Source organism: Miniopterus schreibersii, assembly GCF_964146895.1.
Source record: "Miniopterus schreibersii genome assembly, chromosome: 20".
Classification (NCBI taxonomy): domain Eukaryota; kingdom Metazoa; phylum Chordata; class Mammalia; order Chiroptera; family Miniopteridae; genus Miniopterus; species Miniopterus schreibersii.
Genome location: NC_138122.1, coordinates 11,823,493 through 11,941,487, shown reverse-complemented (window position 1 = coordinate 11,941,487; position 117,995 = coordinate 11,823,493). Strand labels below are relative to the sequence as shown.

General features: G+C 44.6%; 6 protein-coding genes across 7 annotated transcripts; 4 read left to right on the top strand and 2 right to left on the bottom strand.

Moving 5' to 3' along the window:
• Positions 1-16,114: 16,114 nt before the first annotated feature.
• OR8B12 (olfactory receptor family 8 subfamily B member 12) lies at positions 16,115-17,199 on the bottom strand (the record flags this gene model as incomplete). Its single annotated transcript, XM_081122765.1, has 2 exons — positions 16,115-17,077; positions 17,194-17,199. 2 exons carry the CDS (start codon positions 17,197-17,199, stop codon positions 16,115-16,117), a joined length of 969 nt encoding a protein of 322 aa, XP_080978891.1.
• An 11,109-nt stretch (positions 17,200-28,308) lies between these two features.
• Positions 28,309-29,238, top strand: OR8A1 (olfactory receptor family 8 subfamily A member 1; the record flags this gene model as incomplete). The annotated part of the gene is made up of 1 exon (XM_081122827.1): positions 28,309-29,238. The coding sequence occupies one exon, from the start codon at positions 28,309-28,311 to the stop codon at positions 29,236-29,238; it is 930 nt and encodes a 309-aa protein (XP_080978953.1).
• A 9,771-nt stretch (positions 29,239-39,009) lies between these two features.
• PANX3 (pannexin 3) lies at positions 39,010-46,907 on the top strand. The gene is made up of 4 exons (XM_081123387.1): positions 39,010-39,293; positions 40,537-40,679; positions 42,919-43,133; positions 44,791-46,907. The coding sequence occupies exons 1-4, from the start codon at positions 39,113-39,115 to the stop codon at positions 45,428-45,430; spliced, it is 1,179 nt and encodes a 392-aa protein (XP_080979513.1). The 5' UTR covers positions 39,010-39,112; the 3' UTR covers positions 45,431-46,907.
• A 710-nt stretch (positions 46,908-47,617) lies between these two features.
• TBRG1 (transforming growth factor beta regulator 1) lies at positions 47,618-55,063 on the top strand. The gene is made up of 9 exons (XM_081123383.1): positions 47,618-47,977; positions 49,443-49,513; positions 50,119-50,351; positions 50,829-50,965; positions 51,256-51,402; positions 51,964-52,061; positions 52,308-52,418; positions 52,735-52,877; positions 53,343-55,063. The coding sequence occupies exons 1-9, from the start codon at positions 47,831-47,833 to the stop codon at positions 53,486-53,488; spliced, it is 1,233 nt and encodes a 410-aa protein (XP_080979509.1). The 5' UTR covers positions 47,618-47,830; the 3' UTR covers positions 53,489-55,063.
• Positions 55,064-55,187: 124 nt separating this feature from the next.
• SIAE (sialic acid acetylesterase) lies at positions 55,188-90,498 on the bottom strand. Its single transcript, XM_081123382.1, has 10 exons — positions 90,271-90,498; positions 86,285-86,446; positions 80,252-80,427; positions 68,915-69,053; positions 67,242-67,419; positions 65,771-65,880; positions 65,100-65,233; positions 59,596-59,753; positions 58,406-58,601; positions 55,188-56,783 (listed from the first exon to the last, which is right to left on the bottom strand). The coding sequence occupies exons 1-10, from the start codon at positions 90,335-90,337 to the stop codon at positions 56,532-56,534; spliced, it is 1,572 nt and encodes a 523-aa protein (XP_080979508.1). The 5' UTR covers positions 90,338-90,498; the 3' UTR covers positions 55,188-56,531.
• On the top strand, positions 90,408-100,417 carry SPA17 (sperm autoantigenic protein 17). Of its 2 annotated transcripts, none has more exons than XM_081123385.1 (5): positions 90,408-90,591; positions 91,653-91,833; positions 96,586-96,656; positions 97,962-98,030; positions 100,117-100,417. In XM_081123385.1, the coding sequence occupies exons 2-5, from the start codon at positions 91,680-91,682 to the stop codon at positions 100,249-100,251; spliced, it is 429 nt and encodes a 142-aa protein (XP_080979511.1). In that variant the 5' UTR covers positions 90,408-90,591; positions 91,653-91,679; the 3' UTR covers positions 100,252-100,417. The 2 variants fall into 2 exon arrangements, with proteins under 2 accessions (XP_080979511.1, XP_080979512.1); XM_081123386.1 differs by having other exon boundaries at positions 90,528-90,591; positions 100,120-100,416.
• The last annotated feature ends 17,578 nt before the right edge of the window (positions 100,418-117,995 follow it).

Genomic DNA, 117,995 nt, shown 5'->3' with positions numbered 1-117,995 from the left:
GATCATGAATCTAGGCTAGAGTCTGTTAGCATGGACAGCAAGAATCCTGTTCCACCTTGAGAAATGAGGAGATTGAGTACCTGAATTGGCTGCCCAAGGATTCTCAGAAAGACATCCCAAGGGCCAGGAGTACAACCTGAAGCCCACTGCCTCAGGATGTACTGAGAGCTCTCATGTCTCCCATTCTCTGCCCCCCTCTCCCAGTCAGATACAGGGTCCTCTCTCCCCCACGCACCTGGAGAGAAAGCCAATAGTGTCCCCTGCTGTCCCTGCACATCCTACCTTCTTCCTCTAAACCCCTTCACTCCATCTCACATCAAAGTCAATGTAGAGAGCAGGGGAGGGATCAGTACCTCCTAGACCTCTTGGTTGTGGGTTTATGAGAAGCTCGTCAGAGAATTTGGGATTCAGACATTCACCTTCCTTTCCCCTGGCTCCCTCAGTGTTGAGCTGTATGCGTCACTTTTTTCATTAGCCCAAAGCAGAAGATGGTGTTAGTGCATAAAGCAGGCAGCCTCAAGTGTTAACTCTTCTGATTCCCCTGGTGCTGAGAATCAGAGCTTCTACAGACCCCAGTCTCCAGGTGCTCTAGGAATAGGCTGAGATTTCTGTTTGTGGATTTTCTTAGCTGGTCTACATCAACTTCAGGAGAAAAAAATAGCAACCCTCATTTTCAGCAGAACCCCAGCTAGCATATCATGAACTTTATGCTATTTGATGGCCTCAGGGACCTCATTAGACACAATTTCCCTGGGAGTTTTTCAGATTGTCCCTGTAGGGAAGAAATTGCACTCTTTGTTTCTGGTTGGGATTATGATGCTTACACAGCACCTTGGGACTCAGATGTTCCACTCGAACTTGACTTTTACTCCAGGGATTTCAGGACTTCCTGTGTGAGGTTGGGGCCTCATTTTTTCCTCTCCTTCATTAACTCCAACACTTGAGCTTGACTTTAAGGAGAGTGGCCCCAAACCTATTTTAGCCACCATTCCCAAGTTTTCGAAGGGAGTTCTGAGAATTATAAAAATAAGTTAGATCAGAGTTGTAGGTGCTACAGAGAGAGCACCTCAGACAACATGTTTCTAGCACCTTGAGCTGCTGAGAACAGTGGAGACACCACACCAGCACCTCCACAAACACCACCTGCTCTCAGCTCTACTAAGAGCCACAGGCAGGCCTTTGCTATATATGAAATGATCAAAATATTACATCAATATGTAAGAAAGCACACACTTATCTGCATGAGTTCACTTTATAGATGTGTACAGGCTCAAGGTGCAACAGGAGTTGTACCTGAAGTTTTTAATCCTGTCATTCTCTAGTGACAAAGCAGTTCTTCCTACAATTGATCTCCCTCTCCCTTTCCCTCTCTTCTCTTTTGTCTGTCTCCCCCACTCTTACTTCTCTTTTGTAATCTCCTAGCCTTCAGGATAGTCATAACTGAACCATTTGACTTTGTCTCAAGATACACCAGAGAGCATCAAGTTTATTGTCATTTATCCAATGCTGAGGTAGAGCAGAAGCCCTTTAGGGCTTCCATGTTAGTGGGTGGACATCAGAAAAAATACTCAAGGGAAATGGCCAAGGGAAATTCTAGTACATGTCTGGATTACTTGATCCAAATTCCCCTCACTACTCTGAAAATCTCCTTCCAGTTCCATATTTTAATGATGTTTTTGAGGTTTATTTTATGAAGAAAATAGGCATTTCTTTTTAGTACATATAATATCTTACTGCATTTCCCCTTAAATATCAGTTTAGCAGATATGTAGCAATGGCCCAGCAATGAAAGAGTGAGGAAGATTTATCTCTGTTCATTAGAGTAGAAGTTAACTTATTTATTTACTCATCACCTAATAAGTATTTATTAAGGCCAGATAGTTCCAGCAGTCTTAAAAACTTTATAATCAGAAAATCTCTCCTGAAAGAACAAAACTTCGAATTCTGGATAAAATATAAGTCATTTATTTGTTCATCTTTGAGCTTGCAGAAATGAAGTGAATTCCTGCGAAAGCAAAAGATAAAAGATAAAAAAGCAAGAACCCAGAGGGGAGTGCAAGCACTGAACTTGGGTTTGCCCTTGGGGAACTAGTGGATTTCCTGTGGTTCTAAGTCAGGATTTAATTGAGTTGACAATGCAGGACATAAGAGATAAAGCCTGGGACTCAAGAAGTTTGGGAGTTTGGAACCATTATTGACTCTCCATAGTGGATCCCCAAAGGGAAACATCTTCCATGGCTAAATCAGAGGAAGAAAAAGCCCACAGAAGAAGAAGGAAAAGATGTGTGTCCAACTTGGCCTTGGCTGTAGAAGAGCAGAAAAAGAAAAAATATTCCCTATGAATTTCTAACCACCTCTGTGTTTCAGGTAAAAAAATCATATTATACACAAAGAATATGAATTCTGGAGAATACAATTTAAATCCAGATATCAAAGAAATTTTTCCAGGTAAATATTAGATCATGAGCTCTTAATGGAAATCACTAAGCAAACATAAATGAAACCACTAGGAATGAGAATCACCATGAAAGATGAACCACAAGCTACAGAACCAGACCTGGCAAAATTGCTAGGCTCTTCAGGGACAGAACACAAAATAAATGTAAGTACATTAATGTGTTCAAAGAAAAAAAAGAACAAATTGAAAGTATGATGAAGAAACCAACAAAATTAATAAGGCAGATTAAACAAGTATCAAATTAACTTTTAGAAGTGAATACATGATAGTTGAAATTTAAAACTTTATGAATATGTTAAACAGCCTATTAGACACAGCTGAAGAGAAAATAAGTAAATTGGAGGGTAGATCTAAAGAAATTACCCAGCAGTCAGCATCAGCTGAAGGGGGGTGGTGGGAAGAGCAAAAAGTCTGCAACTTAGAAATATAATTTAAGAAATATAGAAACAGAGAAGGCCCAACAGATATGGAGAGAATATTTACCACATTCTAGGCCCTGTGCTTTGCTTTGAGAATAAAGCAACGATCGAAACAAACATAGCTCCTGCCCTGTCAAATATATAATCTAGATGGAGAAGCCTATAATAAACAGATACTTACACATAACTCATTAGAAACTTACACATAACTCATTAGAAGTACAATAAGTGTGCTAGTGATAAGTTCTGGGGTGCTATGAAACCATTTAACAGGGCTGTCCTAAGTCTGGAAAGTCAGGGAAGGCCTCCCTGAGGAAGTGAAATTCAGGTTTAAAACTAAAATGTAAGTAGGAATAAAAAGAGTTGCTTGTTTGTGACTGTCCAGCATTGAACCTCCTTCAGTGTTTGGGAAGGAATAAACACCCCTGGGAATCTGCTCTTGTATGAGCCTTGGTTGGAGCCAGAACTTGACCTTCTTCTGTGAAATTTCTCCAGAGAACATAAGACCTGACCTCAACTAGTCATGTTCCCATGCGGGACTCTGAGTGTAGGGAAAGTAACACAAAGAAACAGGAACAATTTGTATTCTATTTTGGCAAAGACAAAGAATCTACCAGTCAATGACACATGTTGGGTGTTAATGGTGCCAGCAAGAGTGGGCAGCACAGCCTGACCAGATGGTTCAGTGGTGTAACTTGGATGCTATTCCACCACCTGGGCTTCTTCTAAATCCTTCTTGGCTCCCAGAGCTGGTTCCTCAGCTTCCTCTAAGAGTCTGTGAACTAAGAGTCCCATTTCTTCCCAATTAACACTCTTTTTCTCCAAAGCTAACAAGAATCAACTCCCACTGTTTGCAGTCAACAACCCTGGATGGTGTAAGAGGGGCTGGAGATTAAGGAGGCTGTGTGCAGAGAGTGGAGAGAGGGAAAGCATTCCAGACTGTGGGGCAACTCTCTCATATCCCTGTGAGGGAGGCAGACCCACCTGCCAAAATCACCTTCTTAAGGGGCTGTAAGAAACTCTCCCTCAAAGTTCTGCTTTATTTTAAAGGACCTTTTCTCTTCCAGGGAAAGGTTTGGATGAGTTTGGAGAATAAAATAAACAAACGTTTTAAATTTCAGAGACAATTTTTCAAACTCCTGCACAAAGCTTTTCAAACATTCAGTTCTTTGGTGACTCTTCCTCTCTTTAAGAAGCTAAATTACACTGGTTAGTAGAATGAATAATAAGTTTCTATGCTGGGTAAACAGAAATGCATTCAATGAATTATCTGGCTAGCTTTTTAAATGCAGTGTGGGCCATACCAACAACAATAATAATTATTATTATTATCATTATGTTTAACATCTAAGGAACTAATGGTACAATAATTATTTTTATTGATGATTAAGGGGCTAGTGTATGATTAGTTGGTCAATGTTATGATAGGGTTCTATTTTTCATGGGCTCTATAATCACTATATTGTCTTTGAGATTCCTAATAAAATCATGGAATAGCTTTTTCTTTGTTTTACCACCACCACCATGGTTTAATACATGGAATTGCTTTTTGCGCACTTTGTAAAACTTAGAAAATAAGTTTACTCTTAAAAATAACTTAGAGAGTATTATAGAAAGTATATATAACAGGTTATTTCATGCAAGCTCTTTATTCAGAAAGTCTCTAATTATTACATTGTTATTATGGAAATGCACAATATGTTTTAGGATATGGTTTTAGAAATGCATTGCTGGTCATCTTGACGGTAAGTAGAGGTTTCCCAGCAGAGAAAAATCAGGAGGACACTCTGAGCAAAAGGGAATCTCAAAGGAAATGTAAAAGGTCATAAGGGGGGAAAGCACTGCAAATTTTGGGGATGGCAGGTGCCACATGGCAGAGAAGGGTAGGAGATAGTTGGGGTGTGATTAATGGTGATAATAAATCGTATCACCCCCTTTTTTTTTCTGAGTCAGAATCAATTGAGAAATTAGACGCAGAAGTCAGATAGGAAAAAATGCCAGCTTTACTGCTGATAAGGTTGACCGGAAGACCTAGCTTGGATGTACGTCTACAATGAGGCCTTGGAATCCCCTGGAGTGCACAACATAGACTAAGGAAGGGGCTGGTTTGGGGGTGTAGGCAAAAGGCTGGTTGAGAGAAAAGCAAAGGGACAGAAAAGCAAAGAGACATCACCCTCTTGGCATGAAGAAACAAAGGCACTGTGGCCAGGACGGACAGGGGCACTCAGGTACTGAGAGTGCGGCCTCCTGGAGGGAAGGAGGGACATGAGCACGAAAGTAGCTCACTCCCACCACCCTCTGACCTCCTCTGCCGATTCTGGAAGCTGCCTTTGGCCAATCCCAAGCAGAAACCTGAGGGCAAGAGAGCCCACCGACAGGCCCCATCAGGGAATGCCTCCCGGACTTGTATAAGGCACAAAGGGGTGGAAAGTAGACCTGGAGAGGAGCACAGGGACCCCACGCAGTCTCCCTCCCAGGCAGCACCCTAAGTCGGTGGCTATTTCCTCCGCTGGCCGCCTTCTGTGCGGTGCTGACCTGAGGACTGACTTGTGACATGAGGTTTTCTGTGCCCCTGAAAGTCTCCAGGTCCTTGGCTGAGCTCCCTGAGCTGCAGACTTCTTCACCCTGACTTTACAAGCACGGCTTGAAACTGAAGAAAGAAATGACTGTGTGGAAGTCATTTCCAAATCCTGTCCTTCATAACCCTGACCTGTTCTAGAAAGTCTTCCTCCCAGCATTGCCAAATCCCTTAAAGTCCAAGTGCCTGAAGCTCCACACGACAGTCTCAGGAGGTGCCATGCTTGACACTCTGTGGGTCCTGGCACACTTCCCCCGCACACTCTGCAAAATTCCTCCAGAACTTGCCTGGTCACTTAGCCAAGACCATCTCAACAAAATCCTATACCTCCTACTTTCTTGCAAAAATGTGATATTTAAAATTAGCCCTTGACTGGTTGCATGGAATTTCTGTAGACAGAACTAGATTTTAACGTCCCGGAGCAGCTCACATTTGAAGTGAAAGCTTCCAGGGTGAAGGGAGAAAGAAAGCGAGTCCCTAATGGAAAGCAGGCAGTGCTAGAAGCCAAGAGCTCGATTCTAGTCCCAGTTCTGCTGGTGAGTAACCGAGTGACCTTAGGGAAGGTGCCTAAGCCTGTATCTATTCTCAGAAATACGAGAAAACTGAATTAAATGATTCTTAAGGTCTACGAAATGTAGCCTATAGTTTTAATAATATTTAAAGATGAAATATTTAAAATATTATTTTAAAACAATATTTAAGAATTAAATATTTAAATATTTAAAAACTGTGCCTGGCCGGCGTGGCTCAGCGGTTGAGCATCAACCCACGAACCAGGAGATCGAGGTTCGATTCCCGGTCAGGGCACAGGCCCGGGTTGCGGGCTTGCCCCCCAGCAGGGGGCGTGCAGAAGGCAGCCGATCAATGACTCTCATCATTGATGTTTCTCTCTCTCTCTCCCTCTCCCTTCTTCTCCCTGAGATCAAAAAGATAAAAATTAAAATTAAAGGATGCTTAAAATGGGAAAGATAAACTCAACGCCCTGGCAGCTGCCTCTGGAGCTGGGCCTGCTCCCGCAGGGAGAGCAGGTGCTGCGGGGAAGCAGCGTCCCAAGGATGAGCTGCGCAGTCGCCCAGATCCTTCCTTTGGTCCATTTATGTGTCCTGCCAACTCTGGTTTCTGCTCAGGTTCACCAAATCTGTGGGCAATCTCTGGGGAAAGTCCTCTCAGAGGGGAGACCGGCCCAGCTGGGCCCAGAGCGCTCACTGCATGGTCCAGCTGGACAGACAGAAAAGGCAAGGCGATCGTCCTGCAGGCCACCCCCGCCTGCGACCCGTGATTTAGGGACAGTTCAGCCCAGGTTCAGTCGCTAACCCTCCTCCAGCCTGAAGCTTCAGTGATGCACCTTTTGGGCCAACTTATCCTCAGCTGTCCAGACAGATAACGAACCGGTCACAGGGCGCACAGACGGAAGAGCTAAGAGCGGATCCCTTTAGCTCTGTCCTGGCTGAAGGATCAGGGCGAATTCTTTCAGGGCTGCAGAGGCTTTGCCTGGGGCTTTTTCTCCAGCTTGCACAAGGGAGCCAGCCTTCGTGCCTGTGTTCAGTGCCAGCTGGTGACAGGACACTGAGCAGTTTTATTCTGGGTTTGGAGATCTGGGGACCTGATTAGAAGTAGGAAGCCAGAGGTTCCCCTGGGATCACAGCCCTAGAAATTAACTTTAAAAAAGAGGAATTTTTTGCTTATACCCTTGATAATATTTGAATGGGGTTTTAAAAACATTATTTGTTCAGTTAGCATCTGCTCGGTAAAATGCAAATTGTGCAAAAATAATACTTTATTATTTATTGCACACTTACCCCAGCGTGCCAGGATCAGTGCCATTTTACATATAATATTCCATTTTAATTCACCCCCCAATTGTTGAACTGGGTTTTATCACTCCCATTTTAGAGATGCAATTTAATTGATGTTAAATTACAGAGGACATATGAAATCTAAGTAAATCTCACTCCATATCTTAACAATATCTTGCATTTAATATCTCTCTGTGAGAAATAACCAAATGTATACAGCCTTGCCTTCAAGGCTCTGACATTCTCTTGGAAAAGATGATAGGACACATATAACCAAATATGCAAAAAGTGTGTAAGACCTAGAAAGAGTAAAAATAAAATGCTACGCAAGTTCAAGGAGGGCACTATACACACCACTTATACTCCAGTTTATCACAGGACTTGCACCATATCTAGTGCAGGAAGAAACAGATCTTCTCTGTCATCTGTTGGAATCTGAACTTGACAGTAAAGAACAATCCCCATTAGTTAAGAACCGTTTTTCCCCCAAACTGCTAAATTGTTGGAATTCTCCTTGCTGGCCCCTGTTCTCTACCCTCTCAGCTCTCCTTTGGGCTCCCTGATGGCCTTTCCGCTTGATGTCTTTCACCCCGCCGGACCCACCACCATTTGTTCCCCTGCTTGGCTTGCTTTGATCTTGTTCTACCTCTCCTTTTCTCATGACAAAACTTGTCCCTCTGTATCCCAGTCTTTCAGAGTCTTGCTAGAGCTCAGTGACAGCAAATATACACTTTGGGGGCCTAGATTTCATGTTTACAAATCTGGCTGTACAATGGAGCTAGGTAAGTATGTATATGCTTATTAAAAGTACATGTTCTGCCCAGCTGGCTGTGGCTCACCAGTTGAGCGGCGACCTAGGATCCAGGAGATCACAGTTCGATTCCCGATCGGGGCACATGCCCGGGTTGCGGGCTCGATCCCCAGTCGGGTGTGCAGGAGGCAGCCGATCAATGACTCTCATCATTGATGTTTCTATCTCTTTCTCTCTCTCTGAAATCAATAAAGATATATTTTTTAAAATATATTTAAACTTCTAAAAAAAGTACATATCCTGCTGCTCCAATCCAGACATAGCAAGTCAGAGTCTCCAGGGCTGGGACTTGATAATCTGTTGCCTCTTCTAAAGCTCCCTTAGTGATCTGGATATTTAGCCGGGTTTGGGGTTCACTGAAATAGCCCCTGTACCCTTTATCTTCCAGACAGGAAAACTGAGACCCAACTGCAGAGCTGCCTGGTGGGAGAGACTAGAATAAAACATGGTCTAACCTCCTCAGTTGAAGGTTTTCCAAACGACTCCGAAGAAGCCCACCTGGCCTTTAGTTGGGCAGAAACGGGGGTACAAGTAAAAGATATAATTGGACATTAGGCCTGGAGCAGCACCCTGGGGTCATGCTGGGGAGCGACCTGGATGTCATGATGGGAGATGTGTGCGCAGTGTGACTCCATGGAGCATTCGCAACAGGGAAATGACATGGTCAGATGAGACAAGGAAGACCAATTGGTCTAATGGGCTACTGGGTGTCAAGGGCTTGAAGCAACAGTCCCTCCAGGCACTATGTTTTATCTTGTAATTCAGACAAATCAATTCAAAGCAGAGCAATGGGACAGAGCACAAGGGATGGGCTTTCAGAACAAGTAACGGATAAATGGAGCAGAAGGCCTTTCCTAGCTGTTTAGCACATTGCAAATCACAAAATGTGGGCCTGGCCTTGCAGCTGTGGTGTCCTCTACCCTCTACTCGACATTTTTATGAGGCCCTGAGTTCAGGTCCCCTTGCCAAGCTCTCTGTGTCGGGCATGTTTCCCGTCTCACTTCGTATTATTCAGTCCATCCTTTGGCTTCTACTATTGCTGCGGCAGCTGGGGGCACACAGTTCGTGCCAAGCAGCACGGTTCCTCAGCCATGCCAGGTGCACCCTGCTTTCCGCCATGGCGACGTCTCTGTCACAATGTGTGGAATGTCTGTGGGATCCACTCAGACCTTCTGGCACGTGTGCAAACCTGGAAGTGTGAAGACATTAACACCCCTGCCTGCCCGTGGGCAAATGCTTCCTTTTCTGCATCTTCCATGGCTTATTCTACATAATATGTCAAAGGGCGTCAAAGAGATGGATCTGGCCTCCCCCTGGTTGATTCCAGGTTAGAAAATCAAATATGAATCACTAAATTGATCAAGTACCTGAAATTCCACGTTCCAGGGAATTGTTGTGTCTTAAATATGTCCTATGAAAATTCCCAAATGGCAGAAGAACTAGAATCTCAAATCATGATCAGCTCACACCCTCCTGGGGTTTAGCGACAAAACCCTACAGTACCCTGCCCTTGGGCTCACTGCATAGTGCTGTTTTTACTACCATCCATATGGCTCCATGGACTGTGATGGGAGGGAACTAGGCTTATTCACTCTTTTATTTTTAGAGCCCAGTGTAGAACCTGGTTTGTACCAGCTCACAGACTGTTTATTAATCTCAACTCTCAAGCTCCTCATCTGCAAAATGGAGCTAATAATAATAATTCACAGGGCTGTTGTGAGGGTTAAATTAAATCATAAAATGGAAGAGCCTGGAAAAGAGGCTGATACATGGAAGAGCCTTGATAATGTTATAGGAAATATACATAGAACACATATAAAATAGGTATAATTTAGGGAGGAAATGAGGGAGAGAAAAAGATTGCTAAGAGCTAGATCATCCTGAAGGGGGCAAGAGAGAGGCTACTATGAGGTGGGAGAAGAGAGCTGATAGAAGTTAGAGGAGATTGAAGTAATATTTTTTTCTTCAAAACTATCTCAGGCCCATCTCTCCAACATACTTAATCCACAGAGAGGCTCAAGGATCTTTATTATTTATTTTTTCCCTCCTTCCAGTCCTACCCCCAGTGCCCTATTTTTCAAATAACCACTCTCCTCCACACCACAAAGGCCAAACTACAGAGTCAGGTGAGGTTTCCTTCGCAGTCTTCAATCTTCTCTTTCTGTACCCATTTCTAATCTCAATTAACATTCCTCCCCCCAAAATACTCGGAGTCCTATTCTCAGAGTCCTAATACTTGCTCTGCCTTTGATTCTCCGTTAAAGCCCGTTCTTAGGGAAAATCTCACAAATTCATCAACCCGGTCTAATAAAGACTTGCTTAGGATCATCCACATTCCAGACCCTCTTCCAACCATTTTAAAAAAATGAGACAAAATCTTTAACCAAAAAACAGGTCTCTAATTATGAAATGTCACACCGCATTCAATTGATGAGAGGTATATTTTGGTCAGGGCGAGGCAGCTGGGGTCATCATGAATTGGGTTTATAATCAGAACCATGTTGGCAGCTGCCTGGCTACACTTGGCAAGACAATTACACCCCCTAGATCAGGTTTGTGTATATGTGCTCTGTGTGTGTGTGTGTGTGTGTGTGTGTGTGTGTGTGTGTGTGTTGGGTGACATTTGCATATACTGAGTGCTTGTCAGTGCTCCACACGGGGATCTGGTTGGGTCACCACTCAATAACAAGGGGCCTAAAGCATAAATCTTACACGTAGAAATTTGCCACTGTCATGGGGATAACAATACATCCCAGTCTCTGCTCTCTTCCGCACCAGTGTCATCAAATCACAATTAAAGAAAATTAATCATTATAACAAACCCGAAATAAACCCCAAAGGAGAAGAGCTCCTTGGGGGCACAGAAAGCAAAGAAGACCCAAACTTCATTCCCAGTTGACTTTTCTCTACGAGCCTTGGAGGATCCTTGTTTGGATGCTAGAACAACCAGGGAAAGTTCCTCTGGATTTATGTCACTTCGGAGCCTGTTGCCATGGGAACTACATTTCAAAACCTTCTCAACTGGGGTTTCACTAAAGTCATGTTCCCTAAAGAGCAGATGAGGCCCAAGCGAGAAGCAGTGTAGGAAGAGCTATTCTTAACTGTGTTCCTTTAGTTACAGAACTGCCCTCTTTCGAAAACTGGAATCTCTATATAGTGCTTCTTTATTTCATTTATTTCTATTTTTTCCATCTTTTTTTAAATTATGGTCTATTTGTGTCATTTCTCTTGTGATACATGTAAATGCAAGACAGCATCTCCCGTGCACAAGCATTCGCCCTCAGACTTCTGGTGGCACAAGGTCGGCCTCGGGTGCACTGACCATCCTTACGCACCAGCTGGCCAAACACAAGCTACAATTTCATGAGAAGAGGCGCAGACATCACCGAAGAGAAAAGATGGCAGCTGAAATGTCTTCATTGGAAATGGCCTCGGTCAGCTCCTGAGAAAGCAAACGTTAGGAGCTACGTGGTTCTGCATTATATTTCAGCTCAGTTTACTTTCATCAAGCATTTTCAATTCCTACATACAAATCTATACATAAATGATATGTCTTAAACATAGAATTAGAAGGAATCTTGGAAGTCTATATTGAGGTTTTGGGGGTAATTAACATGTAGTGAACACCTATGTACCAAGCACTTTGCTGGTAGATTTATATAAATTATAAATATTATGTATTTTACAGAAAATGAATAATCTATAGAAAGTGCAGAATTAGCACGCTTAAACTGATCATTTAATGGATTCAAGTATACTAATACTAGTACTAATATTTCATATTTTCTACATGCTTACTATGTGCCTGGAACTATGCTAAGTGTTTTACACATATTAATTCAGTTACTTTTTACAAAAATCCTATGAGGTCGGTGCTTTTATCATCTTACTTGGCCCCAGAACATTTCCTTGAGTCAAGGGGATCCGGCTTGCTTATCTCAGTTCTGACAGGCCTTGAGCCTCGGGGGTTTGCAGGGACGGAGGAATTAACCGGATTTGCCAGATGGGTGATCGGAGAGGAGGGTTAGTCCCAAACCACAGGGGAGGGCAGCAGGGGGCAGGGGAAGCCCCGGAAAGTCGCCTGTCATCTGTGGGGTCATCTGCGAGGGACGAGGGACGGCAGGAAACACGGCCGGTGGGACATGGGCCTGGACGCAGGCGCGGGCGGGAAATCCTGTGAATAGCTGCGCCCCAGAAACCACGCGTCAAGGCCAAGGAAGCAAGTTTTCAAAGGGGGGGACAGCTGTCAGTAAGTGTGTCAGGCAAGGCGAAGGAGGGGCTCTGCGCAGGTTTGGTGGCCAGGCGACCTGGGCTCTAGTCCCACCGCTCACCGGCCCCGTAAGTATATGACATTTGCGCCCCAGTGACCCTTCTGTCAGCAGAGACATCAACACCTGGCGCCCAGGATTGTGCGAGGTTCAACATCATGGTTAATAAGTAATTTTGAATTAATGAAGTGTCACGAGACCCTTATCCTTCCACGTCTCTTTTTATCCACCTGGTGAGATTCTGCCTTTTGCTTTTCACCCGCTGTTTTGGGGTCGAAGTTCCCCAGCCCCAACTATATCACAAGTGAGTACAAGGCAAGATCATATGTGGCAATGCTGTTCAGTCACATACCTAATATTGAGCGAGATGACAAGTGTGCACACTGCTTATAATATTTACTAAGTTCAATAGAAAGGAATATAAATACGGTTTAATAAAAGCCCACATTGGAAACCTGATAGATTCGGGGATATGCTTATTTTTTCCAGAACTTAAGGGCTTCACCAGAAGTTTCTTATAAACAGGTTTCCTACGTGGCAAACAAACCCGTTTCCAAAAGGTAAATAAATAATGTTGATTACACATAACTGGTTTTACTGCAAGTATTTTGGACATTTGCCGTATGCTGATGCTGGCACTAAACTGACAGTCACGCTTGATGATGTGAGCCTTTTGGTTGTGACCTCCAGGGTCAAGACATTTTGAGGACTGGCAAAGGAAAATTACTAAGTGACAGGAAGAGCCGGGAAGTCTTCCCAAGTCAGGAGCTGCCCAGAGCTCAGTTTCATCGCAGCCCACAGTTTGGGGCTCTTAAAATAGGGATCCATTTTTAAGTGACATTTATCTGAGGAATATATAGGCTATAAAAAGCCAATTGCACCAACACTTGCAATATAAAGTATATGATTTCAAGGCTTGTTAAGGGCATACCATGTTCTGAGATTGTGCTAGAGGGAGAAAATGCAAGGGGTGGCCTTATTTAAAGGCTATTTGATGGAGGGCAGGTTATTCCAGGCAAAAGTGGGGATGTCTTGGTTGATTTAAAAAAAATTAACCCTAAAAATGAAGATTTACTAATCTTGTAAAACACAACAGACTTTCCTTGTTGGACAGAGATGTCTCAGAAATCCTAATTGCAGGATGGTGAAGACTTGCTATTTTTTAACATCTCTACTGGTCAGGAAAGCCACAAAACCTCTGTAGTATTTTTTTTCTACTTTTCAAAGCTTTCTCTAGGGAACTTTCCTAACGACCAGTTTTAGGAAAGTTCCAGAAGTAAGGCGGTGCAGTTGAAGCAAACAGGTTTAGGAGCCTAAAGATCCAGCTGTGTGGCCCTGGGAAAGTGCAGATGCTTCCAGCCTGGGATGTCCTCTGTGAGCACAGCGGGCCCCTCCCTGCCCATCGCCAAGTGTTGAAGTTCCTCACACTTCCAGCCTCAGCTTTCCTATCTCCTCACTCCATGTGGGTTCCCGGAGTAATTCCATTCATTCCCTATGGCTCACCCATCATCGATTGGTTTGTTGATCTTGCATCAGTTGCCTTAGGTAGTCCGCTTGAGCTGTTGAACGGCCCCCTCTCCCCCCAGGCTCCACTGAAACCAGGTCCTATTATAATTTAATTATTATTACCATACAACATTGGCCGAAACAGGCCGGGGACCCAGGGCTGTAAAATATCACTTATCTTTGGCAAACATAGTCCATGGCACGGTCAGAGGTCAGTACAGTTGACAGCTGCCGGGTGTACGTGTAGCTCAGGCCTCCGTCCTGCACCGTCAACAGGCTAAAACTCAGCCAAGTGAAACACATTTATCTTCTCCCTGAAACGCCCTCCTGCCTTTTAATCAAGGCCAAACACAACATTAATAACGAAAATGGACCCCCTCTTCTTATTCCTGTGTGTCCTCTCCATCCAGCCTTAAATTATAGACACAGATGACGGAGCTGAAACCTAGCTTCTCAGCTCCGACTCGGAAAGCCTGTCGCTCACTGGTCTGTTGCTACATGCAAAGCAAAACCAGCTCCTTTGTGGATAATCAGAGAGCTGCATCTTTTTCTTTTGGATCTTTTCACTTCATTCTTTTTTTCTTTTAATGTTTGAAATCTTTTTTTTTTTTTATGAAAAGATTTTTAAATTGATTTTTAGACAGAGGAAGGGAGAGGGAGAGAGAGAGAAACATCAGTGTGAGAGCGTAACACTGACCGGGTGCCTCCTGGCCGCCCCCTCCTGGGCCTGAGCCCTGACCGGGAATGGAACCTGCCACCTTTTGGTGTCTGGGACAACGCTGTGACCAACTGGGCCTCACCTGCCGGGGCTAAAACATTGTTTATTATAAGAAAAGTCAAAAGCCAAATCACAAACTGAGGAAAAATATACAACTTAAACCTCAGACAAAAAGCTATTATACCTGGTTGGGGAGCATGTGGGAGGCAACCAATCCATGTCTCTTTCTCTCTCTCCCTCCCTCTCTCTCTCTCTCCCCCCTCCCTTCCACTCTCTCTCAAAATCAATGGAAAAAATACCTTTGTGTGAGGCCTAACAAAAATAAAATAAAGCCTGGCCAGGAAATACCATCTATTATTTTTTTTAAATAATAATATGCAATACATTGGTGCTGTCCTGATAACCAAATATATCCCCAAAGCCACCTAGTGCTCTGTGACATCCTCCAGACCAGTGTCACCCAATAGAAATACAATGCGAGCCACATAAATAATTCTAAACTTTCTAGTAGATACCTTAAAAAAATAAACAGATAAATTCATTTTAATGATATATTTTATTTAACATGATATATCCCTGATGTTATCATTTCAACATGTAATCAGTAAAAAAAGTATCAGTGAGATATTTTACATTATTTCTCATATTCTTCCAAGATTCAGTGTGTCTCTTACACTTACTTCGCATATCTACAGTATGTCTGTTTGGATGACCACATTTCAAGTGCTCAATACCATTCATGACTAGTGACAATCATATTATATAGTGAAGCTCCCAATTAGCTTCAACCACAACCAAGATAACCCTTGAAATGAGACTCTAAACTCTGGCTCAGTCTTGAAATAATATGACACCTCCACGAAGCATCTTTACAGCCCATAAAATTCCATTTCTCTGCCCTAGAAGTCCTAATTCATTAACCTATGTCCCTAGTGCTCCACCCACCAGGTCAGGGAAGCCTAACATGCTTCCTACATACACACCACAAAATTCATCAGACAGTGATCTTGTCATTTTGCCAAGACCAACTCAACAAAAGTTTTTACCTCCTACACTCTTGCAAAATGTGCTATATTAAAATTATTTTATGAAGTTACTGTTAATACATCTGTAATTTAGATGTGCTAGGCCAACTGACATGTGAAACGAAATCTTCCAAGAAAGAGATGAGGCAAGAAAGCATGAAATAAAGAAAACCAAGCTGGACTGAAATTCAAGCTGGGAGCTCGGGCCCAGCTCTGCCACTGGATAGTTTCATGTTCTCGGACAACATCCGAATATTTCTGACTCTCCAAAGTGCGATGTAGTGTATAAAAGACTAGATTAAAGGATTCTGAAGCCCTGTTCAATATTGGATGCTCCATAATTGCAGAAACTATTTTCATAAAATAAAGAAGGAAGTGTTGGGGGATAAGAGAGAATAAAATCACTTGGGAAAGAGTTAAAATTTCCTTTTTGTATAGACTAGAAAAGCATGAAGCTTGAATTCCTTATTGAAAATAATGATGACAATAATAGAAACACTCTAATTTTTAAGATACTCATCCTTTTTCTCAATTTCTAATATTTTTTATTCCAAAAGGAAGTTATCCTGCCCAAGGTTTTCTTCATGGCAGCCCTGACATCTTTATTCCGCAGGCTGTAGATTAGCGGGTTCACCATGGGCACCACAATGGTGTAGAAGAGAGAAGACACTTTCCCCCGGTCAAGGGGTAAAATAGAAGGCGGTTTGAGATACATAAAAGCTCCTGACCCAAAGAAGAGAGAAACTGCAATAATGTGGGAACTGCAGGTACTGAAGGCTTTGGACCGGCCTTCAATGGAGCTAATGTGGAAAATGCTGGAAAGAATGAAGCCGTAAGAGATAAAAATGGCAGCAATAGGCAGCCCGATGCCAACAGCCACAACAAGAAAGACCACGAGCAGATTGATGTAAGAGCTGTTGCAGGACAGCTCAAGGAGGGGAAGGATGTCGCACATGTAGTGATTGACAAGGTTGTCAGCACAGAAGGTCAGAAACGCCACGTTTCCTGTGTGAGCCATGGCCCCCCAAACCCCCATCCCATAGACGCCCAGCAAAAGAAAGAAACACACCCGAGGCGACATGGTGACCGTGTACAACAGTGGCTTACAGATGGCGACGTAGCGGTCATATGCCATCGCGGACAGGACGAAGGACTCGGCAAAGACAAAGAAACAGAAGAAGAAGAGCTGAGTCATGCATCCTGCGTAGGAGATGGTGTTCTTCTTGGTGACAAAACTCACCAGCATCTTGGGGACGATGGTAGCCGAGAAGCTAAAGTCTATGAAGGACAAGTTGAACAGGAAAAGATACATGGGGATGTGCAGGGGAGGGTTGAGCCCAATCAAGACGACCAAGCCCAGGTTGCCCACCATGGTGACCACGTAGAAACCCAGAAACAGAAAGAAGAGGGGCACCTGGAGCCCCGGCTGGCCCGTTAAGCCTGCAAGGACAAACTCTGTCACCGAGGAGGTGTTATCTGCATGTTCCTCCGGGAGGGTCTGGGACAGAAAAAAAAAGAGAATTACTCAGAGAAAGAGAGGGGGAAACCTCATTCTTGAGAACGGTACTTGAACAGAGAGGTTCTGAGCTTCAAGAAGATGGCATTTGCCTTTACCTGCATCTCTGTTTTTATGGTCCCCAAGCGCCTTGAAGCATCCTGACAACTGTCTGCGGGTGAAATGTGCCTCCCGAGTGAGGGCTGATCCAACTGAGAAGGCCCGCAAAGCTCAGCGGGCTGGCCCTGCACCTTATGTGGCCGTCCCCTTGTACTGTCTTCCCTCCGCTGCCCTTGGTCAAGTTTTGTAAGACCTGGGGCCCTTTTCTCAAGTGTGGTGGAGAGGCCGCAGGCGGCTGGCCCTGCCTAGACCTTCTACCTTCGGTCAGTTCTCATTAGGGCAGGAAGGTGAGGTCACGGTGCCCAGAGTCTTTAGCTGGAGTGGCTGTGGAATTATTATGTGAAAATAATACTGGAGTAATAAGGTAAAGTTGTTCGTGAAACCTCAGAAAAAAAGGAATACTTACTGAGCACCAGCTAGGCTGATGACACTGTTCTAAATGCTTGGGGCATTTTTATTAAACCTGTTTAACACATGAGGACACTGGGCAGAAGTGACTTACACAAGTCCCAGTCCTTCTAAGTGGCAGCAGGTGAACTCGGGCAGTCTGGCTCCTGGGGTTCAAGCTTTTACCCACTCTGCTCCAGGCCAGGCCAGGCAGGCAGGCACTCACCCTCCTTCCGCCCGGAGTCACAGTGCTGCGACCTCCTGGCTCCCACCCAGCTCTCTCATGCAGACTCAGGTGGGCCCTGGTGCAAAGAAGGTGACAACTCAGAGCTCAGACCCCTCTGCTTCTGCTTCTTTCCTATAAAAATCTCTAGGCTGTTTTGGTTCTGCTGAGCTGAAGAACATGGCCCCTGACTGGTTTTGTCCCTGGCCTCCTGTCCAGCTTCCAGGGATGAGACAGCACCTTTATCACACCCAGGGGTAACTGGGGAATGAAGACTTTTATTCTGGATTAGAGACCGTAGTGACCTAGTTACATAGGCTCCCTCGGGATCACTGCTCCCTAAGGAAGAAGGAATGTTTGTTTATGCCCTTGGTGATGCTGATGGGGCTTTCAATGGCCTATCCTTTCATTCAGCCTTCAAAGTCCCCTACTTTAGTATAAGCTTATTTCCTGTGTCACCTTGGAAGAACCTATTTCCTCCAGTAACACAACCAAGATTATTCTACCCTGCAAAGCTACCATTTAGAATCAAAAGACAGATAAAGAGCTTCCCAGACAAGAAAACACTAAAGGAATTCATCACCACCAAGGTGACACAGGAAATGAAATTCAGGGACACACGTGTAGGAGGCTTTTAAGCGAGAGAGGTAAGATTTATTAGAGCAAAAACGAATGAAGGACTTAGGATAGAAGAGGCAAGATCACAGTGTGCCTAGACCGAGCTGCCTATAAAGCCCACTGCTTCCTGGTTGTAAGTCTCATGGGGACCCCTAGAGTTTAGGAGAAAATAAAGCAAAAGTATGGTCCGAGAGAAGGGAGGGCATGCAGGGCACAGATGCCCCCCACAAAGGCTGCCACACTCATTGAGGCACTTCCCCGGCACTCAGCTGGCAGACAGCATTCACTGCCCCCAGGTACACCATGCACAATGCCTCATCCACGAACGGGTGGTTCAGCTGTCTCGCTGCAGAAGGACAGCTTCCTGGGCTGCAGGGCTGCGCCCGCAGCCACCAGGACCAGGAGGGCCAGGCCCACAGGTGCTTTGCCATTCCACGGGCACCCAAGGCTCCAGCAGTCCAGCTCAGCCTCTGCTTCCAGCTGTGCTCTGGCCTGTGCGGCTGCCAAAAAGAGACTGGAGCCTTTGTTAAGCTTCTCTATATTTCCTTGAGCTTGGAAGAGAGTTGGTTTTCTTTCAAACTATCCAATCTCTTTCTTGGGCTTGCGTCTTTACCCTATCCAATTATTTCCCCAGGTTTCTCTCATCCCCTTTATGGTTGCCATTTTGGCTTCTACTGCACATGCGCCCAGTGAAAGGACTTCCCCTAAGCTATCTTCTCCTTCCCCCTCCTTAGTGGGGCAGACTCTCCGGGGTGACCGTAAGCTTAATGAGGCTTAATCAGATATCTGCTTCTGATTAGTTCACTCCCTCCCTTTGGGTTAATATCTAACTAACCGCCTACTATAACATTCATATGTCCTTGCTTTTATCACTTTGAATATTTCATGCTAATCTCTTCTAGCCTGAAATGTTCCTGTGGAGAAATCAGCTGACAGTCTTATGGGAGCTCCCTGCTCCCATAACTAACTGCTTTTCTCTTGCTGCTTTTAAGATTCTCTCTTTGTCTTTGAATAACAGAGTGACATTAATTGATCCATTCAACAATTATTGAGAAATTATGTTTGCCACTGTTCTAGGGACTGCACTACACAAAACAAAATCCCCTGCCTTCAAAGTCCCCTATTTTAGTATAAGCTCAATGTAGGTGGAAGACAGACAATAAATAACTTATGCAATATTTCAGAACATAATAGGAATTATTTTTTTAAAAAGGTGTGGGTTATGTGTTTAAATAGGACGGTAGATTAGGTGTCCTTGTGAAAATGCCATTTGAGGAAAGTCTTGCAAGACTACGGTCAGAGCTGTGCTGTTAACATCAACTACTCTGACAGACCCACGAGTGAACATGTCTCTCCTCCCAGGCAATGCATTATTGTCCTGTGCCTCAATGAACTGCTTTACCATAAGCACTGGCTCTAATGGAAGGAATTTTGCATGTAGTGACAAGAAAAACCAAAAGACCTTTCTGAGCTTTTGATAAAATTACAAGTCACACAACAAAGGTCACTGCCCACATACATTTCTGGCCTTCAAATAGCCAGGATCAGCTGTTCTAAATTCCCTTAATTTTCAAATCAGTTCTCAGGAAGGGATCTGATCAACTCCTTTGCACGGGGACTAATTGAGCTGGTGTATCGCTACCTTTACACCAAATGCATTCATATAGCATTTATGATGTTTTTAGCCAAGGGGGTGGGAGTCAACCTCTCTTTGGAGAAACTCAAGCCTCAGTGAGCAAGTGAGTAAGCTATGTTTTTGCTCAGGGCATCTCATGAGAAGTTTATGAAATCATATCACAAATGCAGAAACGCAGCTTCTTGTCGAGTCCAATTACACTGTTTATGTGTGTGTGCACACATCAATGTCTGCTTGCTTATGCACCTCTGTGGGATATGTTTAGATAATACTCCATAATAATGGTGCTTTATTTGTAGATTTACACTTAGAGCTTTGCTCTGTCCTCCAGTGACTCTATGAATCCCAAAGCCTGATTTTAATCCCACTATGCATAAGTTACTAATGGAGAAAACATTTAACTACCATAAACTCTCTTAGGAATGCAACTGCAAAGAAGACCTCAGGGGGTCATTAAAAGTTCACTTTTCTCTAGGAGCCTTAGAGAATTCTTGTCTGTATGATGCAACACCAGGAAAACTTCCTCTGAGCTGATATCACTTCAGAGATCATTGCTGTGAGATCAGTATTTCAAATGCATTTCACCCATGTCTTCTCCAAGATCAAGTTCACTGATAACACAAGCAGGAAACAGTATAAAAGAAATATTTTTCACCATATCTAATGTATATTTGTATTTGATCACATGTAATGTAAATGTATGACTGATACTTGAACATATAGATAATGTCTTTACATATATGTCTCAGAGTCCATCAAATAGCACTAGTATAGCCTTCAGTGATGTGTTCATTACGCCAAGAAGAAGAGGCATAGAGATAGGCTGGAGAGAAAAGGTGGCACCTGATAGATCTTCATTCAAAGTAGTTTTAACTACTAAGAGAATAAAATTAAGGTGATTAAATAAGAGTCAGATGGAATAGTATTCTTTTAAATGTTCAATTAATCTTTCATTTGTACATGATTTAACATTTTAAAGTTCTAGATTTAGCGATTAAAAGACATGGTTCACGCACTGGAAGAGCTTACAGTCTAATAGAGGCAGTTCTCACATTGCCTCCTGTTTCTTTTCCTCTCCCCTCATATTTCACCTTTCCCAAGGTGCTATACATTTCTTTCTCTTCTCTAAGCACTGTAAGCTGCCGTGTTCAACCACCTCCTTTATAAGGTGGCCCCCATCTCTCTATTAAGCCCCGACACTGGCAAACAATCACTTTACTGGGTATTTCCAAAAGGCTGGGCTGTGGCCAAGCCAAAGTAAAGAGAATAGTTTACTAAATGCCCATGTACCCAACACCAAACTCCAACAATTATCCATTGTTTGTACCTTTTGTATCATCTGTATCACCATCCATCAAGTATAAAATATCTTAACCATCCTATCTTTAAATAAGTCTTCCGTCTCCTCCCTTCCTCTAGGACTCTAATTATACAGTTGATATTGTTCCTGAAGTTATTGGGTTTGCTCATGTTTTCCTGTGTGATTTAGTTTTAATAGCTTCTATTGCTCTATCATTGATCTTTTCTACTTCAATGTCTAATCTTCTATGAAGACTAATACATTTTTCACTTCGTATTGTTAATCTCTTGAAGCACTATTTAATTCTTTCTTTTATCTTCCATTTTTTCTTTTCATTATGTTCACCTCTTCTTGTAAATCCCTGGGCAAATTTACAATAGCTGTTTTAAAAGTCTTGTCTCTTGATTTCATCAGGCTATAATTTATATTTATTTTTCTCCCGCTTTTCTTACACGTTTCTGATTATACGAATGTCTAGTAATTTTTGATAGGATGGTGGACATTGTTGATTCTTTTAACAGGTTTTTTTTTTGTTTGTTTCTTTAAAATGTCTTAAAGTTTGTTTTGGCAGGCAGTTAAGCTGTTTGTAGATCAGCTGATGGTTTTCAGGCTTGATTTAAGTTTTGTTAGTATAACCCAAGGATAGCTTGCTTTTAATATATATATATATATATATATATATATATATATATATATAATCTTTATTGATTTCAGAGAGAGAGGAAGGGAGAGAGACAGAAACATCAGTGAAGAGAGAGTCATTGATCGGCTGCCTCCTGCACACTCCCTGCTGGGGATCGAGCCCGCAACCCGGGCATGTGCCCTGACCGGGAATCGAACCACGATCTCCTGGATCCTAGGTCGATGCTCAACTGCTGAGCCACACTGGCCAGGCTCCAAGTATAGCTTTTATTCTAGAATGAATTTTGCCTGAATGTTGAGATATAGTCCTTCTGGGCCCTCTAAAGAATGCCACAGGTGTTCAAGGAGGACTGGTTGTAACACAAACATCTCACATTCCAGTGTAAGCTCTGGCATTAATTTAGCTTAAAGTTCCCAGGTATTTGTTCTTTGCCCAGCTTAATGGAGTTTTATCTTAGAAATGCATAGCTTAGTATTCAAAGGCACAAGGAGACCACTATGCAGTTTTCTGGAATTCCTTTGTGGTTTCAGTATTCCTCTCTACATGTTCCAGTTACTTTCTACTCCAAAAACCCTGGTCTGCTTCTCAACTGAATACAAATGTTATGCTTTATTACATATACCTTTTTTGGGCCATGATATAGAAAGTAGCTCCAAACAAAAATGTCCGGGTGAATGCAGTGTTCACCTCACTTGTTCCTATCTTACCTTCAATCATAATTCAGCAACACCAGTTGTCCAATGTCTGAAAACAATTATTTTACATTTTTTGTCCAGTCTTTTAATTGCTTATTTTGGATGGCTTATGCCAGAGGACACAATTCAGTCCCTAGCATATGCCCACATGTAAGTGAATGCTGTTACATTCTTTCAAAATGTGCTAAAACACTTTCTGCAAATGACACAAGATAGGAAAGAAAAACAAAAAATAAGAATTAGAAAAACTCACATATTAGGTAATAGAACTCAGGGAATTATTGGAAATAAAAAATAATAATTTAGGAAATTAAGATAATTAGAAATAAGAGAACAAATAAACGCAACAGATAATACCTTAGGGAAAATACAAAGAGAAAAAGAGCGTAAATTGTTTTTTAAAACTTGAAGAGGATTTTGGGGAAAGTAACAAATGTAGTTACAAGGCAAAGAAGATCTAATCTCTTTCCCCAAAGAAACAAAAGCAAGGGACAGAAAATAACAAAGCTTATAATTCAAGAAAAATTTCCTAATGTTAAAAAAAAAGACTCCAAGTGACATATTGAAAAGAAACATCATGCCTAAGAAAATTGCCCAAGAGTAAATATCAAAACATGTCCTAGTAAAAGTATCAGTCTTTTTAAAAATAAATGTTAAATGGTAAAGACATCCTCTGAGAACCATGTAGTCCAAATTTCCTAGTTTTTAAAAAAAGACTTAGAAACAATAACCCAGAAGCAATGAGCCTCTCTGGTACCTAATTTTTGGCCTTGAGACACCATTTTACCACTAAAAGAAACCAAATTACTAGAGGAAATGGTTATTTCCTGGTCTGAAGAATTAAATATATGAGATGAGCTCAGACATCTTGTTGTATCAGAGAGCAAGGGAGCAGCTAGCGACTAATACCACTGTCAGAAAGACTCAGGAGAAACACTGGAGAGAATCCCGCAGGCCAAAGAAAAAATGTTGAGCAACAAAAAGATAACAACTGCAGTGGACTTAAACACATAAAGTATGTTTAAATTACTGGGCGAATAGATAGTAAAGAAAAGTAACTGGTCGCCTTTGGAGGATGATAAAAAAAACAAAATATTCTTTTGAATATTAGAAAATAAAAGTGGTTTGTTTTTATTTGAACTGTGGTGGATACATGAACCTATGCACGCAATCCAGTTGCATCAAACTAAATGTATACGTGCACATCCAAATGAGCATCGGCAAAACTGGGGAGATCTGAAGATCAGCAGATTGTGTGTGGCAATTCGCACTATCCTGAGTGTAATGCTGTAATTTTGCAAAATGTTACCACTGGGGGAAACTATATAAAGGGTACAGAGGATCTCTTTATATTGTATCTTACAACTGCATGTGAATCTATATCTCAAAATAGTTTAATAAAAATCTTCATTCACAATATTTTCATGGATAATATATTACTGAATGTATTCTTGAAAAGTACATTTCACTTATAAAAGAAAATACATGTGTGAAGAAAAGTCTACTCTATTATGCCCCTCAGCCTCTTGCCACTCTATACTGTCAGTGTGCAGTTATAGAGGCAGGGTGACAAATTAACATTTCTTATAAAATCACATTGCTTTGCTGAAATTGTATGGTTGGTTCTAGTAAAACATTTGAATTTGCTTAAAACCCCTTTTAAGCCTAGTTGATTGTGCCTAATGATGAATAACCATAATGGTAATAACTGGTGATGAGGTTGATGGTAATGACTGAGGTGGTTTCGGTGGTGTTGGTGGTGGTGGTGATCACAGTGGCAATGATGATGGTGATGATAGTGATGATGGTGGTGGTGATGACCATGGTGGTGGTGGTGGTGGTGGTGATGGTGATGATGGTGAGGGTAATGGTGGTGGTGATATGGTGATGATAATGATGGTGGTAGTGGTGGTGGTGGTGATGGTGAGAGTGATGATGGTGATGGTATGGTGATGATAATGACGGTGATGATGATGGAGATGATGGTGATGATGGTGGTGATGATGATGGTGATGATGGAGATGATGGTGATGATGGTGGTGATGATGGTGATGATGGAGATGATGGTGATGATGGTGGTGATGATGATGGTGATGGTGGTGGTGGTGGTGACAGTGAGAGTGATGATGGTGATGGTGATGATGGTGGTGATGGTGATGATAATGATGGTGATGGTGATGATGGAGGAGATGATGGCGGTGATGATGGTGATGATGGTGGTGGTGGTGGTGGTGGTGATGGTGGTGATGATGGTGATGATTCGGTTGTTGTTCATAAAATATTTGAATGTTAGTATCAGATTCTAAGTTTCCCACGCTACAAGAGGACTCTATATCAAAGGAAAATTACCACACCTGAGAGGCAAACATGCTTCGCAGCAGAGGTGTAAACCAAGACTTTAATTGCTCCTTTAGAAAGGACTCCAGTCTCCGAAGTGAGTGCATCCCATGAGAGGTTCTGCCCATAGGCATATAAACAGACGCCCAGGTCTCCCAATCTCAGGGACCCAGTTTTTATGGCTGTGACAGCCCCTTTGAGTAAATTTAGGACTAGAAATCAATCTGTATGGTTCTCTCATTTTCTGATATTTATTCCCTGACTGTTGAAACCAAGGCATCCTCCAAAATTTCCAGGAGACTGTTGCATTTTCCCTCAGCACAGGTATTTACAGATTTAAAGCAATTTTATGGAAAAATATCTCTTTCATGAACTCCTGTTTTCAATGCAGGATATCTCCAACCATATGTTTACCTTCGCCTCTGAGTGTCCTTTCTTTGTGGGCTGTGTTCTCATCAATAGCAACCCTGAGCTTCTGATGGTCTGCTAAAACTAGAGGTAATCATTGCAATAACTTATATCAAATCTGTGGGTCATCCTTGCCTATTTATGTCATTAGATGATCAGGGGGGTAAAGATGAAAACAATGCTGTCTAGGATCTTCCCATCTGCCCTGCGCCGGGTGGATGGCACTCACTCAGCACCGCTTTGAGCGCTTGAATTCTGGTAACGGTAGAGTCAGGGTGGATTTTCCATCTTTCTGATTGTTTTAAGAGGTAGAAATTAGGTAGAAGGGCATATGTAAGAATTTTTAATCTGTTATCTAGAGAACACTTATTTTTGCCTCTGTAATTAATGGAAATAATATTCAAACAATCTTAGCTACCTCTGGTCGTTGTTATTATGAAGCTAAATACCTCTTAAACACCTTCCCACCAATAATTTAACAAAGTTCAAAGTGCAATGCAGGTTATATTGTCTTCAGCCCCATCCTAAGGAACAGACCTGCAGTGAGTGCTGTAGTTGTTACAGGACCCAAGTGAGACGATGCGGTTTAAAGTGCTACATGGAAATACAGGTCAAACATTTTTTAGACAAAAGCATTTATCTTTATGAACAGCAAGGCACAGCACCATTTATGGTCTTCAAACATTACTGCCCTTCAACTCTCATAGTTTGACAATGAAGTCATGGCAATTAAAACTAAGGCAAAATGCACACGTGTGTGATTTTATACATATTTAGCTATTTGCTATTCTGCATTCTCAAATATTACACCTTTAATTTCAAAAGAGACAAATGTAATAATAAAAACACTTTTATATAGCACTTCTGGTGCTAAGTAATGCCTCTTATTAAGATTTTGTGTGACTCTAGTTCCATGTTTTTCTAAATGGGGACATCTTGTAAGAGTGTAAACAATGAAAATAAAGTTAAAAAAGAAAAAAACAACAAAAAAGTTTTTAAAAATACATATATACTTATGTACATGTAAATACATATATGCATTGAAAAAAAGGGCAACCATGACCAGCATTAGTATCCGAGGAGCAGGAAAATGGTGTTTTACTTTTGCTTATTTGTATTTCTAATTTTCTACAATGCACATATACGACCTAGGTAATTTTCTTTCATGTACCTGAAATTGGCAATAAAATCTTTCCTCTACTTCCAAAAATTCCATAAATTAAGTTCACTAAATGATAATAAATTTCTACAGCAAAACAACATAGCTTAGAGGAACAAAACAGACCGGTGGGCAGAAGTTCTGGGGTTTAGGCCCAGTTCCGCCTCTTGCTCACTGTATGGTAGAGTAATTTATTTAGCTTTTAGAGCCTCAGTTTCCTAGAGAATGGAAGAAATAGCATGGCATTCCTTTTTTCCCTGTGCTATGCACCATCTAAGACATCAAGGGTAAAGCACGTTCAGCTACAACATTTCCTAAGCTGTAGGTGTGCAGACGTGTAAGGCCACACACCTGGGCCAAGGGGAGTAGCTGGCGACCAAGAGAAAGCGGCCCGCTTCCCGAGTCCCAGTAATTTAGCGTCTGGCACTTCAGTTTTCTCAATAGGAAACTGAGAATCAAAATCCTCCTCTAAACACGCTTCTCCTCTTACCCCAAAATTGTAGGAGGAGTTAATAAGATGGACCTTTGAAGAGCATTATAGAAAAGTTAGTGATCATATGAGGAAGCATTAAAATAGTGAGAGTTTATGGCTTTTGGCTTAAGAAACACATCTCAGAGGCAGTATGTGTACAGGTTTCACCCCCAGCAACGATGGCCCGTGCGTCCTGGGTTCGTGTCTGTAATTTGAGTACTTTGCCAGTAGGGAGATAATGGGGCCAGAGTTTAATATTATGGGCTGGAAATAATAGTGATAATAATAACAGTAATAATAATGATAATGGCTATTGGGCACTTACTCTGGGCTATACTATGGGCCAGGGCCCAGGCTGCGTCCCAGATCAGTGAAATCAGAGCCTCTGTTGGTGGAGCCCAGACACCATTCCTTGCTTTTTAAATGCGTTAGGTAGTTACAACAGCAGTCAGTGGTGAGGACCACCGTCTCAAGGCCTCCAGTTCAAATTCGAGACACCTAATGACAACTCGCATTTTTATAGGACCTGAGTACTTGAAAAACTTTCTAAATATGCGTTTTCCAACATTAGTTTTACACTTTTGGATCTGATACTCCGAACTTCTTCGTCTTTCAGATACAAAAATTGATTGTACTCGATACTACAGTTGTAACGACCATATCACCCCGGCGTGGCATCCTTTGAGATATGCATTCAGACTTCACATCCATTCACTATTTAGGAATTGCAGAGATGACAGTGAAATTTCATTTTTTAAAGCAAAATACATCTCCGGCTACAAAATATGAAATAACTGCTTGTTACCCACAGGGGACAGGTTCTGGAACTGCAGCGTGCCCTGGCATCGCCTGGAGAGAATGTCAGGCCCGGGTCGCTGGGCCCGTCCCCAAGGGCCCTGACTCAGTGGGTCCGGCTGAGGCCTGGGTTGGCATCTCCAACGTGCAGGTGACACTCATGCAGCTGGCCCGAGAACCGCACTGTAAGAAGCAGTGCTCCGGGATATTCGAGAAACATAAAAGTGTTAAGTGACCCAGGTCCTGGCCCCTTTCCCCTCTCATCTCCTTGATCTCTGAAATACCCAGGATCCAGTCTTGCCCTCGGCAAACAGCAGGACGTGGAAACGATGCCTGAGGAGCCCAGGGCCGTTCGGCTGGCCCCAAATGCGTCCCCAAGCAGTCCCCGGGGTGGCCTCCCATGGGGTTCTCTCTTGTCCCCACAGGGCTCCCAAACAAAGGATGGCTGCAGAAAACCTCTCCGTGGTGACAGAGTTCATTCTCGGGGGCCTAACAGACCGGCCAGAGCTCCAGCGCCCCCTCTTCCTCCTATTTCTTGGGATCTACTCGGCCACAGTGATAGGAAACCTGGGCATGGTGACGCTCATCTGCCTGGATGCTCGGCTTCACACCCCCATGTACTACTTGCTCAGCAACCTGTCGCTCGTGGACCTCTGCTACTCCTCTGTCATCACCCCCAAAATGCTGGTGCACTTCGTGTCAGAGAAGAACGCCATCTCCTTCGCGGGGTGCATGTCACAGCTCTACTTCTTCCTCGTGTTTGTCATCGCGGAGTGCTACATGCTCACAGCGATGGCCTACGACCGCTATGTGGCCATCTGCAGGCCCTTGCTCTACAGCAGCGTCATGTCCCAGCACGCCTGCTCCCTGCTGGTGGCCGCGGTCTACGCCATGGGGCTCGTCGGCTCCACCGTGGAGACGGGCCTGGTGGCACAGCTGCCCTACTGCAAGGTCCGCGTCAGTCACTACTTCTGCGACATCCTCCCCCTCATGAAGCTCTCCTGCTCTGGCACCCGCGTTCTTGAGGTGACAGTCTTCCTGTTGGCAGGGTTCAACATCGTAGTCACCAGCCTCGCAGTGATCTCCTCCTACATCCCCATCTTCTCCAGCATCCTGCGCATCAGCACCGCCGAGGGAAGGTCCAAGGCCTTCGGCACCTGCGGCTCCCACCTTGCAGCCGTGGGAATGTTCTACGGGTCCACCGCGTTCATGTACCTGAAACCCTCCACCGCCACTTCCCTGGCGCAGGAGAACGTGGCCTCCGTGTTCTACACCACGGTCATCCCCATGCTGAACCCCCTGATCTACAGCTTGAGAAATAAGGAGGTAAAGGCTGCCCTACAGAGAACCCTGAGGAGAAAGGTGTTTTGATGCCAAAGTTATTATTATTCCTCGATTTTAAAAGTGGTTATAAATGCCAGCAAGAAGCCCCCTGGATGCCCAACCACCATGGGCATCAATTGCTTTTCTCCACTCTCATTGCTTCTTTCTTTTCTAACCCTCGCCTGGGGATATGCTTATTGATTTTAGAGAGAAGGGGAGGGACAGGAAGAGAGACAGAAACATCGATGTGAGAAAGAACAACCCACAACCCACAGCCCGGGTATGTGCCCTGACTGGGACTCAAACCCACAACCTTGCGGCTCCAACCAGCTGAGCCACACAAACCAGGGCTCTCGTTGCTTTTTGAGGTGAGCTGATTTCAAGGCCACGTTTTCTTTCATCTGAGATCAGTTTTCTCTATCCTGAGCCCTTTGCATTGAGTTTGAGAGCCATGTATTTTTGTATTACCTTTAGTTAGAAAACAGTACTCAACCCGGTTCTTACTTTTTTTTTTTTTTTTTTGCATTATGAGTACACAAACACAGAGAGGTGCATCCGAAAGCCACCAAGAGGACATGGTTCCTTTTTCTGGGAGAAAGCTGCCCTTCCAGCTCTCGCCCTGATGCCAGACAGTTGGGTTTCTCCCCATATGTCCCTGGTGCCCTTCGAGCTGCTAACCCAGTGCTGAAGCTCAGACAGACTGAGTGCGAGTAAGTCTGTGCGGGGGCCCTTGAGAGGAACTGCCTGGGACTCCAGAAGCCGTCCATCTCACTCAGCCTCAGTTCCTGCTGGGTTTTGCAGCCAGAGGTTATGGGGACTTCTGTTTCCAGCACCAGAACCCTGGGCGTAGGGGCCTGATGTGGGGCTGGGACCCCTTGCTCCTCAGGGGTCCCGATTTTTATCCCCTGCACGTGGGTGTGGGACCAGCCTGTTCTGTGTCTCTGCCCCTCCTACCAGTTTCAATGTGGCTTCTTCTTTAAATCCGTAGTTGTAAGACCTCGATTCAGCTAGAATCCAGGTGCCTGTGGACAATGGTTGTTCTGTAGTTTAGTTGTAATTTTATTACGGTTGTGAGTACCACACTGACCTACGTCACCATCTTGACTGGCAGTTCATGCTCTTTTTCAAGGCACAGTATCCTTATGTTATAGTTAAGATTGGAAATTTGTGTATAAATCCACATGGGCTCATGGTGCGAATTATCATCTTGATGCTCAGAGAAATGCACACCTGTCAGCAGCCTCATGTAGCTCAGACTCTATGGGCTTTGTGGTCAGGCTGACCTGAATGCAAACCCTGATGGCTTCATTAACTGCCGGAACGAAGACTTGCCCTGCTGGGCATTTCTCCCGAGGAGTTAATGTGCTGCCAGTGCCCACCAACTAAGGGACAAGTAGATTCTCATGCAGGAAACCAACCTCGTAAGAAGATGGGAAAAGGGAGAGGACCTGGCTTTTCTTTCTCAGCCTGGACACTAAGAGCAGACAAGTTCAAATGTGATCCTGAGCAGTGAGGGTAAAGGAAGGCCTCTGCCACAGAAGCAGGCGTGGGACTCCACAGCTGGCAATGACTGAGCAATATGTTATAGGACATATTCTGTAGACATGCTCCAAACTTATTTCCCTTTGTCATCCCCTGGCCTTCAGGACAGTTGTGTTGAAACCTTCTGGCTTTGTCTTAAGGTGCACCAGAGGGCAGCAAGGTTATGGTCCTTTGTCCAGTGCTGAGGGGAAGCAGAGGCTCTCGGATGCCTGCATGCTGGTGGGTGAACATCAGAGCCAAGGGAAGGGACAGGGAAATCTCCAGGACAGAGTCTGGGTCACTTGGTCCAATCACCTCTCTCTACCCTGAGAGTCAATCGCAGTTCCAAATTTGAACAGTGTGGTTTATTTTAGGAAAAGTGGCTTTCTCCCTTTTCCCCTCCCTCTCCTACAGAAGATTCATCAAGTGTATACACAGCAAGGACCAAGAAGCACATGAAATATTATTTAACCATAAAAAGGAGGAAATACTGCCATTTGTGACAACATGGAGGGGTGGACTTCAAGGGCATTATGCTACATGAAATAAGTCAGGCAGAGAAAGACAAATGATCTCACTTATATGTGAAATCTAAACTTTTTTTAATGAACTAATAGGCCCAAAGAACAGCTTGGAGACTGCCAGAAGCGGGGGTTGGGGTAGGGGTGGGTGAAATGTGCGAAAGGGGTCAATAGGTACAAACTTCCAGTTAAATGGGATGTAATGTACAGGCGGTGATTGTAGTTAATAATATGGTATTGTATATTTGAAAGTTGCTAAGAGAGTAGGTCTTAAAAGTTCCCATCAAAGAAAAATATCTGTAAATACGTGTGATGATGGATGTTAATGAAACAACTTGTGTTTTCTTTTTCTTTTTTGTCCATACCTGGCCAGAGCCGCCCTCATCCCCACCTACAACAAAGCCAAGTTCTGGGCACTGCACGGGAGAGTTTCAAAGCAAAGGGGATGGTGGCGGGAACTAATGTACCCTCAGCTCCCACTGCATGCCAGGCACCGTGCACAGTGCTGTGTACGTGCATTTCACATTTATTCTTCACAACAGTGCCGTGAATTAGTTATTAGGGCTCTCGCTTAACAGGGGAGAAAATGGACCCAGAAAAGAAAAAAAATTTGCCCACGGGCAAGACCATGATTTCTGATGAAGGCTGTGCCCAGAGGCCCCCTCCAACGGAAAGGGGAGCATTATTTGTCCACATCACTGTGGCCACCTCAGACTGTACAGGGTTTTCTCTTACATGCAGATATAGCAGAAGCCTAAGAAGTGATCAGGAGGCGGTTCCCCTGAACACTGCCCTAGAGTTCCTGTAGGAAAAAGAAATTGCGGCCTTTGCATTCACACAGGACCCGCACTATACTGACGACCATGCATAATTTCACTTCGGCCCGGCCCTGTGGAGGGAGGTACCTACTCTGTGTCCCTCCCCTGTTTGGTCCTGGGGCCCAGGGTTGATGCTATTGGGCCTCCCCATGCTGGCTCTCTATAAAGATGCCAAAATTCAGTACCACAGTTTGTGGACCTGGAAACTGAACAGGGTTTTAACATTTTCCACGTGACAAACTCAGTGCTTGCTTTTATTTTACTTTTAAAAATAAATATACATATAGTATACATAAATATGTATGTGTATAGTGTATATATATGTATATATTCCCCCATTAAATATGTATATTTATATACATATATTTATTTATATAACATATACATATGTTTTTAATGAAAAGTTGTAGAAGATGGTTCTTAAAAATCAACAAAGACCTAAACAGCCTCAGTGTCAGCTCAGAGGCTGACTCCTTCAGCTGCTGCCACCTGGTGGCAACATGCCTAAAATTCAAGGACCGGAATCAACTGGCCCAGGGACTCTCCCATCCAGAAAAGGCCTGACAATCAGCAAGTTCTAAAACACATCGAACGCCCGGATCTTGACTGACAAGTACATCTGTACAAGAGCTGCACCGCGGCACTAGGTATGAGGCGAGGGATGGATAAGGAATGATATAACTTATTTTAAATGAGCAGGGGGCCCAAGACGGCAGAGGAGGGGCAGTTGCAGTCACCTTCTCTCATGACCCATCAGAATTACAACGAAGTTATGGAACAATACCTGGATAACCATCTGAAGACTAGCTGAACAGAAGTCTTATAACTAAGGATAAACAGGGGAAGCCACGTCAGGAGTGGTAGGAGAGCCCTGTCCCGATACACCAAGGTTGCAGGTTCGATCCCTGCTCAGGGCACATACAAGAATCAACCAATAAATGTATAAATAAGTGGAACAACAAATCTATGTCTCAAATCAATAAATCTAGCTGTGCAGCTGGCTCAGGGGGCAGCGCTGCATCTGGCTGGAGGTGCAAGGCCACTGGGGTGCCTTCTGTCGCTTCTTCACACCCGCACTGACGTCTTCTTGGAGCACACTGGGGCCCAGGTTCTCCTGTCGTGCTTTACAGCAACAATCCTAACCTACCTGTGGACAAAATTATCACGAGCTCCAAAAATTCTGACCCATTTCTACCTGCCTAACGGTGACCAGCTGTGCTGCTTCATGATTGAGCTGTAGCGCTATGCAGCTGTTCCACAGCTGTGCTGTGTCACAAGCGAGCTGTTCGCATTAAATAAGGCTCCTTCTTCACCTCACCCCAAATTGGGGGTTGAATTGGCACCATTTAAACTAAACTGTGTATGTGTATGCTGCCCTACGACCTAGAACTTCTATACAGATCACAACTGAATTCTCTTGTATGACCACAAGTGGAAATGTATGTTATTTTTGGTACAAGATGTACAGGCAAGATGAACGTTCATCAACAGGCAAGTGAGCAGACAAAATACTTTGTAGCAGTAGAAACAATGCGTTAGCTGTGAACGTAGCAACATGGGTGGACTTCAGAGGTGCGGAGCTTCTGGGTGCCAACTCACCGTTGGTCTTGGTCCAAGCAGAGGGCTTCTGTAGGGAAAATGAACCATCAGAGCTTTCAGTGGCTGTTGCAAGGGTAAAGTGACAATCAGAAACTGGAAGACTCCAAAAGCATGCTCAGTCTTCTCCACAGGCCCTTTACCGAATGCTGGGGTTGTGTGCACTAGACCAGAAGCTTCTTAAACGCCAGGTGAGATCTCCTGCACCCTGTGTGATCAGGAAACAAAGACACTGCAAAGGGAGAGCGCTTGCAGTAAGTCACTGACGCAAACTCACTGAGCCGGGCTCTCCTTCAAGGCACTTGCTGGATTGTGAAGCTCCGTGCAGCGGGAGGCCATCGAGCTCAGCGGAAATCCTCTAAAGACAGTAACAGGAACTCTCAGTCTTTCAAAGCTTCAGTGACAAAGGCCCAACAGACTCTCAATCAAATGCCTGGAAAGATCAGGCTCTAGGGACAGGAAAAGCTAAATGTAGACTGAATCTTTTTTTTTTTTTTAAACATATCTTTATTGATTTCAGAGAGAGAAAGGGAGAGGGAAAGAGAGAGAAACATCAATGATGAGAGTCATTGATCGAGCCCGCAGCCCGGGCATGTGCCCTGACCGGGAATCGAACCCCGATCGCCTGGATCCTAGGTCCACGCTCAACAGCTGAGCCACGCCCGGCCGGGCTAGACTGAATCTTACTAAAACTCCAGCACAGACCTAACCTGGCTCAGACCCTGACTGTATTCCGTGGCCAGTCCTCATCCTCTATGCCTAACAGAAGAAAGGGGAGAGAGCATTATCTAGAGCAGGGGTGGGGAACGTCCGGCCTGTGGGCCGTATATAGGGCCCTTGAAATCATTTGGTCTGGCCCTGCCAAGGCAACCGCAGGAGGGATTCGAAATTCAATAAATCTAGGAACTTTTTTCATAGCTAATTTTAAGTTGGTAATTTTGTATGGCCCGTGAATGATGTTATAAATATCCTAATGGCCCTTGGCAGAAAGAAGGTTCCCCACCCCTGCTCTAGAGCATCTCTGGTCCTTATAATTCTTTCATTCACAATGTTCTGCATACAATGCAAAATTACAAAGAGATAAAGCCACATGCAAAAAGTAGACAGTAGGAGCAGATATACAGATCACCCTTACTCTGGAGTTAGCAATAAGCATTTTTAAAGTATAAACAAGAAAACAGAAGATGTATGAATTAGATGAATATAGGGAGATTTTCACCAGAAAGCTAGGATCTCTAAAAGAGAATAAAGTGGAATTTTCTAGAGTGATGATATACCCTAATCTTTTAAAAAATATATCTTTATTGATTTCAGAGAGAGGAAGGGAGAGGGAGAGAGAGAGATAGAAAGATCAGTGATGAGAGAGTCATTGATCAGCTGCCTCCTACATGCCCCCAACTGGGGATCAAGCCCGCAACCCGGGCAACCAGGAATCGAACTACAATCTCCTGGGTCCTAGGTCGATGCCCAACCGCTGAGCCACGCCGGCCGGGCTAATGTCCTAATCTTGATGAGGTGTGGATGACACAGGTATATGCATCTGTCAAAATCTGTGTGTGCATACTTAAGCTCTGTGCATTTCATTGTATGTAAATTTTACCTTAAAAGAAACAAACTGCAAACAAATATTGAAGTATAATTAGTAATGTGCATGCTAAAGTATTTAGGAAGAAGTATATCAATGTTTACTTTGAAGTAGAGCCAAAAAAGGAGAAATAACACAGCCAGAGGGATGGGTAGGGGGATGGATAGGCCAACAGATGGCAACGCAGTGGACCAAGTGAAATACTAGTAACAGAATTAACTGTTACAGATGTTCACTGTAAAAGCCTTTCAACTTTGTTACGTATTTTTTTATAATAAGATATTAATACAATATGAGGATATTATAAATAATGGTATGTGACTAAATTTGACAATTTGGTTGAAATATGGGTGATTTCCTCAAAAACTTATCTGATATAGTGGTAGAAAATAGTCCAGAAATTCTTCGACACTCCCTTTAAAATGTGGAGCCCCTTGAATACAGGCTAGATTGTGACTTCCTTCTAGTGAATAAAAAATAGAAGTATTTGCTACTCCAGATCATAGGTCAAAAAAAGGACTGTAGCTTCCAGTTTGCTCTCTGTCTTGGATCACCTGCCCTGGGAAAACCTTCTGCCATGTTGCCCTAGGGAAAGGCCCACCTGATGTGGAGCTGAGGCCTCATGTCAACACCCAGCAAGGCACCGGGACTGCCAGCCCGTAATCACTGAATGAGCTTGAAGTTCATCCTGCAGGCCCAGTGAAGCCCTGGGATGTCTGCTACTCCAGTCAACATCTCGACTGAACCTCACGAGAGACCCTGAGCCAAACAACCCAGCTAAGCTGCTTCTAAATTTCTGATCTACAGAATCTTTGAGACAATAAATGTTTGTTGTTTTAAACCCTAAGTTTCAGTGTAATTTTTATGCAGCACTAGAAACTACCGTATTTCAGCTAATAGAAGAGAAGAACTAATAGAAGAGCTAATAGAAGAAAAGCCAGAAAACTTAGTCAAATACTTATTAAAGAAATTAAACCCACTAACTAAAACCTCCCCACAGAAAAACCCCTAAGCCTGGATGCCTTCACCTATGCATTCTTCCAAAAACTAAATGAAGAACTAATAACAATCTTGCACAAATGTTTCCAGAGAACAGATAAAAAGGAAATGCTTCCTAACTCTTTTAGTGAGGTCAGCATAACCTGCCAAAGTCCTTACAAGAAATGAAAATAATATCAAACTTGTTCTTTCATAAAATATAAATGTAAAGTCCTTGATTTTTTATTTTTTTTTTTAGCAAACTGAAACCACCAAAAAAGAAGATAATATATCAGAACCAAATAAAGTGTATTCCAGGAAGGCAAGAATAGTGTAACATTCAAAAACCAACCAGTGCGTTTTATCACAGTAACAACTATAAGAAGAAGAAAAGTCAGATGAACGTCTGAAATTATACAGAAAAGTTTTTTAAAAATTGAACATCCATTCAAAATAATCACACTTAGTAAACTCAGAATACAAGAGAACTTCCTTAATATGAAAAAGATTATCCAGAGACAGAAAGAGAGAGAGGGAGGGGAGGGAGAGAGACAGAGATGAACATATGCAAAGCATCATGACCCAGCAATTCCAATATACCAATTCTCACTGGTATATAACCAAAATAAATGCATGTACATATTCACCATGAGATGTTCACAGCAGCCAGAAACTGGAAACCCAACTGTCCATCAACTGCAGAATAAACGAATTGTTGTATTTCTGCACAATAGAAGGAATCAAAATCTGATATGCACAACCACGTGGACGAATCTCAAAAACATGCTGAGCAGAGAGTCCAGACGCACAAAAAATGCATACATGTAATTCCATTTATATTACATACAAAAACAGGCGCAAATTCATGATTCTCATAAATATGACGCAGAGAAACGAAGCCCAACACAAAAGAGTACATACATATGATCCCATTTCTGAAAAGTGTAATGAGGCAAAACTCATCTTTGCTATTAGAAGTTAGGTTAAGGGTTATCCTTTGGGGAATGACAGTTACCACGAAGGAGCACAAAGGCGGCTTCTGGGTGCTGGCAACATCCTGTTTCCTGATCAGGTGAACGTTGATTGAACTGTACACTTAGGATATGTGCTTATGAATGTATGTTTTTTGTACTCCAATAAAAATGTAAACTTATTTTTAAAAAGCAAAAGAAAACACCTGGATACAAGCCAATAATAGACATTTGGCAAAAACACACACATTGAAAAGATACAGGAATGAGAGTGTGGAGAGGCTAAAGGGAAATGAAATAAAGGATCCCTTCTCTTGCCCCCATGCCTGGGCCACTCCAGTGAGCACACAGGCAGCTCTGAATCAGAGCTGGCCTCTAGCCTGCGGATGGGGAGAGAGGCAGGCAGAGCCCAACACTTGTGGGCCCAGGAATGGTTGTTCAGAGGCCCACATATCATGTATCTAAAAAATTAAATGTTATAAATAAAGCTAGCAAACTGTTAAATAAAATATGTTCTATCTGCCTACCTTGACATATTTAGACACACACATACCCCTTTATAATGATCAGAGCGTCAGGTTAAAATTTAGAACCCGCAGATTCCCCAGGTCCCTTCTTCCCTACCCGGCTAAGTCCCCACACTGCAAGAAGCCTCGCAATTGCGTGTGTGGGCACCCCAGGGCTTCTGAATCCCATCCAAACTCCCACAAGGAGCCATTCCTTAGTCCCAGGGGTGCACACCGGCAGCAAGATCTGTCCACAGGAGGACGCACCGAGGAAAAGGTCTGCACAGGTCCTGGAAACAGGCCGGGGCCACCTGGGCATGGGATTATAGCGTCCCAGGGGCCATAAGAGTGGTCTAGAGCAGGCACATAGGCTCTGAATGGGTACATCGCCTTGGCCCCATGGACTCCTTCTCTTGTGGGGAAGCCACAGCCAAAGGGGACCAGTGTGACAGCCAAGGTCAGGGCCTCTCAGGACAGATGCCTTATGCCCCAGTGTTTGCTTTCCCACTGACCCAACCCCACCAAATGGAAATAAGACTTGACATTTACCCCACGCTTTACAGTTTACCAAATGCCCTCACATACAAATCCTCTTGATCAATCCTCTCTGTCTTATAAGATCACAACATAATGCCATTTGCTCATGAGAATCCTGAGCCAAGTGCCTTCCTGAAGTCACACAATAAAAAAATGAGAACTGCCAGGTCTCCAGTGGAAGACTTTTCCCTCCAAATTTCAAAGGTCATGTTCTTTCCACTATTCAACACTGCCACCCTATCCGTCAGTTTTCGAAAAAACTGATGGGGCTAAAAAAAAAAAATTATAAATACATGGAAATTATAAATATGAGGCAGGGAAGGAAATTTAATACCCAATGCAGAGTCCTTTCAGAAACGGCCTGAGCCCACGGCAAATCTCATCAGTGGGACAAAGGATACTGTGTAGGAGTAGCAATCCTAGAGGAGTCTTGGGGTCCCCATCCCCACCCCAAACCACAAAATGAGCACCTACAACAGAATTAAGCAATCTCCACCCAAGTTCCACACCAATTACATGGGGGCCTGGCCCCACGGCCTGCCTTCTCTCCATCACTCCACCAAAAATACTTTATTAATAAGAGGGCAGCGTAAAGCCACGGACCTCCCTCCGCTCGAGGACAGTCCAGAGAGCAGCCGGCTCCAGCCTCAGCTGACACCCGGCCCTCCCCGAGCAAGGCCCCGCTAGGCTCTGCCTCCCTCTAATTGCCAGGCGTCCGGCTCAGGGGCTGGCCGGCTATTTAGAGGAAAGCGCCCGCTCCCGGCACAGAGGCCTGAGAGGCTGGGGCTGCAGGCACTACCCGCTCAAAGCCAGGGCTCGAAGCTGCGTCTCCCTCTCTGCTACCCCGGGACCCTCCTGCCGCCTCTGAGCCCCAAAGCCCAGTGGCGTCATGTCGCTCGCACACACAGCTGCGGAGTACATGCTGTCAGATGCCCTGCTGCCCGACCGCAGGGGCTCCCGCCTCAAAGGCCTGCGCCTGGAGCTCCCCCTGGACCGCATGGTCAAATTCATAGCCGTGGGCTTCCCCTTGCTGCTGATGTCCCTGGCGTTTGCCCAGGAGTTCTCCTCCGGTAAGTGGCTTCCAAGACCCAGCGCATTGGACCCCACTTTGTTTCCGCCTTTCCGTAGGTTCCAAGGGGGCAGCCCCCACATCGTCTGGGTAGGATGGCTGAGCCGGGCATTACCCAGAAGGCTGACTAGGGATGAGTTTAGAGCACCAGCAAAGCAGACACCAAAATTTTTTGAAAGTCATTCCCAAAATTTTGCAATAAAAAAGGTTCAATTTCAGTATTCATGTATTTTATGTAATTGCAATCATTAAGCTTTCATTTTATATGGGTGAGGGAGATCGGGAGCCCTCTAATCTTTTCAGGACCTAGGACTTCCAAAGGTCTTGGTCGTCCATGCTTTCGGTAAGTCTCTTACCTTCTTGGAGCTTTCTTCCTACTCCTGTGTCCAGGGTTACTAACTTGAGGACACGTGTAGGGGCCTGACAGAGCTTGGCACGCCAGAGATGAACAAGTCCATCCTTCCTCTCCACACATGCACACGCACACTAGCAAACACACGTATGTAGTGTTCTAGGTGATGGATTAACTCCGCAAACCTGCCACCCTATTAAAGAGAATGTGAAATTCCCAAGAACTGGGATTCCTGGCTTGCTTTTCTGGCAGTGTGATCAGCCTACACTTCCCAAGGAAGTGAGCCAGGCCCCCACTGCCTCTCCATCGGCCCAGAGATGGGAAGTACTGGGCCTCTTTCTAGGGAATGATGGGGAAGTCGAACACGAGGGGTGCCCCCTCCAAGCCCGCTTTCCTTCTAGCACCACCCGTCCACCTTTTCTCTCAATTTGGGCTCAGAAGTCCAGGCAGTTCATCTTCCAAACCTTAGAACCCAAAAGGTGTCGGCTTTCTCAGAAAGGGGGTGTCACCATGAAACCGCAGCCTTCTGGTGCCAAGCTGCAAGAACGCAGGGAGCTGCCCCCCAATACACACACCCCGCCCCCTCCCTCCCCTGACCCCTGCTGCCTGCCTGCCTGCCTGGGAGCCCAGGGAGAGCTCAGAGAGGAAAGAAAAAAAACCTGGCAGACATCAAAGGCAAGTCACACATGGGCAGGCCCATCAGAGAAGAGTGCGGTCCTGTCATGCACGTCCCACGGTGACACGGGCTTGTCAAACTCAGAAGCTGGGGCACGGGAAGAAGGAAAAGCCCGCCAGGTACAAAAATTGGCAGAGTTGTGGGGGTGACTCCTAGAAAGCTTTTAGCTGAATGCCCCCTGGATTCCCCCTCCCCAAAACTGTGTTCCTGTTCCAGGGTCTCCCATCAGCTGCTTCTGTCCCGGGAACTTCAGCGCTCAGCAGGCTGCCTACGTGGACAGCGCCTGCTGGGACTCGCTGGTCCACCACGAGCAGGAGGAGCCCGGCCAGTATCAGCTGAAGTCCCTCTGGCCTCACAAGGTGAAGAACCTGGGTGGCTGGGGGGGGGGGGGGGGGGAGGCTGGGCTGCACCCTCATACCCTCTCTCGCCTCGTCGCCACCCCCCTTTCACATACTGGTCATCGACGTGCATGGTTCAGGCATTCCTCAAATGTCTGGTGACCTTCGGTTTCCCATTTTCATCTGATCAGGAGTTGTGTGCTGATCGATGATGCTTATTGACCAGAAGCCCTCAGTTCAAGGAGATCCCTTGGGCCATGTCAATGGGGAAACCTCAAATATCAGCATCTATAATCCTTTCTCTTGAGCTGGTGGTCAGTTTTCCCAAGAATGATTCAGTCCCTGATTTACGTGGAGGGGGGAGGGTAGAGCTGATATCAAGCTCAGCTGCCAACCCTCCGGGAACTAAGATGGAGCCTCGGCATTCAGTATTCACTCCCCACCCCCTCCCTGCTCAGTGTGGTCCCTCTGCCCTCAACGGGCCCAATGCAGAATCTCTCCGGTTTAATGTTTCTGAGTAAACCACAGCCTTCTGCAGGGGAGGGGCAGGGTTGCCACTGAGTGCATCATGCTACGGAAAGAATCTGCAGGGCTGGCTTTTCAATATTCCTGTTCTCAGCCCATCTGCAGCCCCACTTTCGGACGTAGCTGGTAGCTCCAGCTCCTGAGGCTTTCTGGTTCTGTGGTGCCTCAACTCCCCACCCACCCACAGGCCAGTATCTTTCGACACGCAACTGCTTCTCAGTTTTCATCATTTCACTGCTTTTGTCTCCTCTCCCGCTTTCTTTGTCCTTAGAGGATTATGTCCTTTTGATCCCTTTACTGTGGTTCCAGTGTGGTTTTATGAGGGAGCAGGAGTCATATGTATGCCAACTCACAACGTTTAATCAGAAGCCACTCATAACATTTTGCAGTTATGACAATTTCCAAGGCCTCGAAACACCGCAGTTCTAGGACCCAGACAAAACTGGAGACTTAATGCCGACAATGCAGGGGGTGTCTGTCACTAGGAGAGTCTACGCAGGATGCGGAAGGCACCGAGTTCAAGATAGTACCGAGGGAATTCGTATGTCAGAGTTGAATCTCTAGGAATAAAGAATTTCAAGAAATGTCATTTTTCAAGCAGGTATGAAAAGGTTCTAGTTTTCTCTCATGGGCTAGTACACCATTCCCAACCTGTCTCTCGTTTAGGTCAGAAACACACACACATACTCACACACTCCTTTCTCCTCTATCTAGATGCAACCAAATGTGTGTCCCTCTTTTCTTTCTCACCTCTAAAATACAAAGCACACTAGTTCAGAGAGCTGCAGTCAGTCAATATGGGGACAAGCTCCAAACCAAGGCCGCCGAGTTCCAAGTCCCATCCACTCACCTACCAGATATGAAACCTTGTACAGATTATTTAATATGTTCACACTTCAACTCCTTTGCCTGTAAAATAGAGACACTAACAGCACCTACCTGATCACACCCTTGTGAAGCTCAAATGAAACAATGCATGTTAAGCACCTAACACAAATGTAGCCTTTACAGGTAGCGTCCTCTGTGGGCAGAACAGTGGTCCCACCTGGTTAGGTGTGGTAAGTATGACGGGAACACAAGGGAAAGTCCCTTATCTCAGGCAGCACAGGAGGGGCTGCAGAAAAGGAAGTGGGATTTGACCTCTCTGGAGGGTCTAAGTCAGTCAGCAATGTTGGGACCTCAGGGTGGATTTTGAAAGCTGATGATTGGCAATGAGAACCTGGAATAGTCAGAGAAAGAAAAGTGGAAAGCTGAGAATCAAGATACCCTCCCCTGGGACGCCAAGACCACTGCTGGCCGTGATTTCTGGTTAGCTACCAGGCTACCACGCGCGGGGAACGGGGAGCCCTTCCTGCCCTCCCTCTCTTCCTTCCTTCCTTCCTTCCTTCCTTCCTTCCTTCCTTCCTTCCTTCCTTCCTTCCTTCCTTCCTCCCTCCCTCCCTCCCTCCCTCCCTCCTTCCTTTCTTCCTTCCTTCCTCTTTCTTTCTGCCTCTTGCCTCTTTCCTTCCTGGGACCCTGCACTGACCCCAGATCAGAAAAGTGGAGCTGGGGAGCATGGGGATTTACTGTCCCTTCTCTCCTGGGCCTCACTATATTCAGCCAGGTCAACAGACAGCCTTAGGTGCTGGGCCTGTGGTAGCTCAGTCCCGTTCCGAGGCGGGAGCCCCTCACTCGGAACCCTCTCCATAAGGTCCGGCAGCCTGGGCCTCGCGCCTCAGCTCCCTCTCACCCGCAGGCCCTCCCGTACTCCCTGCTGGCCCTGGCCCTGGCCATGTACCTGCCAGTTCTGCTGTGGCAGTACGCAGCGGTGCCGGCCCTCAGCTCCGACCTGCTGTTCATCATCAGCGAGCTGGACAAGTCCTACAACCGCTCCATCCGACTGGTGCAGCACATGGTGAAGATCCGGCACAAGAGCTCGGACCCCCATGTGTTCTGGGACGAGCTGGAAAAGTGAGTTGTCGCTTCCACTCCTTTCTCAAGGGCTCCGTCAAGCATTAAGGTGACATCCGTGCAGAGTAATGTTTAAACTATCCTCTGCCCTTCTCCACAGTGCAAAGTGGTGAACACATCCTCTCATTAACTTCCCATCTGTGTAGGACACGGAAGGGAAAGGACTCTGCCTCTGGTTTACAGATGAGCACAGTCACAAAGGGATCACTCACTCTAAATACTTTCACTTACCACTCTCCTGCTCAGAAACCTCCAATAGCGCCCCTCATGCAAATAGAAAAATATCCACAGTCTCCCAAATATTTTTCCAAGGCCCTCTACATACACTGTCACCAACTACTTTTTCAACTTCTAACTACCCAGTGACAGAGTTTTTCCACTCTGTCTAGGCAGTCTCCTTTCCTCCTAAACAAGTTACTCACCCACTTCAGCGTCCCCCCATCATTTAAGAGTGGCAGGCCCTGTCCCAGTGCTTTAGAGCTGTGTGTCTGCGCGTGTGCTGGAGGCAGAGGCGGGAGGGGGCAAAGCTCCACCTACCCATGGGGGCTTATATCCTACCAAGGGAAAACTAACAGTGAAGACTCATAACACAAGTAAATAACATGGTAGGAAATGAATGGTATGAAGAAAAACCAATAGAGCAACGTACGTGTGGAGTGGTCAGGGAAGCTGGGAGGTTGCGGAGAGGTACAGTTTTAAATAGAAGGGCCAGGGTGGGCCGCACCAAGAGGGCAGGTGAGCTGAGATCTGAAGCCACATTCTGTCTTGTGTTTGCGCACATACTGTTTTTAAACCCTATTTGCCTTCTGGAGGCCAAGTCCAAGAAAATATCCTCCATAAGGGTTTCTCAACACTCCGCCCATACTGTTACCCTCTCTCCTAATTTGCAGTGATCATGGCTTGTATTCATCATTTTAACAACAAATCCAGGGCTATTTTTTTTTTAAACCGTCACCCACAAATATGTTCTTTATTGATTTCAGAGAGAGGGAGGGGAGGAGGGAGAGACAGTGATGTGAGAGTTGCCTCCCATATGCCCGAAACCTGGGTATGTGCCCTGACCAGACTCAAACCAGGACCTTTTTGGTGCACAGGCCGACGCTCTAACCAACTGAGCCGCACAAGCCAGGGCAAGCACTATTTTTAGTTCATGTCTGTGTATCTTATATGCCTCTCCCCCACAAGCCAGACTGTAAGCTTCTTCAGAAGAGACTGGCTTACATGTACCTGAATACCACAGCCCTCAAGTACTTGTGAGCACATTTATTTCTATAAACTATATGGACTGGCCTAAAAATCAAAGTATACAGACCAAGAACCAGGATATGCTTATTTAGACTCCCAGTTCAGTGCTAATCTAGTACGTCTCATTCTTCCTGAGGATCCTGTCTGCTTAGAGGTCAGCAGAAATCCAGTGTGACAATGTATTACTCATTGACCACTGGGTTTACCGCATTGCACTGGTTGCTTAGAGAATGACATGTACTTACTAACCTCCTTGTGGGAGGAGGGGTGGTTATGCACAGAGGAGGCAGGTTTTCATGAGCCGAGAATGCCACGTTGGATACACAGATTCTGTTACTTGCTCACATGGCTCCCTCGGGATACGGTTCTAAGTGGTCCCTCCTAACCCTGCCTCCCTTCTTCCCCTGCCCAGGGCTCGGAGGGAGCGATACTTTGAATTCGCCCTGCTGGAGCAGTACCTGGCATGTAAGCAGCGCTCACATTCACTGGTGGCAGCCTACCTCCTGAGGAACTCCCTCTTGCTACTCTTCACCTCGGCCACCTACTTGTACCTCGGCCACTTCCACCTGGATGTCTTCTTCCAAAAGGAATTCAGCTGTTCTGTCAAGACAGAACTGCTAAGTGATGAGACCCACATCCCCGATCTCATCACGTGCAGGCTGACCTCCCTGTCTGTTTTCCAGATTGTTAGTCTCTCCACTATAGCAATATACACCCTACTGGTTCCAGTGATCATCTACAGCCTCACGCGGCTATGTCGGTGGGACAAGCGACTCCTGTCCATCTATGAGATGCTCCCGGCGTTTGACCTGCTCAGCAGAAAGATGCTGGGCTGCCCCATCAATGACCTCAATGTGATCCTTCTTTTCCTCCGAGCCAACATCTCTGAGCTTATCTCTTTCAGCTGGTTGAGCGTCTTAAGTGTGTTGAAGGACACGACCACCCAGAAGCACAACATTGACACTGTAGTCGATTTCATGACTTTATTAGCTGGCTTAGAACCCTCAAAACCTAAACACCTCCCTCGCCAGATAAGTGATGAAAACCCATAGTTAAGAAACCACGGAGCAAGGGGTTTTAGGGGTAAAAGTCTTTCCCTTTCCTCACAAGCTTCACACACCAATATTAAAAAAAATACCCATTGAGCCCGGCCGGGCGTGGCTTAGCGGTTAAGCGTTGACCTAGGATCCAGGCGATCAGGGTTCAATTCCCGGTCAGGGCACATGCCCAGGTTGTGGGCTCGATCCCCAGTTGGGGGCGTGCAGAAGGCAGCCAATCAATGACTCTCTCATCATTGATGTTTCTATCTCTCTCTCTCCCTCTCCTTTCCTCTCTTTGAAATCAATAAAGATATATATAAAAAATTTAAAAAAAAACATTAAAGAAAAATACCCGTTGTACAATTGCTAAGCTTGGATTGAGCTGAATTACATCTCCTGAATCACGTTATCCTAAAGGTGAGAAGACATAATCAACACATGGAAACAAATCTGAAAGTTAGAGCTGAAGAGTCAGAGAGCTAAAAAATCAGGCCTACAGCGTAACATGACAGGAAAAAAACCCTACAACTAATGTTCAAGTCTAGACGTTCCACAAGAAGGTTCTAAAGGCTATTTGTGGAGGCAGGCTCTTCTCTCTGTATTTACTCTGTGGCCCTTCTGGGATACGTACTCATCTTACCCCAAAGAGGAAGTGGGTTAATCTGGTAAGAGAATAGAGATATGAAATCCCTGGGAATGCTTTGGGGTGGCCTGAAATCCTAGCAATATGCCCAGCTTGCTTTGTGGGAGTCATCAACTTTGGCCAGGCCCTCTGTGGCCTGCAAAGTGGGCAGGAGACAATGATGGCAGGAACTTGTAACATGCTCTTGGGGCTTACACACAGTGTAGAACAAGGGCAGGGCCATGCATCAGCCACGGTTGGAGCCACAAAGTGCGCAGATACACCTTTTTCATCATTTAAACCAGGGACTCACTTAACCAAGGGCTGGAATTATGGACTGAGGGCTCCTTCACAACTCTTAAGAGCCCACGTGTGCCCAGGGGAGGCTATACATCCTCTTGCTGCCAATCACTGAAGAGCGACCACCTAAGTAAAATGCTGGTGATCCCCTTCTCTCTCCTCTGACTCGTCACCCCATTTTTTCTGATAACTTCCATCCCTGTGCCAGCATTTAATGGAACCTTGATCTGACTCCAAAAGCCATCCTCAGCCCACACCACCAACTGCCTCTCATTTGATATTTCTTTTTAAAGGTGCACAGTGTTATACCCTTCTTGATATACGCATGTAGAAAAGTTGTGTTGCTCCTGACAAATCTGGATAAGTTTACCTAAAACAAGCAAAGGGGCTGATACATAAACATTTACTAATGGTTTCCTATCGTCACTGCTAAAAGTCTAACTCTTCAGATTGATACGCAAGACCCTTTGCTATCCAGATGCCGCCTCCTACTTCAGTCCTCTCGCGCCTCTCCACAGGCATCCTTCCCTCTAATCGACTACTTGCAGTTTCTATGCTGCTCACGACGCTAAGCCTGTGAACAACCTGCCCCCAGGCCCAGGTGCCCTCCTGCGGGCTCCTTCGGAGTCAGCCTGCGCACGGTTCCTTCACCAAGCCTTCCCTGTCTCCCCCGGACCCCTAACGAGGCGCTGCCGTATCACCCAACACCTGCCTCGGAGATAAAACTTACTGCCCTGCAGTATCATTGCCCCTTTATCCGTCTGGCCTTCCCTCTTTGGTAAGTTTCCTCAACAGTCCGCCACAACTTCTGAGTAAGCGACTGAGCGAGCTGCTCGGTAGTATCATAGTCTGGAGCGCACAGTTCCGCACGGGAAAAGCCTGGTGCCCAAAAACGCACTATGCAGCAACAAGAAGTCAAACATGGAAATAATCGTGTAAAATGACTAGGCCATAACTGAAATATCACGGGTACCCAGTGTAAAAGCTGGTGTTGACCGCCGAGGGCTGCGGGAGCGCGACACTCGCGCGGGGAGGTCTCCGCCGATTCTGCCTCAGCTCAAGTCACAGTCCTCAGCTCAAGTCACAGTCCTCAGCTAACCCCGCGGACGCGAGTCACCGCGGATCACACACGGACCTCGGGCCGCCCCCCGCCCTCCTCCGCCGCCCCGTCTGCCCCCCGCCCGCCTCTCGGCCGCCAATAGGCAAGTTCGGAAGGACCCCACGCTCACCACCCGGAAGTTGCGTCCGTCGGCGCCGTGACGTAACTTCCTGGCGGGGTTACGTCCGAAGCAGCTGCGGAAGGACCGGGACGCGTCGAGCTCCCGCGCAGCGCCTCTGGCCGGGCCGCACGCTTCGGGAGCGTTCTGGAGAGCTCGGTTTCTCAGGGCCCGGTTCCGCCAGCGCAGACCCGCCGAAGCCGGCGCCCCGCCGCCCCCCGCCCGGACGCCGATGCCCGCCGAGCCCGCGAGGCCCCGCCGCGGGGCCGGGCCATGAGCCTGCTGGGTGGCTTCGCCCCCTCGCCGCGGGCCGCGCCGCCGTCCAAGGCCAGGATGAAAAAGCTCCCGAAGCGGGGCCAGAACGAGAAGTACCGGCTCAAGTACCTGCGGCTGCGCAAGGCCGCCAAGGCCACGGTGTTTGTGAGTGCGACGCCGCTGGGCCTCTGCGCCTCGACACCCCGAATTCGCGAAAGCTCCCCAAACCGTCCCCTCCCCAGAGAGGCAGTGGTAGCGTAGTGTCAGCTTTTGCAGTTTACATCGCTTCTCGGTAGCCTAGTGTCCTCGGACAGGTCACGTCACTCCTGTAATCCCGTTTCCTACCTGTTAAATAACACTGAAGCCCAGAGAGATGATTTGCTTAAGGGCGCTGTGGCAGAGCCCTGACACCCCTTAACACCGATTCTAGCTCCTTTATTACTTCCACTACCCAGCCTGTTTCCTAAGCACCCGGGTACCCCTTCCCTAAACAGATGCATACGTGAAGCTTGCAGTGATTTAGCGCCTTCTAACTAGACTCTCTCGAGTCTCCCAAGGGTTTCTGCCCTCCTTTTATTGTAGAGGCACTGGGTTTATTGGATGAACGAACTGGTTTGCCAGCCACACTTTGTTTTAAAATGTTCTGGCCTCAGTGTCTGGAAATGGGGAGTGGAGTCCTTAAAGGTCCCCCCACATCTGAATCACCACCTTCCCTCTTCTTTCTACCGAAAACTGGAAAAGCTCTCAACTTGTTTTGGAAGCACAAGGAAAGGTTTGGAAATTAGCACATTCGTTCCCAAAACACTTATTTAGCACTTGCTGTGTGCACTGCAGAGAAATAAGAAAAGGAGAATTAAGAGGGTTTGATATCTTTCTTTTATTCCCTACATATCAAAGGCATATAAAACTAGGAGCCTGTGTTATTAAAGGGACTTTGGTTCCATTAAGTCCTCAGTAAAGGTTTCGTGAAGAAAAGAGCTATTGTTTTGAACATTCAGAGTTTGAGGCCCCGCCTGTGAACACCCAGAGCGGAGCATTCCCTTCAGTACCCATGCTTGGGAAATAGATGGAGTCATCAGTAAACACAGACAGTACTTGAACAAGTAGATTATGAAGTTTAAGAATTTTACATACTGGAGTTGATTTTGTTCCGTCCAGCTTTTCTCTTTAAGATTCATATTGCACAGTATGCTTTGGGTTAGGCTGATTTTGTAAGCTCCCCAAGAGTGGAAGTACTTGGGAATTAGTGTTCCTCGTATTTATAAGAATTGCATTTAAACATCTGTGGTTTTAAGCGGTGTGCCCTTTTCTCTGGCAAAGGCTACCCTACATAGGATGACTGCACATCTTGGTTTGCCTGGAGCAGCCCTCGTTTACCATATTGTTCTGGCATAATCATTAATAGGGCCCCCTTTTTACTCAAAGGTACCCAGTTTGATAAATTCTGTAGTTACCCTGCCCATAGCTCTACCGTTACCTGTAGGTTTTTTAGTTTGCAGGGTAGGCTAGTTCTTCTCCTTACCTAGCAACAGAGACTTCTTTGGTTTGAAAATAGAACTCTTCTTCCCAGCGTAGCACTTAGACCTTTTATTCATTTTATGTGATTATATTCAATTTTTTTTCCTTAAAGGAAAATGCTGCCATTTGTGATGAAATCGCTCGTCTTGAGGAAAAATTTCTCAAAGCAAAAGAGGAAAGGCGGTGAGCGGACTTCATTTTGTGTTGAGAACCTCAGTTTGGGTGATTGATGTGGTGTTACTGCCCTGGGGATTTTTCTCCAGTGTGACTTTTGTGCATTGCACAGCCCGCTGACCAGTGATCAAGTCCAAACTCACAGCCTGTGGTGTTGTTTCCTGTTTACCCAGGTCGTGTTAGACTATAGTGATGAATAGGGCCTCTATTCATCTTTCTGATAAAGCCCTCTTGCCACAACTAATCAGTAACCTGATTATAACACCAATTATAAAAGAAACTCTCATTCTGCAACTATTTATTCAGTGTGTACTAAGTGCAAAGCCCAGTGAGTATGCAGTTCATGGTATATGCCCTTCAGAAGCCTGACACCCTCCAACATCAAGGTAGAGCAACGCTCCAGGTGCAGAGAGATACACCACAGTCCTTTATCCTTGGCTCCTTGAGTAATACCCTCTGGGGCTCCATTATTCTCAGAGTCCAATAAGAATGTTATTTTTATGAGTGTAATAATCTTTGTGTATAGTTGGGGCTTTTCCCAGTACTTAAGTAAAATACTGACTTGAGAAAAAACGGAAATTCATCCATCTGCTTCCTTTGCTTCCCAACCTTAGGTACTTGCTAAAGAAGCTCCTCCAGCTTCAGGCTCTAACTGAAGGGGAAGTGCAGCCTGTAGCTCCTTCTCACAGCTCCAATTTGCCCCTGACTTACGGTGTGGCCAGCTCTGTGGGAACTCTACAGGGATCTGGGCCCATTTCTGGGCCTAGCACTGGGGCTGAGGAACCATTTGGGAAGAAATCCAAGAAGGAGAAAAAAGAAAAAGGCAAAGAGAACAACAAACTGGAAGGTACCTTGGAGGGGATATCAGTTGCACCAGTGGCTCAGCAACTGTTGACAAAGACCTGATACTAACGAGTTCCAGTTAGACCTGGTCAGGTGCAAGGGAGCAGGCTGAGGCCTCCCCCTTCTTCCCTAACCCCAACTCTCTGGGTTGCCTTCAGTTCAGTCTTTCCTACAGGCAGGGAAATGACCTAGGTGGCCTTTAGAGCACACTGCTGGCTTGGGAAATTTCTGATACTAAAAGTGAAGAGGCCTTAAAAAGTATAAAGCTTTGAGATCCTAAGCAGTAATATTAAAAGTGGTTACTGCTAGCTGGGTGGGTTAGAAAGATGCTCAGGGCTTTGGGGGAAGGGCCCATGTGCCCATTCTGTGAGTGTGTGGAACCAGAATTGGCTTATTGCTCTTAGCACTTACATGTAAAGTTTTCCCTTCCCCTTAGCATCGGGAGGGGCCTAAAGTGGGTGACCCCAGATTTGCGTTTCAGTTCTGAAGAAAACATCCAAGAGAAAGAAAATGGAGGGAGGTGCTCGCAAGCTGGTTCAGCCCATTGCCCTGGATCCCTCAGGACGGCCTGTGTTCCCCATCGGACTGGGGGGTCTAACAGTATATAGCCTGGGGGAGGTGAGTGAGACCAGCGATATACAGAGAGGAGAATCAGAAATAATGGGAATGGGGTTGAGCCTTTTCTCCCTGTTCCCGTTAGTGGCAGCCCCTTGCTGTTCCAGACCAACCCCAGAACATCTGTCCCTAGGAACCAGGTCGGTTTTGTCTGCAACATTGCCTACACTCTTTCGTGTGATTTAAGTCACTCTTTGCAGCCCCAAAGTGGTTCCAAAGGCTACCTGTGGTCCACTGGACATCTGAATTCTCTAGTGACCTCAGTTGCAGGTTGTGGGAATCTTCTTTTATAGATCATCACCGACCGACCTGGCTTCCATGACGAGAGTGCCATCTACCCTGTGGGCTACTGCAGTACTCGAGTATATGCCAGCATGAAGTGCCCAGACCAGAGGTGTCTGTATACTTGTCAGATCAAGGATGGTGGTGTACAGCCTCAGGTATTTTTCTTTGCAAAAATTCATTGAACTTTATAGAAAACTGGTCAAGGAATTAAGTTGGCTAGATAGTGCTTATTACAAAAATACTTTCTTCGCAAAAATTCCTATTAGTATAATTTTGATTTAACAGTTTATAAATATCAAGGTATTTTGCATTTCAAAAAATACAAATAATAAATTGAAATGGGGTTTGCAGTCAAAACGGCCTGTACTCCTCTTAGATGTAAGATGACATGGAAAATGATTTCACATGTTTTTAAGGTACCACTTGTACTTACAGATGTAAGTGGATAGAAGGGGGTCTGGAAAGGATGTAACCAATGAAGTGTTGACCTCTGGAAAGCAGTCAAGCCAGGAATATAGAATTAAAACATTCAAAGGACTCTTTTTTTCTTTGATTTGTTTGCATTTTTAAGAGCACTGTAAGAAATTGTACCCATCTCCTAGCATGGTATACATCAGCTTCAAGTTGATGTGACGAATAGTTACAGGAGTAGTATGACTTTCTCTCTACTACCTTTTCCTTGAAAATTGCTTTCAAGTCTGTGTTGTCTTTCTCAGTTTGAAATCGTTCCTGAAGATGACCCTCAGAATGCCATTGTCAGCTCTTCGGCAGATGCCTGCCATGCAGAACTGCTCAAGGCCATAAGTGTTACTTTGTAAGTTGACCAACAGCTTGAAGACAAACAAAAACATCACTTTGATACAGTGAGAACTCTTCTGTTGCTTTTAATGAGCAGGGATCCCTTATTTTTAGAATGCTTTCTTTCATACTGCAGATGTCTTAGCATCTAGTCTCCAGGTCAAGAAAGCGTCCTCTGAGTGTTCATGCCCCCATTTCATCCCTAAACCCATTCTCATCTCCCTCGAAGTGCTCGAATTAAAATTCTCCCTCTCTTATTTAGGGGGAAACTAATGCCTAACCTCCTTCCATCTGGAGGTGACTTCTTTGGGTTTGCTCATCCAACCATCCACAACCTGATCCAGAGTTGTCCAGGAGCTCGAAAATGTGTCAAGTAAGTGTGGTCAAATCCATTCCCCTGAGAGAAGTTCCGTGATCAGTGGCCCAGGGGCCTAAACTGTTTGGTTCATTTGTACATTATTGAGCTACTTCTGTGCACAAAGCATGCATTTTCTGTGTGTACCATGACAGCAAAAGGAAGTCGGCAGTGTCACTAAAGGAACCTATTTATCTTTTTTAAGTTTTTTTAGTTAATATGTTGTTAGAAACATATTGGAGAAATCTACAGAATAAAATACCTGATGTCATTGGAGGTTAAGAATGGGTGTGGCTAAGGCAGCTCTTGATAATCATTCCCTTTGACCCTGTAGTTACCAGTGGGTGAAATTTGATGTGTGCAAACCTGGAGATGGGCAGCCACCCCAAGGACCTCTGGAGAATGATGCAGCTGTAAGCTTTGCAGCCTTTCAGAGACAGACCTTTGATGAAGATCATGGTGATCCCATTCTACAAGGTATCTTTTAATACTACCTTTCTGGTTTGAAACTTGAGCATTTTTAGGCTACTCTTCCCCACTTCATTCATAGCTGAGTACCCCAACTGTCTGGGCAGCTTTCACTGCTCCAATCTTGGAGAGCCCTGAGCCAGGAGGACCTGCTGCGTAGCTCTCAGCACTCCTCACAGAAGTCACAGGGCATGGCTGTGATCACAGTAAGGCAGGGCCCACGGAGAAACTAGGGTTTCTCATTTTCTTCTGAAGTTAAGACCTAAGCAGGCCCTCAGGAGAAAGTTTACTGTGCAGGACTAAGATTCCAAGTGGGGTAAAGGGAATCAAGTCATGGCCTTGGTCCTGCCTCTGTTCCATTGATTCCCTGCCATAAATGGGTGGAGCAACCAGGATCGGCACTGGGATCATATAGGGAGAGCTCTGAAATGGAAATAAGAAAATATAGAATTAAAACTCCCACTCTTTGCCCAGGATCCTTGGACCTCCCGGAGCTTCAGCCTACAGCCTTTGTGTCTTCTTACCAACCCATGTTCCTGACACATGAACCCTTGGTAGATGATCACCTACAGCACCTGAAGTCTCCTCCGCAGTGTAGCCCAACACAGTCTTCAGATTGAACAAGAAGGGATCAGATACCACATCGTTTTCATCATGATGATTTTAACTTAAACTAAAACTTAAAATATATGGAAGGAGGCAGCAATTCAGAAGTGAAGATACTAAGTTCACACATTTTGTCGTGGAGGTTCCCATGGTGACAGTTTTCCCTGGGAAAAACTTCACCTGCTTTATTTTTAGTAATAAATTTCTCTTGATGCTTCTGCGTATTTTCATCTTGTCATCAGGACATGATCTGTTTCGCTCAGCTCTGCCTCAGGTAAACTTAAGGCCTGTATTAACCAGAGTGAGAGATGGCTGCTGGCTCATCAAGGAGGCAGATCCTGACAACCTTCTACCCCTGATTCTGATCCTATTCCAAGGAATATTAAGTCCCACCCCCTGCACCCGAAGTGGTGGTTTTATTTTTGTGTCGGGGTCATGAAAATCAAGTCCTGCTCATCCCATGCTGGAGAGTCCAGCCAAGGCACACTTCGTCCATTTCTTCACATGTCACATCCTTCAAGGGGATCAAAAGGTTATCTTTAACACTTTCTACATCCTTTGTGGCTTCTTGGAGAATGTGCTTTTAACTAAGTACATTGAAACTGCATGATAACACAAATTTAAATATGATTGGGGATTGGCTCCCAGCCTCCATAACAGACTCACCCTGTCATTTCATTAACTGTGTAATGGCATAACTCCGCATTCGGTGCGACTGAATTGTCTGGAACCTGCTTATGGCATTCAGACGGGGGCTTACCACATCGCCCCTTCCGGGCCACTCCCCAGCAGCTGCTGGATGGCAGTGAGGGCATCCCAGTGAGGAGCCGTCCTGGTCCCAGGGCTGGCTGGAATGGGAAGGAATAAAGGGACCCCAGAGGTAGAAGACTGGGGTCAGATCCCTTTGGTGAGAGCTGCATTGTTACTGTGCTACAATCCATAACTGCTAACCCAGGACAAAGCAAGTGGGATTAACATCTTACAGGAATGGATTTGGCCAGCAGAGGGGCTCAGCGTTGCTGAGAGCACACCACACTGGTCACTATAAGGTATCAGAAGCAAGTAACATTAATTTTATGACTTCTAATTATAGTTTTTTTTATGTTTGTATAGCTTTTACAGTGCAAAAGTTAATATAATTTGGATTATGGGGAATCAAGGATGGGAATGGTATTAACTCAAAGCTGTTAATGTTTTAATATTTTCCTTTTGTCTGTGTAAGTTGCCTGAACATATCTGTACTTACACAGAAATTATAATGCTGCTTTTATCATATAGAAAATATCTTTCTATTCTATTACAGCCTGAGTAAAACATACTAAGAGAGCCTCATTTTAAGAAAAACATTAAAATTTTTTTAGTAAGTGTGTGTTGTTTACTCTTATTAAAGAGTACTCACTCTGTAGCTTTCCTAAAACAGAAAGAACCCATTTGTTCTTAAATTTAAGGTGTCAAGATGTACATCTTTTAAAATTAAATAATTAGAATATATTGGAATGCATTGAATGTCAAAAGGTTGAAACTTTGGTATCAACTACAGTGTTTATATATGTATTTATATAATTATCACATATGCATGGATTATCAAATGTTTTTCCTATGGATTATCATTTTTAAAAACTTGAAAAATACTCCCATATTATACTTAAAATCTTTTCATCTACTGGATTGTTAAAGATTTTTTAAACTTGACAACATGTAGTATCAGTGAGAACGAGATAAAAAGTGGGACTGTACCTCGGTGGGACTGTAAATGTTGGACCCTTGAGAGGGTAAAGCTGAAGGTGTCAAAATTTTAAATTTATTTGTCCTGTTATTCCACATTTATTTCCTAAGGAAATTAAGTGTGGTGTGATGATTGCAAGTATCATATTTTTACGGTACGTCTTGTGTGTTTAGATAGGTTTAGATACTACTGTGTTACAGTTACCGACAGTATTTAGTACAGTAACATGCTGTGTGGGCTTGTGGCCCAGGAGCAGTAGGCTATACCATCTAGCTTTGTGTACGTGCAGTCTGATGCTCACATGACAAATCTGATGGCGCATTTCTCACACTGTATCCCTGTCCAGCGATGCATGACTGTGTACTTTTAGTTCTAACTTCTAATAGACAACACACAATTATCAAGTCCCTTAGCTGTTTTTAATCAACCAATAAACAGCATCATGATTCTTTAACAGCACATACAAAAGCACTCTTTCATATTTGTCCCATAAGCAGCATTTTTCTTAGTGTTTATCGTGTAGCTTTCCTTTCAGCCTCACTTTTCCCTTCCATCTGAATTATCATTTTTATAGTTAAAACTTTTACCTTTAAAGATCCTGAGATTTATATTTAACTAATGACCTGCTTGCCTCTCAGTGATCTCCAATGTCACATTTTTCCAAGCTTGTGATCCCCCAGACCTGTTACTGGCAGCCTGAGCGTCGTCTTTACTACCACCTCGCGTTTGCATTCCTAAGGCTGATCCTCAGCACCTCTCCAAGTGCCTACACATGGTTCTGCTTTGTTAGCTCCCAACATTATCATTATTGAGACTGCAAGAGCAGAAGTGTGTTTGGCTTAGAGTGAGACATCTAACACAGTCCCTATACACCTAGAATGGTAGAAACGGGTTGGAAGAACTTTCAAAGCCATGTAGGCCACCTGGATATTGCACTCCCAATTATGAGGACGTGAATGACACAGGTTCAGTTTGCTTGTAGGTTGGCATGAGCCCAATACAGGAACCAGCCTAACTAGGCAGTAGGCAGGCATTTCATTGTTTACCAGCCCTGGCTCTTCTCAGAATATAGAAACAGCCATGTGCTAGCTAGGAACTGTCCAACAAGGTTTCTCTGTTAAGCAACAGTTGTCTTCATTTAAACTCCTAAATGCCCAAATCTGATTTTTAAAACATGCAGTACCTGACTGTTTAGTCAGGGACAATCCCTTAGATTGTCAAATAAAAAAATGACAACAGCCAACACAGCAGTAGCCATCGCTGTGAATCAAAATTATACCCTTTTTTTTTTTTTGTCATTATGTTTAAAATATGATCATACCGCAACTAAATCATTTAGCAACCTTGCTGTGATATCTGGGTATCTGGTTTTCAATGAAAGCAGTGAAGGGAGGAGCTGGCAGGGTACTGCTGGGGTGGTACAGGGGACACTGTTTATATTCACAAGGCCATGTGGTCCAGGCATAGCGGAGAGCAACCAGAGCACCATCACAAGAACTGATATTCAGGGCCAGGGTCCGGGTGGAGAAAGTGTTCATGGGAGCTGGAAGCCACTTGCACTGATCATCACAACAACACGAGATCTAATGAGAGAGTCATAAATAGGAAGGGTCAGGTCAGGTAGAAGGATATTCCTAGAGGCTGGGAGCTGCTCTTTCAGACAGACTGTAAGGGAGAGAGAGAGCCACTTTTAGCCAGAAACCCACTTCCTATAGTAAATGGAGCAAACCTGAGTCTGGTCTGGTCAACATAGCCACAGCTTGATAATAAATGTTCATGTGATGAAATAATTTCAATCAACAAAGCATAAGTTACTGAGGGGGACAAGGAAGCACAATCACATCCAGCATTTGGGGAAGGTTCCCCAAACATCCTTGCTGTCACCTTCCCGACAAATGGCAAAGCAGGACTGAGTGAGACAAGCAGTCCAATTGCTGCTCCCCTGTGGTTCTGCCAAGGAGCTGAGGATGAAGAGAGGCACAAAGAAACCTCTGGATAATGAACCTTTTTCAGGTCAGAAAGCAATCCAGGGAAGGGGACATAAGTGATCCAGTACCTACAGGTAAAATCTGACCTGACCACAACTGTGTTTCTGGGTCCAGATGATGGACCACCAGATACTGATGAAAGTGGAGAACACAGAATGCAGAAACTTTGGGGAGTTAAATTCACCTAAAACCCAGTGTCCAGAAGCTAAGTGGCATGAGCACTGACCAAGCACCTGAGGCAAGTAGATTTGTAGTCAGGACTCAGAGGAGAAGCTGCCCTTGATAAACGCCTGTGTGACTAGTTTGTCTTAAATATTCTTTCATCTCCTCCAGTGCCCTCTTTTCATACACCCCCAGCCCCAGCCTAACGGCCTCTTGATTCCCAGGCACTCATGTAAATGTTCCATCTAGGAATGCGGCCACCTCCACCCCCAACTACAGAAGACTCTTAACCTCTTTAATCAATAGTCCCAGTTCCACAGTGGAATGATCCTTGCTAGGTATTAGGAGAAGGTAGTTTCATTATACAAATCTACACTAAGTTACAAATCACCAAGCTTAAGCCTCTTAAAGGAGACAGTAAACTCACAAAAATATCAGAATTTAGGATAAGAGAGATCCACGGATGAGGGAAGTATTCTGGAACAAGGATCGTTTCAATAGGTAACCTACAAGTAAAGTTGCAGGCCCTGCCCAGAGCAAAGATGGTTGCTTTGGGAGGGAAAATACAAAAGGGGTATCGTTTTAATATGGACTCATTTTCCCATCTTTGTCCTATCAAAATTGCCTCTAAGTTAGCAATTGTCAACTGGTGTGCCACATGAATTTTTAAAACATGCTATACCTGTCTATTTAGTCAGGGCACTGACCTCTTTTCCCTGAGATTATCAAATAAAAAAATGACAACAGCAAACAGCAATAGCCATCTGCTGTGAATCAAAATTAGACTTTTTTTTTTGGTCAGATTAGCAAAAAATATACTTCTTGGTGTGCCGCACAATTTTAGTAATTAGTTTATATGTGCCATGAGATGAAACAGGTTGAAAATCACTGCTCTAAACAAATGAAATAAGAGTTGCTTATTTGCCCCCTTGAGACAAACTCAGCTCCCCACCAACCAAGTCCTGCCTCACAGTCATATTAAAGAGAGGCCTCACTGTGGAGGAAACCCTGATGCCCCAAACAGGAGGGACCCTTACTGTGCTTGTTCTTCTCACCTCAAATATCTTGTCATCCTGCCTCTGCACCAGGATCTGCTGGGAATATGTGATGCTGAGCAGCCCCTTGTCGGCCAAGCGCTCTATCTTCTCGGGCAGTGGTCCCTGAAAAGTCAGTGTCTTCTCACCATAAGCCACAGCACGGGCCCCCAGGTGCAGCCGGTAGGCCACAGTCTGTTTATCTCGAGGGTGGATGCTACAGGACAAACCACAAGTAGAGAACATTGGGTTTGAGCTCAGTAATAACCATGCTTTTTAAAAAGGAAATAATATATACAAAGCAGCCTTTAAGAAGGTGAGAATAAAGTTGACTGAATCTAAGAGCCAGTGATCAGTGGCTGGTCAGCTTAAGAGAAATGGTGAATGGTAATCAGATGGGGCTCTGGGCCTTCTATGGGTTGGAAACCTTGAAATAACAGATGACTTGGAAGGAAGAAGTAAAGGCGGAGAGGAGATAGGGGATAGTAGAACTAACCAAGGAGAGTTAACTCATAAGACTACTCCAACCAACATATCCTGTGTTTCATCTGAAACAGCTGTTCACTATTTGGTCCCCTCCAGGTTCTATTTGTTCATTCAAGAAATAATCATTCATTCAAAAATAAATATTAGTTTAGCTCCTACTATAATCCAGACCCTGAGTGTTAGGCTGCATTGAAACCCCCTTGTATCCTACGACTAGCATGTGGCAGTCAGAGGGGCTGCTCACAAACACCCCACTGCTCCTCCTCTGACGCCGTGGTAGAATTAGAATCACGTTTGCAGCTCTCCCTGAAGCTGGACATGGCCACATGGCTGCTGTGGCCCATGCAAGGTGGGCAGAAGTGACTTGTGTTACTTCCAGGGAGAGCACTCAACTGCGGGACTTAAAGGTGACTGTGGAAGCATAGACTGACTTGGAACTTCTGTGTCTCTGCATCTGTGAATGGCTGTGATGGCAAAGCCTCTCTGATGACCTCTGGACATGTAGCATGAACAAATAAATTTTTGTTGCATCAAAGCACTAAGATGTTGAGGGTTCCTTTTTGTTACTGCAGCACATCCCAGTGTAAATGACTGTAGATAATGTTTCTAAGGCCCAATCCTTAGACCATCTACTCTCTCCCTCCCTCACAAGTGAACATCACAGTGAAGGCCACAGACAAAGGAGATATATTATTACTCAAGCAAAGCCCAAGAAGCAGCCATACCTGCCGAAAGGCGAGTCCCTGTCACAGAGATCCATAGCTACAGCCATGAAAGTGTTGGGCATCCTTTTGTTGGGGACATAGCCAAAGTCTGCTGTTTGATGCCAACGGATCTGGGAAAATCCATCATCTGAGTTTGCATCAGTCAAAACTGAAGACAACTAGAAAGTAGAGAGATCGGTGCATCAGAATTTCATTGCATCAGAATCATACACTGGAGTCGTTTTCACAAGCGAACCCTGGTCCCACTTCATTCATTTGTTCGAAAGTTCATTCAACAAGTGTTTACTGAGCCTCTCACTGTTGTGGCAGAATCCCTCTCATTCCACCTGTCACCATGTAACTCTGCCACCCCTCTCATTACAAGGTGGGGTCTATGTCTCCTCCCGCGGAATCTAGGCTACATCTTGATGTTCTCTGACCAGCAGAATGCTCAGAAGTGATGTTGGGCAGCTTCCAAGTTTTTGCCTCAAGAGCCCCTGCCTTCTGATTTCATCTTCCTAGAACCCTGACATGGTCAGGTAAAAAAAAAAAAAAAAAAGGCTAGCTACCTGCTGGGGAAATGATGTAGAGAGAGGGCCTTGGAAATTGGAAGATTGTGAAGGAAATGGGTATTAATGTCCCAGCAATCCCAGCAGAGGGGCCAGTCATGTGAATTATACATCCTTCAGTTCAATCTGCAGCCACATGAGCGAACCTACTGATATTACATAGAGCAGAGGTGAGCCATCTCCCTTGAGACCAACTGGCCAACCCATGGAATCATGAGCAAACACAATGGCTGATGTTTTAAGACACTAAGTTTGGGGGTAGTCTGTTGCAAAGCAATTGGTAATGGACACATCTGTATATGACACAGGCTAGACACTATATGTAGGAAAGCAAAGAGGAATCTATCCTTGAGCTTGTGGGCAAAATGCATCAAAGATCCCAATTCTTTACACCTTCCTATATCCACACCCTTTTGTCACATGGCCTTATGGTTTCTCCTATTAAGAGAAAAAGTGTATTTCCCCACCGCTTGATTCTGAGCTCAGCCATGTGGTTTGCTGTGGCCGATCGATAAAACAGAAGCTACGGTGTGTCAATTCCTAGCCCAGGCCTCGAGGCCTAGCATGGTTCCACTTACTCTTTGGCATTTATGCTACCACCATGAGAACGACATACTTGGGCTAGCCCACTCCTCTCAAGAGAATGGCAGCTGTGGAACAGAGCTGCCTCATCTAATCCAATTCAGCTAAGCCTGGACCAGAGCAAAGCCTCCAGCTGGCCCACAGAGATGTGAAAGTGCCTGGTGGAACTCAGCCAAGGCCAATCAACCCCCGCTACCCAGACATGTGAGCTATAATTATGTTATTTTAAGTCATGGATTCTGTACACATGCTGAGTACATAGAATTTGCTTTCATCTGGATTAAAAGTTTATAGGCTCCTACTCCGGCAAAGGGCAGAAGCTCCTAGGAAATTTCTTTAACGTCACTACAATGCATGTGGTCCCCCTATTCCTTCCTTCCTACTCTGATGTTTGTATCACCCTGTCCTCTGCTTTAGATGGCAGCTTATTCTTGGCCCTAGTTCCAGCCAGTGAGAGGCATCAACCTATTATATCTCTTTATGAACCATGATCTAACAGAAGGTCAAACTGGAAATTGGGAAAGAGTCTGGGTGAGCAACCACACTGTCACTGTAAAATGTCTGTCCCATCAGAGGAGCTGCATTAGGAACAGACTATTCCTCCCAGTCTTGTTACTCGCATGGCCCAGGAAGCACCCGAGATCATCCCTACAAACGTGGCCAAGCAAAGCTTTGGATAGAGGACATCTCCTGCTCCTTGAGTTGTCCCAGAAAGACTAGAAACTCACCAGGAAAGAGCTGGAGAAGCTGCAGTAACAGCAGGAAGGATGTGGAATGAGGGTGTGTGGACGAAAAGGGGCCACATACTAAGCCTGATAAGCTAGGGAGGCCAGCACGGTGGCCCTACAAACTCAGAGATGGAAAGTAACCACACAGGATGGTCTGAACATAAAAATCCTGAACTAAACGCAGGTCATGGCAGGTAGTCCAGTCCTAGGCCTGCAGCTTCCTTGACAAAGGTCACTCTTTACTGACGTGAGCCTGTCTATTGTCTTTTTGCATCTAAGGTCACAGGCCTTTGAAATGTCAGCATCCAGACCTCTTAAGGCACATCTACGGCACCAGAGCAGGAGACCACAGAACCCCTCAGTGTTATCTTGTTTCCTGAATACCATGCCTATGGCCGCAAATGTTAGTTATTAACTATCCTGTGCCCACCAATGGAGAAGTACGTGTCTCTCCAGCTTACTTTTTATCCAACCCTAGAGGTTTCCCCACTTTGCTTTCTCCCGCCCCCTTACCCTACCACTAATGGGTTTCCTGCAACCCCCTTACATCTCCTCCTTGCTAATGCATAAAACAAGCTGCAAAACTGCCATTCTCTGGAACAAATCTAGATCCGTTTAGACTTGACTTCCCAGCAATTGTCTTCAGTTTCATTCAAATAAACTCATGGAAATTCTCCACAGGTTTGCACTTTGTTCTAATTCTCGCCCTAGGATATGTTTATTGATTTAAGAGACAGAGAAACATCCATGCGAGAAAGAAACATTTTCAGTTGCCTCTCGTACATGCACCAGCCAGGGATGGAACTCACTGCCTAGGTATGTGCCCTGAAGGGGAATTGAACCTGCAACCTTTTGGTGCGCTGGATGACGCTCCAACCAACTGAGCCACCCGGCCAGGGCTGGATGCTTATGTCAACAGGTATGACATGCAATGTAGGCGATATTTCCAATTCTCTTATTAAAATCTCTTATGCAAATTGGCTTTAGTCTATGAAATGATAAAAGGTGCTGAAGTTTCACAATGGTATCTAATGAAAACTAGAAAATTGAAGAGAAAGATCTGCGAGTCAACCCACTTCTTCCCACACGCACCCAGGAGACTGAAGGAGGAACCATGTTCACCGGTCAGTGCCATGATGGGGATCACAGCCACAAAGCGACCAGAAAGACCTGGGGTAGGTATCAGCCTGAAGCCCAACAGGGAGAAATGCTAACAACAGTCACTCATGCCAAGGGAGGCTTCTGGAAATGGCAGCTTTGCGGAGAACTCCTGCAGCAATCCTCCACCCCATTTCATTAATGCTCTAGTGCATACTGGCCACGTGGGGGCACCAGCACCCTCCACAACCAAATTGTTTTCCTGATCTGCGCTGCAGCAGGGCGCTGTTCAGTCTCCCATGGTGATTAGTAGAAACACTGCTGCTTCTGAAGGCATTTAATACCAAAGAATATAGAGGTGGCCACATTCGGAGGACTTTACAAATAAAATATTGCAGTAGTTTTCAGTCTGTTCCACTGGTCCTCCAAACCCCTTTTAAGAAAGCATCATCCTAGGGACTCCTGGCCCCAGCCTCCTGTTCTCTTTCCCCACCATGCTTCCGGTCACCTCTCGACGAATCATCTCTGACACGTGTGTGGCCCTGGTCTATGCGCTGAGCTTGGTCCTTCACCTCTAACTGTGCTCCAGTTAGTGCAGCCATCACTGCAAACCCAGCACTTCATCTTTCCTTACAGACCACTGTCCCTCCCGATTTTCTGACTTCTTTCATTAATAAAAACAAACACATCATCTGGCAGGTGCCAGGTTTTGCATCGATTAACTCAATATTTAAAATATCAAAGGCGTTTGATATTTTGTTCAAAATCACATAGCTAAAGACATGTTAGAGCTGGGATCAGAATCCAGGCAGACTAGCCTCAATCTGAAGGTAGCTCCGATCTGATATTTCCCTTTGAAGGTGGATGGTTATAGTCTCAGTTTTCTGCATGCAACCAACGTATTTTTGTTGATGGTGTGAAGTTAGACCCCAGAGGCTAAGGGGATTCTACTAAACTGTAAGGCCTAAGTGCCAGGACAAGGTCTCTCTGATGAGTGCTGCTTCCAGCACCTCACATGGTACATAGCACATCATAAGCATTCAGCACACACTTCTAGCTTGAATTGGCTGGAGTCACATTTAAATTGCCACGTACACAGACTAAGAGACAAAAAAAGTACCTCCAAATCCAAATGTAGTTTCCGCCAACAGTAACACAGAACTGTGACAGGAGTTGCTATTTTGATAATAATGAGCAGAATAATCTTGTTTCAAAGTCACAATAAATGTAAGAAAGAAAATGATTGTAAAGTAGTTATAAGTGCAAAGAGTGTCTATAAAAATCTTTATAAAAAAAAAAAAATGGTGAAGTAGGTCAAGGTAGAGGAGACGGGCAGATGGTGGGAAGAAGGGATCGTGGACATCCAGAGGATGTCTGGAAGTGTTATGTCCAGTTCAAATATCAAAGCCCATTCCATCATTACCTGGTGAGTTGGGCCTTGTTTTCATAACATTTTACTTGTTTAATTTCCTATGTTCCAGCAAAGTCAGAACTACCATCCTACTAAAAAGTCTAGGTCTTAAGGTCTAAGTCTTAAGTCTAGGTGTTAACAGGTGAGACAAGGCAATTATGAATTTTGTTAAATATGTTTATTTCTTTTGGACAAGGCTGAGAGAGAATCTTTTTGACTAGTTACCACTAATTAGAAGTATGCTTCCAACTGATACTTAAAAGTTTGCTAGGAAAGTATGGGTGAGAAAGAGTATTTCAGGCAAAGAGCATGTGCAGTGGGCTGGGAGTTTGAGAACGAGGACCATTCTAAGGAGTGGCAGGGATACCGCCAAGTTAGGGAGGGCGTGGGGAAGTGAACACTCCCCCACATTGCTGCCAAGGGTATACATTTATACAAACCCATAAATTCCTACAGAGAAATTTGGGAACATGTTTAGAGCCTTAAAGAGGATTCAATCTAACCTAGCAATTTCATTTCTGGGAATTTATGTTATGGAAATAATTAAGCGTGCAGGTAAAGATTTAGCTACAAGGAACAGAAGCATGCTGCTGCTTATAAAAGCAAAACGGGTAAAGCAACCTAAGTGCCCATCTAGTAAGGACTAGTTAAATAAGTTATAACAGAACCATATTTCAGAATACTCTGTAAGCATTATAAATTGTGCCTAAGATTAATATTTACTGGCATGAGAAAAATGTTCACAATATGACATTATGAGAAAGAAAAGCAAGAGATGGTACCGTACTACAGTATGGATCCTATTTCAAAAAGAACGAGCAGAAAAGTCTGCCTATTTCTGGATTATGGAATTATAAATAATTACTAATATTTCTTCCTGTTGAAAAAGCATTACATGTTTTAATACTTCTTTAATAAACATGTAATGCTTTTTCAACAGGAAGAAATATTAGTTACTTACTAACTTTTAAAAAAGATTTCATTGTCCCATCAGTGAACACAGATGAATTAAGTCTTACATTCAGTTCTTGATCAGCGGTTATGAGGGTGAAAAAAGAAATATGGATTCCAGGAAAGAGACCTCAACAGCACATCCCCACGGCAAGGTCCATAAGCTCTCCTCCCCTCAACACATACCTGGACGAATCCGAATGGGAAGAGCCGCTCTGTCTGCCCCTGAGAGCCACGATGGAAGGTTTGGCGCCAGTCCTCAATGAGTGCAGGGAATGTGCAATTGTATAGGTCCCTGTTAAAATCTACATTGGACTCCCCTGGAAACAGTCCAAGTTGTGAGAGGAGTTTGCAGTAGATGCAAAAACGGCCACATAATATTCCCCAACCTCTATCTATGCCCTTAGGGAGCGGGCCTTCCTGGCTCTCTGCACTGGCCTTGCTCGGGCCAACGGGGCAGCAGCAAACAGATGCAAGCAGACCTGCAAAGTGCTTCAGCTTCGGCTTGGGGGTTTGTTCTCTCTTTATACACCTGGAACCCTGAAACTGCTATGTAAACAGTAAGTCTGAGCTAGTTTGCTGAAGGATGGGAGGCCACGTGAGAACCATGGGGCCGCAGCAGATACACAGCTCCCAGTCAACACACATGGAAGAGAGGCCATTCTAAGTCACCCAGCCATCAGACGACATGCCAGGTGGCCAAAGACACGTAAGAGATTCCAGCAAAAATTAGTCGAAGCAGCCCAGAGAGAAAAACTACCCTGCTAGACTACAGAATAGTGAGCTAAATTCTAGGATGGTTTGTTATGCAGCAAAGCTAACTAATACAATAGAGAAATAGCAAATTGAATACTCACCCTGGTACCATATCACACCTTTCAGAGTCATATTATGAAGTGGATGGATCATGGCATTCCAGAGAACAGAGTATGCCCTGGGACCACTTACAGAATCCGATGAAATGAACCTGAAATCAGTAAGATGCACAAGGGTCATGAGAGAGCTAGCAATTGATCACGTTATGATCTCTGAGCTGGGTGTCTATCCAGCTTTCACGTCTGATGAAAGCAACAAAGAATTAAATTGCACCACTCTGGTTCACGTGGGGACGTGAACAGTCTCTGAATTTCACCTCCAGGTTCTTCCCAGAATAAATGTATCAGTCAGTTTTCAGTGAGTTCAGAGTGGGCCATCCCAGTTTCCAGATAAGGTCATTAAAACAACTTTAACTGAGAGGAAATATTTTATTCCAAGTCTCTCACACAGGCAATAAGTTAATTTAACTAGTACTCAATGAATGGACACTTAGATTGTTTGAAACTTTTTGCTCTTATAAGCAATGCCGTGATTCTCTTTCTTAGACCTTAATCATTGCATACAGACTTAAGTATTCCCTTAAGATAAATTCCCAGAAATGAAATTCCTGGGTGAAAAGATACATGTTTTTAAGGCTTTCAATGTGTTGCTAAATTTCTCTGCAGAATAATTGTATGAATTTATACCCACTTCCCCACACCCTTGGAACTGCCCCTTCCATGTCCTCAGAGATCTGGGAAGCCTGCTTTGGATCCCGCCTGCTTTCCCACAGCTGATTCTTTCTGCTCCCAAACTGAGTATCCTCACACAGGCACAGCTTTTCCCAAGCTGCACGAAAGCTAAGTCCACCCTCCTCCCAGAGGCTCCCAGAGGACTGACGAGACAATGTCTGTGGAAGCAGTTCACGTATTTGATCTCTACCTTAGCATGAGTAGCAGGATTTTATTAAGTAACCCGTCCCCCACCCCCACCCCGCCACCAAGCATTCTTCCTGAGCCAGTTTTTCCTAAGTGTGCTTCCACAGTCACTATACTACACGTGTCTTCAATTACATGTATATTTGTTCTTCCTGTTATACCGTTTATTCTGATAAGCAACACAGGATGGTGGTTAAGAGCATGGACACTGAAACCAGGCTTTGCCACTTACCCATCCTGATACTGCTCTCAGACCTAGTATCCTGAGCCACAATACCTTGATAGTATCTACATTTCGAGAGACTGTTGTATCAAATGAGTTACTATATATAAACTGGTTATAACATTTTCCAGCATAAAGTTTTCAGTATCAGCTATAATTATTACTAAGAAAAAGAATCACAATTGCTTCTTGTAATGTTTTTAGATGGCTGTGGCGGTGATGACAGTGAAAATAATACCTTGCCTGTTCCTGGAATAAGTTAATACATATTTGGACATTCAGCACACTTGACTCCCCAAAGGAGACCATGATCCTTCTCTTTTATATAATTTGCTGGCAGGCTTTCTCCCAGACTGGAGGATGCTTTCTTACCTTTGCTTAGGGGCCCCACAGGCTTTCAGTGACCTTTCAGATGACCAGGCTTCAATGGGTGTCCCACCCCATGACGAGGAGATCAGCCCAATGGGATACTGCAGAGTGTCGTACAGGTAACGCCCAAAGAGCCAGCACACTGCTGACATGTACTCGAAACTTCCATGGCCTAAGTTTTCTGTTCAGAAAAACAGTTGAAGAGTCAGGTAAAAAGTAGAGGGCTGCAAACTATAGGTACAAGATGGGTCTAGATGAGAAGAATGGGTGGGGATCATCCCTTGCGGGCCTTTCTAAGAATTTCCAAAAGGAGATAAGACTGAGAGGCAATTACCTCATTAGCAGAGCCCAAGCTCCCTCGCCAGGCACGGAGACCTCCCCCCTGCTCCCCTCTCACTCACAGGTTCCTGGGAATGCCAACAGTCCTCCTCAATAGGTGAGGGGCAGACAGGCCACTGGGCTCCTATGCCACCCTCACCTCTACTTTCACCTCGCCACTGTGCCCACTGAGCTCCATGGAAGGGAATAAACCAGCAGGAAGCATGTAGAGGAGAAATGTCTTTTTTCCTGGGTAGTTTTATACCCAATTTTATAGCTATGGGAATGAAAACATGGACAAATAAGTGATGGGAAGGTTGGCTGAAAGGGAAAGCAACAAAACCAGTGTTTCGGTTTTCAGCATAGTCTAGCTCGTGCGTCCACATGGCCAGTAACCAACACAAACCAGAGCGGCAACTTCCCTGTTAGAAGAAAGCTGATGAAGAGGGACCTTGCACACACATGCGCAACTGACAGGGTCACTCAGCCCAATCGCATTAAAGAACTACCACATCTCACTCACTGATAGTGGCTTGGCGCTACTCAAGAGCCAAATTCAGTATAGTCCTGGCACTCACAAAGTCGACAGTGTAACAGCAGGAATTCAAATCAATTAAAATTGACTGAGCGCCTACTAGGTGCCAGGCACTTCTAGATGGTGGGGCTACAGTTAATAAAAAGGAGAAACATGGATATAAAATGAAAGGCAGATCATAAAAAGCCTAATAAAGACTGGCCTCCTCCTGGTGCTCCCACAATCCTCTGCGCATAGTGTTTTCCTGTGTGATGGAAGGGTGTTATGTTCAGGTTTGCTTTGTTTTATTATAATTTAAGAAAAGCTAAGCTCTGAGAGTAGTGACTGTGTCCTGCTCACTGCTCTCCTCTTGGGGCCTAGTACAGAGCCACACAGAGTGGCAGGAAATAAGGATCTCCTGCTGAATGGACAGTGGGGGGAGAAATAGAGCCTGATGGGCAAAGAAGGCCCAGGAGGAAGTAGGAGCCACATCAGAGGTAGCCATGAGAGGACACCAGGCAGTTGTGTTCCAACAGGGAAACAAAGCGAGAACGAGAATAGAAGAGAACACTGGGCATGGAGGAGAGCCGCTGGAGAGGCCACGCTGAATGGCCTCAATGTGTTCAGCGAAGCTGAAGGCAGAGTCACCTGCTCACAGCAAGGGAGACGACTCAGCAGTGGAGTCTTGGGAATAAACCTAGGGAACGGCTACCATCAGGAATAGGGTGGAGAGCCAATAGGAATGAAAAAGGAGGGTTGAGTCATAATAAATAGGTAAGAACCAAATTCCGGACCACAGGTTGCCCCTGGGCACTGAGGCCCTGCACAGCCGGCGCCGGCTCACCTGGGGTGGGCTTAGACCACTCCAAGTCAGCGCCGGCGAGGTCGTCCAGCTCCTGGCCGGCCTGGCTGAGCGACACCGAGAGGAGGCGGACCGACTGGTAGGCAGTGGCGCTGGACAGCTCACTTGTAGCATTAAGTATCTGGAAAAGAAACAGGAATGGCATCTCTTACACCAACCAACTTAGCGGGTGGTCAGCTATCCGACTGCCTCTTAAACACTACGAACTGTGGACGAAAAGGGGCCACACACTAAGCCTGGCAAGCTCGGGAGGCCAGCACGGCGGCCCCACAAACTCGGACGGAAAGTGGCCATACAGGATGGTCTGAACATACAAATCCCGAACTAAAAGCCAGTCATGGCCTAGGCCTGCAGCTTCCTTGACAAAGGTCACTCTTTACTGACGTGAGCCTGTCTATTGTCTTTTTGATTCTAAGATAACAGGCCTTTGAAATGTCAGAATAATCTCCTTTTCCAGACCTCTTACAGCACATCTGCTGCGCCAGAGCGGGAGACCGCGGAACCCCTCAGGGTTATGTTGTTCCCCAAATACCATGTCTATGTACATGTTAATCAGCTATCCTGTACCCACCAATGTAAAAGTATGTGTCTCTTCACTTTACCTTTATCTAATCCCAGGTATTTCCTCACTCAGCTTTCTCCCGCCCCCTTAATCAACCTACCGCCAATGGATTTCATGCAATCCTCCTCACATCTCCTCCTTTGTCATTCTCCGAGTGTTTTCTCAACCCACTGGGATTTTGCTTCCTGGCAATTGTTGTGAGTTTGGCTCAAATAAACTCAAAAAATTCTCAGGTTTGGATGTTTTTTATGTCAACACAGCCCTCCTTCTGAGCCTTCAGTATGCCAAGATCAAATGAAGAAACAAGACCAATGGTGGGCTGGTGAGAGTCACCTTGATCCACCCTGACCAAAAGAGATCCTGAAGAACCATGTCCCCAGAGAAGGTAAGATGCAATAAAACCTGAGATCGCAAGGAGCAAGTCTGTGTTCGATGAGAGAGACAATGGAGTGGTTTAGACTACAGAAGAGTAGCTGTCAAACCACTGTGATATCTTGAAATGAAAATACTTCTATTCAGAAAAATTATCTTATGCCATGGCATTAAATTCTTTTAAAAATGGAGCCAAAATGGCTGTGGGGAGGTAGATTTGTGTAATCCATACCACATAAGAGAAGGGTATTAAAAAAAAAAATACTACACACACCTGAGAAATGATCGCTGAACTACTGAAACATACTGAAATCGGTCTCGAAATGCTTGTGTTCCCATCTGCGTCTCAGCAAATCACCAAGGAAAAGCTTGGGATAAAATGTCCATTTGAAAACTAGTGTTCAGGGTGCATGCTGAGAACAGTCCCAAAAAACTAAACAAAGAAAAATGTCCATCCAAAGACACATCACTTTATCCCAAATCACTTTATGAACCCTCACCCATCGCGGAGAGTGTAACAGGAAGGACTTGGAGTTTTTCTGGACAAGACTGTGTGTGGTCTGTACTGTGTAGATTCACTGTTGGTCCTCTTGGGCATCCTTCCCCTATGAGCTTATGCATAAGTGCTATTTCCTTTAATCCTGATTTTTTAGTTATTTATTTTATTTTAAAAAGAATATATCGTAAATACATTATTTTGCTTTGTGTTTGTTCTTTTTTGCCTTCACTCTATCCCCCTGGACTCGTCTGGTTTTCCCAAAACAAAGGGCTAACAGGAGTGTCAGGAAGCCCAGTTATCACTGGCCTCAGGGAACAAGGGCTCCAGCTGAGGCGCAGGAGGCCGGATGCCTTCCATTGGCCACTAGCCGCAGAGAGCGCAGCTGGCCCGCTTCCCTCCTGCCCACCACAGCGAATACAGCTGGCCCTCCAGCCCACGCTGTAAGATAAATGATCGAGCTGCCAGATTGCCCCGCAGAGCATTGCACTGAAATATGCTGCCCCCTGAATCGCCTCTTGACTTGCCACTGAGCCTGCTGTGGCCAATAAGATGACCAGACACAAATGGCGCTTTGGGTCACAATGGAAGCCACAGCCTGAAATGCTCCCCGGGTAGCAGCAGCTCTAGCCTGTCAGGGTTACTGGTCTTCCCACCGTCAGGACACAGATTGCACAGTCTCAGGAAAATTCCATAGGAAATCCAGGTCTGTGTGTTCAGGATCATGCCTGGCAAGTTTACTATAAAATAAACATTAAAAAGTGAGGACAGGCTAATGCACTCGCAGTACATTCTGGCAGGGAAATTATTTTTCAGCAGCAAGTACCTGTAAAGAATCAGCTCCCTTGAAATTCAGTCCTTCACTGAGTGCTAAGGCTCGGCTGTTGCCTCCATGGAAACAGAGGATGGCTCTGCTTCCATTCTCCCCACCCACACCCGCTTCCGCAGAGACTGGGAACTTAAGTGCCTCGTCGCGCGAGATGCCAGCTTGGGCTGGCAGCATGGTGAGCACGCCACTTGTCTCTTACACCCGCTGCCACACCGTCGAGTACCGCAAGGCCAACGATGCCGGGGTGGCTGGCACTCTCCGATGGCGTTACCAGCGCACAGAGCTGGATCTAACACACTGGCTGAAAACTTCCATTTTCAAATTCTCATTTGTGTATTACTTCAAGTCAAACCCTGAAAGCCACAGGAAGCGGTAACGAAAATGGGGGTGGGAGACAATTCTTGCTGTACCTGATGACAGTTACTGCTGGAACTGGCACCCTTGCCCAGCACCAGCAAGCCTTTCTGATGGAGGCGTTTCCTTAGGGATATTGGCAACAAACTTAGGAATAAAGAGATTTCCGGAAGATTTTCATTTAAATGACACTTGGTTTCCCTGCTGATGAAAGGGGAAGCCCTGCTCCATCTGCTGAGATCAAATTTCATCTCATCAAACACCTCAGTGTAATTATTTTTCTACCAAGTATTTAAATGAGGATGTAAATGCACAGCGAGGCATTTGAAGTCATTAAGGCTGCTGCGCCAAGAGGGAGCGGCCGCCTCCCCAGGGACCGCAGCTCGCCTTCACCGCAGCTGCTCCCGGCGTTCAGAGTGCAACCTTTACGGGCGTTCTTGAATTAATGGAGAAACGTCAAGAATCTATTTCCTCAGAGGATCCTGGCAGGGGGTCTGCATGGGGAGCAAGGGGGGGGTGGTGAGACGAGAGGGGGAGGGGGAGAGAGGAAGAGAGAGGGAGAGAGGGAGGGAGGGAGAAAGAGGGAGAGAGAGGGAGAGAGAGGAAGAAAAGGAGGGAGGGAGGGAAGGAGAGAGAGAGAGAGAGAGAGGGAGAGAGAGGGAGAGAGAGAGAGGGAGGGAGAGAGAAAGAGAGAGGGAGAGAGGGAGAGGGAGGGAGGCAGGCAATGACTGAGCGAATGTGCGTTCTGTATTCACCTTTTACTGTTATCAAGGAAACTGGGGTCTCCTCTTCCCCACTGGGTGCTGTGGGAGGGGTCCTTATGATATCTTGAGAAAAAGAATTTTCTGAGTCTCGCACAGGAGGAAGGATGGGTGATTTTTATTTGCATGGAGTTACGTCCCTGGGTTTCCAAAGTCCCCTTCCAGTCACAGAAGTGTAGCTGAGGTTTCAGGAATGCTGGGAGCAAGGCCAGCGTCCAGAGCTTTTTCCGTGTTGGAACCGGGCCCATCAGCCCACTGCGTGTGGGGGTCCACATGGCTGTGGGCCGTTTGAGCAAATACAGGAGAGCCGAGCATGAACCATGAGTCTAGCATGCCAAGAGGAATCAAGAAAGGGAATTTCTTTATTTAGGGGGTTAAATATTCCAAATTTTGTGCCCTTGGGTGGCCACACCCATTCTGGCCAATGACCTGTTCCCAGGTGTGACTGACAGGCAAGTACCCTCCCAGTGTCACCCCAACTTTACTGGGCATGCGTCTGTTTTCCTCCCTGTCCAGTCCCTTCCCCCAGGGATCTTCGGGGATATGGACCGGTGGCTCCCTGGGGAGTATAAAGCTCTAGCTTCCTGGAGAAGTTGCCCAAATGGTATGTCTATACTCTTTGGCCTTCCCTTTGCTCCCTTCCTATTCTTAATAACTAGGTTAATTACAACCATATCACTACTCCAGTATAATACAGCAGTTTTAAAGTTGAGGGAATTACTATAAATAAGCCATCCATCATTACTTCTATGAATCTTTTTATTGGAATGTGCTATTAAGCTGTCTCTTTGGGACTTTAATTTCTCTACTTGTAAAGTAGGAATGTGGGGATTGCCAAGATATCGAATATGGGTTTCCTAACACTGGCCATCTTCTTCCGAGCTTAAGTAAAAACACCCAAGTCTTAAGACCTACCCTGTCTTAGGAGGCGACAGATGAACATTTAGACTTTTCTCCATTTATAAACATCTCACTCAGTGTTATAAATAACACTCAACTTAAAAATTCCACTTTACCCTAACAACAAGATGGGCATACAATCTGCCATTTCCTTCATTTGAATGTGCAGAGTGGTAGTTATAGTGGAAACCTTACCTCCTCGGAAAAGTCACATGGAGGGAGAAACAGAAAAAGACACAGACACTTCATGTGTGTGTGTGTGTGTGTGTGTGTGTGTGTGTGTGTGTGTTGGGGGGGGGTCTTGGGGAGAAAGGAGCAAAAGGAATATTGGAGGAGTCACGTACAGTATCCTTTTGATCAAAAATAAAGTTCTACAGAATGTTAGACTAGAAAACTTGGCTTTTGGTACTGTCAGCACCTAAAATGCTCTTATGCAAACTAAATGCATGATTTAAAACCAAAAAATAAAAAATTAACACTTGGTTGCGTCAGGTGGAATCTTTTTGCTATTTTCTTACGTTTCAGAGCTTGTAGTCTTCATTTAACAAAGAAGATGCTAAAGAGTAAATTCTAGGCAGAAAGAATGTCTTCACTTTTAACAATCAAACTCTTGTTCCCGCAGGTAGTTAGATATTAAGGCAGGAAGCAAAGGGATCTGGACACTGAACCTGTTTGCCCAGCCAGGAAGCTACAGCTTCACCAACCACCCCCCCAGGGGATCTCAGCAATGCCCCACCAAGGATTAACACCCCTCCCTTTCCCTCTACAGTACCAGATTGGGGAAGAACGGCAGGGGGAGGCGAGCACATGCACAATAGAAGTCAAAATGGTGTTTGACCATAGAGGCCTGTCAGTCTCACCTGGAAAAGGGATCATGGGTCAAGGGGTAGATCCATTAGAAGCCCACAAAGGCTTGGTGAGTTGGTTATTTTGAAAAAGCTCCTGGTCATAACCCCAGGGAAACAAAGAAGAGCTCTTTTCATTCGAGTTTCTCTCCGCCCCCCTCCTCTCTCTCTGCGTCCCCCCCCCAACCAGGACCACGGCAGACCATGTGGGCTCCAAAGGACTAAGCTTTACTATGAAACAGAAACTCTGGACACTGGCCTTTGTCTTGGCCTTGCTGAAGACACAGCTGTACTTCTTCCATGGTGGGTCTGAGGGAGATAGAACACTGGAAACGCAGGGCAGCCTTCCCAAATAAATTTCCCACCCCACAATCTCCCATGCATGGGTCCTTGGAATGCTTTCCTTGTAATCCTGTGGAAGAATCCAATTTCCACTGGGAACAATCTGATTTAGCTCAACAGAAAATGGGATGAGATCCCCTGGCATAGACTGCTATTGAGAACTTGACTATATAAATAAAACCAGATCTGGTCCATGCCTTTCTTTGCAAACAGAGAACTGTAATTAAAGCATTAGGAAAGTACTGTTTTCCTTAATGAGTTAACAGCAATTCCATCTCTATACAAAACCATATATCTTTATTGTTGAAAGTATTACAGATGCCCCCTTTATTTCCCCCACTGACCCCCCACCCCAGGCCCTCACCGCACTACTGTCTGTGTCCTTGGGCCATGCATCTATGCATAAAAGTTCTTTGGTTAATCTCTCCCCCCCACCCCCGATTCCCTCTGAGATTCGTCAGTCTGTCCCATGCTTCCATGTCTCTGGATCTATTTTGTTCATCAGTTTATTCTGTTCATTAGATTCCACATGTAAGTGAGATCATGTGACACTTGTCTTTCTCTGAATGGCTTGTTTCACTTAGCATAATACTCTCCTTTTACTTCCATTTACTTATGTTAAAAGGGAGTCCAGTTAAAGTTCATTTTAATAAACATTTACATTCAAAAGGTTTCCATATATTTAAGTAGGGCAGGAAGCAAGAAAAAACAAAATGTTGGTTAGGGAGACATAAATGCAAGAATTTAGATTTTGTATTAGAAAACTAATAATGAAATGAAGTAGATAGGTCCAGAGTACAATCTTTTAGTAGCATTATTCAGTAATTAGTTTTAAAAAAAAGAAACTATTTAAGTGGCAGAAGCAACAGAATCAAAATAAGAAATAAGCAAAATAAGAAATCATAAAGTATGTTAAAGGACTCAATTTTAAATTTAAAAAAAATGAAATTAATTGAGATCATGGTCTAGTCGTAGAGATTTTTAAATCTCAAATTTAAATATTTCTCAAAGACAGAGCAGTAGATAATAAAAGGAAGGCAGGAAAATAAAAATCAGCTTGAAAAGAAACTGAGTTTTAGAGAAAGAGCTAGGGGAAACAATAATCTTTTCAAGTTCTTAATCTATTAAAATGATACTGTTGTAATTAGCTAATTATTAATAATAGGAAAAAAAGCAAAGGAAAGGCCAGACATTATAGGCATGTTCCCTGTAAAATACTGGGGAAAAGGGACTGGACAAAGGGAAAACAGACACATGCCCAGGGACACAATGACTAGGGAAGGTACTTGACTGTCAATCACACCTGAGGACACAGATGGTTAGCCAGAATGGGGGTGGCCACTGCAAGCCCGAGAAGATTTGGGATACTTAATTCCCTGAACAAAGAAGCTCCCTCTCTTGTGCTCTTACGCTCAGGTCCTCTTGGCATGTCTGGCTCATGGCCCATGCTTGGCTTCTTGGCTTTCACCCACATGGTCTTTGGCCATGTGGACCCCCATGTGCAGTGGACTAATAAAAGGAAGGCAACTAGCCTGGTGCTATACTGGACCCAGCTCCAACATGGAAAGGACAGTCTGGACAAAGGCTTTGCTTCTAGCTTTACTGAAACCCCAGCTACACTTCTTCTATGATTGGACCAAGGGAGACGGGAATTTAGAAACAGGGATTTCCTTCCATGCAAATAAAAATCACTCGTTCTCCCATACAAGTCTCAGAAAATAATTTTTCTCAAGATATTTCCCCCAGCAGCACCAAGTGGGAAAGGGGACGCCCTCCCCAGTTTGTCCGGTATCAAAAGGAAACAAGTATACAGGACATATTAATGTCAATCAATGCAAATTATTTATTCCTAAGATTCTTACTTATGTAATGTGCCTCTTTATTGTAAACTGAGCCTGTGATAGATATTTAAGACATTAGTTAAGTCAATACCAATTTCTTATTTTTTAAACTTTCCTTTAAAAATCATAGTTATTGCCCAGCCGGGCATGGCTCAGTGGTTGAGCATCGACCTAGGATCCAGGAGATTGGGGTTCGATTCCCAATCAGGATACATGCCCGGGTTGTGGGCTCGATCCCCAGTGGGGGGTGTGCAGGAGGCAGCCGATCAATGACTCTCTCATCATTGATGTTTCTGTCTCTCTCTCTGCCTCTCCCTTTCTCTCTCTGAAATCAATAAAGATATATTTTTTAAATAAAATAAAAATTATAGTTATTTCATGATTATTTGAAAAATCAGAAAATACAGATAAGCAAAAAAAAAATTCAATCCCAATTTCAAATGTGCCAAAGAACTCAACTAGTTTCTCTGGAGCACTGATATTGAGTAAAAAATATTAACTAACCTTTCAGCAATATTTTAAGCTGATATACTTTAAATACAGCCCATGAACTTGTTAATTACACCATCCAGTCCTGATCCTAAGTTAAATGAAACAATGGTCTCCCTTACTTTTAAACCAGATAGCTGCCACTAAACAAATGAAGCAACAACTGAGGCCCAAAGCACTAACCCCAGCACACCCTCTGTAGAAATCCACTCTCCTTATTCTAGACTGTTTTGAATCTTTCTTTTTTTTAATATATCTTTATTGATTTCAGAGAGAGGAAAGGAGAGGGAGAGAGAGAGATAGAAACACCAATGATGAGTCACTGATTGGCTGCCTCCTGCACACCCCCAAGTGGGGATCGAGCCCGCAACCCGTGCATGTGCCCTGACCGGGAATCGAACCCTGACCGCCTGGAGCCTAGGTCGACGCTCAACCGCTGAGCCACGCCCGGCAGGGCAGACTGTTTTAGTGTTTAATTAGAAAGTAGAGTGGATCCCAAAAAGAAATCTGAGTGCTAAAGACAGATAGCACTAAGGCTTTTGTGCTACCACAGTTGCCTTGCTAGAAAACCAATAAAAAGAATAAGAGGCTTGCTCCCCTTGACAACTTTTTAAACATCCTTTTTACCCAGCTTTGCTTGAGACCTCACTCACAGTCCATCAGAGGGCCCCTATTCTCTAATGGCAAAGGAGACAGGAGCGCTTCCAGGCGAGTTTCCTCGCTGACCAACATACTGCAAGTCAGCAGCCCCCTAACTGGTCCCACCTGACCCTTCATGCGCCGGCTATGCCCCATCCCTACCCAGGAGCCTAACAGTGCTCTTGCTCCCAACACTCTAGCCAGGTACAAAGAGCCCAGTGACGGCCCTGTACATTTCTAATGAAGGAGGAGTGGTACTAGGTCTCAAAATTTAACAACAGTTAATCTTCAAAGTAATGACAAATAGAGAAAAAATAACTGATGCCAACAAAAGAAATTATAGGCTATGAAAGAGCTAAGCAAAAAAGACATCATTGGCCTATTATGTCTTCTTTCTGAGTAAACAACAAAAAATATATATATACAGAAATTAATTTGATATATGAATATATATATCAATTTGATATGTGACACCTAATTGAAGTATTAAGATGTCTGCAACTTACCTTGAGATGGTACACACACACACACAAAAGATAGATAAGCCAAATATGGCAATATTAATCCAAATAAATGGGTATATAAGTTTATACTAAATTTTCTTAACTTTTGTGTGTGTTTGAAATTTTTATAATAAAATTTTGAAAAAGTAATGACATCTTATTTACATAGCAGTTTTCAATTGATAAGGAAAGTCTTTTTAGAAACAGACAAAATAATTTACTCTTCCACAGTGGCCCTGTAAATTAGTTGGGTCAAATATAATCAATGTATCATAAAAACTAAGCCTCAGACATTTAACAAAATTCAACATACTTTCATCATAAAATCTCTTAGGTAACTAGGAATAGAGTGAAAAGTCCTCAACATGATGAAATACACTTATGAAAAGCCCACTGGTAATATCAGACTCAGCGATAAAGAACTGAAAGCTTTCCGCCTAAGACCAAGAACAAGACAAAAATCTCTGCTCCCACCACTGCCATTAAACACTGTACTGCAAGTTCGAACCAGAGCTATTAGACAAAAATGAAGTATCCAATTTGGAAAGAAAAGAGGTAATAGGTAAAACTATCTCTATCTGTAGATGATATGTTTCCATACATTGAGAAAATCCCAAAGAGTCCACAAGAAAACTACTAGAGATAATAAATGAAGTCAGCAAAGTTTCAGGGTACAGGGTCAACATGCAAAAATCATTTGTTTCTATAAACCAGAAATGAACAATCCTAAGAGGAAATTAAGAAATAAATCCGATTTATAACAGCATCTAAAAGAATTCAATACTTGGAAATAAATCTAGTCAAGGAGGTAGAAGATACTGAAAACTATAAAACATTGCTGAAAAAAATTAAAGACATTAATTTTTTCACAGCAGCTGTACCATTTTACATTCCTATATCCTCACTAATGTGTTAGTTTCTATTTTTGTTTTGTTTTTTTTTTTCATTATAGCCATATTAGTAGGTGTGAAGTGGTATCTCATTGTGGTTTTGATTTGTATTTCCCTAATTACTAATGATATTGAGTACTTATTGGCCATTTGTAAAAATTCTTTGAAGAAATGTCTATTCAAGTCCTTTGCCCATTTTTGAATTGGGTTATTGGTTGTTGAACTATAGGAAACCTTTATATTCTAGATAATAATCACTTTTCAGGTATATGATTTGAAAATATTTTATCTCATTCTTTCTGTTGTTATTTCACTTTCTTGAGGGTGTTATTTGATACACAAAAGGTGTTTATTTTGATGAAGTTCAATTTATGCTGGTGGTTTGGTGGTTTCTCCAAAGTTAAACATAGAACCAACAGATGACCCAGCTATGCCATTCATAGGTATATATCTAAAAGAATTTAAAGCTGGGGCTGGAACAGATATCTGCACACCAACATTCATAGCAGCCTTATTTACAATAGCCAAGAGGTGGGAGCAACCCAGGGGTCCATGAACAGATAAATGGATAAACAAAATATGGCATATAACATAGGATACAATTCAGCCATAAAAAGAGATACCATTTTCATATATGCTGCACCATGGATGGACCGTGAAAACATTATGCTTACTAAGTCAGACACAGAAGGTCAAATATGATTCCACTTATGTGAGGTCACTAGAATAGTCAAATACCAGGGCTGGAGGAAGGAGAAAGGGGGAATTATTGCTTAATGGATACAAAGTTTATGTTGAGGATGAAGGAATAGTTTTGAGTATAGACAGGGTGATGGGCACACACAGCACTGTGAATTCAGGGTGGGCAAAAGGAGATTTACAGTTGTAAATATGTGAGACACAAGAGTTTATTCTTGTATTATTATTTATTAATTACTGCATTATTTTCCATACCAAAAACTATAAGCCTACTTTTGCCCTGCCCTGTATATTTAATGCTACTGAACTGTACACCTTACCAATAGCTAAAAGGATAAGTATGTTATATTCATTGAAGCACATTTTTTAAAAGTATGCTTTAAAAACAAAGTCTCAAAAATACCAAGTGATTTGCTCTAAGCCCCAGTAAAAAGCTAAGCCAACATTCGATCTTAATTTTTCAATCTTCATGACAACAAAAGACACATAGTGTATTGGTTGCTCAGCATTAAAACAAATCTATTTGTTTTGATTCCCTAGGCTCTCTCAGAAGCTCATCTTCTAAGATCAAGCAAAAAGAAGAGTAATCTGCTTTGTCTTCAGTTTGTTACGAAATCTCCGCTACTGTCAGTCATGCTCTAGCTTCTGCCTTCAGCCCAGGAAGGAAAGGCAAGAACGCCTGGCACGTGATAGAAAGGTTTCTCTCTCTCTCTCCTCCTCGCCCCTTCCTCCCTCCACTTTTTTTCTTCCTCTTCAACATCAACACTATTTATTTTCACTGAGACTCTGCAAATTACCTGTGAAACGGTCATCTGCATGTTACTCTGTCCACTGCAAAGCCAAACATCTCCAAATAAGACATCATGAACTCTCTGGGTTACGTTCCTTCTCCCCAAAATGTGCTGTGCCACCAATTCATAAGGTCCACCAGGCTTCATAGGATCCAGTACCACCGTCCATCTATCAGAGTGTGCTGAAATAATAACAAGGTTCCCAGGAATTAATCAACCAATTAATTAAAATGACATTAAAGCCCAATCCTGTTGTGCATCATACTCATTTGTGACCATTTCCAGCTTTAGTGATCAACGGAATTCAAAGTTATGAAAATTGGCCAAATTTCAGACAAGCAAATAGAAATAACAACAGCAGCATTTCTATCCTCAATCTGTGCCAATCCCTCCTTACTTTTAACTGAAGCGTTTATGAGAGAAATAAATTTGCCAGTTATAATCCTAAATGAAGATAGACAAAAATACAAAGAAATTAAAATTCAAGGAAGTTTAATAAAAAACAAAGTAGAAATTCTCATTATACTACCCAACTGTCAATAGTAACATAATCATAATCTAATAGATTTACACAGTGCCCCAAATGTGAGCACAGGTTAGAGAAAATCACTTGTAATCTGAAACTTCCCCTGCCCAATGGTATCATCTTTGTCATCGACCTCCCCACCTCCTCTCCACATTGCTACCAAGGATTGAGACTAACAGTAGTTCTGGGTTCTCCTGTGAACAGATAAACAGGTGAGCGGAGAAAGTGTCACATAAAGGAGTAGTGAGAGGCATATAAATCAGTCTCTCTGTGAAGAAGACATGTAGACTTACCCAATTATTTTCACAGAGTTATTTAACAGACTTAAGGTTTTCAGACTTAATTAAGGAGATGAAAAGCTCCCCAAGACCCCTTTTCAGAGATTCATAGCATATTCCTTAGGAACCACTCCTCTACCACCTTCCCACCTCTCACCCACTCACACTACCATCCCTGCAAACACCATATTCAGAAACTGAAGGAAAATATCTTCAAAGTGGAAAATTATGCTTAGGAGAACCAAACAACATGAACAGAGTTGAAAAAAATGAAAGTGAGAAAATAGATAAAATAGAGAAATAATCCATTTAAAATAAATATTCTTGGCATAATGTACAATAGGAACTGATTTATAATTTCTGCCCCTCAGATCCATGTAATTTCAAGGGAAATGAATGGTAAGAACTGGAAATTAAGCGGCCGGTAAAAAATAATAATTATAAAAATACTACCCAAGTGACAACTAGGAGCTAGACAGTGTGCTAAGTTCTTTCTAACCAGCAAGAACTAAGCAGGAACATGAGAAGTCCAGATGCAGGACAGGAGACAACCAGTAAAAGCTCAAACCACAAAGGATCGCTCCATCTTGGGGGGAATGTCCAAAACCCCCAAAGCATCAGTGTAAGGATGCATGTTTGCTCCTCTAAAAAGCACAACTGACTCCATTGCTCCTTCCGACCCTAAGAGGTCAATTAAGCCCAGGATCAAATGTCCACTTTTATACCACTGACAGCCAGACATCAACACATTAAATGTGTAATTCACCTGAAGCAGAACAATCACTGGTTTGGAAACAGCGGGCAGCCAGTACAGACTGTGTCACACAGGTGCTTGTGCTCCGTGTGACTCACACTTCTGAGCAGGCAGACACGCCAATCTGTCCCAGCTGCAGCCTTGCCAAGGTCTTTCCAGGCTTCTCGCACTGACATTTCTTACTGGAGCTCTGTCCTTCTGCATCCAGCGATACTCATTTATCGCAATAAGGTCAACCCCCAGAAAACCGAGGGCAGGACTATTTTTCAGCCTTCAACTGTACAATCCATTCCTCCTCGCTTCTGTTAACTCAATATTCACACTTCACTTCAATTCAGGCAATAAGGCTGGTGAAGAAAACGACCTTCACCAGCTTCTGAAAGTTTTGCTGCCTAGCAATAAAAGGACAAGCAAGGGAAGGGGGCCATTTGGGTAAACATGACAGTATCAGTCCACTACAGCCAGAGGATGAGCTCCCTCTGCAGGAGCGAAGGGAACTGCAAGTCAAGGCCTGAGCCCTAGTCCTAAGCGCTGTTCGGAGGAAACCTTTCAGCCTCCCTGGAGAACTCAGAGAACTTCCTTCTGTTCTAGTTCTCAAGATCTTTTAATTTCTAGCCTTTTCCCACTTGATAGAAAAGTAAACGCTGATACAGTAACGAGTGTTAAGTGAGTTAACTGCCAGACAAGGCAGGGGAAAGCAGATCTACTGCAGAAAGGTCACCCTAATGGTCCAAGTAACCCAAAAACAATTCATTTAAAACAATGAGGATTTACTCCCATGTAAATATATACAAAGGAGAGCAGCCACTGCAAAGACTGTTTCTTTGATCAAAGGCAAGGGTGGGATTATAAAGGCAGAAGCCACTGCGTTTCACAGGGAGAATTGATCAGTCCTTGGCCTGGCAGTTTAGGACTAAAGTGGAGCTCACCACAGGATGGTGACGTCCAGTTAGAGTTTTTAGAAACTGTGTTGACCCACCAAGGCCAATAGGTTGAATCCAAATAATAAAACTGAGTCACTGACCACAAGAGCTGGAGCCCACCAACCAGCTGGCTTCCTGCTAATCCTGGTCTGCTTTCTGGGCAACAGTTGCTCTGTCCCTTCTCCTGGCCCTAATAACCTGCTGTCTGGTAGCCTCTCTTCCCAATCCAGGCCCAGGTTTCTGTAGATTTTCATCACAGTTGAATCTCTGCTTCCTCACATCTTTCTTCTCCCATCTAGGAAGATTCTTCTCCTTCCTTTATCACATAGCTCCTTAGAGTGTGCCTGGCACTCCACCCTGTAAATGACAAATAAACCCCTGCCCTGGGTGACACTAACAAGAAAGCCTTGCAAGCTGACTAGGGTTGTGTTTTCATGTCTGACAGCGTATCTGGTGGCCTATTTGCTGTCCCTCTGCTCTTCACATTCCAGCCACAGACTTGGGAAAAGAACATTCTATTTCCATTTCCTCTACATCTCCCTGACCAGCCCCCATCTGAAAATGGGAAGACTAAACAATCAAAGGGAGGAAATTAAAACAATTTGTCTAGAGATAGGCTTAGTCATAAAGTGCTTTCTTTTTTCTTTTTGCTATTCACATCAGATGTTAATTATTTTTCAGGTTGTTGTGCCAAATCTCAGATGCCAAGAACAGAAAAAGAAAAATTATCCACAACCTTTCCCTTCCCACGAGGAAAAACCTAGAGCTGGAAGAAACCACCCTTATTTACTTCTGCCCACACGGAACCCTGGTACTCCACCAGCTGCAAATCGGTTCCATGGTTTGTGGAAGTGACTTGCAGGTAAAGAAAGCTTTACAGGCCAAACTGCCCCTTTCCAACCAGCATTTATTCTGTATGAAGTCCATGTCCACCACCACCAAGTATAAATGTAAAAAAAAAGCTCAAGTACTTAAATTGTAGCATGCTATGGAAGACACACCCTAAGATGACCCCCAATAAACCCTGTATAATCCCCGCCCCCTTAAGCGCAGGCAGAATCTGTGATATGCTTCCAACCAACAGAAAATGGCAAAGGGGATGAGATGTCCTTCTCATGATTAGGTTATGTTATCTACGGAAAAGATAAAGGGTTTTTGCAGATGTGATTAAAGTTGCTAATAAGTTCACTTTAATAAAAAGGGAGATTATCCTGGGTGGGCATGACCTTGTAAGGTGAGCCCTTTAAAAGAGCATCTAGAGGTCAGAGGTTGGAGGCAGCCGAGATGCAGCCATGAATCCTACAGGCACGAGGAAGTGAATCTGCCAGCAGCCTGAGGGAGCTTGGAAGTGGATCATTCCCCAACTGAGCCTCTGGATGAGAACACAGCTTGGCTGATGCCTGGATTTCAGCCTGTGAGACCCGGAGAAGAGAGACCAGCTAAACAACAGCCAGGCTTCAGATCTACAGAAACTGAGACAGTAAAAGTGTGTCCTTTTAAGCACCTAAGTTTGTGGTGATTTATTATGTAGCATAAGAAACTAGTATGCATACTAATACTGCAACCAGGAACTTTTTATTTTCTAAGTGAGAGAAAATATATCTGTTTACCTCGGTCATGATGACAAATTCAGGCAGACATACCCTCATTTCATCATCCACGTATGCATCCCCATGTGTGTCAGAGTGAGAGGATATATTCTGCTCTCCCCACTTTTATTCCCTGTGTCTGAATCATCCTGCATCATCTGACAACATGGGTTGACAGGTCCAGTACCTGACTATTCCCAATCATCCATCGAGTTTTAATTTTCCAAATGCTTAAGTGTCAGTCTGCTGAACAAAAACCTTTATGTTGTTAAATTCTACTTCATTGTGGGCACCTTGGGGATTACAGGTAATAAGTTAAATATTAACAGAGACAGACAGAGTGGCTAACTGAAGAAGTCTGGCTGAAAAATCCCAGAGTCCCCGTTGATATTTAAATAGAAGTCAACCCTTAAATATACCCTGTAGTATCTCCTCTGAGAAACATTTTCTTTTCTGCCCTGTGGAATTTCCTGCATATCTACCTTCTTTATTCCAAATAACACTTTATTCATTTTGCTTCGTGGGCAGGACAGAGCAAGATGCCCACTGCGGATCTACACAAACTAAAAGACTTTTGCTCTCTACCAAGTAGACTTGGAGAGCTTAACAAAAAGCTCTACTCCCTTCCACTACCACCCTATCTCTTTTAGACAGAGGCTCCTTTGTAAGGCTGCTAATTCTCACCTTCTTGACTACCTTGGGTGAAGCCTTCACTGTCTATTGCCTGAATATCATAATAGCCTGCTAGCAGGTCCCACCACTTCTAGTCTGCTTGATCTCCAATCAGTTTTCCACAGTGCTACCAGAGTAATTTTTGTGAAACACAAGTCTGATTGTGTTATTTTGTGCTTAAAATCCCTCAATCCAAAATAGAGTACCCACTCCTTAACCATGACAAACCTCCCTACATTTCAACATTTTCCCCTGTCACCCACCACTAGTCATGTACCCCAATGTTCCTGAAAAACCTACCTACTTGCCATTTCTCCAATGACCCATGCTCATTGGTGCCTCCACGCCCTTGCCAGGCTATTCTCTCTGCCTGGTTTATTCTACTCATCTTTCAAGATAAATCTTAGACTAAGTTAATTATCCCTATTAAGCACTCCTATAGCACCTAGTACTTCCCCCTTGTGGTGGCACTTGCCACACTTTACAGTAACTGTTATCATTTTTCTGTCTCCTTGCCTAACCTCTTGGCTTTATTAGGGGAGAAACCACATCTGTTTTGCTTATCACTGCATCACCAGTAACTAACACAGTATCCGGCACATAGTAGTCACTCAATAAATATTTGAGTGATTGACTAAAATAATACCAATAACAATAACAACAGCTAACATTTATTCAGTACTTACTGTGTGCCAGGCACTGTTCTATATACTTTATATGAGCTAACTCATTAAAAACCCACATAATCCCCAATACTATATTATCTCACTTCACAAATAAATAAACTGTGGCACAGAGATATTAAACAATATGTCCAAGGTTATATAGCCATTAAGAGACAGAGCCAGGACCTGAACCTAAAGAGTGAATTCCAGAGCCTCGGTTCTTAACCACTCCTCCACACTGCCTCTCCTTTCTATATGATTCAGTTCAAATGCCGCCTTCCATGTAAACCTTCCCTTACCATCCAATCTGAGGTAGATGTTTCTCTTCTGTATCCCATGACACCCCATATACACCTTCATTGTAGCAGTTATCACACTGCACTATATAACTTGGTGTCTACTCACATTATTCCATGAGCCCCTTGAGGACAGGCACTTTGACTCAGTTTTCTTTGTATCCTCAGTGCCTAGCACACGGTCAATACTCAAATAACTTTTATGGATGGATGGATGGATGGATGGATGGATGGATGGATGGATAACGGGAGCTGGAGAGTAAGCTTTCATTTTCAGATAATCCAGCAGGTGGCAGAAGAAGACAGAAGCTAAACAGAGAATGGGGGCGGCCTTACCTTTCACATGAGTCACTTTCTTCATGATGGTTTCCTGCTCTTGACAAAGAGTCACTGTCACTGTGGCTCCAGGTATGCCATAGCCCCAAATCACTGCCCCTGCAGGCGCCTTCTGGAGCACCATGTAATCATCGATGTATGATGCAAATCGAAAATCAACACCTAAAAAAATGTAGCAAACAGAAGAGCATCACTGGGAAGATTAATCACTGATTGAATCTGGCTGAAGAGCAAGGAACATAAGGTCTTTATACAGAGAATTTGAATATACTCAGTACTTTTAATCTTCTAAAACCAGATCTTATGCCTCCTAATTAGGTAAGCAGCATAACAAGAACAGTTGCCAACAATATGCATCACAGTACAAGACCAATAAGGAAAACTCCAAGAGCCCAGGGCAACCAATGCGCTACAGACCTGTTCCCCTTCAGAGCTCTTGATCTGCCTTTGCTCTCAGGCTTGGCTCTAATGCTTGACTCTCTCCTCCCAAATCACTAAAATGCTCCTTTCATGCACCCTACAGATGGTGTTTATGAGAAAAATAACCCTCTTCCTTCCCCTCCTTTCCATTACCACGCCCACTCCGGAGTAGATGAGAATTAACCTGCCTCTCTCCAATACAGCCCTCTCTAATCTCTTCTCCCCTTCATCCCCCCAGTGTGAACATCCCTCAAGTAATTCCTTGTGACTTTTTTTAACAAGCCACTGAAAATTCTAAATAAGCATTTATGAATATCTGTGACAAATCTGCTTCCTGCTAAGGTAAATTCAGATAAATTAAGATGCAAAAAACAAGGTCAGTGAGAGTTAGAAGATCAAAATGTCTGAACAAAGGTCTTTGGTCACCGTTTTACCCATTTCACAAGCTAAATTAGGCACAATGAATAAGAGAAGGGACATTGGAAACTGTGGATTCTATTCTAGAGTCACTAACAAGACTGAACAAGAACTCACGTTAACAAGATCATTCCTATTTTTAACATCCAGCCTATACAGAAGTATTTCATTAATAACAAGCATCTATCCAAATTATCTCAGTGAGTTCCTCATCAACACTTAAAGGGGGGGAGGGGAGAACTTAACTTACATCTTTGTCTGAACAAGACAGACAAAAAAATCTCTAGAAAAAAATAATTAACACAATTAAGATTTTTTAAAGGGTTTTAAATAAAAATGATAGGCAGGAAAGAAAACCAGACCTAACAAGGCTGACATTTTCCTTCCTAGAAGCTACCAATGATGACGGCCCCTTAGGCTATACTTTAAGGAGCAGCACAGCTAATGGGGCCTTCTACATGGACTCAGTGGCCTATTTGTCCTGCAATTGGAATAAGAACCCCAGTCCCTAACATCCTCAGCTCTCTCTGCCGAGTTAGTTCCATCACGAAATCTACATGATAAAGTTCATCCAGAAGGCCCACTGGGCTGGAGATGCACGACTGCCTGGAGCAAAGTACTGGGAGAAAATATTACACTAGGGGGAATTGCATAAGCAATTTGTCAGCCTGCTGGAGGGAAGGGGAGAAGCATGTGTGTGGGAGGGCCTTGTCTTGGGTAGGTGCATCTTATGAAACAAAACTGAAAACTAAAGGCCTAAGAGCTAAGCAGAGAGAGGGCAGAGGTGAGGAATGGGGTGAAGAAATCTGGCTGCCACTGGCATATGAGCTGGAGCAAACAGGGGGCTCTAGCTCTGTGCAGTCACCATCTAAGGCTGAAGGAAACCCTTTTCCAAATCAGTCTGTTTTCTCCAACACATATTTACTGAATGCTTTGTGCATGGCTCTGAGTTAAAGAATTACAGAGGTAGGAAGATCTTTCACATCCAGGGGTATAATCATGTTATTTATACCCCTGACCAACAGACTGAGACCCAAGTAATTTTTAGGTAATTTTTTTAAATAGCTTGCATATTGCCTGGCCAGGCGTTGAGTCAATACTCAGCAGTTGAGTATTGACCTAGGATCCAGGAGATCGCAGTTCGATTCCCGATCAGGGCACATGCCTGGGCTGCGGGCTCAATCCCCAGTTGGGGTCCTGCAGGAGGCAGCTGATCAGTGATGACTCTCTCTCATCACTGATGTTTCTCTCTCTCTCCCCCTCTCCCTTCCTCTCTCTGAAATCAATAAAGATATGTTTTAAAAAATAAGTTGCATATTAATTCATTAACTCAACAAATATTTATTTATTGATGCCTACTATGTATCAGGCGCCATTTTAAACACTGAGGATATAACAGTGAAAGAAAATAAACCCAGACAAAATCCTTGCCAGCAGGGAGCTTACATTCTACTGATAGGCTTACTTGTGGCAGGGGCTGTGCTAAACACACTGCAGACATTGAGTTTCTTTGGCCTCAAATCACATAGGTAGTTTACGACAGGACTAGAAACTAAGCCACTTGATTCCAGTGTTACTGCAACTTCCACTCAGCCAGTTTGAAACTGGTGGTATATCAAAGGTCATATTCCCTGTCCTTATAAAGCTTACATTCCAAACTGAGTAAAGAGTGGAACACTTCAAAGGGATGGAGCAATGGACAAAACAGGAGACTAAGAAAGGAGGCAGGACTGGTAAGAAAAAAATTAGGACAGTGGTTACCCCTGGTGAGGACCTGGTGGATCACTGGGGAGAGACACCCAGGGAATCTCAATAAAACTGGCAACGTTGGAGATCTTAAGTTGGGCAGAGCACCCATGGGTGTTCATTTTATTGTTTCATGGTTACATATATTTTTGTACATCTCAATTACATGATAAACATGGACACAGGGAAATGATTTGAAGGAAAGAGTTCAGCATGTGCTATCAAATGAAGAAGGGAAATTTATAGTATTAATGAAAAATATAGTCAATGTCAATGAAGGTGATGTAATGATATGACGCAAAGGCAAAGATAAAACACTGATATCAGCCCTAGCCAGTTTGGCTCAGTGGTTAGAGCGTGGGCCTGTGGACTGAAGGGTCCTGGGTTCGATTCTGGCCAAGGGGACGTACCTCAGTTGCAGGCTCTAACCCTGGCCCTGGTCTGGGTACATGCGGGAGGCAACCAACTGATGTTTCTCTCTCTCTCTCTCTCTGGCTCTCCCTTCCACTCTCTCTGAAAAGCAATGGAAAAAATATCCTGGAGTGAAGATTAAAACAAACAAAAACCACAGGACAATAATAAATAACCCCAATGTTTAAAACAAAACAAAACACTGAGTTCAAAGTTAGCAGCTTTAACAGAGAAAACTAATAGACTAACGGCCCTTCTCTCCTCTTGGTGCTCTCCCAGCTCATATTGCTGGATTCAAAGGTCACCGTGTGAGGACAGAGAAAAAGGCTCGTTTACACTTTGGTTAAACCCAGAAAAACCACCTGTGGGCTGCAGTCTGTCTGAATAGGGGTACTTCTTGGGTTCTTAGGCAGAGCGGCAGTCATTTTTCTGCACGCCACCCATTCTTCCACCTGGACTTTCCATCCTTCACGGGGATCTCTGTGGGTCATTTGAGTGTCTGAAGGAAAAAACCAGGTCCAGCATTATCCCTTTTAACTTTGCGCCGGCACACGGATCGGCCGGGTTTCCCACAGCTGGGACTCAGTGCCCCTCAAGCCGGTCACTCGAACTCCCCGCCCCAGCAAACCCTCCCCCAGGCCGCCTCTGAGGGGCGGCGCTGAAATGTTTCGCCCGACTCGGGCGCCCGTTTCCGAACACCGTCTGCCCGGTTTCGCCCTTCCCCTCCGAGCTCCCCGGCAGCTGTTCAAAGCCCCCGTGGGCCTCCCCACGCCCACAGCCCAGCTCTCCATCTGCATCCTAAGGGCGGTGGACGGCGTGGAGGAAGCAGAAGGGCAGGAGCTCCAGCCCGGCGGAACCAGCAGCCCAGGGCTGGGTTGGAGACCCTTCCCGGCCCTTGAGGGGGCTGCGGGCGGGGCCTCCTGCGAGCGCCCGGGATGTGGGGAGCCCGCGTGGGCTGGCGGGCGGGGTCGGGCCCAGCCGGGCCGCCTCACCTGCACTCACGCGGGCCCGCAGGATGAATGGCAGCCACAGCCCCAAGACAGAGCCCAGCGCCACCATATTTGAGGCCTCTGCGCGTGGGCTTCCGGACGCGGAGTCGGGGCGGGGGCGGGGCCTTGTGGGGCGGGGCTGGTCGAGGGGCGGGGCCTCCCTGACCCCACCCTTCCAGGCTGAGCGGCCCGCGACGCCTCGGCGGCCGCCTGCCGGGCCGTGCGTGTCCCCTTCTCGGCCGCCGTAGTCGGGTAAATAACGGTTCCTCAGCAACGAGAACAAACAACCGGAACCATCGGCGCCAGCTCTGGGAGGACCAAGAGGTGAGGCGGTTTACCCCCGCTGGCTCGCCGAGACGGAGACCTCGGCCTGCCCCTTCGCCTCGCGAGTCCTCTCAGGATCCCCGACACATCCCGGGAGCCTGGGGCAGGTTGGGGGCCCCGGCAGCGGGCGCGAAGTCCCAGGTCCTCGACGTCCCGCCCACCGCCCCCCGCCCCGCAGTGGATTCAGGGGCTCCCCAGGCCGTTCCACCCTGAGAGGACTCGACACCTCGTCTCCTGGTCCCGCGAAAAGGGAAAGACACACGCACCAAAACCTCCACAGACTGGGCCTCCCGAAACCGTCTCGCCCCCGCCGGGACCCCACCCCAGCCTCCGGCCTCACTCGGCCTCGACCGTCGCAACGGGGCCCCGAGGGGGGGTTTTTGTTGTTAGTTTTTTGGTTTTTGCGTGCTCCGTAGCCCAAGCCTCTGCTTGGCAGCTATCCTTAACGTAGCCCTTGAAGTCCAAGACAGGAAGACAAGACCTGATCAAGAGAAAACCAGAAAATAGAAGCACCTCAAAACTTGGGGAGGCTGGGGGAGCAAAGTCATAATCGCCCCGCCCGCCCCTCGGTCCCCGCCGCCCCGTCCAGAGCCCTGAGGGGTTTCACGGAAGTGGAAGCTCCGGGAAAGGCTGTGAAACTTACTCAATTAACGAATTAGAGTCATTTCTAGAGCCAGGACCAGCTGTGACTTTTTTCTTTTTTAACGTTAGACCCTAAGCAGGGTCGTCTCGGCAATTCATGGTGAAGTTTTAACCACCATTCCCTAAATTCCTGCGAGATAGCAAAAATTACTCTCACCTTTTAAACAGAAAAAGTACTTAGTGTTATAGTGGGGGGGGGGGGATCTGTGATTTTTGTAATTAAAAGAATGGCTTGACCTATTAGATCCGTTTTTGTAATACTCTAGTTTAAATAATGGAGAATTCAGAACAAATGGATGGACTTGGGTTGTGTTGGGGGACAGGAAATTTGGTGTTCAGAAATAATTTGTTGCTGTAGTTGTGATTATATAAGTAAAATGAGACAAATTTAAAGACGGTCCTCTTTAATGAATCTCTAGGTACAATAGGCAGTTCCTTCCAAGGAGATGTCGATTCCATTCTCCAACACCCACTACCGAATTCCACAAGGATTTGGGAATCTTCTTGAAGGACTGACACGTGAGATTCTGAGGCAGCAACCGGACAATATACCATCTTTTGCAGCAGCATATTTTGAGAGTCTTCTAGAGAAAAGAGAGAGTAAGCTTTTTAAAAATAGGCATTTGTTTAAAAAAAAAAAATTAGAGACTACGCACTTGCTTATGGTGAACCTTGCTTAAGACCATCCCTGTTCCACAGAAAGTCTTTATGAGGCGGATAGCTTCATCACAGTTCTTGCTATTTGAAACATGTGCCCTTTTGGCAGGTTCTCTTAAATCACATTACTTCCCATTATTGAAGATTACCAGTTTATTACCCAGACCTTCTTGGTTGTATTTCTCGTGCACACACGGGGTAGAAGGTGACCCCAAGAGATCACCCAGTACAGCTCTCTGTTTCCCAGCAGGCCGTTGCCGAGCATCCGAGGCAGTTGACTGTTCTTATGAGGAGGAGAGTTTGTGGTTTTCTTTACATTTTTGCTGTTTACTTGAAAGTATTATAAGTATTGTAAAAAGTAATTCTACACTCCTTAAATAAGTTGGTATTTGCTGAGGTACATGAAACCGTTCTACAATAAAGGCACAGAGAAAACTGCTTTGAAAGTGAACTTCCAGCTTGGGATGGTAAAGTATATTCTTTTTCTCCACTCCCAAGGTTCCATCCTGTTCAGAGACTAAGATTCAGGCTAACAGTGACTCTTTAGTTGAGAGCCAAAGCTGTTTCTTTGTTTCCATAAAGTTTCCAAATTCCCAGTCTTGAAGGTTCATGACTATCAAGACCCAACCTAATGGTCAAAATGGGAACTATTACATCTATAAGTGTCTATAAAAAACTCATAACTAGAGCAACCGTTTTTAATAGAAGCTTTTATCATTACTTTTGATTACAGTATTACAACAGAGTGATAAAGATGCCTAGAAATAGCCACAAATAAATAAAACATTCCATTTTAAATCAGTTTAGAAGGAGAAAACCTACCACAAGGCTTGACTCAAAACAACTCCCATACACACTGCATAGGTCTCCACCCCCTTGTCTTTGCTCTACCCTGGCAGAGCTCAAAATCTCTGCCAGTTTCCAGAATATTGTATAATCTGAAACTTAAGTGCCACTAAACAGCTATTAGGGGAAATCCTTTAGGGTAAGAGATGAATTATAATGAACATTAATTTTGTTGTTACAGCTTTATTTTACAAATTCATGAGTAAAATATCTATAGTCATTTATTTAAATTTAGACCTCAGGAACATCCCATTATAAGAACATTTGAGTCATTGTTACTGGATCATGGTAATTAAAGCAATTGGTGATTCAAAGTAATGGTCTCAGAATACTAACTCTCTAACTAATAAAAAATGGGTAAAACTATTTGAAAAAACTTGAAGCATCATACCCATTTTCACTCATGTAAACCAAAGCTGAGTTAGCCAACTGACACAAGTATTAGAATTTAGTCTCCAAAAGGGAAGAGGAAGGTCCTCTAGGCCAGTCTCACACAATGCAAGAATTTACTTACCACCCCAGAGGTAATTACTAGTCTTAATTTTGATTTGACAGGAAGCTATTAGTAAATGAAATAAGTGGTGTCTCAGAATCACTAGGGAAAAGGTGGGCGTTTTATTGAAAGGTATAAAGATGGAAAAAGATAAAATTTGGCCTATTCCTTACTTGATACACCAGAATAAGTTCCAAATTGATCAAAGATTTGATATTTTTTAAAGTGCAACATAAAATATGGGTGGGGGAAAAACTGCTAGCTAAATTGCTATAATTACTTTAAAAACCCAAGAGCAAGTAGGGAAAAGATGGATAAAATTGACAATATTACATGACAAAAATTGCCACAAGGAAAATAAAACTACAATGGCAAACTGAGAAAAAAATGTCTGTAATGTCTATCACAACTTGTTAACCTAATAAACAAACAGCTTGTAAAAATAGTGAAGGAAAAACCCAACAATGCTATATAAAAAAATGGGTAAGTCATATTATCCAACAATTCACACAAAGATAAATGCAGATGGCCCTTAACATATTAAAACATACGCAAACTAACCCATAATAATAGAAGCCCATATCAAAACTACACGGAGGTACCACCACCCACCACCAGTGCCAAATCCTGCTCATCAGATTGGCAAAAAGCCAACAGTTTGCCAATTCCAGGGAGGGCTAGAGGGAAATAAGCAGTCATAAAATGATAACAACCCCAAGGAGGGGAAAATAGCAATATCTACCAAAATTATATACGTATTTAACCTTTGACCCAGCAATTCCACTGCTTCGCTTTTCACTGCATTGTTATTTGAGGAAGCAGCCCAGATGTCCATAATAAGGATTTACTGAATAAACGAGTGCATCCACACAATGGGATAATATACAGCTTTAAAAACAATGAGGAAGATCTCTGTATGATGCTATGGAGTGATTGAAGATGTAAGTGAAAAAAGTAAGGTGGAAAAAGTGTGTTTAGTATGCTACTAATTAACAGGTGTTGAATACATAACTGTTCATTTATATTTTTTAATAGGAGAATAAATCTTTAAAAATAACATTTACTTCTAGGGAGAGGAGGAACAGAGTGGAAGGAACAAGATAGAAGCTCGATTTCTCTGAGTATATCTTGAATGCGAAATCATAAATGTTAGCGTAGTTATAAGATAGAATGAAATTTAAAAGTTAACTTCTAAAATTTAGAAGCAGAGTGTGACAAACTAGTATTGAATAGGTAGCATAACCACACAGAGGAATTATTTCAAGTGACTTTATGACACAGTAATTTGTACCTCCCTGATGGCTATAGCCTAAAAACAAAATAAAGTAAAAAAATCTTAAATTATTTTTAGTAATTATTGTTAATATTATAGTATAGTTATTCTTTATTTTTTTACAAATTGTAGGACATAGCAAATAAGTAACTCCTCCTGTAATTAGGAATAATATTTTTAGTGTAAGAAGAATGACTTACAAATATAAAGTTAATAAAATCCTGTAATCCTAAATTTGAATTGAAAATTTCAAATATAAAAATAGTGTTATATAAAAGTAAATACATTACATAAAGTTAATAAAATCCTACAATCCTAAATTTGAATCGAAAAATATCAGTGTGACCTCATGATATATTTCTCTTTAAACGGCCTCAAAACAAAGACCAACCCAGTGCTAGTGAGTACCTAATCCCTACGGACTCTTAACTACCACTTCCCAGGAACTAGGCTTCTTGGAGAACTAGTTCATTTCTTAAACTGGGTAGGAAATCGGAACATGAGCCTGAACATCTTGCCATACCAGAAATAAGGAAACTGTCAAAGATCACTAGAGTTCCAAAGGACCCAAGAGCATCTGAGCACCCAAATAAGCCCCTACTGGCCAATTTTGAACAATCTAAGCATCAATAATAATAAAAGTAATGGATTGAAATTCGATTTGTTAAATATTCTTGAGTTCATAATGATTAAAAAAATAGAGTCTCCTTGAGAGGATCCTAAGGAACCAAGTGATTATTCTGAAAACTGGTAAATAAAGGGAAGGAATCAAACCTTTAACCTACCTTTTCTGTAAGAACTGGATTTCAGGGTAACCAAATAGTTGATGAGGGAAAGGTTTTTTAAATTTTTACTGAGTACTCCAGAACGGAAGTAATGATAAAATTAGAACATTGCCATTATGCAACACCTAAAGAATTATCTAAGCAATCATCATCAATGGGTCCATAAAATGATAGAGACAACCAGGCATTATATATCTCCTGACAGAATTACCCTGCACTGCCTGTGTTCTTGCCAAAAACAAACCTGAATCAGATCGAACTCTAGATCTAACTAGCAGTCTATAAGAAATTTAAAGGCAGAGAGGAACTTGTTAAAAATCATCATGGGGATGGAATAAATATCTAAACTATGGAAAACTCTGAAGAAAAATGACCCAATTTCATCAACAAATAAATTGCAAGGAAAAAATATGGGGTGGGAAGTAGGGAGCTTTCAATGAACAGAGATGTAAAAGACATAATAAAAGGCTGTATGTGCCCATGTTTGGGTCCTGATTTGAACAAACCAAGAGTAAAATAATATTAGATAATGGGGGAAATTTCGGTAATTGATACTAAGAAGTTATGGTTAGTATTTTTAGGTATAATAATGGCATTGTCTTTATATCTTAGAGATGCATACTGAAATATTTGTAGATAAAGTAATATGATGCCTAGGATTGGCTTGATAATCAGAAGAAAGGGCAGGAAAGTGAGTGAAGTTTCAGATAAAGTAAGAAGTATCCTAAGTTTCTGATGGCTGAATCTGAGTCATGTGCACATGGTAATTTGTTCTCTACTTTCTAAGTTCAAAATTCTTCACAATTAGAAGTTAAAGATTTTGTTTTAATATAAATACTTCTTGTCTATGTCAACTGACTATATAATATGCCTCAATTTTTTTAGAACATTCCCATCCCTCACTTTTCCACACTTCCTTACTACTTAGCATTTATTTGTATACATTTTCCTGTGTGTACTAATTCATGCTTATAAGTTTCTATACTTATATTTAAGTATAGGCATTGATTTTTTTCCCCCTCTCCCATTTTGTTATAAATTTTATGAAGGCAGCACTTGTGGTTTTTTACTGCCTTTCTAAATATACCCAGTGGCTCATCTAATGTTTAATTCATCAGCATATATTTAATGATTACTGGTTATATTTGCAGCGCTAGGCTACGTACAACAGCAATAAGATTTTCAGCTGGCAGTAATGAACCTATGATTTGAAAAAAAAACCACTCGTTTTGTGTTACTATTCTAGATTTACTTTAATAAACTCAAAATCAGTCTAAAATTATATTTTTATTATTTAGAAACCAACTTTGATCCAGCAGAATGGGGGTCTAAGGTAGACGACCGCTTCTATAACAACCATGCATTCAAGGTATGGTCCTGTGACACTAATGGATTTGGTTATTTCTTTTCCCTGTCTCCAAACAGAGATTATTGGGATCTCTCCAGAATCATGTAAATTGTGAGAGGCATCACACAAATCTTATTACAGCTTCTTCATTGTAATGTTCTTTCTGATGAGACATTCTTTTCTAAAGTGTCTGAGTCACACACAGATACATAGCTTAAACTTAAAGATGGTCAACAGGAAGAATGTAATCGAAAGGTATGGAATAATTAGTCTCATTTATTCTTCAAATTTTCCTGGGAATTACACTGCTTAGTGGTAGCAGATAATAAATATTTGTTGAATTAATGAATGATATTTCATAAAATCAAACACTATTCATCCACTAAAGTCAGAGAGAACACTACTCAGGACAACTAGCCACAAAGCACCTGCAGATATTTGAATTAAAAGGAATTAACAAAGTTCAAGTTTTAATGGTGTTCCACAGTAGATCTGAGGAATTTCCTGTGGAAATATCTGTCACTTATCCCATGAGTTCAGAAATGAATTTCCATCTATCTGTGTCTACCAGATTAGAGAGTGTTCTGTTTATTTCCATTTAACTAGATTCTCTGTGTTCATGCTTTACTGAAATCAAAGGAAAATGTTGAAAATTTTAAAATATTTGTGTCATATCAGCTATTTCTTCTCTTTTGAACTCAATACTTTATTTGATTAGCTCCTATGTCCTCTCTGTTCTGTGAATTTAGGAAGCTCTTTCCATAAGTTGTGAATTAGCAATGTCTGTATTTTGGAAAAAGGTTTCAATAACCATGTCAAAACAGGCAGAGCTGAATTCCTTTTTCTGTTTAAATCACTCCTCGCAACAAAACTTACTTTTTTTAAACTTAGTTTTTAACCTACAAACTCCATTAAAAACTCAACTTGATTTCACACTATGCAACACAGTGACATTTATTTTGTTTCTATTTTAGAAACTATTGGCACTTCTTCTTTATACTTTGTTCAGGATTCATTATAGCATCTTATCAATTTTTAGTATAAGAATAATTTGTTTTTAATATAAAACAATGTCACATACATTCCAAAAGCAAAAAAAGCAAACGTTTCTTACCAGTTCCTCCATCTTTAATATTTGTTTATGCATATACCCTTGAGAGTTTTCATTTATTCATTCCCCCCCCCATTTTCCTTGTTAAAAAGATCAGTACGTATTTAATTCCCACTTCAATAACTTAAAGTCGTGTTTAATTACCATCACGCAGTTTGACCTAAAGCTACTGTTTTTGGAGACATTGCCTATTTGACCCTCTCTCCTCTCTCCAGGAGCAAGAAATATCTGAGAAAGGAAAGCCTGAGGCATCTCTGAGAGAGGAGACACCAGTCAAAGCCTTAGTAAGTTACATTTTCCACGTACTGCTGTAAGGATATCACTCAATTTGAAATTATAATCTAAATATGAATCTGGTCTGTTATCCATGTTGTTAAAATTATGATTTTCCGCCCGGCCAGGTGTGGCTCAGCGGTTGAGTGTAGACCTAGGATCCAGGAGATCGGGGCTCGATTCCCGGTCAGGGCACATGCCCAGGTTGCGGCTTTCAGGAGAGGACTGTGTATATCTCTACACAACCCTGTGCTTAGTAATGTCACTTTGGTAGCTTGAAATCAGCCATAGAAGGAATATTAAAACCATGACAGATACTGTGAATCAGGACTTTTTCCCCCTGGAGAGCCAGTTTTTAAGCATTTACCAGCATATCACTACATTTTTCATAGTCCAAGCTCAAGAGGACCATGCCTAGTGAGAAAGAACTCACTCTCCACAATACTGAAGGCCAAACATTTGAGTTTCTTTTCATGTCCCAGTTAGTTACCCAATAATTGACGCCCAAAATGGACATCCCCTCAAGAAATACCTTCCTTCCTGCCCAGTGGGGCATAACTTTACCCTATCCCTTTATAAATTATTCCAGAATTATATGTACAATTTAGCCTAACGTTGGTACAAGATGCATTGAGACATCAGAAAAGAAGGAAAGGAATATTATTTCCTTAGAACTTCAATAGGTGCCCTTACACAGGTTTTCATGAGTTTGAGGTAAGATCCCATTGATTTACAGCTTCATAATTTACTTGCCCATATTGGGGCATCATCTCAGAGGATTTTATACCACTTTGTTTGCATTTAAAAGTTTAAGAGCTAGCCCTAGCCGATTTGGCTCAGTGGTTAGAGCACTGGCCCAAGGACTGAAGGGTCCCAGGTTCGATTCTGGCCAAGGGCATGCACCTCGGTGCAGGCTTGATCCTGGGTCCCTGGTCAGGGCGAGTGCGGGAGGCAACCAATTGATGTGTCTCTCTCACATCCAATGTCTCTCTCTCCCCACCCCACCCCCTTCCACTCTCTTTGAAAAGCAATGGCAAAAATATCCTCTGGTGTGGATTAAAAAAAAAATGTTTAAGAGCTAGTGTTTCCTCATTACTGTAATAGAGGGAAAGGGGAGGGAAACAACCCAGAAGTCTGTCAATAGGAGGCTGTGTAAGTAAACCCAAGCCCATCAGCACAATACAATACGATGGTGTCATGAAAAAAAGAACGGCAGAGGTACATACGGAATAGTAGCACAGGTGAAGGGAACCGAGCATGGTGTTACATGGAAATAGTAACAGAACATTGCGAATAACATCATCTCATTTTTAAAGTAAAAAGGCACATATGTATCCATATGAATACTTTGTCTACTGAGAAATTTTGGAAGAATATATACACTCAACCCATAATAATAGTCACGTCTCAGGAGTAGGATTTGGGAAGGGGGAGAAAACTTTCACTACCAGTGGTATTTAAGTTTTTAAATGTATACATGTCACTTTTACAACTTAAAATATTAAAAGCTACGTATCTATTGAATTGTACACTTAAGATCTGTGCATTTCACTGTCTGTAAATTATACCTAAATTTAATAAAAAAAGAAGCTAGGTACAAAAGTTAAACCAACTATATTAAAACTGACATTATTGGACTAAGTAGGTTTCTCTCTGGCACTCTACTTTAAATGTGTGCTTTTGGTTAGCTAGTTTTTGAGACATTAATAAGTTAACACTTTAATTCATTCTATGGAATCATGATTATTTTGAAACAGCACATCTGCTGTTCTGGACATTTTTACCTTGCTTCAAGGATTCTTACTTACCCTCCCTCCCAAAATGTTATTTCTCTGGAGACTGTTAAATAGGAGCTATTTTGGAGGGGAAAAGTTGGCCATGATGATTTATTGCAGAGAAATATTAAAGTGACAAAACAAAATGCCTGCTATTGTGGCACTTACCATTTGGTGCACAGACAATGGGACAATATATAAAATTCCCTCAGGAAGCAACAGATCTCAATTGTTACATCCCTAAAGTGAGTAGATTCGTGCACTACTTTTTATGGGTCAGAATGCTGCAGAGGATGTGTGCTAAGTCTCTCTCCCTCCCAAGGAGGAGTCTCCTGAGGAGGAAAAGGAGAGAGAGGAGAATGCTGCGGTGAAGATCCAGGCAGTGTTCCGGGGACACCTCGCCCGGGAGGAGGTCAGGAAGATGAAGCAAGACGAGCCTGCGCAGGAGGCCAACTGAGGAGACTGGTTTTGCCCCCAAACATGACAAAATCATTCAAATCCATCAACCGCGTTGTGATTGTCGTTTTTTCTTAGTAAGGGAGATTTGATTTAGCGAAATAGCATTTGTTGCTGTTGCGAAAATCTGTCATGAGCATTTGTTTAATAAACATGCCATTGAACACATGCCTCTTGAGGATTTCTCTGAGATCAGAAGTCTTATTTATACTCCTCCTGAGTCTATGTATAGAGACCCTTGGATTCAGAGTTGTAGACCTGGAGTATCCGAGTTTCAGAGATCTCAGAGGTTATGTGGTCTAACCATTGTCTAATGAACAAATCCTCTCTGTCACATCCCTGAAAATGGTCTTCTAGCTCCTGTTTCACTCATAGTGATAGAGAATTTCATTGCCTTTCAAGGGTAGTCGTTAATTTTAGAATAACATGAATTATTAGAAAAATAAGCTAAGTAAAAAATCCACCTCCTTGTAAGTTTTCATCTATCACGCCTGCATTCAATCATTCATTAAAAAATGTAGGAGCATTTTTCATGTGCTGGGGTTTAGGAGTGAAAGTCTGTCCTTACATCTGTGCATCTGGAGGCTTTTTCTTGTCTTGCTCTCCAGAACAACACAGAATAAGACTAATGCGTCACATTTTAAAAAAATGAAAGCTGTCGTAACATCATAAAGACTCTCTTCTTCAGCTAGAACTTCCCATGTTTCTTCAGTGTAGAAATGGTAATACCTTCACCACAAACTCCCAAACTTCAGAGTCATTCAAGCCCTGGCACCTTATTTTTAGAAAGTTCAGTGTCTCCTTTTTGAGGCCTCCCCTCTCCTGACTATGCAAGAAACTGCAGGGTTCATGTCTTACACCCAAAGATGCAGTTCCCTTCCCAAAAGAAAATGGAGAAAAAGCAGATAATGTAACAGCATTACCATATAATGCTGTTACTTTCTACCACAATGATGCAGCCTGGTCCAGCAGGCCGACGGAGTCCTGGCTGGTTCAGATTCCTGCCTGCAGTGCACTGGGTGTCCCAGGCTTTGGTTCTAGCATCACACCCCTCTTAGTTCACAGTCACATAGCTATTGGTCCCCAAAGCTCAATACCATGTGTGGGTGGGTCGGTCTTGAGGAGCTTCTAAAACCAGTCATAGGTCCTGCATAACAAGTGGTCTCCTGCAAACACTTAGATCTCTGTCTTAAGCTCAGACTTGCCCTTTTTGCAAAGCAGTGTTATTTCAGGTGCCCCGCAGCCCTTCCCGTCACTGAGCCCCTCATCAGGCTCCACAGCAGTTCACGCAGGCGATCTCCCCTGAAACACAGATGACTTACACCAGCGCCTTCAAGACTGCGCATTCACCCACCAGCCCGCTCGCCCACCTGGGGACAGCCTGCCCCCTCCAAGGTCTTCCGGCGCCGGAGAGCTGCAGGCTAGCTAAACACAAGACTCTCATGTCCACTGGGCCCCTCCCCCCGTCCTTCACCCCCATCTTCCAGGCTTGGAGAGAGAAATCAACCCTCCAGGATTCCAGCTGCTCATCCCCGATTGCATTCAAAGCACTGGCCTCCAACCCCTTTCTCCGCAAAGCCATCCTACTCGGGGGCTTATCACCAGGATCCAGAATTGCTGTAATGCAAAGACTTACCTTCCTAGCCCTGAAAAGTAGACCAGAGAAAAAAGACCACCCCTTCCCCCGCGAGTGAGTATTTAGCAGGGGGCAGGGGAGATGCCAGTTAACTTTTACAGTAATTCTGTTATTTGTGTAACCTGATGAACACTGTGCTTTCCAGCGCGCACACCCCCCTAGTGATCTAGCGCAGTGATGCTTTTGCTGAAGGGGAAAGAAAGAGAAGATGGGGAGGGAGGAATGTGGAACCACCACACAGGAAAAACACTTTATTCGCTTACTGGTTTCATCTTATTTCTCTGGCTGCTCCTTCGCAATCTCCTTTGCTGGTAATTCTTCAACTCCCCAACCACTAAATGCTAAAGTCCTTGGACCCTTTTCAAGTGATCACACTTAACTTGTTTATCTCATCCAATCTCACGGCTTTATTTTTTTTAAATATGTTTTTATCGATTTCCGAGAGAGGAAGGGAGAGGGAGAGAGCTGCCTCCTGCACGAGCCTGCTGGGGATCAGACCGAGCCTGCCCCTTCCTACTGGCATGAGTGCTCCAAGAGGGCAGATTTGCTATTTGTTCCCTTCCCCCTGGGGCCTTTTTACACGCAGCGGGAAAGAATGAACTATTTCTAGTGGCTCCTACAGAGGTGGGAGGAGCCCTGACAAAGACCTCCTTCCATCAGATTAGCTTTGATTAAGTTATCCACCCACTGCCTGAGGAATCATTGAGACCAGAGGGAAAGAATATGCTAATTAGCGCATAACTGTCACCATCAGAACTCGCCTCTGGAGCAGAGGGTCAGTTCTGTCCCAGAAACCTGGCTGAAAGTCTAGAAAGCTTGGAGTCCCGCAGAGGAAATAGAGTAATGTCAGGGGGAAGGAATAGTGGATGCTGGGCAGGTAACCAAGAGAAAGAGCTCTGGGGGCTAGGAGAATATGAAAAATCATGTGAGGAAGAAAAACTGTTTTTAAAATATATGCAAAATGTACTCTGTGGGAGGCTGTGAGTTTTTTAACAGGAATTTTTCATAAAACATTCTATGAACACTTGCTATAGAAAAGGAGTCTTCTGTCAAAATCGTCAATCAGCCCTTTGGAGTAAATGGAAGTCTGACAATCTGGAAGGGCCTGCGCTCTGCTGCGCTGCGATCGGGCCGTCAGCGCCTCTGAGCGAGCCTGGAGCCCAAGGCCTGAATCTGAATTCCTGCCGTCGTCCTGCCTTTAAACAGGCGACACCACTCACCTCGCTGATTCTCAAACCAACCAAACAGTGACTTGCCCGACTTCGCAATAAAACCAGCCCAGTCGTTTCTCTCGATCCCTCGTATCAACCTGAGTGTTCTAACGTTTGAACACATTTCACCAGGTATCATATTTTCTTAAACTGTGGGCTTTCTCCCGTAAAATTATTTCCATGTTCTTGCTTAATGGAAAGGAGAGGAGCTCATACGGGAGCCAGGTACTGATTTCCTACCTGCAGCTCTGCGGCCTGAGGCTAAAGAACACGTTACACGCGGAGGACTGGGACTCAGGCTCTTCATTTTCAGTCCTGTTTTTCCTCTTCCCTGTATCTGTAATAGAGAACGAAGACCCATTTTGTATCAATTTATGATGTGGTTAAACTCATTTGCAACCTGAAGTGCTTTTGACAAATATAGCTACTGGGATTGACAATTATTTATGCCTATGACACCCCCAGAAGAGACCAAACATGCAAAACACAGTGCTTCAAAATGTGAACTTGTTTTTTGTGAATGAAATGTTCTGGGGAATAAGCAGTGTTTGCTGTGTAGAGCCAAAAATAAAAGCCTGTTGGGTGGGGTGTTATTGTAACTAAGATCTTAAGAGTCACCCCACTCATTACTAGTCACCTTTGCGAAGGATTATTAATACTCCAAGACCAAGAGGTCACCGCAGGAACTGGGTAAACATACTACCCCAGAAGGTCAGCTGTAACGGGAAGGCTGCCCTTGTTCTTCCCCTGAAGACACCTACACCTGGCTCTGGCCAGGAACCAAGCATTTCATTACTAAAAGTAGGGCTCAGGCCCTGGCCACTGTGGTTCAGTGGTTAGAGCATCAGCCCTCGCACCAAAGGGTCCTGGGTTCAATTCCCAGTCAAGTCCATGCACCTGGGTTGTGGGTTCGCTCCCCACCCCCAGTAGGGGCGGGTATGGGAGGCAACCAGTCACTGCGTCTCTCTCACATGGACGTTTCCCCCTCTCTCTCCCACCCTCCCTCCCTTCCACTGTCCCTAAAAGCATTGGAAAAAAATGTCCTTGTGTGAGGAACAGAGTGAGAGAGAGGGAAAGAGAAAAAGAAAGAGAGAGAGAAAGAGAGAGAGAGAGAGAAGGAAGGAAGGAAGAGAGGAAGGGAGGAAGGAAAGTAGGGCTCAGCTTGATAAAGCAGGCATTAAAAAGCCTTTGTGTGGAAATCCTGAAACAACAGAGAATGCGCCTGCCTGGAGACTTAGCAAGCAATGGGTGGGAACCGTGATCACTGCAGTGCTGCCCCAATGAGCTCAGAGTCCCTTGCTTTTAGGTTGCTTGGGTGCCGTCGAGGGTGGTGTGCCGCCCAGACCTGCCCTCCCCGGCCCTCTCTGTCAGGGCTACAGGCTCCTTCCTTTTGGGGAGCTGCCTTCAGCATTAGGGAGCTGCCTCATCCTGGGTTGTCCCCTCCCGGGGACAGCCTGCATCTAATGCCGAGTGACCGCCTGGGTAAGAGGGCTTGTCCCTCGCCTCAGCTTGGGCCAGCCCTCCCCTCAGCCAGGGGACTGATTACAGTTCAAGGCCACCCTCTGCCCTGTCCTGCTTCCCTGCTCTCCCTACAGGCTCTGTCCCGAACGCACTCTCCAATAAGCCACCTCTACTCCAACTCCCAAACCACTGGTCTCAAAAACCATTCCCGGCAACCTGGCCCCGCTCAGGTAAATTCAAAACCTCTGACATACCTGCATGCTTAAAAACCCTTTTCTTCTTCTAATGCCATCTATATAAAAATTCAGTGGTGGGCATACCTGCTGGTCAGGGGCTAATCTGTAACAGAAAAACACACATTTCTATTTCTTCTCTAAAGGAATTCTAATTACCAAAATTCCAAATAGTAATACTATGTACTGTCTCCAAAATATGTTGAAGCCCTAATTGTCAATGTGATGGTATTTGGATTTGAGATCTTTAGGAGATAATTAGGCTTAGATGAGGTAATGAGGGTGGGGTCCTCATGATGGAATTAGTGCCCTTATAAGAAAGAAGTCACCAGAAATTCTCCCCCCACACACACTAGAATGAGGAGCTAATGGTAAAGGCTAAGGGTTAATTGATTATCAGATATTAAAATGCAAGAGGCAATGGTCACTTAGCTGCCACTTTGGGCCTCATCTCAGGTTTCTCTGGGGTAGCCATTCCTTGACTATTTAGTATCACTTCTCCCTTTTCCCTTCCTACTAGTACCTAGCTTTCCTTTTTGGTTTCTACCCTTTGTAAACACAGATCAAAAGTTCACGTGGCTCTAGAGATAAGTCCCAAATAGATTAAGGCTATCAGCTCTTTCCATCCTCAGCAGACCCTCCTGGTTTCAGGACCAGACATGCATGTAGACTCATCTAATTAGGATAAATGCTCTCAACCAGTGGTGACTTCACGCCCCTCCCCCAGAATACATTTGGAGAAATTTCTGGTTGTCACAACTCAGGGAGGGAAGGAGGGATATTACTGATGTCTAATGGGTAGAGGCCAGGGATGCTTCCTAACATCCTGCATTGCTCAAGACAGACCCCCCTCCCCCCAAGAAAGAATTATTCAACCCAAATGTCACTAGTATCAGGTTGAGAAACCCTGAATTAGGCATCAAAAAGGCTGCAAGGGAGACCAAGCTTTAGAATAAAGCTGACCCATAAGAAGTCAGGCAAAAAGACAGAGACACCATGTCTGGTCCTTTAGTTATCACGTCAGTGATCTGCTAAATCAAAGCTGAAGTCCAAGGATTTTCCACTTGTGTGAGCCAATGAATCCCCTTAAGTTTTTAAAAATCCTCACCTGCGGATAGGTTTATTGTTTTTGTTTTTGTTTTTGAGAGAGAGAGAGAAAGATTGCCTCCTGATCTCACCCCAACCGGGGGTTGAACCCAAAACCTGTTGGTGTACTGGACGACACTCCAGCCAACTGAGCCACCTGGCCAGGGCGCCCCTTAATTTTTATTCTCAGCTGTAAATCACGTTCTTGTAACTTTGAGAGTCCTGCATGAAAGAGTGGCCAGGGGGGTGCAGATATGAGGGACAAGAGGGGGAAGGGCACAGAGGGTGACTGAGGGAGCAGCAGCCAGAGCTGGAGATGCAGAGGACAAGGAGCTGTCTGTCCGCCCCTTTGCTCTTTGTGACCCGCCAGGTGGGAGTTACTGAACTTAACTTTGCAGAGAATGAAGAAAGTGCATAAATCATGACCTTTGCAGGGGAGCATAGACTTTCATCAAGAACATAAGACATACGTTCACAAGAAGAGGGGGGTGCGAGAAAGGATTTTAAAAATATAGCACACAAAAAACCACACACCATAAAAGAAACATTTGATCAGTACGATCACATTAAAATGTAAAACTTTCATATATCGAAAAACACCATAAGCAAAGTGAAAAACACAGCCCAGAATGAGAGAAGGTATTTGCAATTCAAAACGCATAAAGGATTAGTATTCAGAATATAACTCCTACTCAGTACAAAACTTTGCAGGGGAATGATAAACACTAAATTCATGATAATGATTATTGTGGGAGGAGTGGAGAAGAAATAGAATTGGAGGAGGCCAAAGGGATATCATATATATGTTATATATAATGTTTCTTTTTTTAAATGTTAAGCAAATAAGACAATGAATGAAGACAATTTAACGAGGCTGGGTGATAGGAACATAAAGAGTTTTAATATCGTCCTCTATTCTTATCTATATGTTTCAAATGTGTTTCATAAAAAAATTTTAATGAATTCCAGCAAATCATTAAGAAAAAAATTAGAAAAATACATAAAAAATATAAACAGAAGAGGAAACCTGAGTCCAGTAGACATATATAAAAATTATGTCCAGCCTCTCCCATAAAATGTAAATTTAACAGCAGTGAGACACACAACTTCTCATTTGTAAACTGGCAACTTTTAAAGGTTTGACAGAACTAATTGCATGATGTTCCACAACTGGAACTCACAGTGCCCTTAGGAATGGGTGTAAACTGGCACAATAGCTAATAAACTTTTGACGAAAAGCATATCTGTTAGTGTTTAAGAAGGTCAATATATAAAAGCTTTCTCTCCCCAACTCAAATTCTGAATCAATTGAGGGAAACTAAGGAAAAAAATTGGGATCCAAAGAGAGTTTAGAAGCAGAATATTCAGATAGGATTACAACTGAAGTTGATCAGTAATTAATATAGATCGGAAATAGTGAGACTATCGCCCACATATAAATGCAATTGCTACTTGGACCTTGTGTCTCCTCGTTGGAGAGTGAGAATGATTTTGTAAGAAGGTAGAAACACAGAGTGGCTTTTGTTGTATGGAAGTTCAAACGTGCTTAGTAGGGCGGCACATGAACCTGAAATCCGTTAGGCTACTGTCCCTCAGCCTCAAGCCCACCTTCTAGTTGGCTCTGTGACTCTGGGATTGGGCTCTGGACACCCCGTTTCTCCTTTGCCAGCTGGATCTCTTTGGGGGTCTGGCAACAAGGCCCAAAGGGGGGGACTGCAAACCTGGAGCAGGAGGATGGCCCGCGCTCCTTTCTGGTTAACTCTCTGCTGGTTTCTTCTGCCTGTTGATTCCCCTCAACACTGCTTCTTCCTCGCTCTAGAGCAGTTCAGTCCAGAAGCAGCTTTCCAACCCAGCTTTTCCACACTCACAGCCAGCCTCCTCCCGTTCCCTTGGAGACACCAGCTGGAGTTTCAGTTCTCTAAGGCCCTTGCACTGAGTTCCTAAGTTTGAGTAATTCCAACTTTTCTTTGTCCCTCCAGGCATAGGAGTGGTAGCTGCTTCCCGCAGTGTCTATCCCTGTAACAGCTGAGTTTTCTTTTAGCTTTTTCAGTCACAGTGTTAACAATTCTTTATATTAAATTCTATCTATTAAAATAAAGTTTCTGACCCCTGATTAGATGGTGGCTGATTCAGATGGGAAGCAAAATAAGTTTTTGTTTGTTTGTTTTTGTTTTTTGGGCTTTTATTTTTACTTAGAAGAATAGATTGGAGACTTCTGGATGAAGTTCAAAGACTGAACATACGTATCGAATTCTGTGCCCGCCAGAAACTCCATTAAAACAACAACAAAAAATGAACTGTAAAAATTAAGACATGAATTTTTCAAATTAAGTGCATCAGGAAATGAGAGAAAATCAACAAGTTTTGAAAGCTGTTAACCAGGTTCAGCAGAACTCAGAGAGCCAAATCCGAAGCCCACAGTGAGGAAGGGTGAGAACCAACAAAATTTGCACCACAAAAGTCACAAAAGGCCCAGGAATGGGGAGTATCGGTATTGTTTGCACTGGAACTAAAGACCTAAGGGGGAAGGCTAAATAAAAGAAAACTGGTGAAAGCTGTGTGAGAAGCACTGGGAACCTCCCCACATCCCCAGCCCAGCAGAATCCCAGATGTTTAAGTCTAGAGCAAACAGAATAGCCCCTAAACTGGGAGTTAGCAGGCCCATTTGAGGACAGAAGCGCCGTCCCAAAAAGGAGTATGAGTGACCACGTCCACACTGCAGCATGAGTGGCTCAGTTGGTTGGAATGTCGTCCTGTACGTCAAAAGGTTGAGAGGCGAGGGAGTACACGTCACACGTACCAAGGACGTGAAAGGCAGGGATAAAGACAGGTGTGAAGAACCAAACTCAGTTATTCAATCTACCAGCTCTGCCTTCATCTTTAAAAAAAGTTCCTTTATTAAACCCACCTCAATTACATTATTTGAGTATGCCATGTGTTGCCTTCCAGGCTCTAGACTGATGCAAAAACGTATTTTGCTTCCCATCTGAATTAGTCACCATCTAATCAGGGCCCAACTAAACACCTCCCCAAAACAGGATTCTGATATTCTATTGCTCTCATATTTAAGAAGCACACAACTGGCCTCCTTACCAGGAGAAAATGGGATACTGGGCATCCATGGCATTCAAGGGCTTCATAGTGACTCAGCTTTTTATTGGTGGTGACTCAGCTTATTATTTATTATTAAGGAATAAAGGGACTCTGGTGCTTAGTCATCATGGTGACAGTAGTGATTATAAAGATTGTGGAGTTACCCGGCTGCTTCTGATGGCTCCAAAGAGGGTAAACAGAGAAAAGAGCACATTGAAAGCCTTGAGTACCCAGCTCAGCAGCAGGTGGAAAATCAGGAAGTCTCTATGGCAACTCTAAAGGACTCCTCCGGTAGTCTCTGGACTGATATGGATGTAGACCAAGTAAAGAAAATGATTTTAATGGCTGCAGAGTTGAAAGCCCAATTAAATACTCAAATCCTTCAGCTTCAGTCTCTTACAATAAGCTAAGGGTACTGATGGGGAAAACTGGGACATCTTGATATGGGATGGAAACATTTGTGCGGACACAAATGAGACTGAGAAGTTGAATGCTCAGGTTCTCTTAAATCGCCCTGAATATCCCACAACCCCATTTCCACAGAATGAAGCCTCTCGGTGACTGCGCTTTCCTCAGGCCCACCCCCACTACCCTCATTGTTTCTAGGTCCTCAAGGAGAGTTAAATGGCAGCATAGTTCCGATGGTAAAATACAAGAACTGGGCCCAGAGAAGATAGACTATACGTCAAAAAAGTCGCAGGACTTTCTTAACTGGTATCAACAGCAGTCTGGGGAGCATGTATTTAAGCGGATTCTAAAGTTGTTAGACCAAGAAGAACATTACTTAGGACTTGATTAGCTAATTTTTTAAAATGGGTGTACAACTGGGAGCTGGGTTTTAATGTCATGGTTTGAGCACTTGGGAAGTGGTACTGATAGTCAACTAGGCTGGCCAATCTCAACAGTAAGCTACAGCCAGGAGGAGCAAAATGCCAGAACTTCCCTGGCACACTACAGACATAGAAGAAGTCTAAATGTTAAATAATATGAATGCCCAAATGGATCTGTTGCAAGCAATCACCCCCTAGGCATATTCCCTCAGGAGGTCCCAGAGGATGCGCTGTTCTTTGTGGCATTAAGAAATGAATTGAACTGACTCTAATCCTAAAGGCCAAAATGCCACATTGGTTCACTATTCAGAGTGTGAAAGTCAAGTAAAAGATGTAGTTTTATCCAAGTCCAGTGGGACCATGGATCTATTTCATGTATTTGGAACAGATATACTTAGTAACTGGAAGAATCTTCATGTTGGTGAGGTCTATTATGGCCTAGAACTGCCTTTGCCCAACACTCTCCCCCTGCCAAGCTAACAATCCAACAGCAAACCCACTATCCTGGAGGAATTGCTGAGTTAGGAGACTTGAAAGAGGCAGAGGTGTGACTCCAACCACAACCCCATTTAAATTCCTTCCTGGCTCTTGCAAAAGCCATATGGTCTTGGAGAATGGATGTGGCAGTGTTGCCATTTGCAGCTGATTACGGATGTGGTGACTTTGCTGGAGCAAAACAATAGGAGCCCTTGGAAGCTGGAATACAGGTATTAGCCTAGCAAATCCTCTCCCACTCCCCATTCCTATCACCAAAGATAATCAGAAGCTACTTGTCTTCTGGTGACAGAGACAACCGTATTCCTCCACTGGTAAAGCTCCTACTCTTCCTCATGACCTTGGAGAAACCTTGGTTGCCTCCATACCCAATAGAACATCATACAGCCCATTACATTGGCACCGTGATAGAAAGGTCAAGGCTTTCCACATTCGGGAAGTTCCTAAGGATCTAATGGTCTAGCTCATGTCAGGATATACTCTCTACAGTAAAAGACAATTGCTTGCATCTACCCACAAAAAAAGAGGCACAATGCTTGGCAGGATTCTTCGGATTTAAAGGTGACATACACCACATAAGAGTGTGCTGCTTCGACCCATTTATCAGGAAACTCATAACAAGGCTGTCAGTTTTGAGTGAAGTCTAAACAAGAACAGACTTTGCAACAGGCTGCTGAGTAGCGATCCTGCCACTTTTAATTGGATAGGACAATGATGAATGGCGAGCGAGTGAGACGGGCAGTGCGCCCTCCACCAAGGTTATCTGGCACAGCCAAGGTCAAGGAGAGCTTCTGGGGGAGAGCCAGGCATGGGGTCGTATGTTGGAAAGGAAGGGTGGGTTCATTCCAGTCAGGGACACAGCTCATGCTATTTGCATTTGTTTCAAAACCGCCAGTCTCGGGAAGAAGCGTCATTCTTAAATTAGAGTGGTCACAGGAAGCCCAAAGTTTCCCGTTCTCTGGGGACACAACTGGGATTAGGCACCGCGGGCCTCGGCCGCCCAAGTTCTTCCAAAGCCCAAGGTAATCGGCTGTTTTAAAGGAAATCTTTGCCAGCAGCGCCACCTCTGGCCAAACGGCATCAGGCAGCGGGACAGCGGGGACCGCACGCGGCGACCTGGGCAGCCCGCGCCCCGCGGCCCGGCCAGCTCCGCTGACGCACCCCAGGGTGGCTTTAGGAACTGGTCTTCGTCCTACAGCAACAGGCCCTTCCCAGGCGCGGAGGGTGGCTGTCCTGGGGGCGGCTGCTCGCTGGACCTGTCCCCAGCGCTGGCGCTCAGGGGCCAAGGGAGGGGAGGAGGGGACCGGGCGGCCCGTCCCGCTTCGCCTTCGCCCCGGCGGCGGCGCCCTGACGGCTGGGAGCGCCCAGCGAGCAGTTAGCGCGCCCCGGTCTCGTTCGGGGACCAGCAGAAAGCAATGGAGAGCCGAGCTGCAGTCCACCCCGCACCGCCCCGCGCTTGCCGGGATCTCTCCGGGGAGAAACAGATCGGAACCCCGTCCGCCGGTCGCTGCCGCGATGGCCCGGGGGCCGGGCGCGGTGAATCCCCGCACAGCGCCCCCCCGCGTGGGCGGCGGCGGCGGGGAGCAGCGCGGGCTGGGCGGCCGAGCGTCGTTCCAGCTCCGGCTCCGGCTCCGAGGAGGGGCGCAGGCTCTCCAACGCCGCCTGCGGACCGGGAAGCATCCCGTCTCCGGGGTCCCCGGTCCCCCTGCAGGGAGAGCCGGCGTGGGAACAGCGGGGACAGCGGGGTAGCCGGACGACAGTTGGACAGCGGGGTGACAGCTAGGGACAGTGGGGACAGAAAGGTGGCTGCGCGTCCCGGGTCAGGCCGCAGGGGCGCGAGGGCGGGCCCTTTGCGCGCGGGGGTGGGGGCGGGGGGGCATCAGGCATATAACTAGTTTGACCTCCACCACGCAGTTGCGGGCGGCGTCGCTCTTACTGCCCTGGTTAGCACGTGGCCGCCCTCCCCTCCCTCGCTGCACCCGGGGCCGCCCTCCCACGACTCGGCCCACGGGGACCTGGGCCCCCAGCAGGCGTTTGCTCTGGCCCCCCTTCCCCTACCCGCCCCAGAGCCTGCGCTGCCGCCGCCGGGAAGGGCAGGCGGCGCTAAGGTACTAATTGTATTAATGAAAATGGCAAACACATCCTTCCCATCTGGCAGCACAAAAGGAGAGGCTGCTGGGGATGCAATTACCCGCGGCAGGAAAGAGTGAAATGTTTGTCAGGTTTAGCAATACCACTAATATCCCCAATTACTAGAACGTCACTAATGAGATGAATACAAATTGCCTTTCCTGGTTGCAAAAGGAAGAACCTGTCACACAAAACCCACAGTGCCATGTTCTGCAGGAATCTGCCACCGAGACAGGCGGTTTCCCAGCCTGAGCATCTAGGGTGGGGAAGCTGATGACATGCTCCATGGGTGGTCACGGGCACCTGGCACTACCGACAAGGGTTGTGTATGTGGAGTGTCCATCTAACGCCTGTGCTCCCAGGACCAGGGGCTCTGGACAGTCCACAGACCTGTGTGACCAGATGTCTGAGGCCCCCACACACCTGTGGCCACCCGGCCACTCTTTCCACACCATCTGCCTAGCCTTCCCGGTCTCCTGTAGCGAGTGGTTGTGGCCCACTTCCGGCCAGATATTTCTGTAATTTCCGACATTTCTTTCCTTTGTGAAATGTGTATATAGCAAAAGCCAGGTTTGCTTTAGGCCGAGCATATGCTTCATATTTATTGGAATAAGTTATTTAGTTCCTTAGCATTCTGTTCGCTGATATTCCTTATGTTAAAAATATCTCAGCTTTCCCCCCGATAGTAGTAGGCAGCTGCAGTTTTCCTCTGCAGTTTTTTGGGGGGCTGGAAACCAGAGCCTGCTCTCCAGGCCCAGGGGAGTATTCCGTACCTTTAGAGAGGATGACCTGATTTCCCACCCTGGAAGAGAAATACAATTTTTTTACTCTCCACCAGTCTCCCGGATAATGATATCAGGCAGCCTGATTCCTGGGAGCGAAAACTGTTGTTTCAGAAAAGAAAAAGCCAATGCCACACACTTTGCCTCTCGCTTAGGGAGTCTGAATTCTGATCCCTCTTGCAGGTCTACAATGTGTTCAGTGCAGGAAGCAAAAGAGGATCTGAACACTGCAATGAGCCTGGGACTCAAGGAGATTGCCAATCAGCTCAGTGAGTGCACTGTTCCCAGGAGGACGGGGCTGTAATCTCCTGGGGACCTCACAGACTGAGCCCACAGCTATAACAGCCTCAGTGATTTCCCAGAGCTCCAATGGGGAGGCCATCATCCCTGCCAAGCCCCCAAGAGACTCGGGGAGCCACTGTCTCAGCAACGGGGATTTGACTTTTATGTCAACTCCGGCAACAAGAGAACTATCCAGATTTTAAAAACAGGATTTGGATTTAAAATGGTAGAATTAATATCCAAACTCATATGTATATGTGTGCCTCTGTGTGTGTGTGTGAGAGAGAGAGAGAGAGAGAGAGAGAGAGAGAGATAAAAGCAGAGAGACTGAGATGGTGGGATGGAATGATGTGTAGAACTAAGAGGCAAGAACAAACCACTCCTCGGAGGAGACCTCAGTTGAACATGCCCTCATCTGCTGAAAGAGGGGGCTAGAAATGCAGTTGCCAAGGTCAAAGCTAACTCTCCATTTTACTGACCCCAATAGCCTCTCAGAGATCTCCTTGGAAGACCTTCCTCCTCAAGCCCATCTCTGTGACTGATTGTTTGTCTTCTCTGAGCCAGGAAGCTGTCCAGATCTGGGATACAGGTCACGCATGGCTGGGCAGACCCACTAGCAGATCAGGCACCTACCCTGGACCCTGACCTGTCTTCTCTGGGCCTGGCCTCAAAGAGACTCTGTAAGACGACCAAACTTAGGAACTGCGTACATTTCAAATATTCTTTTATAAGCTGGTTATCTTGCATTTCAAATGCCTTTTCTCACATAAATGGCATGGGTTTGTTCATTCACCCAGAGATTGTTTATTGAGTGCCTACTATACCAGGCGCTGGCAATGCAATGGTACAAAAACCCAAAGAAACAAAAAAACAGACCTAGAGGTTCCATTCCCAAGTCAGTTCATAAAGAAGCTATTTAATCACTCATGAAGGCAAACTAATTTGCGTGGCGGTGAGAATGGCATTCTGAGCTCCATCTTGGGCTACCTGGAAAATAGCATTCCCTGTCTTGGCGATAGCGGCTGAAGTTTCCACCTGGTCCCGAGCAACTGCAACCATAAGGAAGAAGCGCAGAAAGCACGGTGTGCTCAATGCCTGCTGTGTGTCTGGCTGTGCTGGCATCTCACATACGACTAAGATATGACTCCATGAGACAGACACAATTGCTCTCAGTTTACAGATTTTAAAAAATCCAATTCTCGGGAGCTAAGTAAGTTGCTTTAGATGTCAACAGGCTGTTGACACCAAAGCCCATGTTCTTTCTTCTAGTCATCAACTGACTGCCTTAATTGAGGCTTTGGCCCAGAAAGGTGGGGCAGCTTGGGAAGGTGGGGACTGAGGGCACCTTTACAGGACTTTGGCCACAGGGTGCCACGGGGCTGTGAAGCACACACATGTATAGATCCTCTGTAGCCACTGGGCCTGAAATGAAGCTCCGAGGACAGCGGTGCTTCCCGACAGGGCTTGCGGCTGCGATCCACCTTGCTGCCTATCCCGGAATCCTTACGAATGACCACGTAATGAGTTGCCAAGACTCGGCGGGAACTGAGAACCCTTTTCTTTCACTGTGTTTTCTGGGTGAGACGCTGTAGGAGACTTGCAGGAGGAAGCAGAGCGTGAGTAATGAAAGAATTGCTTCTGTAACAGGAGATCACACTGTCTGGGGCACGGACTGCTCTGGGAGCCAGGGAGCCAGGATTCCAGGGTGCTGTACCAGGTTCTACACTTGGATCTGCCCCCTTGAGCAAGCCACCAACCCTTCTCCAGTTTCCTCCCCTGTAAATTTGACAGGGCGGTGATCTCCCTCCCCTTTCCCACTGAGACTCCATGGGATGACTGTGCAGAGCGACCACCAGGAGCTGTGTGCACGCTGAGTGACACCCTTCTGTTTCTACCCCCTGCAATACCTATCACAGCTTCAGGTGCTCACTTTCCATGGCACTCCATGGGGATGGGGGGGGGCTCCCATTTGTCTCTCAAATGTCTTTAGACTCATTTGATGTGCCTAAGATGACTGGGTTTTTCCCTGGGGCCCAGCAAGTTTATCATGCCTTCTAATTGTCTAGCTGTGTGCAGGACACGGCCAACAGCAGCTTCAACTTAGGATGGAATGAATCTTGGCTGAATACCTGTTTTCTGGTGTCACCTCTGCCATTAATCAGATCTGTGCCCTGGGGAAGTCACCTCTCTGGACCTGTTTCTTCATTTGTAACAGAGGGGGATTAAACCAGGTGTATCTAAGAGTCTTTGCAGTTTCCCAATTTTGATCCCCTTACCTAGGAATCCGAGCATTTTTTAAACTTCCTTTTATTTCATGACCTCAGGAATTACAGGGCTCCATGGGTTGATTCAGATGGACACAGACACACACGTACAAATCCAGGCCCTTACCAATCATGCAAGTGGTTAGAGCCCTAGTGTGAGGTTCCGAGAGGCACCATTCTGACCACAGCCAGCAGGAGATGCTTAGACTAGAGCAGCTGCTGTCTCCCCTCCCCTCAGCCCTCTCCCCAGTGCACAATCCTTTGCCTCGGTCCAGTTCGCGGAGGGTTTCCTCTGTGCAGCAGGTGGCTGCCCACCGGACAGTGCCTCTCGGAGCTGGAGTTAGAGGGGCGAAGCTGTAACAGGAGGCTTCCTCCACCAAGCCAACCCCATCTCAGCCCCAGGACAGTTTTGCTCTGCTCCACACGCCCTGCGGGGGCTGGATCCTGTTGCTAGGAGAACCTGACCATTTGCATTTCCACTGCTTTTATTTAGATCAGCTGCCACTGCTGCAGGAACACAAGGTATTTTAAGAAAGACAGAAAAGGGAAGGGTGAGGGGAGCACCTAGCGTAAGACCTCCTCCTTCCCAGAGGCCCCCCAAACACACAAAGGTGGCAGCCACCCCAGGCCCCCACCCCACTCAGACCTCTTGCCTCCTGATGAGCAGCACCATCTCCCAGCCCTGAGTCCTTCACAAGCACTTTCAAGCACAGGAACAAAACAGCACAGTCATCTTCCAGGAAACGGTCAGGCTTTGTGCTCAACCTAACACGCACGGGGTGTCAGTGTCCCCACTTGAAAGCAAATAGAAACACTTCTAGACTCCGTAGCAATTCTCCAACCACGCAAAACACCCGATCTCCACAGACGGCTCCTGTTTCCTCCCTTCTCCTTACCCCTTCTCTCCAGCCACTGCCCCGAAGGCGGGGGCTGGAGTTTTCCTTCAAGGCCTCAAACAAATCAGTCACCTTCCCAGATCCCCCTCCTCTATCAATCTCTCTCTCTCCATTCTAAAAATACCGCTAGACGATGAACTCCTAGAAGCCAGTGTCTACATAATTTTTATTTTTTTAAATATATCTTTATTGATTCCAGATAGAGGAAGGGAGAGGGAAAGATAGAGATAGAAACATCAATGATGAGAGTCATTGATCGGCTGCCTCCTGCACGCCCCCTGCTGGGGATCGAGCCCACAGCCTGGGCATGCACCCTGACCGGGAATCGAACCTTGATCTCCTGGATCCTCGGTCAGTGCTCAACCCCTGAGCCACGCCCGGCTGGGCATAATTTTTATTTTTTAATCCCCTTCTTACCTCTAGAATATTTTGCTCACAATAATTGCTCACTAACACTTTTTACAATTTGTTCATCCGCATCAGGCCCATATTGAGCCTACCAAGAGTTGTCTGCGATGGGTAATCACAAGAGCGGGAGAAGTTTCAAGAGGGGTGGGGGCGGGGTGGAGCAGGGCCTGGAGAAATTAGGAATGGCTTCATGGGGCTAACTGATGAAGACCAGGACAACTTCACCTGCGATGACCACCCACTGAGATGGGACGGCTTGTGCAAGGGCGCAAAGACCTCAGAGGCCTGGCTTGAACTGAACATACCAGCAGGTCCTTAACCAGCAGAATCTCACTCTGGCTCGGTTCCCCTCTCTGACACTCACGCCCAGACCCGTCCCCATTGGCTCCTTTCCTTAAGAAGTGAAAATGCCTGCTCTCTCCGTAGCCACCTGTTCAGGCTGTGGGGAACAAAGTGCTACCAGGGCAAAGAGAACTGCAAGAGACCAAGCAAAGCCGTTCCTAGACACACCCCGCAAAGCCCCCTGCAAGGCCGCACTCATGGGTGGAATAAGCGCCCATGTGCTGAGCCCCGTGTCAGGGGCTAAGCCTGCCAGCCTCACCTGGAAGGACCGACCTCCTGAGTTGTGAACTCAGGACTGGCTGATGGGACTCGGGACAAAGTAGGCACTTGGGTGCTCAGCCTGTTTCTTTGGTCAGTTTGGTCTGGGCAGTGGGCAAGGAAACCTGGACAGATGGTAACATCCCCCTACCCCCAAATCCAAGATTCTTGACCTTTAGAGAGACAGAGACTGCAGCAGGAATCCTTAGTAGTCTGCCAGTCTCTTCTTCTCTCACGAACAGCAGCACTGATTGAATGTGAAGCTCCAGCACGCTCAGCTGAAGGGCCCTATTTCCCACCCTCTCTTGCAGGTGGTGTGGACAGTGAGATGGAAGTGG

Bases quoted from the DNA above. Each gene is read 5' to 3' on its own strand.
- SIAE (XM_081123382.1), bottom strand. From the start codon at position 90,337: ATGGTGGCGCTGGGCTCTGTCTTGGGGCTGTGGCTGCCATTCATCCTG. The intron at 86,447-90,270 runs GTGAGGCGGCCC...ACATTTTTTTAG, and splicing joins GCGGGCCCGCGTGAGTGCAG to GTGTTGATTTTCGATTTGCA. The intron at 65,881-67,241 runs GTAAGAAAGCAT...TACTGATTTCAG, and splicing joins TGTGGGGCCCCTAAGCAAAG to GTTCATTTCATCGGATTCTG.
- SPA17 (XM_081123385.1), top strand. From the start codon at position 91,680: ATGTCGATTCCATTCTCCAACACCCACTACCGAATTCCACAAGGATTT. The intron at 96,657-97,961 runs GTATGGTCCTGT...TCCTCTCTCCAG, and splicing joins ATAACAACCATGCATTCAAG to GAGCAAGAAATATCTGAGAA. The intron at 98,031-100,116 runs GTAAGTTACATT...CTCCCTCCCAAG, and splicing joins AGACACCAGTCAAAGCCTTA to GAGGAGTCTCCTGAGGAGGA.
- PANX3 (XM_081123387.1), top strand. From the start codon at position 39,113: ATGTCGCTCGCACACACAGCTGCGGAGTACATGCTGTCAGATGCCCTG. The intron at 40,680-42,918 runs GTGAAGAACCTG...TCTCACCCGCAG, and splicing joins AGTCCCTCTGGCCTCACAAG to GCCCTCCCGTACTCCCTGCT. The intron at 43,134-44,790 runs GTGAGTTGTCGC...TCCCCTGCCCAG, and splicing joins TTCTGGGACGAGCTGGAAAA to GGCTCGGAGGGAGCGATACT.
- TBRG1 (XM_081123383.1), top strand. From the start codon at position 47,831: ATGAGCCTGCTGGGTGGCTTCGCCCCCTCGCCGCGGGCCGCGCCGCCG. The intron at 50,352-50,828 runs GTACCTTGGAGG...TTTGCGTTTCAG, and splicing joins AGAGAACAACAAACTGGAAG to TTCTGAAGAAAACATCCAAG. The intron at 52,419-52,734 runs GTAAGTGTGGTC...TTGACCCTGTAG, and splicing joins GGAGCTCGAAAATGTGTCAA to TTACCAGTGGGTGAAATTTG.